The 144,179-nt window shown below is 46.1% G+C and overlaps 1 protein-coding gene across 11 annotated transcripts; it reads left to right on the forward strand.

Annotated features, from left to right (window-relative positions):
- The first annotated feature begins 7,851 nt into the window (after nt 1-7,851).
- LOC146811304 (C-terminal-binding protein 2) lies at nt 7,852-109,932 on the forward strand. 11 transcript variants are annotated; one of them, XM_085618397.1, is made up of 13 exons: nt 8,518-8,654; nt 17,385-17,482; nt 44,612-44,649; nt 45,032-45,118; nt 47,047-47,142; nt 47,261-47,415; nt 48,900-49,044; nt 56,432-56,638; nt 62,016-62,230; nt 62,796-62,926; nt 89,531-89,658; nt 91,248-91,374; nt 108,416-109,932. In XM_085618397.1, the coding sequence occupies exons 5-13, from the start codon at nt 47,094-47,096 to the stop codon at nt 108,585-108,587; spliced, it is 1,329 nt and encodes a 442-aa protein (XP_085474523.1). In that variant the 5' UTR covers nt 8,518-8,654; nt 17,385-17,482; nt 44,612-44,649; nt 45,032-45,118; nt 47,047-47,093; the 3' UTR covers nt 108,588-109,932. The 11 variants fall into 11 exon arrangements, with proteins under 11 accessions (XP_085474522.1, XP_085474523.1, XP_085474528.1 ...); XM_085618398.1 differs by lacking the exon at nt 8,518-8,654 and adding an exon at nt 8,659-8,725; XM_085618396.1 differs by lacking the exons at nt 8,518-8,654; nt 45,032-45,118 and adding an exon at nt 7,852-8,094.
- Nucleotides 109,933-144,179: the final 34,247 nt, after the last annotated feature.

Here is a 144,179-nt window from a genome sequence, read left to right on the forward strand (position 1 = left end):
CTATTGCGTGAGATCTTATCTACTCTCATATGCATTTCGGAGTGTATCCTCTGTGTATCCTCTTAATCTGGATCTTTCAATAGACTCTCTTGCTGCTTGTTCAAAATCTTGCTTCCTTATGCAATGCCTTTTGAGACATAATAGTTCTCCATAAGGAATGCTTTTCTTCAACGGATTAGGGTGCCAGCTACAATCTGACCATCTGCAATAAATATTTTCAAATCCAGAAAGTTGACTTCTGTTGTGCTTATTTCTCCACTAAATTGCAGATTAACTTCATTGTTGCTCAAAGCTTGGATATATTTCTCAACCTCATTTTGTGGTCCTTTCCATAAAATAAACAAGTCGTCAATGTAAAGATACCTGACCACAATGCAGGACACCCATGTATTATAGGTATCTGCCCATGCCACCTGCTTCTCCCACCAGCCCACGAATAAATTTGCGTAGCTGGGGGCGAAGCAGGTGCCCACAGCAGTCCCATATGTTTGTATATACAGTTGTTTTTTAAACAGAAATATATTATTAGTGAGGCAAAATGTAAGGAACTCAAGTAACATCTCATTGTTTTCTGCAAATTTCAATGTTCTTCCTTTCAAGAAATATTGTTTGGCATTTGTACCTTTATCATGGTCAATAATTGTGTACGACTTGTTATATCCAACACCACCATCAGTATATCTTGTTCCCAGGTGATATTTGAGATTATTCTTATAAAATCTTTAGTATCACGGATATACAATGATAATGTTCTCGAAATCAAACAGAAAATAATCAATGTATTGAGACATGGATTCAGTTAAGCTGCACTTAGATTAAATAATTGGGCAGCCTGAAGGTATCTTCTCATTTTTATGCATTTTGGGAAGATGATAGAACGTCGTTGTCACTGGGTGAGGGTATTTGAGAAACTCTTGTTAGTTTGGATATATATATATATTATTTTTTCACCAAACAAATGATTACTCGCACTCAAGGAGATCAATTCAAAGGCTTATTTAATCCAATGCTTTACAGCCATCACCATCAAGTCCTCTCACAAACCAACCCGTGATCAGGACCTGAGTGGTCGAAACGCGTTGGTTTGTGAGAGGACTTGATGGTGATGGCTGTTAAGCATTGGACTAAATAAACCTTTGAATTGATCTCCTGGAGTGTGAGTAATCATTTGTTTGGTGAAAATACGTAATGCAGATCTCGATTTCTTTTCTGCACTACTCGCACCGATCGTGAGCGCGCTGGATCAGAGGGATCATTTGGTGGAAAATAAAAAAAAATATATATATATATAAACACACACACACACATATATATATACATACATACCTACACACATATATATATATGGTATGACTACCAGCACTAAAATGCAACTGCACAATGCAGACCATATAAGCAACATATTACATAATTAGAAACAAATATATGGATCTAGTAAAGGAGTGTATGCACACATAAGCACTGCTCTCCTCAGAGACTTTACTATTGGCAGGCTCCAAAACAGCAATAGACAACATTAATTGATTTGTACTTCTAAAAAAAGACTGGCCCTCTATTTAGTAACCAACAAATCATATAGGCGACTGCAGGAGAGTAAGAAATTTGTTAGCATTCACACCAAGAATTTTCAATTCTATTAACGAGGCGAGGATTTTTGCTTCTCTTTCTTTACTGTTGATATCACAGCAGCCAATGAAAACGTTTTAACACATAAATAAAACTACATTTTCCATGATGCTTATGCAACCAATCATATGTCATCAGACCCTATAAGTGACCCTCTCGTTTCCATGAGCCTCTTTCTTTGCTCGAGTCCTTAAGTCCAAATGAACATTAATTCAAAAAAACCCTGTCACCCTCCAACGTGGAAGAATTTGAAACAAGAACTGGGACATCGTCCAATCGCTTTAATCAGAAGAGCGCTTATTCTGTCTTCTTCTCTGAGCCTGAAATAAAATGAAACAGACAACCCGTAATCTCTGTTGAACAGAATATATACAACATATGGTTGGGTACTTTATTGCAATAATCATTGAAATACAACTTGGTGCGATAATCCTCGCCTACATGTCCTTAATAGAATTGAAAATTCTAGGTGCGAATGCTAGCACATTTTTTATTCTATTACAGGATCGGAGGCTTCGGATTGTTGCTCGTTTAACGCTTATCAAATACCACAGTAGTTATATCACGCACCGGTTTATGATAAAATTGCTTAAATGTTGACTGAAGACCAATCAGCCGATCTAATAATGTCCTGAATAGTTGAACCCAACATAAATGTTTTGGATGCCATGGCACCACATACAGAATGTGCCCCAAATATCTGGGTATCAATACCAGCTTCTTTCATGACGGATTTCAACCATCTAGCTATTGTAGCCGCTTGACACTGGTTTAAACATTTTTTGCAAAGCAATCAGTAGTGGATTAGCACCCTCTGGTCGCAAAGACCGTGTACATTCTTCATATGATTTAAGGAATTGCACTACACATAAGTTATCATTACTGGGAAAAGCATTATACTCAATACTACGTGACAAGGTTTTCGTTTTGCCAGTAATGTTGAAAGAAATACCTTGCGGTATATATACTCTACCTGTAAGGTCCAAGGCTCTTACATCTGAAGAGCGTCTGCATGCAGATGAACACAAAAGCATAGCCAGTTTGGCTGACAATAGTTTCCTGGATAGCAAAGCATTACATGGCCATTTGTCAAAAAGGGATATGACTAGCGATACATCCCACAAACATGAATACTTCAGTTTAGGGGTATTAGGTACTCTAATACCTTTAAGTAATCTGCATACAATTGGGTGAATACCCACCAGTTTATCGTCCACTTATATATATCCTGCGGATATGGGCGATCTTAAGTTATTTACTGAACGATATGCTAAACCTTCTGAAGCTTTATCAGATAGGAAATCCACAATTTGGGGTAACTCTGCCCCCACGGGATCCACGTGCCGTTCCAAGCACCAACATACCCAGCCTTTCCAAGCTGAGGAATATCTTTTTCTTGTGGAAGGGGCCCTGGCTTGCTTGATGAATGCAGAAGCTTTGTCCAAAAATCCTAGCATTTCCCATTGTTGCCGGAAAGTCTCCATGCCATCAGGGACAACTGCCCCAATGTCACCATCAGGTGCAGTTCTCCGTCAGGGCCCTGGAGCATTGTCTGAGTCCAAGGGAGCATCCTGGGAAATTCGCAGCTCATCTCCAATAATATCGGGAACCCGGGATGCGACTTCCACAGGGGTGTCATCAAGATCACCTCTGCTTGTTGACGAGGTGTGTCGTAACTCTGGGGATCAGAATGAAAGGGGGAAAAGCATAATTCAGGTTCCCTGACCAATCCTGGGAGAAGGCGTCTGTCACTTTCGCTAAGGGGTCTGGCCTCCAGCTGAAGAACGTCTGTAGTTGATGGTTCAATCTGGATGCAAACAGGTCTATCATGCAAGGACCCCACACTGCCTACAACCAATGGAACAATTGGGGTTGGAGTTGCCAATCGCTATAGTCCTTTAGATACCTGGAATTCCAGTCTGCAACAGTGTTCGACTGTCCCGGAATGTATTCCACCATCACCGATATCTGATGACTCAGACAATAGTACCAAAAGTCCTTTGCTATCTCCACTTGTAGAGACAACCTCGTACCTCCCAACTTGTTGATATACCTCACTGCCGAGATATTGTCCATCCTGAGAAGGACGCAACAAGAGACTTGCTTGGGAGCGAGTGTACGTATTGCAAATGAGGCTGCCAACAATTCCAGACAATTGATGTTTAGGGATAGTTCTTGAAGTGACCACCTTCCTCCTGTGGAGATATCTCTGCAACATGCTCCCCAGCCCCAACAGCTAGCGTCCGTTTCTATGACGACCTCCAGTTGAGATCCGAAGATAGCTCTGCCGTTCAACGCTTCTACGTGACCCAACCACCATTTCATCTCTTCCCTTTCTTCCTGGGACAAACGGACTAGGTCCGTATAAGACAGACCCTTCTGAAGGTGCTGGATTTCTAGTCTCTGAAGGGCCCTGTAATGAAGAGGACCCGAACAGATAGCCTGTATTGAGGAAGCCAGTAACCCCACTATTCTGGCACTTGTCCTGAGGGAGACCGTCTGCTTGGCTAGCATCGGTGTGAGCTCCTTCTTGAGATCCCGTAACTTCGACCGGGGAAGGCTCAGTTGAGCCGTCTGTGAGTCTATGACAAAACCCAGGAAGTCCATTGTCTGGGAAGGACAAAGGGCCGACTTGGATTCGTTGATCACGAACCCCAGATTCTGCAGAAGGGACACCGTCATTTGCAAATGTTGGTTGGCTAGGGAATGTGTCTGAGCCATGATAAGTATGTGGTCTAGATACACTATCATGCGAATGCCCTGTTCTCGCAAATGAGCTATCAAGAGTTTCATTACCTTGGTGACGCACCATGGAGCTGAGAAAAGCCCGAAAGGAAGGGCCAGTATTCCAACCACCGGTTCCTCCATCGAAACTGCAGAAAACGGCGATGGGGAGGAAAAATTGGAATCGTCAGGTAAGCATCCTTCAGATCTAACTGGACCATCCAATCTCCTTTCTTGAGTAAATCCGCTAATAGATGAATACCCTCCATCTTGAACTGTTTGTAGACCATAAATTGGTTGAATTCTCTCAGGTTTAACACCAACCTGTGACCACCACCCTTCTTCTGCACTAGGAAGACATTGCTGAAGGAACCGCGAGCCCTGCTATCGCAGTAGGCAATCGTGCGCTTCCACAGCAATTCCTCTATTTCTGCATCTATAAAAGCACACTCTTGTTGGGAAAAACTGAGTTGTCTCGGGTAGGTGTCTTGGAATGGAGTTTGATAGAAGTCCAGGTGAAAACCCTGAATGGTTTGCAAAATCCATGCATCTTGAGACAACACTACCCAATTGTGAGTGAAGAACTGAGTACGTCCCCCCAAGTAAGTGAGAAATTTCGGTAACCCTTACCTGTAGAATTTTGGTTCTGGAATCCTGCACGGTGACCACCTCTGTTGAAGCGCCGCCTGTTGAACCTCTGTTGCGTGGGATAGAAGGTTCCGCCTCTGGTAGAGTCCCAGTCACCTCTACCTCATCCGTAGTCTCCTCTAGGAGGACCTTGGTAGTATTGACGGCCTGGCGAGTGTCCCCTGCCTCGCCCGGCACTGTTATAAAGGCCTGCCTAAAACACTCTTTTTATTCCAGATTGGGCCTTGTCCAGTGACGGAAAAGTACCCACGTACTTGGACAAGTCTTTCACGAATCTCTCACCAAAGAGGTTGCCCTCTGCAGGGGGACCAGGCCCGGCTGAAGCCAATTGTGTAAGATTTTAATTCTATCCGCATAAGTAGAGATTTGCGTCTCTCCGTAGAGATGGCGCAATTTGCGTTCCCTAATAAGCAAATCGCCCTTTGTGTCCAGCTGCTAGGATGTCTGGATCTACAGGAGTGGATAATTCCTTGGCTACAAGGACCATGTCTAGAATTTTGGCCAGGGGTCCAGTCACATTCAGGAGTTTGTCCTGGCATCCCCGCCAGGCGTGATCCCTTTTTGGGATCCTTCGCGAACTTCTTGAGGAAAGTTAAAAGATTGGCATTTATATCCGGCGTCTCCGCTACCTTATCCGGGATATCGGGCCAATAGCACTCAGAGTGCAACCTGTTGTGCACTTCTTTATCAAAACCTTTCTTAAGGTAATCATGTAAATAGTCTGCCACTTCAGGGGCCGGAGTCCAATCAGATGACCTGGGGTGGACGATGTCCGTCGGATTAAATGTGAAGGGGGTGTTGGGATTTTGAGGCGTCACCTTGGACACCATGATGACTGCCTTTATAGACTTTTTCTTAGGAGGGGCCTCCTCGTCAGTGGTGTTTGTGTCAGTAGTGTCGGTGTCAACATACACATTTTGTTTGCGTTTCACTTTGCCACATTCTGTGATACTTGGTGTGGCCTAACCATGTTCTTCAGCCCTCGCCTGTGGCAAGCCAGCTAGGTTGCCTGCATGGGGCCATGGCCCTACCTTTACCTTGCTTTTGCCTGCTGGGGTGTCCTCTTGGGGATCAAGAGGGTTCTGGAACCCAAGGCGCTTCGCAAAACTTTCCAATTGTTGGGTGATTGGTTTCAGCATTGCTGTCAAGGCTTGTTGCACAGTGCTAGGGACCGCACTTTCAATTGCCCGCTTGACCGACTGCTGGACCGAGGCGTCCAGAGAGTCAACTAGATTATCTTCCAAGACAGTCTCCTGCTGGCCATCATAGTAGGGTTCTTCCTCCTCTTCCTCATATCTAACCCAATCTTCCATTGTGGAACCACTTGTCACACTCTTGCCAAAGGGGGTGTAGTGTGTAAGGTAAGGTAGGTAACGGAGTAGTCAGGGGGAGCCAACCCTCATGCACACAGTGTAGGAAAAAACAAGAGTACCTAGCTCCCCAGCAAAGCAGTAATCATATATTGTTGCAGCCCCAGTCTAGGGCGTAAGAGACAAATTTTTGATTTCTGGAGCGTGTGCGCACTCCCTGGGCTGACTACTCTTCCAGCCGGTCAGGCGTCTTCAACACGAACTGCTTGTTGTGAAGTCTGGGCTATTTTTACCCTCGGAACGAGTGAGGGGAAGGCGCGAGACGTGCGTAGCCCAATTGGTCTATGCAGGTCCGGCGACGCTTGGCTCACGTTATACACGTTGGACCCCATCAGGAAAGGCCAGCGACTGTAAGCGCGAATGTTGCGCTTCAAAATACTGCAAAATGCCACAATATACACCGCCTACCTCGGTGTAATACCCACGCTCCCAGCGGGAGCCAAAACTCAGCATCTGCCTGATTCGGGCCAATGCACAATTGCGCTAGTAGGCATACCATCAATAAAGTTAAAATATGTCAAACATGCAAAGTTGAAGTTAAAATTATGCGCATACTCCGGCAGCTCGTTCAAACAAGCACACTCGCCTATGGGCACAGCTGTCTGTACACACTACAAACCAATAACACAAAATTTGAAATTGCACTTAACTCTGCATTAGCAGCAACGAAGGAGAGGCTCATAGAAAGGAGAGGGGGACTCATAGCGTCCGATGACATATGATTGGTTGCATAAGCAACATGGGAAACGTAGTTTTATTTATGTGTTAAAACGTTTTCATTGGCTGCTGTGATATCAACAGTAAAGAAAGAGAAGCAATAATCCAAAGCCTTTGGTCCTGTAATAGAATCAGGTGTTACACGTTTTTACTTGGCAGATAGTCATTGCTGGCTAGCCGGAAGATTCAATGCTTCCAGGTGAACTACAAGGTACTTGCAAAGAATATGGAGGGAGTCAGAGCTGCCGCCAGAGGACCCGGAGAGAACCAATGCTGGCAGAGGACGTGGAAGCGGTGCTTGCAAAGGAGTCATGGTGCTAGTAGAAGTCACTCTGTATTTAATGCATGGCGCTGAGGACAACTCCTATTAAGGCAAGATGCCCTTCGTGATTATTTCTGTAGCTGTAGCTGCAATCCCTCTCATAAAGATCAACGACTGTACAGGCTTGGGCCAACCCTCTGGTGGGGCACCAGTGGTTATACTTCTTCCATCGATTCCAGTTACAGGTGCACTGCATTCTTATGTCGCAATTCAACAATTTAGTTTGCTATAAAGCGACATACATCTTGCTAGCAAATATCATTCACTGGCAAATTGAAACCATAAAATCGTCGCACGTACATGAACTCAAATTTGCCAGCTATGGGGTCTCTTGCCTGGACATCGTAGCACTGGAGGCTGTCAAAAGGTGGCGCACTAGCGTCCTGTGCAGCTCTCACACTGCCCATCTTGTGACATGATACATGTGTGACTTACATGTCACACCTTTCTGACTAGCTCGTCTTTTTGAGCCAAGACAGGCCCGCAGATCTGGTACTGTTCTACTAAAGCCATCGCTAAGAAGCAGTCAGTCAACGAAACATGTTGCGGATAATCGTACAGCATTTGAAAGGCGTTGCTGTTTTAGCGACTCACGAGGAATGGATTAGGACATGCCTTTAAAATTCTGCATTGAGTATGGGATGTCGACCAGCCAATTGGGAATCTAGTGGATTCGAGTGTTAAAATGTGAGCGAGCAAATTTTAAAGCAACTTAAGTATGAACGCTACGTTCGAACCTACGACTGCCACTGCCTAATCCATGGATCAGCCGCTTAAGCGTATCAATGTGTTGAAGAAAAATACCAACTATGCCCGACATTAAAGAACAATATACCACAAACATTATTAGCATGTATATCCTGACGTCATCCTTAACTGCAAGTTATTAACAAAGGAGCCGCCCATATCATGGATCTCTTATAATTGTTTTCCCGCCTCAAGGCTACACGAGTCCCTTCCACCCCGAGTCCACACCCGTAATTCTTCTCTCTTGGTCCGGTTTCGCTCTCTTGTCTAGCGGCTCCTCCTCCTCCTCGCCCTTAGCGCTCCCTTCAGACAGCTCCTCCTCTTTCCTCCAGTCCTGACATCTCTCCTCTGCGCAAGTGCGGTCGGTTGACAACGTCCCTCTATGTATGCCAGAGCCTCTCTTGCCTTCTAGTTTCTCTCGCTGTCCTGCGCTCTTTTCGCTTCACGCGTCACTTCCTGTTACCAAGGGAAGGAGGGGGAGAGCGAGAGCGCGGCCCGAGGTGAGGAGGATGAGGGACTGGGGCACCGTGGGAGCGAGATGGACAATGGAGCCCCGGGGGCCAAGTGCGCGGTACCGAATGCACCCTACTTGGGTGATAAACTGAGGGGGGGAAGCGCGAGGGAGGGGAGTCTGAGCCAAGGCCTGCTGCACGGGGAGATAGAGCACACATAATAATAAGGGGGGGGGGTCAAATACGGTATTATCGAGAGGGCACCAAAAGAGTGGGTTGACCTCTGTCTTGTTATTAAGTAACGGCCTAGCATCCTAATACAACCACAGCGTGGGGCAAAATGTGACAGATTCTAGTGCCGGTGGGCCGTGGTTACCAGAAACATAGATAATAGGATGCCCTAAAAGATAAGATGATCAGCTATACCGAGCTGCCAGATGACCGAGGATAGGTAACAAGGTTTCTCGGTTGTGTGACGGGTTGGATGTTTTGGAGAAGCTGTAGGAGACAATTATTGCGTTGGTGACCAGGTTTCGTATGGAAGCACTGGAGGGGAGATATGTAATGTAGACGAGCAAGCGTATATTATAGTACTGTGGTTCAAAATCAGTCTTTAATACACAATGAGTACTAATGAATTGGGCAGACGTAACGTTTGTTAAAGCACTTGCTAACCTCAAAATTGGCATCAAGTGCTCTATGAGAAACCAGTCACAATTTGCTCCTTATAGATACAAATCTTAAATTTCTTTTATAGGTAACTTGCAGGTGCAGCGTCCTTGTGTATGCCTAGTCGAGTGCAATGTACCCTGTTGCAAGTGTTTTTGGTTGTCACGAAAGGATAAGTTATCTTGCACCCTCTTTATGGTCGTGGTCCCTGACCGTCGCTATTTTTCCTGCTGTTCATTTCTGAAGTGTTTCCCCATGTAACTGTGTTTCCAATCAAAAGCATTTGTTGCTGTCAAACCTTCGCCACCCAGGCGAGGTGAGCCTGTGGGGTTGATTAGACATGCAGAGACAACTCTTTAGTGCAGTGATTAACCTGCGACATGATTTCGGCTCTAGAAACCTTTGTCATTCAGCAAGGCGATACCCAAGTGTAACTGAACCCCAATAGTTAGTCAGTTAGGAACTGAAGGCCAGTGGGGTTCAGTGTCTTGTGCGCTCATCCGTGCTCGAAAGCATTTTACACGCGTATGGTTAAGGAGAGACTAACTTCTATATTTTAAGTGTTATTTAAGTGAACGGCAGATACTTCCTCACAATTTAACCATTTCCTCTAGTAGTAGAACATATTGACCTCCCTTTACCGTGGTAGCAGTGAGCAAAAAATACTCCAGTGATTATAGCCACCGGCAAACAATTTCGTTTTACTGTAAGTCTTTATTAAAGATAAATGCTTCTTGTACCTTTAAGCAGGAATGTGTACCCCCCCCTTTAGAAATATTTGCGTATGTCCTTCGCCGGGTCTGTGCGGAATAAGCCCTTGCGGTGGTTTCTTCCGCACGTGACCATAAAGATTGCCGAACCGTAAGTAATCCGGTTTTGTCGAAGATCTCTTGATTAGAAGCCCTTTTCGGAATACGTTCCGTGCCCGAAAGACGCAATGAACTGTGACACTGGATTGCCTCCGATTCAATTTCGAGTACTGTTAGAATTATTTGTTGACAAAGTACTCCCGAAGTGTAATCCTTTACTCCTCTGTTGCAGCCTTGTTGCTTGTTATTAGATGTTAGAGGTGAGTGGTTCAAGAAGAAGCTAGCTACTCGTAAAGGCGGCCCCATCAGGCATGGATGTTAAAGCATCCACCACTTCCAGCAGTGGTTGTTTCTTTTGTAAAGCCTGTCTAATTAAGATGAAGCTAAATAGTTTCGAGCGTGCTTTGCTTGTGTTTGCACTTGACACAGCTAGGACATGTTAAGGTTGGTTAAGCAAGGGGACCCGTGGACACTCAATCAACGAGGATGAGAATAGAATTAACCTAGTAACGTTGATCCTACATAGTGATTTCGTCCTTGTGACCTTCCATCAGTCTTGTCTCTTGTAAAAGAGAAGGTCGATGCGCTCACTTGTCTTCTACTCTGGACGACACAGAACACCTTTTTAGGGTGCCACAAATGCTTCAGTGGGGAAAAGGCAGCTCCAGCCTTTCCATGGTGTTCTTTACTTGATGGATCATCTCTCTGTCTATGCCTTTGAGTGTTCCAGCGAGTAGCCCAGATATGACCCTGTATGAATGTCGATTTAGTGGGTGGTAGTAGTAGTAGTTTTGGTGATGATGGCACCCAACTTCACCTTTGAGACATAGATGTTCAGCAGCAAGATATATGAATCTTCCACGTGTGTAATGTGTGGGTATTTTATTAAAGACACTCAATAAATACTGCAGGCATGATATGATATTCAAGTCAAGAGATATTCTCTGGGGTGCTATGGAAGGGGAGCATATCTTTTGCATAGTCCATTTATTTTCTGTGTTGCCAGCTTTTTTAGCTTTCGTAGTAGTTTCGAAGAACATTGAAACAAACGGTATGGAAAATGAAGTACCTGATTGCTGGTTCCTGATGAGTATTTGTTGTAGCTGTTGAGTGTCAGCTCTTCTGTAAGGTACTGAAGGTTTCATTTAGATAAGTTCCTTTAGCTCTCATATATACTGCTAGGCTTTACATCTTTGCAAAAAGCATTTAACCAGGTATCACATTGAACTCATATGGTAGTTTAAAACCCATCCGTTTAATACAGAATATTTATTAATCGCGTGCCAGTTCTTAGGAAAGTAAAATTCAGAAGTTTAGGTGTGGGAAAACAAAAGAACGATTTACAGCAAACCTCTTCAAGTAAATGTTCACAAAGATTTAGCTTAACTGGTGAAAGAGCTGTCATCTATTCATTGTTTAGCTATCCAGACTGTGAGACAAAATAAAATGTATACCGCAAGGTCAGTGCCTTTCCATGTGGACGCCTCCTGTGCCACTGCTAAGTGATCTTTAGTAAGTGCAAAACGCCTTGATGTCTGAACAAAAACTTGTCAACACATTTGAGAAGTAATGAAGTAATTTTTACATTCTTGCTGCTTCTGTCCTCCTATGTGTTTTTTGTTTTGGTTTGGTTGATGATTGACCTTTATCCAATAATATCCATAAAAATGATGAGCTGTTTCATGCAAAAATCCTGTGCTTGGGAGGCACTTCTTTGAGTCGTTTTCGGGTCGAGCCACGCCACTTTCTCAGAACCAGGGGTTTTTATGCTGATCCTCTGGCCTACATAGGGTCATCACAAAATACCCCCTGGATGCTGCCTAGACGGAGCTGTAAACCTGGAAAAATCATGTACCTGAAGGCCACCTCATTCAGTTACTTTTCGATGAAAAGGCTTACCACCCAGTCCTACTAAAAGCTTCACTGGAACGGTGTATTTGGAGATTCAAGGGAGAGCTAGTGCACTAGTCATTTTGGACCTCTCCTAGTAGACTAGGAAAAAGATGAAGAAAGGGCCAAGGCAGGGTCCCCTCAATCCAATGAAAAGTCCCATTCCACATGCCCATATACCAATATTCTCCTTTACTTGTGTTCATCTTCTAATAGTTAACAGCCTGGTGCCACAGACAGATTTGGGTACTATTGAAGAAAATAAAACACTACATTTGTGAGGACCCTGTAAACGCACAGAGACTCCAAGTATAATACTGTTGTGTGTATATATGGTAAACAGACATAATATCGAATAAAAAATATCGACTGGACAGAATATAGAGTTTTTAATATAGAATGGACAGAATATCGAATTGCCAAAATATAGTGGTGAAGAATATCGAAAATCAGGTACGAAATATCGATTTAAATAATATAGAAGTAAGTAATATCGACAGTCATAATATAGTTAAAAATATCGTTTTTTTATTTTTTTATAGTGTTTTAAGTGTTAGTATATGTGTTGAAAGTATGTATCAATTTTGGAATGTATGTTTGAATATTTTTAAAGTAATGAATTTTATGTTATTTAATTTTTGTGTAATTTAATTCCGTAGCGGGTTGTGGGTTTATAGGGGATTAGGACGGGGAAGTAATTTAATTATAGTACATTAAATAATAATTTTTAGGAATTAATAATTTTTTTAAATTTAGTTTTGCGTTTTACTTCTGTAGCGGGTTGTGGGTTTATAGGGGAATATGGTGGGAAGTAATTGAATTGTAAATAATTACTGAAATAATTTTTGTATATTGATTAATTTATTAATTGGTAGTATTTGTATTTATTAATTTTTGGTATTGAAAATTAATTGGTTGGTAATTATTAATAGGTAATTAATTAAACACATTTTTTATTGGTATTTATAATTAATTATTAAATATTGTGTGATTGGTAATTAATTTTAATACTTTTTTTGGTATTAATAATTAATTTCTTTTTAATAAAATATTAAATGATTATTTTCCCTACTATTGCACTCACTGGAGTGGTAATAATAATTTTTACCCCTACGCTATCCAACGCTTTCCCTACTGTTGCACTCTTTGGAGTGGGAATAGTAATTTTTACCCCTATGCTATCCAATGCTTTCCCTACAGTTGCACTCACTGGAGTGAGAATAGTGCATTTTACCCTCCCGCTATCCAACGCTTTCCCTACTGTTGCACACTCTGGAGTGGGAATAGTAATTTTTACCCCTACTCTATCCAATGCTTTCCCTACTGTTGCACTCTTTGGAGTGGGAATAGTACATTTTACCCTCCCGCTATCCAACGCTTTCCCTACTGTTGCACCTACTGGAGTGGTAATAGTAAATTTTACCCGCCCGCTATCCTACGCAAAAAATATTGAATATTTTTTAATTGTTACGTGTGTGTGTGTATATGTGTGTATATATATATATATATATATATATATATATATATATATATATATATATATATAATTTTACTTACATTAATTATTTATTAATGTTAAAGTCATATAAGTATGTTTCAGTTAATTATATGTATTTCATTAATTTTATATTACTTTTAAGAAATTTAAAAAATTCGATATTTTGACTAACTATATTTTTTACAACGATATTTTGGATTCTATATTTTTGTACTTACCTGTTTGGAGATAGGTGTTCGATATTTTAGCATTCTATATTTTTTCCTCGATATTTTGGTAGGTCGATATTCTCCTTCTCGTTATTTTGTCAGTGATCCGTATATATCCTACCATCACAAGAACACTAAAAGAGATTGAGATTAGACCACATCATACATAGAAACAGAAACAAGGGTTGCTGTCATCAAGAGGGAAGATTGACAAATGTTAATGGTAGTTTGGCTACAGGTCTGGAAAAGCAGTATGTTACAATGACCATTTTATTGTTGGTTTGAGACCTAAGTCTCCTCATCAAAGATACATAGGTAAAACACTAAGACACATTCAAAACAATAAATGCAATAAAAAAAAAAAAATCAAATTGTAAAATCGCATACAGTACATCATCAGGCAGTTGAAATATCCACAAAAACAGTCTTTCACAGAAATCATTTAGGGCATAGCTGCTTGTGCTGGGCCTAGTGCTTGGACGTTAAATTCTCAGGCTATGTAGAGGAATTTAGATACAGCCACAATTGACAATTGAGGAGGTAGCACTTTTGCATATTCTGTAAGCTTCAACTCTAATTTGTAGGCTAAGGGATCTACACAAAGGAAAAATCCACTTGTTTCTGGAATTGACAGAGATGGCAAAAAAAAAGTGCTCCTTGTTTTCTTGATCAGTTTTACAATAAGACAGCAATCAGATCCCGGTTTCCGCTTCACCCAGTTAGTAATAAAAGCTTCTGCGGAGTGTCCCATACCTAAATTGGGGGAAAAGGGATCAGTCGCGCAGCGGGCGGAAAACATCCAGAAATTCCTCTGCCTTGTTTGCGCAGTTGTGACGAAGGAAAGCACTTGTTGGGCAACCTAGCGTGGATGAATGGTCCCTACTGCTTATAACTTTCCCTTGGACCAATTATTTGACTTTGATAGCGTCTCCTCGAGAAATAGACTGGGGCTCGCTCCAAATGTTCTCTAGCACCAGCTCAATCCAGGCATTTTTAAGCAACCCCAGCCATCTTATTTTCCCCACCCCGTTGTCCCTAATGACTTCCTGCAAGCCATCTCTAAGATGGCACAGTTCGTGGGTGCTCCATTTGCGAACCCAGAACAATAAAGGTCTCAATGCCATCTGTGCAGATATTTTGTTGATCCCCTCTTCCCCCCCCCCCCCCCCAAACTAGGTGGAGAGGGAGCAATGGCATGGCTTTCTCTAAGCACAAGAGGCCACTGAGAGAAATATTTTCTGCTGTACTCAAGGCATCGTTTTGCAGTGGAACCATAATTCTGCCCCATATTGTGCGCCCCCGCCTCACATTAGCTTGTGGCTTGTAAATTTCAATTGCTGGGGGAAAGGAGACCAAGCTGCTGTTTTGGAAAATTGATGTATGACTGCAGTTTGATGTTACATAATTAAGGTACCCCTGTCTGCCAGCCTGATGCCCAGATAATTTAATTCTTGGACTCTTTCTGGTGTTTCAGGTCCCACCTTAATAACACCTCTCGCTCTGCCTCTCTTGGTGTAAGTCATATATTTGGCCTATTAATTTTCCTGACCAAACTCTCCACAAAATCGGTTAAAACTATCAATCAAGTTTTGAAGGCCCCTACCAGTTTTGGACAGCAGCAAGTCCACAAAGAGGAGTGCTGGCATTTTTACTTCTGCCAGTGTTGTGGATTCATTGGCACAACTTAATAGGTAGGCAATACAGTTGTTAATATATAGAGGAAGAGGGTTGGGTCAAGTACACACACCCGGAGCACACTTAGGTTTATAGGAATAAGCCTTAGTTGATTCTCCCTTCACACTGCATCTACTTTAGCTTAGTTCCCCTCGCGGAGCAACTGGATCAAGTGCACGAGATCAGGGGGTCCCCATCCTCCAAAGCACCTCTCATAACATTCGTTGAGACACAAGTTCAAACGGGGTGCCGAGGTCAATAAATACCACGTAAAGGTCACCCTTCGTCATGTCCACTGCCTTCCACTTTGCCAAGAGAAAGCAAAAGGCCTGGTCATCCTCAATGGTCTTATGCCTGAATCCTGCTTATAGCCCAGAAAGAATGTGGTTTTCTTCACACCAATCCAATAACTGCCCCAGCACTTGCTTGCAATAGATTTTTTATAGGTTGTCAATCAGGCTGATAGGGCAGTAGTTGGCGGGCACACTGGGATTCCCCTTTTTAAAGATAGGCATAATCTCCGCCCCTTTCCATGATGGAGGGATCACCCCCCTCCCATTGCAATGGCGTTAGAAACCACATTAATATAGGGACCCACACACCTGGGTCTGATTTTTAACACATCTGCAGGAATTGTATCTAGCAGCGGAGCTTTCCCGGGCTGGAATAAGACCACTGCTCGTGCAGTTTCCTCTCTGGTGAAGACTACGGGGGGGGGGAGAATTGAGGCTTTGTCATAGTGGCCCCTACACACACAGCCAGGCTCGGAGGCGTGGGTGGAAGAGAACAGACTCCCAAAATGGTAGGATAGCTGTTTCAGCGGGATTGCCTGACCTCCCATCACTCTTGGAGACCAAGGCCCATAAATCTTTTCTGGTCACTAGCTAAAGCAGCATCCGGTAGGTCAGACCAGATGCTGTCTTTCCAAGATCTTTTTGCTTCTCTTAAGCTAGCCCGGTAAATGGCCCAGTTTCCCCTTATAGTCTGCGTATCTCTCACCCCCCCCCCCTTTATGTCTTGGAACAGATTTTCTTTTTTCTATTGGCCTTTGAACCATCCTTTTCGGTCTGCGTTGTTTTTGGGTGCCACCTTGACTCCTTGGTGAGGAGCTTCCTCAACTTGGCAAATACAATGTTGTGCTCTACTAGTATCACAACACCCCTCCCAATTAGCATATATATTACCATTATGAGTGGCCAGGAATGTGTATACAGCCCTAATTCCCTTGGGTGAAGATCCCACTACTTCCCATTTCACGTTCCTCCTGATGTTCGTGGCCACAAGCTGAGTTCTGGCATGCGCAGTGGCCACCAGGCAGGGGAGAGTCATTGATTCTTTTAATCTTGGTACCAAGGGGTTGTCGCTCTCTCCACCACCATTGTCTGCTAGCTGACTCCATTGCCTTACGTTTAAGACAATCTTATCAATTGTATTGGTTTATGGGCCTCATTTAATATCAATGCAAGCAATTTATCAGAAGGGGACCTACAGTTTAGCTAGCTCGTAAAATTGAATTGGAAATGGCTTGTTATCCTTGAGTATTTTAGTGTTAGAGGGGGGTGTGTATTTCTTATTGCAAATTATTGCTGTCGATTTTGTTTCAGAGAAAAGTGTTCTTATTCCGAGGTTGACCATACTCTTTTCTTACAATTAAAAGCCCTGAATCAAGTTTAGGAAAGCTGCTTGGAAATATTGCTATGAAAAGGGAGTTTTTCCTGTTGATATATCACCGCTCACTGTATGTTCCTGGATCAATGCATTCCATGCATGATTGAAGGTCAAGAGTTGCTGGAATTGGTTTCTTGAACATGATTTTGTGATTACATATAAAATTGTAATGTTTTTGTAGCTAATATTTTGTTTCTGAAGTAGCTATTTTAGTGTTTTTTTTTTTTCTTTTTTTCTCTTGACTACATAGCAATTTTTGTGTAGTGCCCTGTCCCAGTCCTTCAGTTCCCCACAGTTTTGTCATACATCACAGGATGTTGAACTATTATATACTGATGTGTTTTTTTTATTTTTATATCAGTATAGTGTTCCAAATTTGGCTAACTGTGGAAGGGATCTGGCGGTTCTGAGTTCACAAACATCACCTTTGTCAGAGCAGAAAGGCAGACATTCAGGACGGTAAGTGATGGTGGAAAGCAGTGATATTCAAAGTGCGGCCCTCCTGACCTTTACATGTGGCCACCTGGTCAACAGTAGCACTGGTTTACTGTTTACTCGACTCCGCGCTAACAATAAAAATATGTTAAATAAACAGGCAATCCCTTATTTAAACGTTAGTTGAAGATTAAAGAAAGGAAGTAACTAGGTTGTGTTGGCATTGCTTAGTTTTAGAAACTCCTTTTTAAAAGACTTCTTGTAGCAAAAGTGTAAAATTCTAATATGGTCTCTTAAATTCAAAAAGTGTATTTCATTAACATGCAGAACCATTTCACCTTAGTGCTTCAGATCATATCAGAGCATTAAGAAGTATTTTTAAAGTGATAGATTTCAAACATAAATTCAGAAATATTAATTCTTTCCTCCATCCTGACAATGCCAATAGTGAACTTAGAGGCAAGCCAGGTATGTGCACTCTTTAGGTGGCCTGGCCTCCTATTATACATGCACAGCATTATAGTTTATTAAATCAAACTCGAGAGAAGCTTTTGCACAGTGCACATCCTTAAGTCATACATGTGGAGGTCCTCTTGTATACAATCATGATGAAGGAAAGTGAAATAAAACAATTGCCTAGGATAACACAATGTGGGGAAGCGGCGATTAATCCCGGGTTTTCTAGTCTCGCATTGTGTAATTCAGCCACTAGATGTATATGCTTTCCTTCTCCTACATGGGAAATAGCCATTACAACGCGGTCATAACCACGCATATACCATTACCACATATATGCTTTTACCACGAATTTTGTTGTAAAGGAATGAATGATAAAGGCATATGCCTGGTAAAGGCGTGCTTGCGCTATGCTTTAGTGTTGGCGCTATGCTTTAGTGTTTTTGGTTAAAGGTACGCTTTAGTGTTTATGGTTGGTTTTTAGGTCTCGCCCGACGACGCAGCGCATGCGCTGCTCGCCTTGGCGAGATCTATTGTCGTGGGTTTTGAGTCCGAAAGGGGACAGGAGATGTGTACGCATGCACATCTCCTGTCCATCCCTGTCTCCTGCTCGCTGTGCCTGCGCGGACAGGAGATGTGCACGCGGAGACAGCCTGTTAATTAAGGTGTTAACAACGTGCAGCCGCTCCAGACGAGAAACGGGGCACATCCGCTTGACTAGCAATGAGCACTGCCACAAAGAACAGATGAGATGCGATTATTCGTGTTGCCTGTAGTTAATTTCCTTCTAATTCTGCCTGCTCTTGTGAGGTTTTCAGGACCTGAAGCAGAACCAGATAAATCCAATTTAGTTTAACACATGCTGGTTCAAGATTGATTCTATCGGTGGACCGCCTGTGCCACGCGCGGTGCATCAAGGAGGACGCCGCGCTATTTTTATGGTCCTCGAATTTGTGCCTTGACTTGTAAATTTGCAGTCTAGTGGAATCAGGGCTCCCATCCAATCACTGAAGGAGGAGCGCACCTGGCAACGCGCTGGCCGTGGAATGCAAATGTTCCAATAGTCCATATCCACCCAAGAATGAGAACATGAAATATCTTTTTCATACAAGTCAGATCAATGGATATCTAATGAAATTACCAGTGTCCGAAAGATGCTATATTGCCATGGTGGAGCTGTCACTCGGAAAGCCCGCAATACTATTGAAGTCACAGCTGATCGATAGTATTATTAATATTTGACAAACTGTTTATATTTTGCTGCTGCATAATATCAACAATAAAAGTCCATGTGTTATATAAAAATACTTTGGTGTGTCTAAAAGTTCAATGCTGTTTTCTGTGCCCAGTCATCCCAAGAAAAAATACCCTTTTACTGCTTAGTTATTGTTCGCGCAGCTAGTCCATTGCCTTCAAATCGAGCTTTACTTCATTTGAATTTTATAACCTTTTTCCACTCCTTTATTGTTCGAATATTTTAATAGTAAACTATATCGCTCCAATGTACAAGTAACCGCAAGCTTGCATGGTTTCTAGAAAGAATATCATCATAGAAACACGCTGTAACAAGCATTTGCAATGCAATAGGTTTCGCATTTGTGAGAGTTTGAGCTATTGGCATTGTAAATGACAATGCCTTTTATTTGTTTTTTGAAAACCTGCAAGTAGTGCTTAAATACATACTTTGCACTTATAGTCCTTTCTTATGAGAAGCAAGGCTGGCAGTAACTGTGCCTCTTTTACTAGCAGCCTTGCTTCTCATAAGCAAGGACTATAAGTACAAAGTGCCTGTTTATTCAATACTTGCAGGTTTTCTAAATACATAAATAAAAGGCATTGTCATTTACAATGCCAATAGCTCAAACTCTTGCAAATGCGAGACCTATTGCATTGCAAATGCTTGTTGAAGGTGTGCGCGCACCATGCTTTAGGGTTGGCGCTATGCTTCAGTGTTTGTTATAAAAAAGATATAAAAATGATATATACATTTTTTTTTGATCAGGAGTAAGGGTGGGTATTTTTTCTTTTTCGATTAGAAGAATGCATCTTTAACCTGTTTTAAAAATGTGGAATTGTTATGCATCGGCTATGGAAAAACAGCCACTAGATGGAGCTATGACATAGCTAAAAATCGATCACAGGCAAATGAAGAGGCAGGAAAACCCGCGGTGCTCGGGGTGTAAAGGAAAAATGCAAACAGTATGCGTAAATAACTAGTATATTTTTATGAAAAATGGTTAAAGACTAGAACATTAAACAAAGAGCACTTGCATTTTTTTTTAAAGAAAAATAGAACGTTCGTAGCAGATATCGGGATCGAATGTAGGATTTTGTTTATACACGAGAAACCCACTCAGTACCATCGGGCCACAGCCTATACCATCAAAAGGGAGAGAGGAAGTTAACAATACGGGGATTATACAAACTAATTTAAAATTTTGACCATGCACATGCCTTCAACAACCATGCCTTTACAGCGAAATTTTCATGGTAAAAGCATGTGTGGTAAAGGCATATATGCCTTTTTCCAGAATATTCGTTGTAAAAGCATGCGTGGTAATGACACATGCATAGTATAGATGGTGCGCTAAAGGCATGCATGGTACCGTAATACAGCCCCCTACACTCACCATTCTGCCATAACTCCGTCACTGTGCTAGCATCAATACAGCCCTTGGTCACATCACAGGCCAAACTTTGTGACCCCTGGGGAAAATGTTTGCGAACACCCTTGGTGTAAACAGTGGTTAAAAGAAAGGCCAGCTTTCAAGGGAAAATACTTTCCATCTACAAGGAGCTTATTATAACTAGTTAAAGGCAGTGGCAGATGACTTCTCACATATGTAGCATAAGTTGGAAAGATTATTCCAGCTTTATAGCTTTGTGAGGGTAAGTGCATATTTGTGATTCCTGAGGCTGAAAATAAAGCCTCAGAATAGGGTTTGATGGCTACTTCAGGGTTTTTTCTTTTTTACATTATTTTGTCCCCCTTCCATGGCTATGTATTCTGGACTTTGCAAACCCTACTTGTGAACTGGACTTTTAGGCTTAGAATCTAACCACAGCTTGACACAACAGCTATCTAGCTGTGCTACAGGAAGGCTATTGCTCCTCTGTGACTTTCTTCCTCCTTGCAGAAAATCAGTTGGTCCTTTTGCCCATATTCCTTCATGCCAGGGGAAAGCTTCTTATCTTTCTAGGCAGTTCAACTTTGACTTTTTCTGGTTAACCACAACAGCAGGAGTCCTCTTATCATGTGGGAGAGGCCAAGATGGCTGCTGCATGGAATGCACTTTGCTAAGCTCTGTGCAGGGCCCAGCTTAGTCGTGGATAAGCAAGCAACGGATGATGACACTAGACCCCTGGATGATTACGACATGGAACACCTGAGAATTCCCGTTTTGACACCTAGGGCAAACAAAAGAGGGAGGGGGGGGGGGAGTAATCCTCTAGAGCCTGCACCAAAGACAAATACATGAAGAAATTAGCTCTAGCAGGATAGATTCCAAAGAGTCTGAGTAAGGAAACCTTATTTGTTCCCTCTACTTTGAATAAATCGACGTGGAGAGAGAGATCCTAATTATTGCATTAAGGAACTATAGGAAGCTGGCTCTGTATATACTGTATCAAAAAAGATGTATAGTGTGCACAGTCCAGGGAGTCCCCAATGGTATGGCAGATGTTAAAGTAGATACTACCATACTCAAGTTAGTGGTAAATGGACCGAGCAGTATGACTTATCAGAGGGTAGTGTTAAGAACTTATTGTACACTTTGTGGCAAGAAATGATGTCACACACTCGGACTGAATCCAGACCAATTGCTTGTATAAAGAGTTACTTTGTTATTTTTATTACTAGAACTAAGAATCCCTTGGTGCAGGTAAGTTATACAGTTTGTAAAACTGGCAATACCATTAAAGAATGTAGTATGGGTTTGTCAATGCCGAAAGTACTATAGTTTCAAGAAAACTTTCTGTAATTGTCAATCAAATACAGTTTTAGACTTTGAAATGACAAAGCTATGCAATGTAATGTTACAGTTCATTGTATTCCAATAGAGGAAAAGAAGGTTAGTGACTTACAGATAAGTACTCTGTTTTGTAGTTCAGTCTTGGGCTGGTAGCCCTTACACAGGGTAGGGGTCAGGTAGGTAAAGAAAGTGCACCCTCAGAGGCACAGGGGCGGCTGGTTGCTAAGATCAAAAGAGGTTGGGACTCAATGTAGGGCTATGGAGACGGTACTCAGAAGAGCACCGGTCTCAGGTAGGTGCCTGTGGTTTCTGGGTCGGGCCCAGGATCAAGGGTAGGCATAAAGGGAGCACCGAAAGCGCACCTCCAACTGTACTCTGGCAATAGGCTGTAGGGTAGGCACTGGGCTCCCAATGCAAACCAACTGAACATGTCTGTTGTGAAGAAACTCTGCAGGCTCGGCACAGGAGACTTCGAGAAGGGCCCCAACGTCTTGAAGCCCAAGCTAGTGTTGCTGGTCACAGAGGCGCTGTCGGTTGAGCTCCCCAAGGCCGGGAGGCTGCGGGTGCAGGGGTGTCCTTTTGTGTACATTTTTTTTCTTCAGGTCCAGTCGCGGTTAGGGGGACCCTTCAAGATGAGGCTGCAAGTGTAGCTTTGGAGGTTGGAGGAGTGCGTCCAACACAGGATCCCATGTCTGGATCGCTAGGGGGGGACCTCGCTGTGTTGTTGAGCCACTCGGGCTCTGGGCGTCGGGGGCAGACATGCGGTTTCGTCCTGATCCTGTGTCTGAGCTGGAGTTAGTTCGACAAATTCGGTGTCCACAGGAAGTTAGTCTTTACTTTAAGGAAAGGCAGGTCCCCGGGGTTCTTGGAAGCTGCTGACTGCTGGACACAATGGTTTCAGCTTGTTGGGGTTCCAAAGCAGGAGACTGGCCGGTAGGGCTGGGGTCAAAGCAGTTGTCACTCTTTGTAGCACAGCTCTTCGGTCCTCCTTCGTCTTGTTGAATCTAAGGAGCAAGTTTCAGGGGTGCCCCTAAATACTAACTTTAGGGGCGTTAAACGGGCGTGCAGGTTTGGACCAATGGGTTCCTTCCCTGGGGTGTCCAAACCCCCTCTTATTCCATCCTCTAGTGGGAGGGGAGCATATACCTTGTCCGGATTGGTTGGAATCCCCTCATCTTCAAGATGGTGAGGACTGAGATGTGTGCTTCACTTCGCCTCCCTCACCTGAGGGGTGGGGTTGGCGAAGGGGGGACTTGCCCCTCTTTCTCACTAGGTTTTCCCGCTGATTCTCCTGCCTAAAGTGGGGGTCAGAACCGGTGGGAGGTAGATGCTGAGGGTAGCTAACAGAGGCGGCAAGCCTTTGAAGCTTCACCTTCATGGACCCTGCCCATCCTCGGGGAGGAGGCATGACACTTCTGCCCAGGATGGGCTTTGTTTAAGGACCCAGACGCGGAGGCTCTCTACCCAGGGTTCTAGAAACGTGTCTGGTGATGGGGAATGGCTGGTAGCCAGTCAGGAACCACACAAGGGCTTGTATTTTTCCTGGGGGAATATCTAAGATGCCCTCTGAGTGCATTTTACATTAAATCCCATACCGGCATCAGTAGGGGTTTAATGTGCTGACAAGTTTGGTACCAAATATGCCAGTTTTCAGTGTACTCATCCTGGGTCTATCGCGTTCACAATGCCAAACTTCCAGCCCCTATACTCAAAATGGCCTCACTGCACTTACAATGCCTGTGAATGGCACAGACACTGTCGGCCCGTATTGCTCATGCAGCTGTGCCCTCACCGGTGGTATGGTGCACTCTGCCTTTTAGGGCTGTAAGGCCTGCTAGAGGGGTGACTTAGCCATGCTACAGGCAGTGTGGGTGGGCATGGGAACCAGGGATGGATGCCATGTGGACTCTTCAGTTTAGTCTGCACCAAAACACGCAGCCTGCAATCAGTGTGTGGATATTCAGGTGAGGGGTCTCTGAGGGTGACACAATACGTGCGGCAGCCCTCAGAGACCCTATCTGGTCACCAGGCCCCTGGTACCAGGGGTACCTTTTACAAGAGACTTGCATGTGGCCCAGAGGTGTGCAATTGTGGAAACAAAGGAACAGTTTTGGGAAAGAACACAGGCCTTGGGAACCTGTTTGGCACGGACCCAGGGCACACTCAGTCAAGCTGGCATCTGGCAAAAGGTTAGGGGGTAACCATGTAAAAAAGGGGCACTTTCCTACAATAAGAAATAGTTTTTCTTTTTAAGGCATTGATATCATTTAGTCAAGGACACAGCTGACAACAGAGGTGGTTCACAAAGTTCATTTACTTATGTGACTTATTGTACCAAATATCTCAGCGAGAAAACTGTGCATGCAAGATATGGCAAATGATCACAAAACTGATACCATCACTGTGAATTAATCGGAGTACTGAGGATTAAATTCATTACCAGATGAGCAATATACCCGCAATGACAGACAATGAACCGTTATTTAACGGAGAAAGAGATTCTGTCACCAGGTAAGAACACCTAGCTCTAATAACAAGCACATCTATTAATACAAATTATTTGCAAAAACAATTTTTGACAATGATGTACGCGTGACATTTTTCTATACAAATTTCGTGAGCCCTGAATCTTGGGCACCAAGTATTTTTTCTTTTGTTTATTTTTCTTTGACACCTAGGTTGCAGATATTATCTGACTTCAAGGATATAGGTTTGAACCCTGATGCTTGGCCATTTCAGTGGAGCACTACTTCCGCTGCCAGCGAGAGACCCTGCTAGCCTAAGTATGGACAAGAGAGGGGCCCTGCATTCCGGAGACCTGGGCTCCTTGTGTCGCATTTGCAACACCCTGTTGGGGAAATAGTTAACCAAACCATTCATGGTGTTGCTCTTTAGTTTGGGGTATGTAATGGCAAAGATATTCTATTCTTCGTCTTGGAGTAGGAGTTTAGTCTGTTGCTGCCGTTTCAATAATTTCCAATAGAGTTGTGGGAATGGGGGAGGCAGGCAGGGGTAAGTGGGAAGGCTTTCAAGGGGGTCCCTGGGTGAACCAGGGGTTTGATATGATCATGGCGCCATGTGATTAGCACAGTGGTCCAGAGAGTCCTAGGTACAGTTTTTTCCTGGAACATATGCAGTATGGTTACACCCATTAAACCCCTTAAAATTAATGCATACCGCCAGCGTAGGCAGGCACTCATCATGTACTTAAAAGAAACGCACCTTTCAGCACCATAGTCCAGAAGGTGGCAGGAATGTGGAGGGGCAGATATATGGGACAACGTACAACTCCTTGGTACGGGGGTTCTGGTGTAGATATCCCCAGCTGTTCCGTTTGTGCTTGGATACCAAGGGAATTACTTGTTGGTTGGAAGGACCTTCGATGGTGACTCTTTGGTGTTGGTGGCTGTTTTAGCCCCAAACACAAATTATTCAGTAGTTTTCGATTCACTCTCCCGGACGCTAGTACACCCCCCCCCCCCCCCCCCTCTTTTAATGGGCACACAGGACTTCACAACACATCACTGAGCCTCCTCTGGGCAGGTTCTTGGCATATAGCGGCTGGGGTGTACTGGGGTGAATGTATGACATTGTTCTGCATTCTGTCCATCAATTGTTGTTTTTGCATTTGTCACCCTGAGTGGGAAGGGTATGCTCAGACGTGAGTCCCTTGCTCTCCATGCCACTGGAATCAAGCTATCCTGGCTGACGAGGGCTGAAAGCCCGAAACCGGTCCTAGGATGCTTGTTTCCAGTCCAGGGAGGACCTGGCTTGGCAGTTCGGGCTGGACTGTTCCCATGGGGCACAGGATCAAGACTGATTTGCATATGGCTGGGTTCAAACTGGAATGGCATGGTGAGCAAAAAAACGATGGATTTAGGCCCAGATCTCTGTACTGGGGTGAATGTATGACATTGTTCTGCATTCTGTCCATCAATTGTTGTTTTTGCATATAGCGGCTGATGCACATCACTGCTAGACGGCATTCCTTTTATTCTCCGGACCATTTGCTGCCCACACTATTAGACTTTTTCTGTAACAGTGCATTTTAGTCTAATGTGCTGGATGTTGAGTACTTGAAGCATGCTATTTCAGATCACTACCCTCTTGAACTAGAGTTCTCGTGGGATAGATTTTGGGTGCCACATGGTACTTGCGTACCGAGGCCATATTGGCTCCACCCCACAGAATCACAATAGCTGCTTATATTCAGCATTATTTTGCAGTGAACAAATGTTCTGCTTTGGTTGTGGCTGTAGACTGGAAGGCATCTAAAGGTAGTAATACATGGCCAATTAATCAAGACCATATGGGGCACTCAATCGGCATTGCGTAGCAATTTGTTTGCTGTAGAACAGATCATGTGTAGCTGAAAATGAGGCAGATAAATAAATCACTGGGCTACAGATGTCGAATTAGAGCCTTACTTGAGGAACACACCGAACAGTCACAGGCTTCGAATGGTGGACTATAGATCCCACAAGTCCAGGTCACGTGGGGTGGGGGACAAGCTGGGCCGAGTTCTCGTCTAGTTATTGAGCTCAGAGGTAACCCCCAGAACCATAGCTGGGGCTGTGAGAACACATGTGGCACTGGTACAAAATACTCAATTGGGTGCAAATGAGGCCTTTGCAGACTATATATGCAGCACCACAGGGGATTGATGATCTTCATTTGAGGACCGAATCTATTCAATCCCTTTGTTTCTGGTGGATCGATTATATTTCCAGGAACTGTAAGCTTGTAAGACTTGGGTCCCTTGCTCACTTTGCCACTGGATTCAAGCTAGACTGGCTGAAGAGTGGTGTTACCCCAAAACCGGTCCTAGAATGCCTGTTTCCCGTCCAGGGAAGACCTGGCTTGGCATTTTGGGCTGGACTGTTCCCATGAGGCACAGGGTCAAGACTGATTTGCATATTAGCTGGGTCTGAACTGGGGTGGTGAAATGAGCTAATGAATGATGGTGGATGATTAAACCCAGATCTGAGACTGGGGAGGAGTGTCTGAAAAGTTTCAGCGCTCCGTCCATCATCTCCTTGTGTTTGCCATGTGGCTTGAGGAAGCGCATGCAGCTGTGGCTCAAGTGGCATGTAATAAGACCCGCTGGCTGGCCTTCCGCTGGAGTTCTATACAGTGTATAGGGCACAAACTACACCAGTTGCTGGTCATGTACCATGCAGCTAAGCGGTTCGGTGAATTGTTGCAGTATCTATGGGAAGCCTTGACAATCGTGCTTCCAAAACCTGAGAGAGATCCCATGCATTTGCTTTACCGCTGCCCACTATTGTTAATACATTTTGGATTGCAAGGTACTGGTCAAGCTGTTGGCTAATGGTTTACTCCCAATGATTGATCAACTAGTTCACCAAAACAAAACTGTTTTTTTCTTGGGAGAAACACCTTCCTCAATATTCGTTGACTTCTGTGGCTGATAGAGGCTGGTGAATCTGGTGAAGATTTTCAATTGGTGGTATTGCGCAACATAAAGACCTTTGTGACTTTGAGGTGGCCTTTCCTCAAAATGACCCTAGAGAAGATTGGTCTGGGCCAAGAGATGCTTGGCTGGATCAAGTTATTATATGGTTTTTACCTACCCTCCATTATAGCAGACAAACGATAAGGTCCTGGATGTAGTGAAGGACCCGAGACTGACTACTCATATTGGCACCCGTGGCTTGCCCGCTAGGTTTAATGCCTAGCAGCCATAATTAACAGCAGATGTGCTGCTAGACAACATGGCTAAAAGACATTCACGTTGACCAGGCCAATTACTCTGGCATTGTTGAGACTGATTGGGTTTTCCTATCTAGTTTATAGCAGCATGTATTGTTGATCACGTACTATGCCGTATTCTGCCCTCTATTGTTGGGTTTGTGATATTAAAAGATGTGTACCTAAATAATTTTGGTTTCAAGAATGACACTCAGCCGGAACCAGCAATGTATCAACATTTCGACCTCTGATCTGAGTTAAAGTTTGGTGCGCTGTGTAGGTCTCGCCTGACCCAGCGCATGCGCTGGTCTGGCGAGACTTATTGAGAGGGCTCCAAAAAGTGCTACCAGGCCAGCCTAGAGCTACAGTGCATGTGCGCGGGCGCCGTGCTTTACCGCTATTAATTTCACTTTTGCGGCCGCAGGGCCGCTTTGATGTTTGATCGCGATCCCTCACTTTCGCACCGCTTGGCATAGCCAATAGGTCTCGCTTTTGGGACCTTATAAGTATTTAGTTTTGCAACTGTTGCATGGCTAAACACTTATAAGGTCCCAAAGGCGAGACCTATTGGTTATGCCAATGCTTGTTTTGAAGTTGTGCAGTGGCCAGGAAAAACAAACTTTTGCAGTGCAATAGGTCTCATTACTGAAAAGTTGCCCTATTGGCATTGCAAATAATAATGCACAACCAAAAGCTCAAACATTCAGCAATGCGAGACCGATTACTTTGCAAATGGTTGTTTAACATAACTACACTACTAGCTGTGATTCATAACACACCGTATGTTATTTTTCGAGGATAAGTTTGTTTACCGTTCTGTTATAAAAGTACACTGGCCACTCCGATTCCAATTCTGCACCTTTTTATGCAGTACATCAAATAAGACCTTAATGACACCATGCATGCAGAGCAGTCAATCTAGGCAGGGACCCTTGCAGTAGTATGTCGATACCTGGTGCATTCTCCTGCCTCCTACCTTGTTTTCTCTTCCTCTTGCCTTCACCGTTCTCACTCTTGGGATCCTCGGAGGCCACCTTGCTGTTTGCAAAAAGATATTTGTAACCTGTGACCCTGCATACATGCGCAGTGTAGCCAGACTTGTGTAGCCAGTTTCTATGGGAGGTGTAACATCCTGCAATAGGCAGACATGTTAAGGTAGGCGCAACCAGATTGCGGGTGCTCAATCGTTAAAGGAGAATGGGCACATGTCGGAAGCCAAACGGGGACAGGAGTTAAACAAGGGCGGAACAGCTTTGTGATAGAAGCGCTTAAGTCCCATGTAATGCTTGAATGACACATTCAGTTAGATATGTTTTCTTTTCCTTCTGGGAGAGGGTGAGACTTTAAGGCCAGTTATGCTGACTTTGGAGTGGGAGAGCCAATTTTGGGCCTCTGCGCAGTCAATATCCTGTGATTAGGGGCAAATCTCTGAATCTTCCCGTGCCTAATCAAAATAAGCAGTGTTGTGAGCAAAATAGAAGTGACCTCAAAGGGGTGGTGGGGGCCTGGAGCAGTGTTGTGGGATGGGTGAGGGGGGCCACTGGGAGATTAAGGAAGGGCAAGCAAAGAAAACGACCAGATGGTAATCAAATGAAGTGACGGAAGTTTCAATGCACCAGTAAACAGAACACTTAATGAGCAAAGACGCAGTCCAACTGAAAAGAGGTCTCTCGAAGTATAAATAACCTTAACAGTAAGAACTCATGTAAAAGACCAGTCATCATGGAAGGATACAAATCTCTGTAAGGAGGGACTACTAAGTGTATTCACCAATGAAAAGCCAGTTTTTTTTTTTTTTTTAAAGGACAACAACAGGAACTAATTTAAAAAGATGAGCGGGTTTTTTTTTTTTACAAGCCCATATCCTAGATGCTGTATGTCTCGAAGAGACCGTGCAAACGCTGCCTATGCGAGGCCTCCGAATAATAGGGCTTTTATACAAGGCTACAGAGGAGGTGACACCAAAAAAACGTGCAGCTGCTACTGCAGCTTGGCGGACTCTTATGGTTTCAAAAGACATCATACAAATCTACCAGGTTGCACAAGACTTACTCCTTGAAAGGGGCAGGGTCGGATGAATTTGTCCTAGACTCTGGATATGTAATCTGTACTTTCCTCAAATTCAGACCAAAAAAGCATTTTGGAGTGTCTGCCCTTAACGTGCAAATGAACTATCTGTAACTGTTGTGATTAGTAGGTGGGCATACCACGTCGTCATGGAGTCAAAAGATCCCAGGAAAAGGCTTCAGCAGCATGTGAGAACTTTGACGACAAACTCCTATAGTCCTTCATGGGCATCTCCCTAACGAGGAAAGCAAATGCATTAATGTAGTGTGTATGAGCGGCCGTGGATGTAAATTTTTTTTTTTTTTTTTGCCACACCCCAACTATTACTAAGCCAATATGACTGTTTCCAATGAACTCTCGTCCATCATCTTCCAGAAAAATATCAGAGTAAAGAAATTGTCACCGTGTATGTATAAGCTGCTCTTTGGATAATGCTTCAGAAAAGGCATGCTGCCAGATCAACACCAGCGTCATTTTTAAGTTGCCATGCTTAGCAATGCATTTCCTGGTTCTGCCCTAAAGTACGGCAGTTGTCTATTTGTTCAGCCCTCATGTTGGTGAGGCTCTTAAAAAGGATACCTATATAGCCAAGTTTGAGTGTCCTCCAGCAGTAAGGGTGTTCTTATTGCAACTGCAGACTCTTCTCCCATCTTGGGTGCAATGCCTGTTTCACACTGGGAAACAGTTTCTAAACCTTTTCAGTTATGGCTCAACATCTGCAGCCACTGCAACACTGAATACCAATTCTGGAGAGAGTACATGCATTTCTGAGACTCCTTTCAGTTCTCTAGAAGTCTTAAACTCGGACTAAAGACTGCTGATTTAATTTGTTGAATTTGATAGGCTTTGTGATAGTTCCCCGTGTATGCCGGCAAATGTGTCAGTTCTAAGAGTGCTTGGCATTCTGGTGGGGGGGCTGAGCATCTGCAGGCTTGGTGAAATCTAGAGCAGACGTCTCCAATCAAGCACAAGCTGCTCTGTTGGAACACTCGCAATCTGACGATAGGGCAACACTATAGATCCCTAGGTTCAAATGCACACCACCTTCGATAGTTCATGGGAAATCGACCAGTGTAAAACAACTATTCAACATTAATGTGTTAGAATTAGGAGCAGTGTTTCTGGCACTGAAAGCTTTCAAATCACTTGTGCTGCAAAAATCTGCATAGACACATGCCAACAACATGCCATCCATATATTGCATTTCAAAACTGGGAGGGACACTATCCCTACATGCGTCTCAAATAGCAGGAGAGATGTGGTACTGGACTTTCAAATGCTCACATCCACCTTCTAGCAGACCACATATTCAAAGAACTGCTTCTTTGCAAAGCTGCTCTGCCTGTTCCACTGTTTGCAGCATTTGTACGAAAAGTGCAGCAATCGCCCATGATCTTTAAATTAGTTGCACCAGCATGGCCAATACAGGTATGGTATTCCCAATTTCTTGACATGTCCATGCAGCTCTCTACTAGCTCAGATTTGGCCAGACTTGTTGACCATGTCAAAGTGCAAATTGACAGTCCCAAACCAGATTTACTGCATGTAGTACTTTGGCTCCTGAAGTCTTAGAATTTGGGTTCCTTAACGTAGCCTATTCTTCAAGTAGCACACCAGCCTTGTTACATGAACATTCTGTGCAGCAAGGTTGGAAAAAAGCATTTGCAATACAATAGTTTTCGCATTTGCGAGAGTTTAAGCTATTTGCATTATAAATGACTGCCTTTTATTCATGTTTTGATAAATAACGCATTAAAAAAAGGCATGGTCATGTACAATGCCAATAGCTCAAACTCTTGTAAATGCGAGACCTATGCAATGAAGCGGCCTCCAGTGTCCCAGGCTGCTTAGAAAGTGAGCATGGCGCGCTGAATGACTGAAAGACTCACCTTGTAACAACCGAAGTAAAAGGGCCAGTCCTCATGGGAGGTTACAAATGAAGACAGGGCGGTACTAAGGAGGGACTAACAAACCTATTAACGAATCTGAAGCCAGCATTTACGAAGGACAATGACACAAGCCAATGACCAATATGGGCAGAGTGGGCGGGGCTTCTATTCCATACTCCAATACAGTATGGTTCGCAGAGCAGCGCATGCACTGCCCAGGCTCAACCTAAAAATGTTAGTTTCTGTTAGTGAGCCTCTACTCAATGGGACTCATCACACTTGCATATTGTGCAATATTTTATTCTGTTATGGAAGCTGGACTGGCCTACACCCTTCTAGTTAGTTTGTGAGCAATAGCTGTATACTTTAAAAACTGACGATCCATTCTGGTTGGAATATCCCAGAAATTAAAGTCTTCTTGGAGGGGTTAATAGGAATTGTTCCACCAAGTGCACCTCTCATTTCTTTTTGGGATGTCCACATTACTCAAACAAGAAATAGAAGGTGCTGTTTGAATCACTACATTCGTGCTCACATCAGAGGGAGATGTAAAAAGTTGCAGTTCTAATGGCAATTACTTCCTCGTGCAGAACTGACAAACCCTATGCGCCGATCAGTAAGGACCTTTCATTCCAGTCCACACAGACAAAGAAGTTTTACACATAAATCAGCGATTCGTTCAAAAGGTTGCATCGCCTTTTCACAGAGGTCAAGTACTTGACATTCAAGCAAATCCCTTGAAGCAGGTCAGAAAGAGCAACACTGCATTCACTGGATTTCAAACACTTGTACTTCATAGATGTGTCCTGTCCCTTAAGCCAGACAAGTTATTTGTCTTGTTGGAACCCACACATCTTGGGGAAACCCCTTTCTACAAGGGGCAAAGCCATATTGATTGTGCAGAGTATTCAGGTTTTCTATACCAGTTAGCATGTTAAAAAGGGCCCACGCCTATACCAACGTGGTAAAATAAAATAATCCAAGGTGTAGACTGCAAGCTGATCCATTGGGGTTTCAGCTATATAATTGCCTGTCATTCTCAAAACCAAAAGTTACATTCTTAAAGTTAACAACTTGTAATATTCTAAACTCAGTACTAGATGCCCGAATGACTCTCCGCATGCAAATCTACAACACAGCTAGCTTCAAACATTTGTTGACAGGCAAGTAATAGTTTCCATTTCTGTTCCATTAATTCTATCTTAAGGGTGTAGAGAACTATTGTATTTCCCCCTTTACAGATATTCAGAACAACAATAGCACAATGAGCTGTAACATGGTAGCAGCTAAATTAATTAACTATCTAGAATTAAAATTTACAACCTGTTCCCATTATAATGAACAAAAACCTCTGGTTTAAAAATTCTATCAAATTGTGTGGTGGTTCTTGCTTGACAGGTAAAAGAAAATTCAATATAGGTTTTAGTGTGGCACATCTCGACCTCTATGGGTTATCGAGGGTGAGTTGAGCGTTTCAGGTGAGTAATATATCCTCCTATAGATCTCCGTCTGAAGTCAGTGTACTTCGACTCTTATTTTTAGGTCTTGCCTAAGATGGCACATGTGCTGTTGCTTGTGAAACATTGTATTAGTTGAAAGGGATTTAAAACCTGCCATTGCTTCACATTTGACTTCATTATTCTTAATGCTTTTGTTTGCTTATCGCGTGCTGGTTTCATTTCCCCTTAGTGTTGGTCCCTCCTGTTGCTCATGGCCAAAAGAACAGCTTTCGTTCCCACGGAGTGTCCTTCTGCTGTTCTTAAACGTTGGCCTTTTTTTTTCCTTTGGGAGCAAGCACTCCATATTGCATGTGTTTGCAGGTTGTCCATTTCCATCCAACTCCCTCTCCTGCTTCAAACTTGCTTCTTCACAGTGGAGAAAATGTTTATTTTCAGACTGTGTGTTAAGTATATTTTTATGAAAATAGTTTTTGATCTGATGGATATTGTCCTTCTGTGTTGTCTTTGCACCCTCCATCCCACTCCTTCCTTCTACCCTTGTGTCCCTGGCCTCATCCATCCCAGCTTCGATTCCTGGGGCTTTTTTGCAGTATGCGTATCACATTTTTCTGACTTTTGTTGTTTTAGTTGTATTGCAGACATATTTCCTTGTGTTGCCCTCTCTTCATCCATCTGTGTTGCCTTCACCCGCCCCTTTATCCATATGCCTTTGCCTCCCTCCCACCCTGGGTCCGTGGCTTTTGACCACTCTCTCTTACCATACTATACAATGACAGGCCATACCATAACACACCATACCAGTTCAGAATGAGGAAAATGAAAGGATGTGTCTACTTTTAAACATTCAGAGATGCGAGGACTTGTACACTGATGGAATCCTTTTTGCCATGGAGATGCAGTGGATTGCGGTCAGTATTCTGGGTCTTGAGGTGGTGTTAACGTTTTCCTAGAAACTTTGCTTTTTAGCGTCTTTTACACCCTTCGTTTGACAAAATAAATGTATATTCATCTGTATTGCTCTAAAAATGCTACAATCTTGTTATCCACTTAGATTTTACTGCCTTTTGCTTGTTTAGTTTAGCGAATCGCCCTTTTAATACATAGTTGTACATCCTATAGTTGAAACTGGTAAGATTCTTGTTTAGCTGCTACATGGCAAGTGATGCTTGCAAGTTTCCACGCTTTCTTTGTAATTCACTGAAAGACAAAACTTTATAATAGGTCAATTTTAGCTTACTTTGCTTTAGAAGGCAAGCTATATTCAATCCAGTTGGGAGCTGACTATCCTCCATGATGTGGTATTCCTATAGCAAATATATGTGTGAATTACTCAAACTTGTATATATGATACATTAATACAAGGACTTTACTATTGGGGCCATCACTGTAAGGAAATACAGTGATCTGTGAGCTCCTCTTGCATTACTGATGGTAGTTCCAGTGCAAAAACATGCAGACATGTTTGGAAATTGTAAAAAGTTTAGGCAACTTATGATGCACCCTGGCTATACGCAGAAGACTATAAGCAAAATTGGTGATTGTTTGCTATTAAAATAAACGGCATACATGAATATTGTAACGTTAAACAAAAGGTTTTGTTAAAATTTGGCGGTGCTGTTTTGTTAAAATGGTTGTGCAACTTTGGATACCATTTCTTGGAGGCGTCGTATAGTAAACCTAATATAAGTCTTTGTATTCGTGCATATTTATGACTTTCAGTATTTCACAAGTTTACCGAAGAATACTTGGAAACCGTACTCCTTACAAACCTTTGTGAAGCTACAGATGTATATATGTGCTTATGCAAAGTTCTACTGAGCAACTGCAAGTTATCTTTGTTTACACTCACTTCTTCTTTACATTGGAAAAATGCTTTCTGTCCTTGTCAAGAGTTTTCTCCCGAACTCCAGTGTGGGAAGAGATGGGTAGAAGTAGCTGAATACAGTTGTAAATGCTTGTTAGTAGATGGCCAAAATCGTACAGGGCATCCGAACCTGGAACTGCAGCTTTCCATCTACTTTCAGCCCATCTATGTAGATATACAAAAATGCAGTAAAATCAGAGTCTTGCTAGAATCCAAACTTTGGTATAAAATCAGCATAATCAGAAAAGCTGTTATTCGAGCTCTTTTAAAATACAAATGATGCCATGATTAGTCAGATTTTCTAAAGAGTAATGCTTATACAATTTAAGCCATTGTGGAATAATCCAAGGCACCTTGGTCTGTGTTTAGAACAGCTGTAAAGCAGATTCTCCCTTAAGGTATTTTGTTTGAGTGCATAAATGATCACATTCCCCTCCTCCCAGGGAAAGCCACATTGTAGTGCAAGCCATATGCCAGGATTGAGTGTGTCCCCCCCCCCCCCCCCCCCCTAATTAGGCAGAGCATTTAAAAGGAAGTGGCAATTGGTCCCGGGGACCATCCCCTAGTGGCAAAAATATATTAATAGGGGAAGGGGAGACCCATGGACCCCATCCCCCTGGGGCCATACTTTAATTTTAAGTGAGGGGGGCACATGGCACCCCTCCACAAGCTCAATAAGGACCTGGGGACCCTATCCCCAGAGGTCAAAGTTACTAATCTATTTTCTATGCTGGGTAATAGGGTCCTCAGGGCCTCTTAAAGCTCGGGTGGTGGGATGAGCCCTACCCTTTTTGATTAATTTGACCTCGGGAATGGGGTCCTCTGGGCCCATCTCTGGCTTAGAGAAGGAGGCCACATGCCTCCTTCTGAAAATGCGGAGGGGGATTTATTTTTTACATTTAATCCTGCGCGACTTCATGGGATCGCAGTGTTTAAAAACACATAGTTATAGTTTGACCCCAGGGCATCTATGCCCTGTGGTAACCCATCCCACAGGGCCTATAGGAGCAGGGTGTCCCTACCTGCTCCTAGAGACTCTTTTTTTTTTTTTTTTTTTTAATAGGCAAGAGTCTCTCAAACCCAGCCTTCAAGATAAATATTTTGGGTTTGTAATATTACCAAAACTACTGATTGGATTTACACCAAATCACAAAGTGCGCTTTCTGGACCAAAATCTAGCTTCCTGACAAATTTGGTGTAATTCCGTTCAGCAGTTTTTGCGGTAGTGCTTCTTTAAATGTCTATGGAAAATGCATGGGGATTTTACATTTTGGGAACGCCTTTTTTTCTCTGTCCCCTCTTGACTGATCACCTTGAAATGTTCCATGCACAAACTAGACAAAGTAGCAGTTTTTTGGAAAGCTTTGTGAAGATTTGTCAAATTGCGCCCAATTTATTAGCATAACAAAAAATATTTTCCTATGGAAATGCTGACCTAATTAGAATGAACGCTGTGTAATATTTTTACACACTGGTCCACACCTTCTCAGCGATTTTCATAGTTGGCACATAGCCTCTGTTTCTTGAGAATGGTGCTTTTTAACTGCAGTGAGCAGCCGCATGTCACTGGTCTCGTTCATGGTGAACAAGAGTGCATCTTGCATATTGTCTGTGTGTATATATGTATATACGTGTGTATATATGTGTGTATATATGTGTGTGTATGTATATATATATATATATATATATATATATATGTATATATGTATATATGTATATATATATATGTATATGTGTTTTATTGCAAGATCCTGGCTGAAAAGTAAGCCTGTAAGTCCTTCCAAAGAGGTTCTAGCAAGAATTATATTGAAGTCTAGAGTCTAAAATTTGTCAGACGTGGTAATCGCCACCAAAATTCTTGCTTGCAAATTTAATCTGAGAGCTGTAATGTAACAAAATGCATGTCTGCTGGTTTAACACTGTACAGTAAAAATCATTCCTTAATTGCCTGTTGGCTTTAACAATTCAAACCTTTGTTTTCACAACAAATACTCCAGACACACATTGCCTTTGTTGCACCTTTAAATAATATAAAAATCTGGCCTCTAGCTTTTTTAAATTTTAGTTTTTTGTTTTATTGATTTTCAACCAACAATGACAGAAGCAGCAATATAAGAACAACAACTTGTCCATAATATATCGCAAGCCGCTTCTCTTGTTACCTGCATCTCCTTGTCTCTTTCCCCCCCCCCCCACCTGTGCCCCTGTAGATCCTGTGTTATGACCAATAAAATGCTTCTGAAGTTAATATAGTAACAGTATTGAAAATCACTAATACGGTACTGGGGGTAAGTAGCCTTTAAAGATCTAACTTTAACTACTTTTGTTCCTACATTGGTTGTCTTCTCGCTCCAATGCGTTAGTTGGATTCCCCCCCCCGATCCTCCAAGATTGACCCCCTCTTCCGAATCCGTCTGGAGCCTGCAGTGCTGCAACTAAGGCCTCCCACTCCCTCACTGATCCTTGTGCCTTTTCGTTATTAGTACGTAAGGCTTGCTGCAACCTAAGTGTACCTTCACTCTGCGCCCATTTGAGTAATTTCACCCGCCATCTCCCCACGCTAGGCCCCCTACGTGACTTACAGTGCATGGTGAGCTCCCTTTTGGCTAAGACGAGGCTCAAATCGAGGAATTTGCTAGTCACTTTCGTTTTAGCAGTATGCGGGAACCAATGCAGTAAACAAGTACCCAGCTCTAGATCTAATGTACGGTCTGTTATACTAAATAATGGATCCAGCACTTCCTCCCAATATGTTCCCAAGCTCGTACATCCCCACATAATATGTTGGAAGTCCGCCTCTTCCAAACCACACCGCGGACACTAAGCAACCTCCGCCTCGAAATATTGGTTAAGCTTTGCTGGCGTTAGATATTCTCTATGCAGGACATAAAAATTTGCCAATTGAAACCTGGCATTCCTTGTGCTCTTCCAGGCCCTCCTAACCAACTGAGCCCATGTCTTCTCAGGAATTTCCCTGCCAAGGTCCACTTCCCACTTCCCTTGCAAGGCTCGCAACGGTTCCAGGTTCTCCGTCAACATACGCCTGTATAGGCACGTAATAGCCTTAAAGGTCCCCGCAGCCATTACTGCGTATTGGCCCGCCATTGAGGTTCGAGGTTCCGACAATCCCGTCCTCCAATAGCGTTGGATGGCCGAAATAAGCGCTGAGTGCAGCAAATAATCCCCTCGCGGGAGGTCTTATCTGTGCTGTAGGGCCTGGAATAACAACAGGGTTTAGTTTTCGTAGAGGTCTCCTAACACTTGTATTCCCAGGTCCTCCCAGTGCCGCCCAATCCCCGCCACGCGGAAAGGCCGTGCACATACCCAGCGGTATCTCCGGGGCATTTGGGCGGGTGAATCCAGCACGACGCTGGCTCCGGTTCCAGCACATCCTCAGCGTCCGCTCCTCAGCCGTGAGCAGTTCAAGACGCATCTTCTGCTGGAGCACTATGAAGGATAAGATACAACGCAGGACCCAATGACCCTCTGGGCCATCCGGGCCCCGGAACTCCTGCACCATGGCTTGCGTGAGCCACTGCAGCTGAGCTGCCAAATAGTATCACTTGAAGTCTAGCACTGCCATACACCCATCCGCCTCCTGCCCGTCTCCCAAAGAAACCCGCCAGCCATAGAGCGAAGCTGTCGTAAGACGGAGCCCGGCACCAGATCGGCAATGTCCGAAAATAATACAATAAGCGCTGTAGCGCCACCATCTTCAGGAGCGCCACCCGCCCCGCTACCGGCAACGTGCTCAAACGCCAAACTGCCCTTAAGTCCACGTATGGCCCGACCCAAATTACCCTCCAGTAAATCCTCTGGGGCGTGATAAATATTGGTGCCTAAATAAGGCAGACAGTGGGGCTCCCAGCTAACACCCTCCAGCTGGGGAGGGTTCATCGCAGTCGGCACTACCGGAAACAAGCAAGTTCACCCTCAGCCCCAAACATATGGAGCAAGTGCCGCGCGCCCTCCAAAGCCGCGGATGTGTTCGGGAGTAATATTAACAAATCATCCGCGTAGAGGGAAATAAATTGCATGGCCCCTCGAAGGGATAAACCAGGATAATGCCTCCCCAACCGGGCATGGGAGGCCAGAGGCTCCATGGCCAAGGCAAATAACGGAGAGAGCGGGCATCCCTGTTGCGTGCCCCGTCCAATCCGGCAAGTCGAAGAGATAGTCACACCCGCACACGCGCCGGCGCCTATCTATATAAAAGCTCCGTCCACCCTACAAAAGAATCCCCAAGTCCAAACTCATGCAGGACTCGGTACAGATACGGCCACTCTAGGCTATAAAACGCCTTTTCAATATCAACAGAGAACCGCTGCGTCAGGGGTTTCGCTATGGTCCTCTCCTAAAATCAGCAGGGGGCGTCGCACGTTGGTCGCAGTAGTTCGCTTTGGGATAAAGCCTGCCTGGTCACTATGGACCAGGTGGGTCATATAGGGAAGAAGCCAGGTCGCAAGAATCCTACTTAAAATCTTGTAGTCCGTCGTTAACATTGACAATGGGCGATAGGTCGACCTAGATAGTGAGTCCTTACCCGGTTTCAGCAGCGGGATAATGATTGCCCGTTTCCACTCGAGAGGCTATCTCCCTAAGTCCTGGGCCTCTCGGTATACCGCCCGAAGTTTGGGGGCTAGGATATCAACATATGTAGAGTAAAATTCTATCGGCAGTCCGTCTGCCCCCGGGTTTTTTTTTGTGCGCCATTAGTTTTATCGCACTATGTATTTCCCCCTCCGTGATCTCCTGTCCCAGCAGAACCCCCTGGTCCTCCTCAAGTCGTGGCAATTGTAACCCAGCTAAAAACTCACTCAAGCTGTCATTCGTATCCCACAACTTACTTTCATCTAGCTCAGCATAGTATGCCAGAAACATCCTATTAATCCCTTTCTGGGTATATTCTGGTACCCCCGCTGATGTGGTCAAAGCCAGTATGGGCGTGCCCCTCGGAGCTGGACTTGCCAACCACGTCAGTAGAGAGCCCACCTTATCTCTCTCAGTGTACGCCCATACCAAATACTCCTTATGATCAAAGCAGCGTAACCGCTCCACTTGGGTCGCCACTTCCTCTCTTGCGGCCACAACCTCAGCCTGCATTCTCGGCGTTCCCAGGGTGGGCCCTCTCCGCCCGACGCAACCGCTGCTCCCCCCTTTCTATATCCTGCAAAAGCCTTCTCCGCATTCCTGCTGTTTTAACGATACATAAGCCCCGTACCACCACTTTAAATGCATCCCGCTCCAGAGCCAGGGTCGATGCCGTCCCCGCATTCTCGAGGAAATAATGCTCTACCCTCCCACACTTCAGCGTGAAACACCGGGTCTTCCAAAGCCTCCGGGCGTAAATGCTATGTGGGAATACCAGGTCGTTCCCGAGACCATTTCAACGCCAGGAGCAGCGGGTTATGATCTGATATGGTCTTCGCCAGGTACTCACTATGGCGTACCAACGCATGAACCTCTGGGGAGCACAACATTGCATCCAGCCGCACATGTAAATCATGCAGGGAAGACTAATAAGAGTAGTCCCGTTCCCCAATGTGTTGCGCGCGCCATGTGTCTATCAGCCCCCACTCGGCCTGCCAATCCCTCCAGATTCTCGAAAGCTTGTGTATGGGCACCTGGGGCAGTGGCGGATGCGACCTATCCAGCTCAGTATCTGTGACCGAGTTAAAATCACCCTCCAATAGCACTGAACCGGTCAGGAAGGACGTCAATTTCCCTGGTAACTTATCAAAATAGGACTTCTGTTCTACATTGAGGGCATACACACTACACAACGTCACATCCCTCCCATCTTATCGTCCCATTACAGCCACATACCTCCCTTCTGGATCTACTAGTTGCTGGGTCGGCTGAAAGGGAAACCCCGCCCTCACCCAAATCAATGCACCACTGGCGAAAGCAGAATACATTGTATAAAAAAGCTGCCCCCTCCAACGGCGCTGCCTTGCCTGGCCTTCAACTCTGTCCATATGGGTTTCTTGGAGAAAATCTATCTGCACCCCTCTACGCACCAAATAAGCATGAACCCTATGGCGTCTCATCTTGTGCATCCTCCGTACATTCCACGTAATACATTTTAACTCTGGTAATGCTCCCATTATGCAAATTATCGCTTTTCCACAACTGCACTCCCTGTATTTGCGTACCGGTGGCATTAACTACCCCAAAACATCCCCCCAAGTCTCCCCAACACCCCTCCCCAGAACAGGCTCTAAACAGCTAGTACCCATCCAAACAATCCACTTATAGTCTCTCTGGTAGCTACCAGAGAGATACTCTAAGAGCGAAACTAAGGGGGGAGCCCAACGCCAAGAAGATCTGGTCCAAAGCCCCACCGTACTCGGGCGCCATACCAAACTATAAAGGAACCTTCAACCCTAGTGACTCCCAATGTCCACTCCCCCCCACCCCCCCACCCCCCGAGGGCAATAACACCAGTGCAACTGTCCCCTCTTACTAGGCCCTGCTTAATTTCAGGCATCAACAATCTCGTCCGCAGTCCCCGGAGTGATGTGCTGCAGAGCAACACTCCCTGCATCTGTACCATCAGAATCTGTCCCCTTTTCGGAATCCGTCATTCTCAGCAGCGTCGAGCCACTTGCCTGCGAGATCTGTCACGGCCTGCAGCGCTGCCGACCTCTCTCTCTCTCTCTCTCTCTCTCTCGCTGTCTGAGTTGTGGAGGGCCTCTGTGCCCCAGGGCGTTGTCTTCTGGGGCGCCTCGCATGGCGCGGCTGCGGATCCTCTGCTTTCCGTCCCTCAGTAACTTCTGCGTTGCCCGTCCCTGCTCGGTAGGATTCCAACCAACTCCATGCCTCATCGGGATCATTATAAAAGAATGTTTTGCCGTTCAGTGATACCCGCAGTCGCGCCGGGAACATCCGGGAGTATTGAGTGCCTTCGTCCCGGAGGGCCTTCTTGACCCACAGAAAATCCCGCCTCTAGCCTTGATCATTGAATTGGCACCATAAGCATCTCAGTTTTGCTGTGTGTAACATTTCCCTAAAGGCAGGAAGTGCAGTGGAAGGGCTAGAGCCAAAGATTCTTAATAAGCTCTATTAGAAGGGAGGGAAGTTCTACTCTTTTGATAACTGTAATTTTGTATGTATTTGTAATTTTATTACAATGTACCTGAGGGTTGCCTTTATGGCAAAACGTATGCCCAATACAGTAGGTCCTAGTTGTAGGTTATGTCCAACATTTATGAAGGCTATGTGCCTGAGTATTTATAATTAAAAGGCAGTAGACCTAACCTATCGATTGTGAGAAGCATATATTGGTCAATCGGCATTTAAGGGTGGAGTGTTATTACTTTGTATTACAGTTTGCAGAGAGATATTTTGTTACATGAAATATCACAGATTACTGTAGTAGGCAAGGGGTTTGGTATTGGGTTCCCCCTCTGACCAACTTTGCATGTGGAAAATTTGAACGTTGAGAATCCTTGTTAGACCCTCTTAATAAGAGTATTTTACTTTGTCAAATAAAATTGTTTACTTTTTAAATTTTATGAGTTTGATGGTGTGAGAAAGTGCCATCTTTCTTGCATGGTATGCCCCCACTGTATGCTGAATTGCTGATGTACTTTGACTGAGTGTACCCTGGGCTCCTGCTAATCAGGTACCCAGGGCCTATGTTCCTTCCCTAAAACTGTGTTGAAGCCTAAACCCAATTGGCATCTCTGGCCTCATCAAAAACCAAAGGAAATGATGGACGGAGTGTTGAACATTGCAAGCACTCACCCCCAGTCAACTGATCTGGGTTTAATCCATCACCGTTCTTTAGCCCACTCTGCCACCCCAGTTCAGACATGGCCATATGCAAATCAGTCTGACCCTGTGCCTCATGGGAATAGTCCAGCCCGAACTGCCAAGCCATGTCTTCCCTGGACCGGAAACAAGCTTCCTAGGACCGGTTTCTGGCAAGAGTGGGCTAAAGAACGGTGATGGATTAAACCCAAATCAGTTGACTGGGGTGAGTGTTTGCAATGTTCAATATTCTGTCCATTTCCTTTGGTTTTTGCTTTGTTCGCCATAAGTTGGCAGGGTATGCTCAGACGTGAGTCCCTTGCTCACTTTGCCACTGCATTCAAGCAAGCCTGGCTGAAGACGGCTGAAATGCCAGAAACCGGTCCTAGGAAGCTTGTTTCCGGTCCAGGGAAGACATGGCTTGGCAACCCTACCAGCCTGTCGACCCTCGAACCTGCTCCTGCTAAACCCCGGCATCTCCAGTGGTCAGCAACCTCAAAAAACCCCGGAGGACCTGACTGCCTTGTGACTCTACCTGGGACTCCCACGAGCAGTGGTACTGCTCAAAGCAAGTAACTGACACCTGTCATCAGCCAGGAACTGCGAACCCTTCACACTCTGCACCCGCCAAGCCTGGCCCGTGCCGGAGCGGACAAAGACCTCGAGGGCGGCCCCCCGGCAACTGTGACTCCGAATCCAACATCCAAGGACCCACCTCGATTCTCCGGATGCCGCCTGCAGCCTCAGAACCAGGTACTCCTCCAACCGCGACCAGCAGAGGGTAAGATTTCCCGACACCAAAAGGCACCCCGGCGTCCTGCGGCCCCCTGTGCCCAACGCCTGGGTGCCTACCTATCCTTCAACTACCCAACTTACCTCTCGAAGTGGTGGTCGCACCTGAAGAATCTTTGTCCCCGAGCTTGCAGCCTTTGTTCGTTCTTGAGCTTCTCCATTGCAATCCATTGAGCGCCCGACGGCTCAAAAGCACCCTGCAGCCAGCTGCCCGAGTGCCCCAAGATGGCCATAGTGTTAGTTTTAAGTGTGGTTGTCCTGCTATATCTTCAAAACTATTTACAATACCACTGCAAGACGGACACATACTACTATAACTATTTTTGTTTTTGCAAACATAATACTGTCCTGTTTAGAGAGCAGCAGGTTTTCTTGTCTATTTGTTTCCAATTGCATGCCTATGTTATTGAGTTTGTTTGTTTTATCATGGTTGTGTTTGAGAGTGAATGCAAGAATGAATCCATGGATAGATGCAGGAGTGCAAAGATGAGTGATGGGAGTGCATATATTTACCTATTAAGTGTCGAAGTTCATCATTTATCCAAAAGACACTTCCTAGATCTAGTAGCATTACCAATGTTTGTTTGATCAACCAATGCTGTCAAGCCAGACCTAAAAAAAGGTTAAAAGCATGCATTGAATTTGACGCTCTTAAGTGTTTATCACTGCAAAGAAGATACCAGGTACGGTACATTTAGGGCCCCAGGTAAGCAAGTGTCCACTGACCTTTATAATCCACTATTGGACAAGTTAGGTATATCAAAGCCTATGATTCCTCCTTCTGAAATGTGTTAGAAGTGTGTTTGACCCAAATGTGGAAATGCAAAGCAGTCTGTTATTAAATGTTGTTAAACGTCAAATATCTGGGCATTTCGGTCCTTCAGTAACAGCAAGTTTTGACAATCTACTCGGCTAGTACAGTTTTTCCTTAAATTGATAATAAACAAGTGTATATTTCATAGTAATGGACTTTTAACACAATATAGACTTTAGTTAATCGGAGCTTCAAACAGAAGTCGAAGATGAAATTTTGATGCACGCGTCACAGCTTACAGTTTGTACTAACATACATGTTAATGTAAGTGCGATGGTTATGCATTTTGATGGTATGTCATTGCTTATAATTGAAAATTAAAATTATGTAATAAGATCGGAGTTTAATAATTGAACTTTTTTTCTTTAATTAGATTTACATTCTCTCGTGGACACTGTGCAAGCTACTAAGGTAAATAATATGATGTGGCAAACTGCCAAATTCTGAGTACTGGTAAATAGTTTGGTTCCTGCCTACTCCTGTGGTAGCCATTTTAATGAGCTTGGAAGGATGAGAAAGAGTGAATGCTTAATTTGAGGTTGAAATCCAAGGATTTCCTGAAAGAGCAGCGCCAGACCATTTGTCTCTGAAAAATCACAGCTGGGATATTTCTTTAGCCAGGGGTGTGGAATTAGATAAAATATCTACTTGTCCATAGGGCAGGTTGCTTCATAAATCTACTTGTCCTGTAACAAAATCCAGTTGCCCCTTTTGTGCAATGTAATGCAGCGACAAATTATGACAGCAATCTCACTATATAAGAGCTCTGAAATAGCCTTTCTGTTTATGCCAGGGCTCCTTCATAGTAGGGTTTGAATACCAGCAATTCCCTTATGTTGCCAAGTTTCCGCAGATCTACATACTGGGGCTGAAGGTACAGGTAAGCAGTAGTTCCAGGGTTGGCAGGCCCTTCTGAGTCTGTGCAAATCTACTAACTTGCATGTTTTTAAGAGTTTTCACCAACTCTTCTCTAATCTTTCCCCATATTGAGAGAGAATGGATATTTACTCCTGACAATGGCAGACCTTAAACTTCTTCAAGGGTTGGGAAATAAGTGGTTAGAGGGAAAGTGAACTTGCAAACACTCAGATTTTTGCATGAGCAAATCTACAGCTGCATATTTGATCATGCTAAAATGCAGTTCACAAATAATTTCTAGAAGTACTATTTCTTGGCCTACTTCTGTAAATTCTTGTGAATTCACTAAAGTTGTACATCTGCACTTAATCCAAGGACATGGGTGCACTTTATTTAGTAATTGGGCCCCTATAGGTCTGGCGGTAACCATGACCCTTTGTGTGTATTAAAATGTAGTCTCTTTCTGTCTATCGGCTAGCTTCACTGGGAGTGTCAGCATTCTGTTCTTTCACCAGGAGCATATCGATAAAGTTGTTTTGTTCAGTGCCAGGAACTACTATGCAATGTGTGCTTTTTGAGACCAAAACAATTTTTGCTTTTGCCAATGTTTGTTATAATGGCAAGGGCCCAGCAGCTCCCACACTAATGTTTTACAAACACCATGCCAAAACAAATCACGCATTTACAAAACCAAAAGGCTGACCAACAATTTCAGATCTACTGGCTTTACCAATGCTTGTTTATTTTTGTTTCCCATAATCTTATTAGAACTAGTTACTTATTTTCCATTATTAATCTTTTTGGGAAATATTAGCATGCATCAACACATTTTACTAAATGATGCTTCAAAGAAATGTTACCTACATAGTTTAGCGAAATGTTTTTGCATTTTTTATGTGAACATTTTATTTTGAAAGCAAAGAATCAAACTTGCTTTCAGGCTTCTTCAAATATTTGCATGTAATCAGAGAGCGTTCTGGGAGCAGTATACATATCCTCATATTGTTAAACTTTGCTAACGTGTGGCACATTTTTATACTCTAACCACTGTCAGTAGTGCAGTCTGAGCTTACAACATTTACCTGGAGAGCTCACCCTAATAAAAAAGGCTTTGCATTAATGAACCATAAATACAGGTTTGAACAGCATTAACACATGGACACATATATTACCTTAACTGCAGGCAATGCCTTTCCCTGATCCATAATGTGGTACTGTAAACTGGAAGCCAAAGGGTTTGTGCTGTAGGGGGTTGGGCCTACTTGTCCCAAGGACAAAATACACATGAAAGCTTGTTGCCCTTGACCCCAAACAGTATGTCCCGGGCGTCGGGCTGTAGGAATTCCCCATCCCTGAGAGATATATATATTTTATTAACCAAAATGCTTATAACATAGCTTAAAGACATTGCAAAGCCAATATCTCTGGCTAAACACTTATAAGGTCCCAAAGGCGAGACCTATTGGCTATGCCAATGCTTGTTAGAAACTTAGTTGATTCAAATATGTGTCCACAATATGGAAGCTGTCTTGCTCTTCTGTGAATGAAACTAACAAGGTAGATCTAAGCTTTCAGCTGCGTGGCTTTGGAAAGGTACAGACCATTACTGCAGGTTCCTGAGCGGGCACTTGGTAATCAAAATTGCAAAGCTTTTCAGTCAGAGTTGGCTTAACCAGGACCTATTTAGACCACCTCATTTTCAACATAAATTATCAAATTGACCACTTTGAAAGGAATAATCTTTAGATTGATGCAAACTTCAGTTTCCTCAAAAGCGGCCACCTCTGTGAATTCATGACTTTGTTTTGAATGTGAGACTGGATGTTTTGAATCGGTCGTTTTTGATGACAAAAAGATAATGTCTATTCAGTACTTGTAAGTTTTGCACTGCTAGGGGCACTTTTGGTGTATGTGGGTTTCTATTCTGGACCCTTTACCTCTTTGTTCCAGAGATTCCCAAGGGATTCTGGGAAGCAGCTGTCACCACCAGCTTTACCATGGACAAACACAAAGTGAAACGGCAGCGCCTCGACCGCATCTGTGAAGGTATGAGCTGCGCCCTTCGCGCCTCACTTACTCAATCTCTTTGTCTCTGTCACACTCTTCCCCCTCCCCTTTCAGCCTCGCACTTTGCAGCCAGTCACTGTGTGTGTGGTCTCTGCAGGGATCCGGCCCCCCATCTTGAACGGCCCGATGCCCGCCCGGCCACTAGTGGCTCTTCTCGATGGGAGAGACTGCACAGTGGAGATGCCCATCCTGAAGGATGTTGCGACTGTGGCTTTCTGTGATGCGCAGTCAACGCAAGAGATCCATGAAAAGGCAAGTACATAATGACATCAGTGTAGACCATCATAATCTTTCTACCTCCCTTTCTGGTGCCCTCTTTCCTCCCCCCCCCGCCGTTCTGTTGCCCACCTTCCTCCCCCCGCCGTTCTGTTGCCCACCTTCCTCCCCCCGCCCTTCTGTTGCCCACCTTCCTCCCCCCGCCCTTCTGTTGCCCACCTTCCTCCCCCCGCCCTTCTGTTGCCCACCTTCCTCCCTCCGCCCTTCTGTTGCCCACCTTCCTCCCTCTGCCCTTCTGTTGCCCTCTTTCCTCCCCCCCGCCCTTCTGTTGCCCTCTTTCCTCCCCCCTGCCCTTCTGTTGCCCTCTTTCCTCCCCCCACCCTTCTGTTGCCCTCTTTCCTCCCCCCTGCCCTTCTGTTGCCCTCTTTCCTCTCCTCCGCCCCCTTTGCAGGTGTCCTCCTTCCTCTTCCCCGCCCTTTTTGGCGCCCTCTTTCCTCTCACCCCCCCCCCCCCCTTTTCTTGCCCTTTCCTCCCACCTCCCATTTCCGGTGCCTCCTTTCCTCTCCCACTCCCTTTGTGGTGCCCTCTCCTTACCCCCCCACCCCCCTTTCCGGTGCCCCCCCTTTTTCCGGTGCCTCCTCTTAGCCCCCACCCCTTCCTGTGCCTCCCTTCCCTCTCTCACTGCTCTGCCTGTTTCCTCCCCTTACTCCTTTACTGCCCCTCTTTCCTTGTATGCCCTTGGCCCCCACCGCCCGTGGCCCAGCAATCCAGGGTGACCTTTCAGGGGGGCTTCCTCGCTGTGGCATTTTGTGGTGAGCGGTGTGCTCTTACCACAACCAAAATATTATGTCCTGCTTCCCTTGCTGTCCTCCCTTCCCCTTTCAACAATCTCCCCCCCCTTCCCTACCTCAAATATACAATGTGCTTGTGCCTCTTGCTCCCTCTGCCCTGTGTCTGCTGCTAACCTCGTAGTCTTTCAGGTGCTTGACATATTGCAAACTTGCCGTTGTGTACACACCTTGAAACCAGGGTCACTGGAATTGTATGCCTCTCCAGTAGCGCCGTTTTCAGCATAAATATGGATTTACCATATTTTCCTCCTAATCAATCATCTGTTGCATAATCTGCAGATTTGAACAAATAATTGTTTATAGCTGCAACGGATCTCAAGTTAATTAAAACGTGGCAAAATGCGCCGCTGCATAGTTTAAGGTTAATTCGTCACCTTTCAGTTGCTTAATGCTCTATTTGGATGTTTAACTAGTACTATGAGGTGAAACATTTTCACGGACTGTGGTGACATACAAAAATTGTAAAATAATGCGATACTATGAGAAAATGTGCCACATTATGCTGCATATATGTCTTTTCTTGCCACGTACTTTAGTAGATCCTGATGCATAATTTGGCCCTCATCTTATGCATAATTATAATGGCACTGCTTTAAAACCACCTCCAGCCACAGTGTGATGCGTCTATGTTGAGTTTTCATTGCTACTTTCCTCTCCTTATTTCTGTAGGTGTTGAGCGAGGCAGTGGGGGCCTTAATGTATCACACCATCTCTCTGTCCCGTGAAGATCTGGAGAAGTTTAAAGCACTACGGATCATTATCCGAATCGGCAGCGGATATGACAACATTGACATTAAATCAGCTGCTGAGTTAGGTATGGCACTCCAGTGGGTGTACCCTACACAAGCAATGTACAGTACAGATGAGTGGGAATTGATGGCTATTTGGGCTACAGTTTATCTTGCGAAGGTGAAACTCCAATATTTAATGTAACTATCTATTACCCAAACTTCAAATAACTATATCGCAGTAGTCACCATTCATATTGAGAAACGTTTTTTCACCAATTGGTGTTTACTTATCTGGGGCTGCTTTTGGGTATGGAATGCAGCATCCAGGGTCATGGTAGACCTCAGGATCTTTAAGAGGCCACAATTGTTTTTTTAAGTTCTGGAGAGTATGATTAAGAGTCACCAGAAAAACTGTCTGTCTGCTTCTGATTTGCTAAATCTCTTCCTCCACTGTGGCTCGACTAGTCCTTGCTGCACTTATGTCATTTCTCTGGATCAATAAAAGCAGGCTCTACTATAAGTCCTAGATATTCATTACACTGTCTCATCCGTGTAGAGTTGGAAAGGAGAGGGCTCAACCCTCGGAGATGAGTGAAAACTGCGATTACTACCTCAAATCTTTCACTCTGTACCAGACCATGTTAGTTATTCATTAGCTGTTAAAAGAAGCCCAATGTCTAGAAATCTAGCTTGTGGTACTCTAGAGCTGGCAGCATGATGGACTGTGGTATTAAATACCATCTAGCGAAAATGAGTAGAGCACATTCAGGGGGAAAGCATGAGCTAGCTGCGTGAATAGGTGAAAGTCCTCATCGGTACCGCTACGTGTAGTAAACCGACATACGGTGAATATTTAAACTGTGATTTGTCATGAATTATAAATGAACCCACCATTTATATAATGGCAGTTAAAGTGAAATATTTAAATAAGATTGAAAGACACCCAACTTCAAATGAGCAGTTTTGATTCTTCCTTATGGTTTTGAAGAACACTGGAAGAATGAAGTTTTTGGTTATTGTTGAGTTTTAGAAATCTCAGACCTGACCAGGTCAGTCCCACCGGACACTAAAGTATGCTGGGTCTGAAACAAGCTCCTTCTGCCCTGCTTCAGTTAGTCTTGTGTTCTAGAAGCTGTTGGAATAGGACCCTAGTTAAGAGACCAAATCCAGTACAAACAGTGACCTTGTCTTAAATCCGTTTTGAGAACATAAGCGTAGCTCATAAATGAAGTGGCGGCTTAAAAAATTAAATGAGGCTCAAATCATCTTTTGGCTTCAAAGATTCGCTTTAGCTTGTGTATTTGGCAGTCTTGCTAATGTGTTGCAGTGCCATTGTTTAAGGTTTACAGAGCCAAATGAACACAGGGCAAATAGTGATTACAGTGCACTGTAGTTAACATAGTGTTCGAGGCATATCCGCTGCAGATTACACACTATGCATAGATCGCCATCTGGTGTTGGGCCCGGATGTTTGCACTTGTTGTCGTCCTGGAAAGTCTTTGGCAGTCACGAGATATGTGGTGACTCCTTTGGATCATAGTGCGCATGTGCATCGCCTCCATCCTTGGATTGTTTTTTTCCGACATCGGGCTCGTATGTGTTTCTTGCGCTCCAGTTCGGAACCATTACCATTTTTTTTATTTCGACGCGCAATCCTTCCCTTTTCAATGGTATTGTCTCTCGCGTTTTCCCAATCCACGCGACTCAACCACTTCGAAGTCTTCGATTCCGGTCGTCGACTAAGCCCTTCGGGCCTACCTGGGCCTTATCTGGCTCATGGAAAGGACGCCATTCAAAAAGAGTCCTCGATGTGGATCGAAGTTTCCCCACACCGATCTGCATGAGGTGTGCAACCTCTGCCTCTCACTGGAGCACGAGGCCAGAGACTGTCCAGCTTGCGCCTCTTTACGCTCCAAGAAGACTATTCGGGACCGACTAGCTAGAAGAACCATGACTCGCTCGTCGTCTTCGATCCCCGACTACATCTTCCAAGAGGGCGTCTATGTGCCAGAGCAGGGGCGGGTCGAAGAAGGCCTAGTCAGCGCCTCCGAAGCCGATGACTCCGACGTCGAGGACATCACTTCGGCACAGACGGTCGTGAGTACACACGTCGACCCTGACCCCAACCCCCCCCTCGACACCATCTAAAAATGCTTTGTTCACATCTTCACCTTCAGGCCCAGGTGCACACCGAGAGACTGCTTCCCATGTCCCGCCTCCGGGCCGGGTAAAGAAGCCTACTAAGCCGAGGGGATTCTCTGGCTCGAGTAAGCCTACCCTCTGTGCCGAAAAACATCCACATGCACCAAAAAAGAAGCTGTTCTCTACCTCATCCACGCCGACCGCTGCTTCGACATCCAAGCACTCTGCGTCGAAGACTGGCACCGGCTCCACGACACCGACAACATACTCCAAGCCGACCAAAAAACTGCTACCAAAGGGACCCATGCTTCGAAGCCAAAAAAGACCTCGGAACTGTGGAAACAACGGGTTCCATCGGCCAAAGGCACTGCAAAACCGCACGGTTCCAAACCCAGAACCGCTACCAAGTCTGCGCCGAAAAAGCCTACGGAACAAACACCATCGGCACCAACGGCTCTGCCTCCCACAGAACTGTTTCGGCCAGATCCTACCCAAAAAACTCTTGTAAAGAATCCTAAGACTGGTCACTTGATGCTTAGCTTCAAGAAGCGACCACTAGATACGCCACCACCTAAAAAGAGATTTTGCTACCTCTCCATTAAGGATCCCTTCTCCTCCTCCCCCACCACACCGCTCTCCTACACCATCCCCATCTCCTGCAGATGATGATAACACCTCGGATGATGCAGGGGGAGGTGCAGACTATCAACCACTAGGGGACCCTAGTCCTACTGGCTCCCCAGACCCCTGGTATGATTATAGCATTCCAGGCGTCCCTTACATCCCACAAGAGGACATCTATCCCTCCAGGTGATGCACTACCACCAGATAAGGAGTCTACACTCCTGGACGCCTCTGGCTAACGAACGTCGTCACAGGCGGCAAACCTATGGCGCATTGCCAATACTCAAGCGCTGTTAGCTAGGTATGACAGGGCACATTATGATGAGCTTGAGTCCATAATGCAGCACCGCCCAGACAGGTATAAAAATAGGGCCAATGAACTCATACAAGAAGGTAATACCATTACTAACACTTCCACCCGTTGTGCTTTAGATGTAGCAGATACCGCCTCAAGCGCAATAAACACCAGCATGCCTGGCTACTCATTTCGGTTTTCAAACCTGAAGTCCAGAGTTGCATTCTCAATCAACCATTCGATGAGCAACACCTATTTGGCCCTAATGTTGACGTATCCCTTGGAAAAAATGAAGGATACCGACACCGCTATATCTATGGGAGCCTTGCAGTCGCAAGTTCCCAGACATTCCTTTCGTCGCTCATCCTTCAGGATCACCCCCAGAGGCTACTCCTCAGATAGCCCCTCCACTTCTTACAAGGCTCCCACCCAATCCACCTTTACTAGAGGTTACCAAAGAGGTGGTTACAGGGGGAACAACAACAAAGGCAGAGGCAAAACCAACAACTCCCGCTCTGCCTCCACCCCCACCCAATGACTTCCCTCCACTTCCCCCAGACCACTCTGCTCCAGTCGGGGGAAGACTCCAGCAATTCCTGTCTGGACCAACATCACCTCAGACAGGTGGGTGCAACAGATAATTCAATCCGGTTACTGTCTCGAACTAACATCTACCCCCCCCCCCCCCCCCCCCCCAACATACCACCCAAACAGTGTCCAATGTCACAAGAACATTTGTTACTGCTAAAGCAGGAGGTAATCTCCCTCCTACAAAAAAGTGCAATAGAACCAGTTCCCCTGCACCAACAAAACAAGGGAGTTTACTCCCTGTATTTTCTCGTACCAAAGAAGGACGACTCTCTAAGGCCTATTCTAGACCTCAGACCCCTAAACCTATACATACACTCAGACCATTTTCACATGATCACACTCCCAACAGGTCCTTCCTCTGCTTTCACAGGGCGACTTCCTTGCTACCCTTTACCTCAAGGACGCCTATTTCCACATTCCCATTCACGCCGCTCACAGGAAGTATCTGATTCGTAGTAGACGGTCAGCACTATCAATTCAAAGTACTCCCATTTGGAGTCACAGCAGCACCACGAGTGTTTACCAAGTGCCTAACGGTGGTCGCAGCACACCCTAAGAAGACCACATATCCATGTCTTCCCATATCTAGACGACTGGCTCATAAAAGCCAGCTCATACAATCCGTGTGTACAACACACTCACGCCACTATCCAATTACTCCGCGACCTGGGGTTCACAGTAAACCACACCAAGTCCCATCTGCAACCGTTCCACACACAATACCTCGGTGCCACAATAGACACCTCAAAAGCGTTAGCCTATCCCAGTCCCGCCAGGATAGCAAGCATGCAGGCTCTTCTCACCAAATTCCAACCGCAACACTTTCTTCTAGCTTTAGTGTTCATGCAACTCATAGGGATGATGGCCTCTTGAATATTCATAGTGCCTCATGCAAGACTCCAGATGCGTCCTCTCCATGAGTGCTTAGCACGCCAATGGAACCAGGCTCAAGGTCAGTTAACAGATCTGGTGTTGGTAGACTGTCGTACTCATCACTCTCTGCAGTGGTGGAACACCAAGAACCTTTCCAAAGGACGACCGTTCCTAGAGCCGGTTCCTCAAATAGTTATGACAACGGACGCATCGCTCTCGGGCTGGGGAGCTCACCTACTACATCACACCATGCAGGGCAGGTGGACACCTCAACAAAAGTTACTCCACATCAACCACCTGGAGTTACCAGCCATATTCCTAGCCTTAAAAGCATTTCAAAAACAAATATCAGGCAAGACTGTCTTAGTCCGCACCGACAACATGACAGCCATGTACTACATACAAAAACAAGGTGGGACACACTCTGCGGCTCTCTCAGCTAGCACAGAACATATGGAGGTGGGCTATACCTCAGAACCTTTTTCTCCTAGCCCAACATGTCCCAGGAGTCCAAAACACCATAGCCGATCTGTTGAGGCGTCAAACACAACAGATCCACGAGTGGGAACTTCATCCGCAAGTTCTTCAAACGTTTTTTCAATTGTGGGGGCAACCACAGATAGACCTCTTCGCCACCCAAGAAAACGCCAAATGCCCAAGCTTCGCCGTCAGATATCCACACCCATTGTCCAAAGGCAATGCGAAATGGATGAACTGAACTGGTCAGGCAGATTTGCGTACGCTTTTCTGCCTCTCCCACTCATTCCACTAGTGGTGCGCAAACTACAACAACATTCCTTAACTCTCATCCTAATTGCTCCAACTTGGGCCAGACAACCGTGGTACACCACACTGCTGGAACGCTCCGTAGTTCCACACCAGAATTACACCTCTCTCCACATCTCTTAACCCAGAACCATGGAGAGATCAGACACCCAGACCCAGCTCCGCTCAACCTTGCGATCTGGCTCCTGAGGTCCTAGAATTCGGTTACCTTAACCTTCCCCCTGACTATGAATGTCATTAAAGAAGCTAGACTGCCTACCACTAGAGCATGCTATGCAGCCAAGTGGAAACTTTTTGTAATATATTGTCATAACTACACCAATCCCCTAGATGGGTCTATCCAACACATCATCGGCTATTTACTACACCTCCAAAGATACAACTTAGCTTACACGTCAATTAAACTGCATCTTGCTGCCATAGCAGCATATCTACAAAATAGACATTTATCACTTTTCAGAATACCTGCCATAAAAGCCTTTATGGAGGGCCTCAAAAGAATAATTCCCCCCCAGAGTACCACCTTCACCTGTGTGGAATTTAAACATCGTTCTCGCAAGACTAATGGGTCCTCCATTTGAACCTCTACATAAATGTGAGCTACAATTCTTAACATGGAAAGTTGCTTTCCTAGTAGCCATTACTTCTTTAAGAAGAGTTAGCGAACTACAAGCACTAACCATTCAGGAACCCTTTCTGCAGATGCATCATAATAAGGTTGTTCTCCGAACTAATCCTAAATTCCTTCCTAAAGTCATTTCTCCCCTCCACCACAATCTGTGGAGCTGCCTGTATTCTTCTCGCAGCCACAAACAGTCGCAGAAAGAGCTCTTCATACCTTAGATGTCAAAATAGCATTGCTTTACTACATCGAGAGAACACAACCCTTTCGTAAGACCAAACAACTTTTCGTGTCTTTCTCACCACCACACAAGGGCAACCCCATATCAAAATCTGGGATAGCTAGGTGGATTGTCAAATGCATACAAATTTGCTACCACAAAGCAAAACGTACATTACCTGTTCCTCCTAAAGCCCACTCTACACGAAAGATAGGGGCTTCAATGGCATTTTCAGGGAACCTTCCCTTAGACGATATCTGCAGAGCAGCTACATGGTCTACACCGCGCACACTCACAAAACACTATTGTGTAGATGTGCAAACTAAACAGTGTTTTGAGTACAGACTGGCCCACAGTGGCCTATTTCAAACTACTGCAACAGATACTGGTGGTCGCCGCTAGGAGGGGATACTGCTATACAATCTATGCATAGTGTGTAATCTGCAGCTCGTATGCCTCGAACGAAATATGCTACTTACCAGTATGCATCTGTTTTTGGCATGTAGAGCTGCAGATCAACCCATGCCCACCCGGCTACCTTTATCTGTTCAGTATGATCTTATTTGGATACAGCATACATGGGCATCTTTCCTGTTTCTTACAAAGTTCCATCATTTCCCTGCTGGCGAAAAACAATCTTGGGATGGTGCCGATGCCCATGTGCACTATGATCCAAAGGAAGAGTCCCCTATCTCGTGACTTCCAAAGACTTTCCAGGACAAAAACAAACACCCGGGCCCAACACCAGATGGCGATCTATGCATAGTGTGTAGGTCTGTAGCTCTACATAGGTCTGTAGCTCTACATGCCAAGAACAGATGCATACTGGTAATTAGCATATTCCTTCCATGCATGCTGTTGAAACAAAAATGACTGGATTAGACCCAGATTTAGACAAAGTTTCTTGGTAAACATAAGGGTGCATGGCTCGCATACAAATGCACACATACATGGCAGCTACTGCGGAAACAGACACACTGAAGGAAAATAGATGGCAAACATTGGAAGCTAAAGATATGATATTTGAAGCTCAAGTTGCTACTTTGAGTGTTCTACCCCACTTTCATTTGACAGAAAATGGTGGTAAAACTACCTTTCAAGGGGTGTAAAATTCCAGTGTTTGAGGAATGTAGTGAGTGAAATGGTGCAGTGGGAGTAGTTTGTTGGAGAGGAAATTTGTTACAATTGAGGGATTTAGTGGAGGGGACATTAGGCTACATGTCTTGCAAAGCTTTTCTTTCTGATGTTCATATATGCCTTACACAGGTTAGAGGTTATTTTCTAGGTGGAGTTTAATTGTATTCTTTGTTCACACAGGCATCGCTGTGTGTAACATCCCCTCGTCATCTGTTGAAGAAACTGCTGACTCTACGCTATGCCATATCCTGAACCTCTATCGACGTGTTACATGGCTGCATCAGGCCATGCGTGAAGGGAATCGTGCATCCAGTGTGGAGCAGATACGAGAAGTGGCCGGGGGGGCTGCCCGGATTCGTGGAGAGACTTTGGGCATCATTGGTCTTGGTAATGTACACATTGGATGGTACTCAACTGCTCTGGTGCCCCTAAAAGTTTGTGGACACTGAATATGACTTGCCCACTGGGCATTGGCAGTCCTTGGTGTAGGAAGCTGGCTCTTTATATTGTGGACCAGAATGAGGTACACTGTGTAAAGAGTCTAGGCAAAACCCCAGTTGACTAACAAGGGCACAAATGATAACCCAATGCATTTTTATATGGTAATGTGGGCAAGCAGTTAAGCTTATCAGAGGGTAGTTATAAGCATTTATTACACAAACAAAGGCAGTAAGTGAGACACATGCTCAAAGAATCCGACACCCAGTTTATAAAAATAGCACTTATTTTTATATGAAATTTAGATATCAAGATCATCTGAATTGGGTACTTTTTTTTCAAGATACGAATGTTAACAGTTTTAAAAAGTTCACTCTTGGTGCAATTTCTGGAGCGGTAATGTTATCCTATGGGGGGGGGGGGAACCATATACTGCATTTAGGCAATTATCAGCGACTTACTGGACACTTCTCCTGGACTTAAGATGAGTATGGGGCAGAGATCAAGGCCACGCCAACAGGTCACCTCGGGCAGTACTAGGGCGTCCAGGTACATAGATGTTTCAGCGTCGGGTGCCCCGTTCACTTCAATGGGGAACGGTCCGGTCAGAAAGAGGCTGCCAGCTGGGGCTGGAAAGCCAGTCCGGTTGAACCTTTGGGTTTGTTGTTGCTCTGGCACGTAGGTACACAGTTTGTCTACTTCTCACGCTGTGGGGCTCCGGTGCAGTGGTGCTTTTAAGTGTCTGGTTTCTGCTCATGTTTGAGGTGGCCAGCACAAAAAGGCTGCAGGTGGTGACTGGGAGTCCAGTCTGGGCAAACCCAAGGGTGGGCTCAACCTTTGAAGTTCTCAGGATCCTGTTGGCACCGTCCTCTCTCTCGGACTCTGGCTACGGGGCACAGGTGCAGATGTGCTTTGAGGTGTCTGGTGGTGGCAGTTGGAGGTTCACTCGTCTTGGTTGCTGCAAGGGGTCAGTACCTTGGGTATTGGTGCTGTGCTGCTCTGGTCGGTCCTGGCATCCCCACACTTAGAGGGAGGACGGATCTGACCTGTGGGAGCACAGTGACTTTTTCCTGGGCAGCTGCAACTTGAGTAGTCCCAGTAAGTGGCAGGACGTTGAACCAGACCTTGTTTCTTTTGGTCCCTGTGGCTGCGGGGGAGTAGCTCCTGTACCCCAAGGGAGTTCTCTTGCGATTTAGGAAGCCTTGGCAGCGCTCTTCGAGCCTGCACAGCGGCAGGATGAATCTGCTTCTCCACGAAGGGTTGGTGCAGCTGACTGGGTTGGTGCAGCTGACTGGGTTGGTGCCAAGTCAGTCGTTGCTCCTCTGTTCTCGGGTCAGCAAATTTCTCTATCCACTTCTTATTTGTGTCTGTAGAATCTCAGGTCCAGGCATCAGGGGTTCCATCTAAATACTGTAATTAGGATGGTTAAAGGGCGTGTTTGGTAGTAGCCAATGGGCTACTTACCTTTAAAATGACTACACCCTCTATATGACCACTTCCTGTGGGTAGTGGGCATAACCCTAAGCCAGAGGACCTAATTAGAGGCTTTCCCTGGCCACAGTGCCCGTGGTACCATTTACAAGGGACTGACCTGTGGCCTAAGCGTGCCAATTGTGTTTTGTCTTAATGCAGTTTTAGGGAAAGAACATAGGCCTTGGGTACCTGTATGGCAGGAACCCAGGGTACACTCAGTCAAATTACATCAGCAGTTTAGCAAAAAGTGGGGGCAACCATGCAAAAAGAGGGACTATCTTACAGCTTCGAAGTCCTTCAAATAGTTTTTTGAACATCCAGATGGTCAAAGGTCCCAGCGTAGATCGTTTTTTTTAAAGAGACCTCGGATGGATTGACATGCAGTTGTGACCTTTGAGGTAGAAATGTCAAGTGTCCTCCCTACCGTCCTACCTCTGAAACTGTAAAAGGCTTTTAACGCTTCCTATCCTGGCAGACAAAATCTGAATTAAGAAAGCTGCTTCTGTGGGAAACGGTTTTAGTTCACAATTGTGTATTGGTTCTAAAGTATTTCCCTAAAATAAGTAATTACAGGCATCTTGAACGATACGTTAGAGAGGTTTCATGTAAGATGTAATTGCTGACAGATGGACCCGGATTATGCTGTATTAAAGGTCAACGCTTACTAATTGAATAACATCAGTTTCTTGATAGGTCAGGGGCTTTTGTACCTCACAAAGCCACTAAGAAGAAAATCTCCTCCATTCCAAAGAATGCTAAGATGTTGTTGCAGGGTGCCTTGTCTCTTAACATCTGCTTGCAGTCATTGGTGAGAATCTAATACGAATGTTTCATATCTCAAGAGCTGGACTGTTAATCTCCGGGCTGTCTAGCTGTGATGAACGATCCTCCCTTTGCTCCTGGATAGCAGATCCGGCCTGCAATGTAACTAGATATAACATGCCACAGACAGCTGTAAAAGATTAGCGTAGAGATGTAAAAGATCGCGATCCAGAATTCCTACACATTCTCATAGTGAATGGGATTAGTGCAGATTTTCCAGGCATTTAGTGAACACGCTGCAAAGATTTAAATACCAAAAGGTAGGACTTGAGTATCCGATAATAGATAAAGTCCACTAAGAAGCTGAAAAATGCCAGTCTGTGTGATAACCGATATATAGAAAACAGTAACCTGAATGCCTAAGGTTAGCAAGAAATTTACAAGGTGCTTTCCTTGGCCTTCACCTTTCCATTCTCCACGCTGCATCACTCGGAGATCTCCTTTCCTCTTTTGAATTAGAGTACCAACTTTATGATAATGACGGATCCTTTTCTCATTTCCCAATTATAATTTTTTTACCTCATCAGTCTCGTAGGTATGGTATTGTTTCACTCCAGTCGATCGACTTGCACCTCCTGATAAACTTTGCTAAAAACAGAGGCCCTGCACTTGCCCTTTGTGCCCCTACTTATCTCAGACTTCAGTCAATTTTCTCCTGATACAATATATTTCACCGCCAAAAACCTTAGGAGTTTGCAAAAAAAAACGTAATCCCTTTTTTTTTTTTTTATAAACAAGACCTTTATTGCAAACTCACACAATACACAGCTGACAGCCTACAACCCTTCGGGCCGGCCGCGGAGGATGTACTTTGCAGTTCGTTATTAAGCACACAGCCCTGTGCCGTCAACCCGGGGGTACGGCGGCGTTAAAACGGTGTGAGTGTATCACAGTGTCAAGGAGGATATTGCAGGACTCCTTTTTCCCTTATATTCGACCCTAAACACAAACTATTGCCAAACTGGTAAACAGCGCCCAACAGCCGTATTGCGCCCCCCCCTCCCCCAAACAAACCAGGTCATCACGTAGCACCCTAAGTCGCCTATCTACTATTGATGTGACTATCGCACCCCAGGTAATCCCTTTTTAAATTTCCTTATTTTGGTCAATTTGACCATAAAAGTACATTAAAAAACATTAGGAAACATTAAACCATGATAAAAGGTTCTATACTAGAGGAATGTACGAAATAAACTTGTACCTCAAGAAATAATAACAAAGGGCCTAAATTAATTACTATCCACGGATTACATAAGAAATGCCCAATGCCAAAAACACATTGGTGGATCATCTGTATACCCACTCATGGGTTATTCCAATTGTTCATCTATATTAATATCCAGTTTTGTTTATGAAAAACAATTAAAAAATGTCCCATTTATGAAAAGTTCATCAACAGCATTAGGTTCATACACTGCTAAAGACAACAGCAATAGGTTAGATCAACCCATAAAGTAAAATATTATAGTTTATTGATACTACCAAGGAAAAATTTAAATCCACATTGGATAGTACTCAACTGCTCCGGTGCCCCTACTAGTTTGTGAACACTTAATGACTTTCACAGTGGGCATTGCAAGTCCCTGGTGTAGGAAGCTGGCTCTTTATATTGTGGACCAAAATGAGGTACACTGTGTAGAGAGTCAAGGCAAACCCCAGTTGACCAACAAAGGCACAAATGATAACCCAAATGCTCTTTTTTGTGGTAGTGTGGGCAAGCAGTTGAGCTTATCAGAGGGTAGTGATAAGCATTTATTGCACAAACAAAGGCATTAAGTGAGACACATGCTCAATAAAGAATCAGACACTCAGTTTATAAAAATAGCACAGATTTTAGTTGGAGGACCATGTTTGTAACAATAGAAAGTTATAAAATGAATACATTTGCTAAAGAACCCAAGCCCAGAAAGAAGTTAATGTACTCCTACTCTTGAAACCACTTATAACCAGTACGGCCATAGCAGTATAATCTAGTCCCGATCTGGCCACAGATTGTACCTGCTGGTATAACTCATCAGTTCATTGGTACTTTAACTACACAAGCTGGACTGCTGCAATAGTCTCCTTGCAGATTTGTCCTGATGCTAATTTGCTCTACTTGACAAAGTCTTAAACTGTAGTGGGAAAGAGGTGGGAGTATACCTGGGAGATTATATAGGATTTTTATAACAATCTGCCTCTCCGCTCAGAACAAAGCCATAAACAAATCACTGAAGCTTGAATCTAATGCAGTGAATGGCAGTGCTCCCAACTATCTGTCAATCACTATGTCTTGCCATACTCTAATCTGTAACTAAAACATTAGAAGCTTCAATCTGCTAGCAGTACCAGGCCTCACTCTGCTGCCTCCAAGTTCGATCACTTCAATTTCACTTTACTTTCTATGCAGCAGTGAACAACAAAAAACATGGCAGCGATAGGCAGTCAGGAGTTACTCCCTATAGAATCCCTTATCAGAGAGATGGGTCTAATTATACATTGTAGCCTACAGTCCCTAGCTTCCAGGTTAGACACCGGTCTCTGCTAAATAGAGGGTCAACAGAAGTGGTGCATGGGCTGCTGTTCCAGGACAGTCACGTTTGCCGACTCTGGTATGAGAACTATCTATTCTTTAATAATGTCTAGCAGACATACATGTCCCAGTCTTATACGGGTCTACTGGACTCGCGTCTTGGGTCATCAACTCCACCACTCTCAGGGTGGCGCAGTCTGTCTCGTCCCCCACGAACCCCCCCCATGTACAACATCTGCTATGCTTGTGTTTGAGTCTGTCCAGTGGGTGTTAATTGTTTGCTGAGTTTATTCTCATGTTTTCTTACATAGAATAAATGTTCTACTACCCCCCCCAAAAAGCTCAACTTTTCCTTGGTCCTGCAGGTGTCTGTCTTGCACTGTTGGAGTTTATGATTCTCAGTACGGAACCTATTTGTGTGCTTTCGGGATGGTTTTTGGTAGTCTTGTTTGTGTTGTCCAAGGATTCAGAGCTCTGCGCCTTTCCTTTCCCACTATTTACATGGTGCCTCTTTTGCAGGTCGTGTTGGCCAAGCAGTCGCACTCCGTGCAAAGGTCTTTGGCTTCAATGTGATCTTCTATGACCCATACCTTCCGGATGGGGTCGAACGCTCGCTGGGACTGCAGAGGATGGGGACACTGCAGGACCTCTTGGTGCATAGTGATTGCATTACCCTTCACTGCAGCCTGAATGAGCACAACCATCACCTCATCAATGACTTCACAATGAAGCAGGTGATTGCTCTATCACTACCTAATGCTTTTTGCGTAGGCCTAATGATGCCAGTTGTGTCTTTGGAATGCCTCCATATCAACATAAATATTACCTACCTGTCTGATCCATGCTTGCTGCTTAGTGCATCTTTCCTAAGTGTGCCTCTGCTCCGCATCCTCCCATCAATAGGCCTCTTACATGATGCTTCTTCCCTTTGTGTACCTCTTTCTTGACCAGCTTTCCCCTCTTTGCCGTCACTTCCTGTTTGCTCAGCTGATACTCCTTCAACATGCTCAGCCCTACCCCATTCCTCTTCGGCAAGCTGCTCCTTCCCTTGGCAGGGTTTGTAGCTCCGACTCCTCCCCCTTCATTTCAGTTCCCATCAAGTCCACCCTGCATACCTCTGGGGTTCGACACCTTCCTTTGTTATGCTTTTTCCTTTACTACCTTTCCTGTCTCAGCCCTCCTACTTGACACACCTTCCTAAAACAAGCTTTTGTCACAGTGGCTGCTCCTCGTGGTGCCTTATCCTGACCTATAGATTCTCATAGATGTCATACCTGAATAAGTATTCCTTCCTTTCAGATGCGCCAAGGCTGTTTCCTGGTAAACACAGCGCGTGGAGGGCTGGTGGATGAAAAGGCTTTGGCACAGGCTTTGAAGGAAGGGCGGATTCGGGGTGCCGCTCTAGATGTGCATGAATCGGAACCATTCAGGTAAGAGTTGTTTGTACACAGACAAATTTGGAGAAGTTCGTTTGCTGGTGGAGCCATAGTCAACAGACATGTGGGGTACCAATATATGGTGAAGGAACAAGAATATGTGGATTGGGGAGGGATGATATGGGTTCAGACCAGATAAAGGACAATGAATAACGTCTCAGCACAGACTCAGATCTTCTACCTCAGTAAACATAATGCTAAGTGAATCTCGAGCAAAACCCCAAATTAGTAACTTCAAAGATGCAACCTTGAAGATGTTGGTTTGAATATCATTGTGTATGATTGTCTAGCTCAGCTGTTTAGTCAGCATCTTTTGTGCTTTATTCCATACACTAACATCATTTATGGCAAATTCCTTCCTTTGAAGTTCAGGTGTTTGGTGCTGTGCACCTCCATTTAAAAGATTGAAGTGATTCCTTTTCTGCTGGTAAAACGGTGCACTAAGTAGATGTAGGAACCTGGCTCTGTATATGGTATACCATTAGGTGGTTCTACTATGCATAAAGTCTAGAGATTCCCCCAGAAGTGTACATGGCTCAATGTAAACCCAAAAGTGCTCTATTTGTGCTAGTGTGGGCGAGCAGCCTTCGGCCTAACACAGAGGAGTTTAAGACATTTGTTATACACGCAATGACCAATAAATGACACACGACTCAAAAAGGAGATCCACACCAATTTTTATAAAAGTAAGCTTCTTTTCAGTTTTATTTTAAGATCAAGATGTACGTTCTAAGGCAAGTAATTTTTTCATAAGTAATACAGTTCAGCAATGTGAATCTATGGGAGAAAAACAAGAATATGGGTTTGCAGTTGAGTATACCACACAGTTCCAGTCTTCAGGGTTTCAGGTCAACACCAGCAAGATTCAAATGGGCACCAAAGCTGCACTACCTGCGGCACAGGGGTGGCTTGGTGCAGAGGTCAAATTCAGGATCGGGTGCCCAATGCTAACCATTGGAGACCGTGGGTGATTGAAGACTCACTGCTCGCAGGTGAGCAAAGCGGTATCGGGGATTGATCTCCTTTAAGTTAAGGTTAGTACGGGGGGGGGGCCACAAGGCAGCACCAAACTTGCATCCTCCGCGGCACAGGGGCAACCAGGTGCAGAGTGCCAACGTAGCGTCGTGCGCCCAGTTTAATCCAAAGGGGTAGATCGGATTTAAACCAAGACTGCAGGTGTCTATCAGGAGACAAGGTGAAGAAAACCCACAGCTGCCCAGGTAAGTATTGATAGTAGGGGACGTAGGGACAGTAGGTCAAGCTCCCCAAGGCCCATGGGCTCCGGGTGTAGGGGTGTCCTTGGGCATCGGAAATCAGCTTACCAAGCAGGTTGCTGGGGGGAGGTCTAAGGATGGTGGCTGCAGGGGATCAACCCACGTTGGACTCTGGCACAGAACAGCGGGGGAACCTTTGCTGGACTGGTAGGACACTTGGACTCAGGCCGTGGGCATCTGGAGCAGGGGTGCATCTGGTGGGCGGACTCTCTGTTCCTCAGGCAGTTTTTTTAGGTCTCGCCTGGCGTAGGCTGCGTACATGCGCAGTCTCGCTGGCGAGATATGATTTGGGGTTTTTTGTGAAAAGGGCATTAAGCCCCGCTCCTCTTTTCCATTGGCTGGCGTCACCGTTTATGCTAAACGGTGGCCAGCCATTGGAAAAGAGTTGGTAGTGACGTTTTCATTTGGCTTTATGCGCCGTCCCATTTGGACGGGCTTGTCTGCCTTCCTTGCGTCTCAAAAGGTTTCTTAGCTTTATGGGGCCAAACACATGGCCCCATAAAGATAAGAAACCTTTTAGCAGGCGAGGCTGTCCAAGTGGGACGGCCGAAAAAGCCGAACGAAAACGTCATGGCGAGCACTTGTCTGTACCATGACACCACTAGCCGTACTGAATAATACAGCTGCTCGATCGTATCAGCTTGCAAGCAGCGTAGCCCCAGCCCTTCCTGCTCCCCCACCCCTCCAGGGCCATTGTACGCGTCCTGCAAGCATGAAGAGGAATACATATGCCATGGTATGCTGTAGCGCGACAAAAAAAGAGCAGAAACCGGTTTCACCAGTTATGTCTGATGCGGATCGAACCAAATCTCACTTTCAGCAGCCACTGAAACCACGTCAGCCCCACAGAGTAAACACGATTCCGGCCGCGGGTTGTGGCGAGGTGAAGAGGAGGTTAGCGCGCAAGACAAACGTGATAGTAGAAATGCCCGGAGAAAGGCGGCGCTCCCTCAGAAGCTTCTCTTTCAGCACAGCCGGTGGTTAGTTACAACACATCGGACATCTGCTACTTCTACATTCCTGAAGTTGGGAAACCAGGCAGTAATCACGAGTGACATGCCAAATTTACAAGTGGTTTGTTAGGATGGGCTGTGTGAGGCGCGGAAGGACACTGAGGGTTTGGCTAGTTTTTCCAGTAGTTATACCACCTTGGTCACCGCAGCGTGTCATTTGAACATCTAAAAACTATTTGCCATCTATTAATCGTGCAAAGTTAACCCTGGTCTCAATTGCACATTACAGGGCGTGATATGTTTTCCTTCCCGTTCCTGTTACAGAGCCCGTTTTTGTGATGCAGTGTCTGTCCCTTTAAAGAGCTCTCTTCCCGGCTGAGGTTAGCACGCCAGGTTTGTAGCGAGGCGGAGCGCAATAATCACACCAACGTCGCTTTTCCATCAAACACTCTTCCAAGAGTATAATAGTTCTGTTTCTGTCAGGAAAGGCGCGGACTCATGCCTGTCGGTTGTTAATTCGGGTGCCGTCCTGGAGGATAAATTCTTCTATCTTGGCGAGTGTGTAAAGCGCTGCGCAGCCACCTAGCGGGTCAGCACTATATTCATGCTATTACACAAATGAAATAAATACCTCTTCGAACAAGACCACCTTTAAAAATTAAAAAGGCCACGGATTCCGGTGGGTTCCGTTGTCTATACAAGACGCCAAGGAGCCTTCTCTTCCTTTCCAATTGACTATGTGTGAGAAAGTGCCATCTTTCTTGCATGGTTATCTCCATAACAAGGGACCGTTGGGTTTTGGACATTGTAGAAAGAGGTCACCTTAGAGTTCATCGAATTCCCTCCACCCACACCACCTACCGGACCACCACCGACTCGTATCAAGGAACTGTTACATCAAGTTCAACTTCTAATAAACAATGGAGCTATAGAGGTAGTACCAAGATCTCAAAGAGGAAAAGTATTTTATTCCCGATTGTTTTTTATTTATTTATTTATTTATTTTTCTTCTTATCACCAAAAAGAACGGGGAATGGAGACCCATTCTAGATCTGAGGGTTTAACAGGTTTCTAAAGAAACAATCCTTTCGCATGTTGACGCTTGTAGAGATCTTGCGATTACTCTCAACAGGAGATTTCATGACAACAATCGATCTCCAAGATGCATATTTTCATATCCCCATACTACGACAACATCGGAAATTTCTTCGTTTTCGAGTGGGTCGGAACGATTTCCAGTTCAAGGTACTACCATTCGGGCTACGCTCGGCCCCTCGAGTGTTTACAAAGGTGCTTGCCCCTGTGGTAGCGTTCCTACGTCTCCAGGGTGTCCAGATCTTCCCATATCTGGACGACTGTCTCCTAAAATCACAATCGGAAGTGCAACTTCGACAGCACACACGTCTTTGCAAGGAGGTGTTTCGGGCCTTAGGGCTCTCCATAAATACCACGAAGTCCCATCTACAGCCTTCTCATCACAAGGATTTTCTGGGAGCAACTTTGGAGACCGTGTCAGCAAGGGCACTTCTCTCCCAAGACCATCTTCAAAGGTTTCTCCGACTGGTAACCCTTATCAGATCAAAAAGATCCGTTTCTGTAAGACTGTTGAAGTCATTTCTGGGAATGGCGTCCTCATGCATTGCATTGATCCCTCATTGCAGATTACGGACACGCCCCATCCAAGAAGAACTGGATGTTCAATGGCGTCAGGTTACGGGTTCTTTCCACGATCTCGTAACCGTCACAGATCGGATGAAGTCGGCGCTGAAGTGGTGGACACAACCGTTAAATCTAATGGAAGGCATTTCATTTCTGTCAATAGTACCAGACATGACAATAACAGACGCCTCTCTAGAAGGATGGGGTGCTCATTTGGAGGATCTATCAATCAAGGGGAAATGGACAACATGCCAAAAAGCCTGGCACATCAACAGGTTGGAGCTCATGTGTGGGAAAGTGGCTCTGTATATACTGTTCCCTAATAGGTACAGGGTGTACAGAGTCCACAGTCCCCCCAGAGGCTGATAGAGGTCAAAGTTAGGTATGACCTTACTCTCAAAAGTGGTAGCTTGGTCGAGCAGTAAGGCAGTACCAGAGGACAGTGTAAAGCATTTATTGTACACTCAGTCAGCAAATGGTTTCACACACTCAATAACTGAACTCTAGGCCAATGATTTGTATATATAAAATATATGCTTGTTTTATTTTTAGAACCACAAAGGGGGTAAAAATATACTTTCTCAGAATGAGAGGTTGAATATAAATACTTTTGTTTCAAGCAATAAATTTGTGTAAACCGTCACAGTTGGTTGCAATAAACAATCCTATTTCCTAAACATAACAATGCATTGAGCTCAATGGTAAATTCAGGTTATTTGTAATAAATTACTTTTCAGATTACTTTTGGAATTCCAGGTCTGGATCCTAGAACCAGCCTGGGGTCAGTATTCAGAATCAAGTGATGAAAGTCGACTTAATAACTGTAATGATTTTTAAATAATATTTAGCTATTTCAAAAGTTAGCACTTAGAAAATATTTCACAGAAAACATTCAATGGATCTCTATGGCAAGAAATTCAAATTGCAGGTAGAGTACTTTATCGTTACTTTAGTAATCCAGGACTGGGTGCCTAGACCCAGGACTGGGGTCCTTATCAAAAGCAGGTAAGTAATTTCGTTTGCAGAAATGGTACGATTTTAAAAGAATATTTCAAATTTGCAAAAGTAGACACTTAGAAGAAATTTCACAGAAAAGCAGACAATGGTTTCCTATGGGAGAAAAATGAGTTAGAAGTAAGTATAGTTGTGAACACTTTTCAGAGTCAGGGCTGGGCACCAAGATCCAGCACTGGGAGCTCACCTAGGAGCAGGTGAGTAAATTCGTTTTTGTCACTTGGCTGATTTTTGGTGAATTTTTGCAGTTTTGAAAAGTTCACACTTAGAAGATTTTTGAAGAAGAAGCCAGTCAATGTTACCCTATGAGGAAAATGAAGTTAGCGGTTTAAGGGTAAGTACTCGACTGGTAGTGTTGAAATTCCGGGCATGGACTCAGGGGTCCCCCAGTGTCAGGTAGGTACAGTTGGTTCACCCTCAGCGGTTTCAGGACGGCCGGGTGCAGAGAGAGTTGGGCCCAATGTTATCCTACGAGGGATAGGGGGGGCCTTGGTTGGTGGCTGCTGTCTGGCAAGCCACGCGGCTGTGGGAGCTGGGCTCCTGGTCACTTACTCAGGGCAAGTGGGGAAGTAGGTTAGTGTAGAGAGGGCACTGCCAGGGCCACTCGGGCGGCTGGGTGCAGGGTGCTTTTGAGCCTTAGGGCGCTCAATGGAAATCAATGGGAATGTTCCGGTTTGGAAAGAGGCTGCAGGCTCGGGGACGAGGATGTTTCAGGTGCCACCACCACTTCGAGAGGTAAGTTGGGTAGTTGTAGGTTAGGTGGGTACCCCGGGATTGGGCACAGGGGGTCGCAGGGCGCCGGGTGCAGGGGTGCCTTTTGACGTCGGGAATCTTACCCTCTGGTTGATCGCGGCTGGGGTGGCACTTGGTTCTGAGGCTGCAGGCTTCTTCCGGGATGTCGAGGGGGGTCCTTGGGTGCCGGACTCTGGGTCACAGTCGCCGTGGGGTCGTCCTCTGGGTCTTTGTCCACTCCGGCACTGGCCAGGCTTGGCTGGTGCAGAGTGTGTTGGGTCCGCGGTCCCGGGCTGGTGCCAGGGATAGCAAGTAGGTTTCTTGAGTAGAGCCTCTACTCGTGGGAGTCCCAGGGGCTTAGAGCTAAAAGGTAGCCAGGTCCTCCGGGGTTGGTGAGGTTGCTGGCCACGTGGGATGCCGCGCTGGTGCAGGTTCGAGAGTCGACAGGCCGGTAGGGCTGGGGCCAAAGCAGTTGGTGTCTTCTTCTCTTTTTAGCAGCTGCAGGGCAGGTCTTTGTTCTTCTTGCTCTTCTTGTCGTTTTTCTATCTGGAATCTCCGGAAGGAAGGTTCAGGGGGCCCCTAAATACTAGATTTAGGGGCGTTACAGGTAGGTGAAGGCCAGGGACCAATGGGTCCTTGTCCTGGGGTGGGTACACCCCCTATCCTGCCTCTCTCCTGTGGGAGGGGGGCAGTAGCCTAATCCTGATAGGGTAGGGCCTCCCATCTTCAAGATGGCGAGAGCCCGGAGATGTGCTTCACCTCGCCTCCCCCACCTGAGGGGTGGGGTGGGCAGGCTGGCACATCCCCTGTCCTTGTATGGGGTTTCCGGCCAAGCTTCCCGCCAGAGTGGGGGGTTGCAGTGGCCTGGGGAAACTCCAACTGGCGGCATGCCTTTGAAGCTTCCCTTTGCTCATCCTGGGGGAGGAGATTTCTCACCTCACCCAGGATGTGCATTGTTGCAGGCCCGGGAGAGCAGGGGCTCTCCCACCCAGGGGTCCAGCAACGTGTCTGCTGTGTGGCAGCCTGGGCAGCCTCAGAGCAGACGTGGATTGCAAGTTAGCTGTAAGGGGGCATCTTCTAAGATGCCCTCTGGGGTGCTTAGTACATTAAATCCTACACTGGCATCAGTGTGGGTTCAATGTGCTGAGAAGTTTGATACCAAACTTCCCAGGCTTCAGTGTTGCCAATATGGTGCTGTGGAGCTCGTGTTTGACAAGCTCTCAGCACCATGTATTCTTAAATGACAGCACTGCACTTACAGTGCCCAGGAATGGACCCGGGTACTGTAGGGGCACAGGGCTCCTGCTCCTGTGCCCACACCATAGGCGTAATGCACCCAGCTAGAGGGGTGGCTGACATATGCCTTGGCAGTGTAGGTGATGGGCATGGTACACAGTGATGTGTGCCATGTCGACTCTTTGTTTTGTCCTGCACCCAGACACTCAGCCTGCAAGGGCAGTGTGTGTGTGTAAGGGTACAGGGTCTCTGAGGGTGGCACAATGAGTGCTGCAGCCCTTAGAGGCCTTCCCTGGTCACAAGGCCCTGGGTACCTAGGGTACCATTTACTAGGGGCTGACATGTGGCTAGGGTTTGCCAATTTGGAGTTTGTGTGGTTTAAGGAAGGAACATAGGCCCTGGGCACCTGATTGGCAGGAACCCAGGGTACACCCAGTCAAAGTACATTCAGCAATTTAGCAAAAAGTGGGGCATACCATGCAAGAAAGATGGCACTTTCTCACATCATGGCTATATTTCTGGCTCTCAAATCCTTTCTTCCTTTAATCCAAGGAGAATCAGTCCTAATACAGACAGACAACACAACCTGCATGCACTATATAAACAAGCAGGGCGGAACAAAATCTCCGAAACTGTCTCGACTAGCTCAGTCGATCTGGGATTGGTCTCTCGACCATCACAATACGATTGCAGCAGTTCATCTACCGGGGGTATCCAATATTCTAGCGGATTCCCTGAGCAGGTCCTCCTCATCGACCCACGAATGGGAGTTACATCAGCCAACTCTGGAGAAAATATTTCAACGGTGGGGTCTCCCACAACTGGATCTCTTTGCCACACCAGAGAACCGGAAATGCCGAGATTATGCAAGCTGGCATCCCCACCAAGGATCACGGGGCAATGCCCTTTTGATGAACTGGTACAATCTGTTTGCCTACGCTTTTCCTCCAATCCCACTCATACCTCGTGTCCTGTGGAAGATGCGGAGGCAACCTTGCCATCTACTTCTAATAGCCCCCCGTTGGCCTCGGCAGGCATGGTTCTCGGAGTTACTCCTACTGTCTCAATGCGAACCAATCCTTCTATATCCTCGTACAGATCTACTTACAATGAGCAAGGGGAAAATTTGTCATCCGAATCCCTCCTCACTGAGCTTATCAGCTTGGAACCTGAGCACTGTGAATTTGCCCATTTAGACATTCCACATGACTGTAGAGACAACTTGGCTCAGGCGAGGGCTCCTTCTACGGTAAAAACGTACAAATTAAAGTGGAAAAGATTCTGCCACTGGTGTGCAGCTAATGGGGTTCACCCGTTTCACTCCACGCCACAACAATTTTTACCTTTCTTCTTGCATTTAGCTAACTCCGGATTGTCTCATGCAACCTTGAGGGTTTTTCTGGCGGCAATTTCCCGTTTCCGTAAGGATGGTTATCCATCAATTCTTCAAAGGGTTATTTCCTCCTGTTAGACGCCCGCCTCCATTGTGGCAGGTAAACATCGTATTGGCACAACTAATGAGGCCACCGTTTGAACCTATTCACAAGGTCGAGTTGAAGTATCTAACATGGAAGGTGGCTCTTCTTCTGGCACTAACGTCTTCACGTCGCGTCAGTGACATTCATGCATTTACCATAAATCCACCTTTCCTACAGTTCAAACCAGATTCTGTAGTGTTGCGTACAAATCCAACTTTCTTGCCGAAGGTGCCTTCAGACTTTCATATTAACGAACCAGTGATTTTGAAAACCTTCTTTGCTCATCCTCAAACTCCTGCAGAGCAAAGATTACATTCCATGGATGTGAAAAGATGTTTAAAGTTCTACATCAGCAGAACAGCTTCTTTACGAAAGACTGATCAACTCTTCATAGCTTATGGACGCTATCACAAGGGACGTCCAGTTACAAAACCAACTATTGCACGTTGGGTTTCAGCAGCCATCGTCTTCTGCCATCAAAAGGCAAACGAGCCATTACAGTCACCAGTGAGGGCTCACTCCACTAGAGCGATGTCTTCTTCAACCGCATTATTTGCTGGAGTGCCTTTACATCAGGTCTGCAGAGCAGCTACGTGGTCAAGCAGACCTACGTTTACAAGACCTTACTGCTTGGCAACTTTAAACGAGGAGGATGCTGCAGTTGGGCAGGCAGTGCTTCGCAATCTTTTTAAATAAGGTGAGCCTCTTCCTTCCCTCCTCCATATTGTTTCCATGTACCGTTGAAATAATGGTTCATTTACACTTGTATAGATATTCAGTAATATCATATATATATAAGGATATTGATTGGCATTACAATTGTTTAGTGCTGTTATGACTATGGAAACAATGATAATTGTTACTGCTGGCTATTCTATATTCAAGCATGTGAATCTATGAAAGACACCCCAATACTGGAGAAGAACAATTGTTACTTGCCTGTAAACAGGTGGCTCTCCAGTATTGGTGTCTTTCATAGATTCACATGCAACCCTCCCTCCTCCCTTCAGAGGCTCTCTTCTCCTCATACACTCTAAAGTCACTTTGGTGCTACGAAAATCTGAGGTGAGGAGCTCTGAGGAGAAGGTTCTAGAGAGGAGCTGGCGCCTGATTGGCCATAGTTTGGGCTAACATAATGACAGACTGCGAATGTCTTTTTTCTCTTTCCATGTATCTCTATGGAGATTTCATATAGGGACATTCTTGATGTTTATCACTTACTTATATCTCTGTTGTTATATGATTACTTATGTGTGTATATATATATATATATATATATATATATATATATATATATATATATATTATGACTGTATATATTGCTATATTATTTACCGTGGGACTCCCACTCCGACGACGGGGAATATTCAAGCATGTGAATCTATGAAAGACACCAATACTGGAGAACCACCTGTTTACAGGTAAGTAACAATTGTTCATGTCTGTGGTTACTCGGGTGGAATGCCTGTAGCTAGATTCTAGAGGATCGATGTCTGTGTTTCGCAGTGAGGGGGGTGTCTGTAGTTCTTTGGATGGAGTGATTGGTTTCTCGTCGGGTTTGTTATGCCAGGCAGCCTATATAGCCTCAGAATGGGGAGGTCTTTCACAGGGACGCATCTGGTTCCTCAGAAAGGAAGTCTGTGGTTCCTTGTACAAAGATGCTTGTATTTCCCTATTGTGATACCTGTAGCTTCTCGAGGAGAACAGTATGTTCGAGGCATATGAGCTGCAGATTATACTGGTGTTGGGCCCGGATGTTTGCAGTTTGTTTTTCCTCTTGGAAAGTCTTTGGAAGTCACGAGGTCGGTGACTCCTCTGGTTAGTATTGCGCATGGGCTTCGGCTCCATCCTCAGATTGTTTTTTTCCTCCATCGGGCTCGGGTGTAATACTTCGCGCTCCGGTTCCGAACTTCCCAGTTCACCGAACGACGCACAAATCCTCGCTCATCGAGCTTCTTCAGATAATAAATCTTACTCATCTTCTCTTCGGTACTTCTTCGATTCCGGTCGTCGACGGCAGCCTTCGGGCCTATTCCGGCTCCGATCTCAGCTGATGGAAAGAACTCCCTTCAAGAAGTGCCCTCTATGTGGGTCCAAGTTTCCCCCCACCGATCTTCATGAGGTGTGCATCCTCTGCCTCTCCCCAGAACACGAGGCCTGAGACTGTCCCGCCTGCAAGTCTTTTTGCTCAAAAAAGACCATTCGAGATCGACGGGCTAGACGCAACATGGCGCACTCCTCGACCTCCGCTCCAGTCGACTTCTTCGGGGACGACGTCGAAGCTCCGGGACAGCAGGACATCGAACAGGAGGACGACTACCTCGTCAGCGCTTCCGAGGCCGACGACTCAGATGTGGAGGACATCACCCCGGCGCAGCGGGTCGTGAGTACAATTTCCCCTCCCACGCCGATACCGAAAAAGGCTTTGGTCACACCTTTGCCTCCGGGCCTAGGCAAGACCAAGGACACTGCTTTTCACACCCCACCTTCGGGCCCGGTAAAGAAGCCTATCAAGCCTTCTGGCAGCTCGGGCTCGAGCCAGCCGACCACTGGTGCCGAGAAACACCCTTCGGCACCGAAGAAAAAATCCACCTCCACGCCGGACCCGGCACTGAAATCTTCGGTGTCGAAACCTGCTCCTCCGGCGCCGACCAAACATCACAAGGCCCTCGGCACCGACACTCCCGTGCAGAGACCTTCTATGGCACCGACAAAAAAAATCGGAGGTCCCAAAGAAGCACGGCTTCGATAAGCCTAAAAGACCGTCGGCCCTGAAACCTTCGGCGCCGACCGAACAACCAGTGTCGAAGGAACTTTTCACACCGGATCCTCTGCAAAAAACCCTCACCAAGGATCCAAAAACTGGACACTTGACATTGTCTTAAAAAAAGAGACACTTGGACAAGCTGGCTCCACCTCCACCTCCAAAGAGAAAGGACATTGCTACTTCTCCTTTCAGCGTGCCTTCCCCACCCCCTCCACCCTCTCCACCTCCACCCCCACCCCCCCACCTCATCGTTCCCCCACCTTGTCTCCTGTCCCAGACGATTTAGGAGATCCTTATTATGATCCATAAGATGTGCCACAAGACCCCACCCCTACTGGATCTCCAGACCCATGGGATGATTATAACAATCCGGACATCCCAGATACCCACCTAGGCCATCCCCACCTGAAGATTCCTTGGGTTTCCACCATTTGTTACAACGGGCGGCACACTACCACGGGGTGGAGTTACATACTGACCCAGTGGAGGAGGATTTTCTCCTAGATACCTTTGACGATGCACATAGGTCTACTGCCATTCTACCTATGTTAAAGGGCGTAATTAAACATGCCCTTGAGGTTTTTAAAGACCCAGTCAGGGCCAGGGTCCTAAATCCTCGTATAGAGAAGAAATATAAAGCCGCCCCCACAGACCCTTCTTACATTAAAGGCCCTGCACCATTGGATTCCCTAGTCGTATCTACAGCTAGGAAGCGCTCAAATTCTCAGGCGTCAGGCGAAGCACCCCCACCTGACAAAGTCCAAGCTCCTAGACGCGTCAGGGAAGCGCACTGCGTCACAAGCTGCCAATATATGGCGTATCGCCAATACACAAGCACTGTTGGCCCGATACGACAGGGCGCACTAGGATGAGCTAGAGACCATCATGCACCATCTCCCTGAAAAGTACAAGACTAGGGCTAATGAACTGATTCAAGAGGGGAAAACAATAACCAATACCTCGATACGCTGTGCCCTAGATGCAGCAGATACAGCCTCCAGGACCATAAACACCAGTGTCCTTCTCCGTCGCCATGCCTGGCTCAGTTTCAGGGTTTAAACCGGAGGTACAGGCCTCTATATTAAACCACCCATTCGACCAAGATCATCTATTTGGCCCCAAAGTAGACGAAGCCCTTGAAAAAAGATACAGACACGGCGAAATCCATGGGAGCCCTGCAGTCGCATACTCCCAGGCGCTCCTTTTGCCGCTCTTCCTTTCGGGGCACGGGCAGAGGCTACTCCTCGAATAGTGCATCCACGTCCTACAAATCCCCTCCTCAAGCTACCTTCACAAAGGGTTATCAAAGAGGCGGATACAGAGGCAATAATAATAAGGGCAGAGGCAAGACCAATACCGCCCGCTCTGCCACACCTCCTGCCCAATGACTTTCCCCCGCTCCCGCCAGACCATTCCACTCCGGGGGGGGTCAGAATACAACATTTCCTTCACGTCTGGGAGACAATCACCTCAGACAGATGGGTGACACAAATTATTCAGTCAGGGTATTGCCTAGAATTAACATCTACCCCCCCAAACATTCCACCCAGGCACCGCCCTATGTCTCAAGAACATACTGCGCTACTAACACAAGAGGTGATCTCCCTCCTGCAAAAAGGAGAAATAGAGCAGGTCCCCATAAATCAACAAAATGTAGGGGTCTACTCCCTGTACATTCTGATTCCAAAGACGGACGAGACTCTACGACCTATCCTAGATCTCAGACCTCTAAACACCTACATACATTCAGACCATTTTCACATGGTAACCCTTCAACAGGTTCTTCCACTCCTCTCCCAGAACTATTTTCTCACCACTCTGGATTTGAAAGACGCATACTTTCACATCCCATTACACCAGTCTCACAGAAAGTACCTCAGATTTGTGGTGGACGGACAACACTACTAGTTCAAGGTGCTCCCGTTCGGGGTAACAACAGCACCAAGGGTTTTCACCAAGTGCCTGGCAGTAGTGGCTGCACTCCTCAGAAGACGGCACATTCACGTCTTCCCGTATCTGGACGATTGGCTGATAAACGCCACGTCCTACCAACAATGTGTGCAACATACCACCACTACGGTCCAACTACTTCACCAGCTAGGTTTCACGGTGAACCATCAAAAATCCCACCTGGTACCATCACACACAAAACAATATCTCGGAGCCACCATAGACACCTTAAAAGCCATAGCCTATCCCAATCCTGCCAGGATTGCAAAAAAACAGGCTCTGCGTCAAAAATTCCTATGTCAACACTCTCCCAGCAAGAGTGTTTATGCAGCTCATAGGGATGATGGCCTCTTGCATCTTTATAGTGCCCCATGCAAGACTCCAAATGCGTCCACTCCAAGAGTGCTTAGCACACCAGTGGAACCAGGCCCAGGGACAACTGACAGATCTGGTGTTGGTAGACGGTCGCACCCATCGCTCTCTGCAGTGGTGGAACACCACAAACCTTTCCAAAGGTCGACCGTTCCTGGACCCAGTCCCACAAATCTTAACAGCAGATGCATCGCTCTCCGGCTGGGGAGCTCATCTGTTACATCTCACAGCACAAGGCACATGGACGCCGCAACAGAAGTTACTCCACATCAACCATCTGGAGTTACTGGCGATCTTCCTCGCCCTAAAATCCTTCCAGACGCAGATTTCAGGCAAGGCAGTCCTCATTCGCACAGACAACATGACTGCCATGTACTACATTCAAAAACAGGGGGGCACACACTCTCCACAGCTCTCTGTTAGCACAGAGCATATGGAGATGGGCAATTCCACAAGATTTTTCTCCTAGCCCAACATGTCCCAGGAGTCAAACACCGTGGCAGATCTGCTCAGCAGACAGACACGGCAGATCCACGAGTGGGAACTTCACCCACAGGTTCTTCATCCGTTCTTTCAGAAGTGGGGGCATCCACACATAGACCTATTCGCCACCCACGAAAACAAAAAATGCCCAAGCTTTGCCGCCAGATATCCACACCCATTGTCCAAAGGCAATGCGATATGGATGAACTGGTCCAACAAATTTGCATACGCTTTTCCACCTCTCCCACTAATTCCATTAGTGGTGCGACAGCTACAACAGCATTCCCTAACTCTGATCCTAGTAGCTCCAACATGGGCCAGACAACCGTGGTACACCACACTGCTGGAACTCTCAGTAGTACCACACCAAAAGCTACACCTCTCACCATGCCTCCTAACTCAGAACCATGGAGAGATCAGGCACCCAGACCCAGCTCAGCTCAACCTTGCGATCTGGCTCCTGAGGTCCTAGAACTCTGATACCTTAACCTTCCCCCTGATTGCATGAACAGTATCAGGGAAGCTAGACGCCCTACTACTAGAGCGTGCTATGCAGCAAAGTGGAAAAGATTTGTTGTTTACTGCCACAACAACACAATCAATCCTTTAAATGTATCCATACAGCACATTATATGTTATTTACTCCATTTACAGAGGTGTAACCTAGCATATACTTCCATTCGGTTACACCTCGCTGCAATTGCTGCTTATTTACAGAACAGGCAGCACCTCTCACTTTTCAAAGTGCCTGCCATCAAAGCCTTTATGGAAGGCCTCAAAAGAGTAATTCCACCCAGAGTGCCACCCTCACCTGTCTGGAACTTGAATATAGTCCTCACACGGTTAATGGGACCCCCTTTCGAACCATTACATAAATGCGAGCTGCAATTTCTCACATGGAAAACAGCTTTTCTGGTGGCCATCACTTCCCTCAGAAGGGTTAGTGAAATACAAGCACTCACTATACAGGAACCTTTTCTCCAGATGCATCACAACAAGGTTGTACTCCGCACCAACCCCAAATTCCTACCCAAAGTCATTTCTCCATTCCATCTAAACCAGTCGGTAGAATTACCAGTCTTTTTCTCGCAAACCCAAACAGTTGCGGAAAGAGCTTTACACACACTGGATGTTAAAAGGGCTTTACTTTACTACATCCAGAGGACACAACCTTTCAGGAAAACCAAACAGCTATTTGTCTCCTTCTCCCCACCACACAAATGCAACCCTATTTCTAAATCAGGGATAGCTAGGTGGATTGTAAAATGCATACAGATTTGCTACCACAAAGCAAAAGAACGTTATCTGTTCCCCCTAAAGCCCACTCTACAAGGAAGATAGGGGCTTCTATGGCTTTCCTAGGGAACATACCATTAGATGACATCTGCCAGGCAGAGACATGGTCCACACCGCACACCTTCACAAAACATTACTGTGTAGATGTGCAAACCAAGCAACAGGCTAGTGTGGGCCAAGCTGTACTAAAAACACTGTTTCAAACAACTGCAACGGATGCCGGTGGTCGCCGCTAGGGTTGGGTACTGCTATATAATCTATGCAGTGTATAATCTGCAGCTCATATGCCTCGAACGGAATATGCTACTTACCAGTATGCATCTGTTCTTGGCATGTAGAGCTGCAGATCTATACACGCCCACCCGCCTCCCCGGCTACCTGTATCCGTTCCAGTCTTATCTTATTTAGATACAATACACATGGGTTTCTTTACTGTTACTACTACGCTCCATCTTTCCCTGCTGGCGAAAAACAATCTGAGGATGGAGCCGAAGCCCATGCGCAATACGAACCAAAGGAGGAGTCACCGACCTCGTGACTTCCAAAGACTTTCCAAGAGGAAAAACAAACTGCAAACATCCGGGCCCAACACCAGATGGCGATCTATGCACAGTGTATAGATCTGCAGCTCTACATGCCAAGAACAGATGCATACTGGTAAGTAGCATATTCCTTAAACTTGCCAATGCTTGCTTGCTGGTATCCGTGCGTATTTGCAACTGCCGAGAGGAAGGCCGAGGTTCACACATGCCCTCCAATTAATACGGGCTTTGGTAGTGAGCTTGGCTGAGGAATCGCTTTAACTGGAGCGGAGAGAAGAGAAACAAGCATTTGCAATGCAATAGGTCTCACATTTACGCGAGTTTGAGCTATTAACATTGCATATAATAATGCCTTTTTTTGTTTTTGTTTTAAAAACATAAAAGGCATTGTTATTTACAATGCCAATAGCTGAAACTCTCTTAACTGCGAGACCTATTGCATTGCAAATGCCTGTTATTTCTTTGGAGTGTTTCTTCTGGAGAGGTCTGCTGCCCACAGAGATTTAGCCTTTATAGAAGGCAGGCAGTCCTCCCTGGGTTTTGGAGGTTGCTGGGCCTGCCGGTCAAGTTTTCTTTTTATAGCTGAGACGAAAGGCAACAGACAAGCCGGCAGGGCTGGGGCAGAGTCGGTCACTGGTCCTTCTATTGTGCTGGGCAGCTCTTCGGTGTTTCCGGCTTTGTAGGTTGTTGTAGATCTGATTTAAGGGTCTGGGGGAGCCACCTAATTTCTAGATTTAGGGGCTTTACAGGGAAGTAACCGGTAGAGACCAATGGGTTCCTAACCTGGGGTGTTAACACCCACTATTATGCTACCCTCCTGGGGGGAGGGGGGGGGGGGGGGGGATAGCCCTAGTCCTGATTTGGATAAGTGTCACCATCTTCAAGATGGTGGGCACTGAAAAATGTGCTTTACTTCAACTCCAGCACCTGAGGGGTGGAGTTGGTGAAGGGGGTACACCTCCTATTAAGTTTCTTGCCGGATTTCCCACCCAAAAGTGGGGGTTTGAACTGGGGGCTGCAATCTGTGGTCACATTACAAAGGCTTTGAAACTTCCCTCCTGTGCCCATCCTGGGGGAGGAGGTGTGACACCTCTGCCCATGATGTGTTTTGCTTCTGGCCAGTGAGCAGAGGCTCTTGACCCAGGGGTCCATAACCATGTGTAGTGGTAGGCTGCCTAAAGCCAGTTAGACTGTGAGAAAGTGCCCGCTTTTTGCATGGTAGCCCCCACTTTTTGCTGAACTGCTGATGTGCTTTGACTGAGTGTGCCCTGGGCTCCTACCAATCAGGTGCCTAGGGCCGATGTTGTTTCCCTAAAACTGCATTGAAAACAAAACCCAGTTGGCATCTCTGGCCACAGGTCAGCCCCAGGTAAATGGTACCACATGTACTCGGGGCACTTTGACCAGGGAAGACCTCTAAGGGCTGCAGCACTTATTGTGCCAACCTTAGAGGCCCTGTACCATTACACCCAGGATGCGTGTCTTGGTGCAGAACAAAGTAAAGTGTGCCATGCCTACAACCCACTGCCCTGGCATAGATCAGTCACCCGTCTAGCAGGGTGCCCTATACCAGTGGTGAGGGTACAGGTGCATGAGCCCTGTACCCCTACAGTGTCTAAGTCCATTCCTAGACATTGTAAGTGCATAGGGAGTTGAGAGTTAGTGATTGTAACAGAAAGAGTACACTAGGAAATACAATGGTGGGACAGCAACAACCTTACAAAAAGCAGACGTTTCAGACAAGTCTCAGTTACTTTTACAACAGATGCGTCTTGCATGGTGTGTGGGGAGCACACATGAACAAAGTGAAACACAAATATCCTGGAACTCAAGACCATGTTCTTAGATGTCCATGTCTTTGAATTACAATTGAAGGGGGGGAAGTCGTACAGGTACAAACGGACAACACTACAGCAATGGTCTACCTAAACAAAGGGGGACAAGATCCCATGTGCCATCCAGCCGATCACAGATGTGGACGTGGCTTTATGAATGAACCTAACGCTAGTAGCAATCTAGGAGCGGAAAACACAGAAACCAAACTGATAAAGCGGACACAATGGTGCATCCCACAAATGAGAACTAAATGTGCACTTTTGCAGCGTGAATCTTTCTGGATTCACTATGCTGTGCATTATTCCACGATCTTGTGGTTGGGTCCGGATTCGTAGTCTTTTCTCTTTTTTTTTTTTTTTTTTTTTTGTAGCCCAGGTGGGCGGCGACGACCCACCATTTGGTGCACCTCCCGTGACGTCGTCGTGCTTCCTGCGGAAGTCCCACCTTTTGGGGCGCCATCTTCAGATTCTTTTTTCCGCCGTTGGGTCTGGATCGTCATCAGGAAGCTCCAGAATTACAATCGAAGGAAGAAGTTCAGATTCTTTTTTCCGATGTTAGGTCTGGATCGTCATCGGGAAGCTCCAGAATTACAATCGAAGGAAGAAGAAAGAAAAGCGAGTTTTGTCGATAAATACTACGAAGATATCACAGGAAAGGAAGAGATTTCATCAGGAGCGCGAAGAAAGGAGGTTCTGCGCCTTTTTCTTCGACCTTGGAGAATGTGCACTCAGAGGCCCTGAGCGCAATGGACAAGACGCCATTCAAGTTCTGCCCAACTGCCACCACAAGTTCGCGCAGAAGGACCAGCATCCGGTCTGCAACCTCTGCCTACCGGTCGAACACCAGAGTAAGGACTGCAACGCCTGCTCAGCTTTCGCGCCGAAGACGCTCCGGGTGAGAGATCGGCAGAGAAGAGCCAACGCCAGCATGGATGGCAAGGGTAAGGCCCCGTCGCTCTACGATCTGGGCCTCTCCACGGACGATGAGGAAACGTCGCCGAGGCAGCCGAAAACTTCACAGTCGTAGAGACCGACAAGAAAAAAGAAGACTAGGTAAGAGAATCGTCAAGCGCAAAACAGAAAATACCTCAAACACGAGGGTGACTCGAGAAAATCAGAGTCAAAGTCCACGAAGGGAGCCCCGGCGCCGAAAACTTCGACGACCAAAGGGGGAACCATGGACAAGAGGCCGAGCGGATCCTTCGAAAAGGACTTCCTGGTGCCGAAAGACGCCGAAAAGCAAGGGTCGTCGAAGACAACCCAGGAAACGGGACGATCGACGCAGAAAGAACGGTCGACGTCGACACAAGTTTCGTCAAAAAGACCCGCGGTCGACGCCGAAAGCATCTCCAAGATGGAGAAAAAGAAGAGGCGGCTCGAGGCCGAAATGGAGAACATCCTTCAAAGGAAGAAGGAGTTCGACGCCAAGATGAAGGAATTCAAGATTCCAACGGTTCCACCGACGGACGTGGTCGAGGACAAATTCGACACCGAGGGCCTGACTAGGGATCTCGAAGAGGAAGACGAGACCTATTATGACGGCGAAGCCGAGGAAGAAGACCAGCAGTAGTTCTACGGCTCGGCGCCATCTACCAGCCACGACATCGAATGGCAGGATCTCGACACCGAAAACCCGGAGGAGCCCGTGGACACGTACCCTTCGAGGCCTTCGCCATCCGATGACATCGGGGTGTACAATATGGTGGTCAGGAGCGCAGCGACCGCCTTCGGCTTCAAACTCGACGAAGAGAAGCAGAAAGCAGATTTTCTCCTCGAGACCCTGCTCTCCATCCAGACGAGGAGCCAATTCCTCCCCATGCTACAAAGTGTGATGAATCAGGGGTGAGAAGCCTTCAAGGAACCAGCGACCTGCCGTTCGAGCACGCCCAGGACTGAGAAGAAGTATAAGCACTCTTCCCTGGACCCCCCTTACATCAAAGGTAGCGTCACCGCTGACTCCATCATAGCTTCCACGGCCAGGAGAAGGGCCAACGTACCAGCAACTTCGGGCCCACCACCTGATAAAGAGAGCAGGAGGATAGACCTCACAGGAAGAAAAGTCGAGAGGAACGCCGCAATGCACTGGCGCATGGCGAATTCCAATGCACTCCTCAATAGACACCAGTACCAGCACTGGGACGAGATGGGGGAGCTAGTAAAGCACCTCCCCGAAGAATACCGCCAGAGAGCCTCGCACCTGGTAGACTAAGGCAAAAACATCGCCAACTCCTATATAAAGACGGCGTTGGACGGGGCAGAGACTTCAGCAAGACTCATGGCCATAGGGGTCACCGAGAGAAGGCATGCATGGCTAAGAATCTCGGGATTCAAACCGGAGGTGCAGAACAACATCCTTAGCACCCCCTTCAACGGAGAGACACTGTTCGGAGCAACAGACGAGAAACTCACCCAGCTGAAAAAAGAAAACGAAACGGCGAGGTCCATGGGTGCCCTACAGCTGAGGGGAATGAGGCGAGGCAATCCCTCGCGGAGACCCTACGGTAGGGGAGGAAGCCAGCAGGGGGCGTCGCACCAGACGTTCCATCTGGGTGAAAGTCACGGACAAGGTCAACAGAAGCCAAACTGGCAGTACCAACCTCGGGGCCAGTCCTTTCGCAGGAGAGGGAACGGACGTGGCCAGAGGAGGAGAGGGGGGTGACCAGCCCTCATCAAAGTGACTCAGCACGCAAGAGGACGCATACCCTCGACAGGCCCCCAAGGGTGAGGCGCAAAACTGCAACATCGGGGGGGAGAGAAGAATCAAAAGCCTACGAGCATACAACACCAGTAGGCGGAAGACTGAGGTTCTACCTTCAGGAGTGGCGGCGTATAACCACAGACAAGTAGATACTGAACGTCATGCAGTACGGATACTGCGTAGATTTGGAGAAAAAACCTCCAAACAGGAAACCAAAGGGAAGGCAGAGATCGGCTCAAGAACTGGCCCTACTCAGAGAAGAAACACGGAAACTTGTAGAAAAGAGAGCCATAGAGGCAGTGCCGTTCAGAGAACGCAACAAGGGGGTCTACTCAAACTACTTCGTGGTCCAGAAAGTAGACGGAAACCTCAGACCCATCCTGGACCTGCGGTACCTAAACAAGTTCATCAGAACGCAAAGGTTCAAAATGACTTCGCTGCAGGAGGTACTGCCCCAAATAAGAGACGGGGACTTCATGGTCACCGTGGACCTAAAGGATGCCTACCTGCACATCCCAATAAACAGAAGACACAAGGGCCTTCTAAGGTTCAATATCGACCAGGAACACTACCAGTTCACAACCCTGGCCTTCGGATTAAAATCGGCGCCAAGGGTTTTACAAAATGCCTGTCGGCGTCGCGGCCCACCTATGAAGGCAGGGGATAAACGTCTACCCCTACTTAGACGACTGGCTGGTCAAGGCAAACTCACGCGAGAAGTGCGAGAGGCACGCAAAACGCGTGACAGACACTCTGACGAACCTGGGGTTCTCGATACACTGGGGGAAGTCATCGCTGGAACCGGAGCAGGTGAAGATTTTCCTGGGGGTAAAAATCGACTCCCTGAACAGTACAGTGGTGCCCAGCGACAGGAGGACAGATGCCCTGCTGAAGGAGACGCGGCTCTACCAGAAGGGGCGAGCTCTGACAGTGAGGTCAGTGAGCAAGATGATGGGGATGATGGCGTCGTGTATCCAGCTGGTGCCGAATGTACGCCTGCACATGAGACCATTCCAGGAATGGCTACAACAGCAATGGTCACAAGCAAACGGAAGTTGGGAGGATCTAGTGGTTGTTACGCACGCAGTGCAGGAGGAGATGACTTGGTGGAACAGAGACAACATGACAGCAGGGAGAAGCTTGACACCACCAAACCAAACAATGACCATTACCACAGACGCATCGCAAAAGGGATGGGGAGCGCACATGGACAACCTCAGAGTGAGGGGTCTGTCGGCTCCAGCAGATGCGGTTCGCCATATCCATTACCTCGAGTTGAAAACAATCCTGCTAGCCCTGAAGGCATTCCAGAGGCACCTGTACAACCAGAGGGTGTTGGTTCAAACAGACAACACCACGGCAATGTTCTACATCAACAAACAGGGGGGGACACAGTCGTTCCCTCTCTCCTCTCTGGCTCAGGAGATTTGGAGATGGGCCATACCTCTCAGGATAGATCTACTGGCAATTCACCTACCAGGGAAGGATAATGTGGAGGCAGACTGGCTAAGCAGGCAGACCTCGGCATCGCACGAGTGGGAGCTCAATGGCCAGGAAACGGAGAAGCTTTTCCGGAGATGGGGAACTCCCAAAATCGACCTATTTGCAACACGCCAAAATGCAAAATGCCAAAGCTTCGCGTCCAGGCAACCAGATCAGCAATCCCAGGGAAATGCCCTATGGATAAGCTGGTCGAGGACATTTGCCTACGCCTTTCCACCGATACCCCTGTTGCACAGAGTGCTCGACAAGTGCAGAACCAGCAACATGACCCTGATCCTAGTGGCTCCGCAGTGGGCAAGGCAGACATGGTTCTCACAAATTCAAGAAATGGCACAAGGCAATCCATACAGGTTCGAGAGGAGAAAGGACCTGCTCTCAATGCAAAACGGAGAGGTCCTGCATCCAGAGCCAGAGACCCTCAACCTGGCGGCATGGCTCCTGAAGACCTAGAGTTTGCACACCTAAGATTGCCTCCGAGCACTATGCTAGTGCTACGGGAGGCAAGGAAACCAACTACACGAAAATGCTACAGCTCAAAATGGAAGAGATTCACTGTGTGGTGCAGGAAGAAGGGCCTGCAAAACAGAATGACAAGAGACTCAACAGTACTGAGGTACCTCACACACCTTCTAAAGAGTAACCTCTTCTCGAGCTCCCTAAGGGTACACCTAGCGGCGATCGTTGCATACACCAGAGGTGAAAAGGGTGGAAGTTTCTTCACTTCGCAGGTGGTGAAGAGATTCATGGAAGGAGCCAAAAGAATGGCCCCTCCGAAAAGGTTGCCGCCGCCGGCATGGAATCTAAACGTGGTTCTGACGGAGCTCATGAAGGCACCGTTTGAACCCATTCACAAGGCCACACTGCAAATGTTGACTATGAAAACGGCCTTTCTAGTGGCCATCACCTCACTACGCAGAGTGAGCGAGCTTAAAGCACTAACATTACAGGAACCCTACATTCAGATTCACAAGGACAGGGTAGTCCTGAGGACGGACCCACACTTCATGCCCAAGGTGGTGTCGGCGTTCCACATGAATCAGAGTATTCAGATACCAAGTTTCTTCCAAAACCCGACTTCAAACGCAGAAAAGGCCCTGCACACCCTCGACGCAAGAAGAGCGGTGATGCACTACATTGAGAGAACCAAGGATCTCAGGAAGTCGAAGCAGCTGTTTGTGTCCTTTGCTACTAGCTTCATGGGTAGGCCAGTGACTAAGGGCACCATCGCTAGATGGATTGCCCTCACTATTCAATTCTGCCACAAACCGGCTGGACAGGAGCTAGCGGAGGGGCCTCAGGCTCACTCCACAAGGAAGAAGGGGGCCACCGTTGCCTTCCTGGCGAACACGCCCATCCAGGACATATGTCTCGCGGCAACTTGGGCATCTGTGCACACGTTCACGAAACACTACTGCGTGGACATTCAGATGAACAAGGAAGCACAGGTTGGACAGAAGGTGCTTCAACACATTTTCAACGACCAACGCTCATCTACCACCCAGCCGCCACAAAATTAGGAAAACCGCTACAAAGTCTATGCACAGCATAGTGAATCCAGAAAGATTCACGCTGCAAAACGAATAGTTTCTTACCTGTCGGTGTAGTTTTGCAGCTTGAAGATCTTTCTGGATTCACTAGCGAACCCACCCACCTCCGCCAGGAAGATGAGGCTGGAGGAAGAGGGGGTAAAATGGAAAAGATCAAAAGGAATGAGCATGTACAGAAAAATGGACAAGAAGGATTAATCAATCGCCTAGGGTTAAAAAAAAAAAAAAGGAAAGGAAAAAAGAACCCGAAGATGGCGCCCCAAAGGTGGGACTTCCGCAGGAAGCACGACGACGTCACAGGAGGTGCACCAAATGGTGGGTCGTCGCCGCCCACCTGGGCTACAAAAAAAAAAAATGAAAAAAATAAGACTACGAATCCGGACCCAACCACAAGATCGCGGAATAATGCACAGCATAGTGAATCCAGAAAGATCTTCAAGCTGCAAAACTACACCGACAGGTAAACTATTCGATACTCTGTTGACCCTTCAGAAGGTGGGGAACCCCCCACGTGGATTTCTTTGCTACACAGGAAAATGCAAAATGCCAAGACTTGGCGTCCAAACTACCTGTTTGGGGAATACCCCATCAATGGAATTGTCGGGGAGATTTGGGTACTCCTGATCAATTATCTTTCTGATTCCTCTGGTAAGAGAAGTAAAAACAGATGACCATGATCCTAATCGGACAGCAATGGATGAGTCCAACGTGGAGCTGGCGCAGGGAAATGTAGTGCCATTACCAACACTGGAGGCCATTCTAAAGATACAAATGGTCAAAGTGTTACACCCAGAACCAAAAGCAATTCTTGGCTCCTGAGAACTGTCCAAAAGAACCATGGATGTACTCAATGAAGCAATAGGATCAGTGCAGCACAGGTGTTACTTCCCCCCAAAAATCGGGCAGATTTGGAAAATGGTGCACAAAACAAATGACCCACAGATCACAACACAGGGCTCCACAGTCTGAAAAAACTTTGCGCACCTACTGGTTGAAGGCTTCTCATATGCCCTGCTGAAGGTACACCTGGCAGCCATTGTACCGTACACAAGGGGTGTGATAGACGTTTTTTCCACACATAAGTGGTCAAAGAGTTTCTGTAGGGAACAGAGTAGTGCTGCCCTGAGCAGCATCCACACTCACGTGGAACCTCAATCTGGCACTCGCACAACTAATGAAACCCTCCTTTGAACCCAGGCATAGTGTAGGACTGCAATTTCTCACCACCTAAACAACCTTCCTGGTAGCCATAACATCATTGCAGAGGGTTAGTGAGCCATGATCACTAACAGTGCAGGAACCATGCATCCAAATACACAGGGACAGAGTAGTAGTGATTATCAGTCCTAATGTCCTGCCCAAGGTGATATCACGCTTTGATGTCAACCAAACAATACATCTCCCATGGGTTATCCAGTATGCAAAGTTGCAAGCAGAACATGCTGTACACATTCTGTGCTACAGGATGGTTGTGATACACTACATGCATGAAACAAAACTATTAGCCATCTCCATTCTCTCCAGGAACTAAGCAACCATAGTAAGGTGGATAGTCAAGACAAAAGCAGGTATAACGCTAAAGGAAAAAACCAGATCGCACACAACAAAAAAGGAGGGCCATCACTTTCCTTCATAGCTAATGTCTCCGTTAACAATATCTGCATGGCTACAACATGGCCCTCGATACACCCCATCAACTAATATTACTGTCTACATCCAAGCAAGCACAGGTGGTCCAGAGAACAGAAACGCCTGTTTAAAAGTATGAGCTCGTTCACTACCCAACCTTCCAAAGAACAAGAGAATACCACAACATAATTGGTGACCAGCATGTGGATCCAGTAAGTCATGCTGCACAACTAAATTACCTCTGGGAGAAGTTTTGTGGCTTTTAGATTTTCTGGATTCACATGCGACTGTCTCACCTCTGCCGAAAAACAAGTGCAGAGCAACAATGAGGTCAAGACAATTGAACAGTAAGACTGAAGAAGCAACAGACCTAAGAACCTCAGACGAAGAATCTGAATATAGAAACCTTACAATGGAGGTTCCTGGGTGTACGTTTATTATCATCTTGGAGGGCCATAACACCAAACGGTCAACAACGCCCACTCCAAAAGAAAAATCACGACAATTCCGGACACAAACACTAGATGGAGGAATAACGGACAGTATTTGAATTCAGAAAATCTTCAATCTGCAAAACTACTCCTACAGGTAAGTAACCTTTTCGTTTCTTGTAAATCGTAATCGGACTTTCAAAAATAAATTTTACTTTTGCCTAAATGGTGATAAACCAAATGTCTTATGGGTTACTAACGTCCTTCGTCTTGTGCCAAAAAGGATTTATGTAATGCAAATAATTACTTTGATACTGTGTAGTTCACAATGAAAGATTTATTTGCAATGGAGTTTTTGTTATAGAACTTGATGAGGTCATATTTATATTGTTTTGCTATTGGTAAATTTTTTATTAACTGCAGAATTCAACTTGACTCTCTAATTCTCTATTGCTACTACGCATCAACGCCGACTGTCTGTGAACCCCACCATGCTAGCAAATAAATTGCTGCTCACTTTCCCACTACTGTTCGTGTTCTCTTTTTTTAAATTTTTTAATTTTTCTTACTGTTTCTCTGGCTAAAAGCCCGTAGTCACTTACTGGAGTAGCAACAAAACTATGGTGAAAAAGACTGTTTATTGAGAATTTTTTTTTTTTTTTAAGCACATTAATTATGGGAAAACTAAAAACAATGACATTGTCCATCTGCAGAACCATATTGCAAGCATTATCTAACCAGAAGCTTGGATACGCTTTAGGGGGAAGAAAGCAATCATACCAAAAATAGCCAAATTTTCAAAAGGTTTTGTTTTTACTTTGCTTTATATAAACATCCGATAACATTTTAATTTAGGTCAAGGGTCTGAGAGTATTGTGATGCTGGGAATCTGAGTCTGCAGGGAGAGAGATTGGGGAGAAAAAGGTGTGTTGTCAGTCAGTAGTCGGTGAAGGGAATACCCATAGCAAACGTGAGAGTTTGCAAAGTGATTAACTCCACCCACAGACCTTTTGCTGGAGCGCAAGGGACGTTATTGGGCTTCTTTGCATGAAGGTGGGGTGATTGCTTATCATCCATTGGCCAGCCTGGAAAGGTTGGGGGATAGTAAGCACCAAGGTGGGTGTGATTGAGTTGGACTTGTTGAGGCAAGTTGCTCATACTTTAGCTACTTATTTTTTGTTTTGTTTTCCTCCTGCTAGTTTCTCTCAAGGACCCCTGAAAGATGCCCCTAACTTAATCTGCACCCCACACACTGCCTGGTACAGTGAGCAAGCATCCATCGAGTCCAGGGAAGAAGCTGCGAAGGAGATCCGCCGAGCCATTGCAGGTAAAGATTAGGGGTTGTTGAATGCGAGGTGACCGGTCATAGAATGGAGACCCAGGGAAGAAGAGTTGCTGCTGGAGATGGCTTTTGGAGGTGTGGTGGAGTGCACTAAGTAGATTAGCCAACATTTTTTCACAGATCCACCAGCACTACTCAAGATAAGGACCATCTTGAAAGGGGAGGTGGGAGGTTCAGGAGGTAGTGCAAAAGAAACGGGGGTAGGACACTAGTTGTAAGGAAATAACATCAAGTGTGAAAGTGGCACGTGAATTGCTGATGACTTGGAGGTGGCCCTGTGTGTGTGTAAATGGGCCAGCAGGTGTGGGAGGTAGCACACTGTAAAGAGAGGAGTGGTAAGGGACACCAGTGGTAAGGGACACCAGGTCTGTAGGGAGCACCATCTAACATTGTTAACTAAAGCCATTGGGGGTGTGTTGGAATTTTGGTGTCTGGGTACAGACTGGCATGTGTAGGTAGTTAAATGGGGAGGAGGGACCGACAGTACATTTGACTTCATATCTTTTTGTATTTTCTTCCTCCAGTTATCTGATCTTCTGTCATAAAAGCACACTATATTTCACTGCTAATCAACATAACATTTCGGTGCAGGCATAGTTTCCTTTTCTAAATATCCGCACCCAAAGGTGACTTTTTGGTAATTTTTTCAGGGGTTTTATGAACAGTTTTTGGATGGCTGTAGGAACCACGTTATTTTATAGAACAGTGTCTGGTTTTTCGATGGCTCCCATTGTGTAGTGATGAGTTTGATGTCCCCTGTTGACCCTTGTAAAGGTTTCAGGAATATGCCTTGTATAAAAGGGTTAGAATTTTTTTTTTCTCAATCGAAATGTGATCATTTAACTTAAGCGCTCAAAGACTGCTGTACTCCCATCCAAGGCATTGCCTTGAAATGCATTACATACCCCTTCCAGCATCTAGCTTTTTTACCGGCCAAACAGCTTCTCAAGATACTTTACCTTTTAGTGCAGTCAAGCCCCTTTGAACTTAGAAATTAACTGTTGGTCCTCTCTCCTGCTATAATGCATGGATGCTTAAAGATACCCGTTCATTCTAGTGGCAGCTGCTCTGCGTTTTGTGCAGTGCTAGAGCGTATGCCAACCAATGTTTCTTAGAGCATAGAGCCCCCTCCCTCTCCGGACTTCCTCCATGCAGCTACAGATTTATTTCCTGCCTCCTAGGACTTCTTATTTTTGTACCCTCTGCATAACCAATCAATATATCTTTCCTCCCTCTGCTCTTCCCATCCATCCTTCATCGCCCCTTTCTAAACGAGAACCGCTTTCACATTCCATTAGTCTCCCAGGTCTAGTAATAATAAAACTCTTGACTTAGTTTTCCAGCCTGATGGCTGTTCGCCATGAAACCAATCCTTTCCCCTGTAATCCATTTTCATTTTCTCCTTCTGTGGTTCAATTAAGGAAACCCGGCCTCAGAAAACCTATCTTAAGTCACTATGATTAGAATGTTCTCTTTTTACATCCTCTGGACTCTTTATGATTAATTGTTTATTATTCTTCTCCACATTGACCTTTACCTGCGCAGGATCTCATTTCCATATTTTGTCTCCACAGGTCCCATTCCTGATGCTCTGCGGAACTGTGTGAATAAGGATTACCTTCTGGCAGCAGCCCAATGGCCTGGAATCGACCCAGCAGCTGTGCATGCTCATGCAGAGCTAAACGGAGCAGCAGTTTACAGGTGAGTGAATGGGGGACAACCAAAGGATGATAATGAGATCTCATTGCTATTGTGCCAACATGGTATTCAGGTATAATTGCCAAAGCGGCTAAAATACCTTTTTCAGTATGAGAGGGCATAGGAGCACCTCTGTACTGCAGATATTGCATTGAATGTCTCGTTTAGGTTCACTTGACCCCACCTGTATAAGATCATAAGGCCCTGCACAGTGGTCACCAAACCTACCTATTTTGCTTAAACTGGACCACATATCTGTCCATAGGGTACACCTCTGGGCATGCTCAGGATTTTTAATTTTTGGATGGTTGGTGCTTCAAGTTCCTTGTCTGCTTTATTGGATTGCTCCTTAAATATGAGGGTTTTTATTTGCCACTGAAACGATACATAACTGTCTGCAAAGGTAATCTGACTTAAGGATCCAGCATTTGCAGAAGTTGTCATTTCTTATGTTCAGAAGCTGAGGGCAAGGGAACCTCCTTTCACTCTGGCCCTGTTTTTAGCATGGACGTGTGTGGGTGGGTGACACCACTACCATCACCTTTGTAAATGTGCCTGTCAAGCCATAGACTCATCTATTCAGAGTTAAATTGTTTGACCTAGATTTCTAAGCATCGTTAGATCTCCGCATGATGTGATGTGTCAGTGCAAGAGTCTTCACTCTTGGTTTGCTATAAAGTCTCAGATTGGCCCAACCTCCGTATTTATAATTCTGCCAGAACTGGTCCCATTCCGTTGCCACAGACCTACATTTTATGCATTTGGGGTTAGGCTTCAATGCAGTTTTAGGGAAAGAACATAGGTCATGGGTACCTGATTAGCAGGAGCCCAGGGCACACTCAGTCAAAGCACATCAGCATTTCAGCAATTAATGGGGGCAACCATGCAGAAAGTGGGCTCTTTCTTACACTCTGGTCAGGATCGCCGGGGGGGGCTGGAACCTCGCTGGAGTTTTGGCGACTCGGGCCGTGGGCATTGGGTGCAGAGTGGTAAGGACTCGTGGGTCCGGCTGGATCTGGGGTCCTGGCCTGGGTTGGTGTTGGACAAATCTAGTGTCCACTGGAGGTCAGAGTTATTTGGGAAGGCAGGGCAGGTCCCCGGTGTTCATGGAGGCGGCTGTTTGCAGGACCTGTCACAGGGGTTCAGAGCTGGAGACAGGCCAGTAGGGATGGGGCCAAGCAGTTTTTGTCCTGCACAACTGCTCTTGGGTCCTTTTTTGTCATGTCGGAATCTGAAGAGGGGAGGGTCAGGGGTGCCCCTAAATAATACATTTAGGTGTGTTACAAGGATGTGCAGGTTGGGACCAGGGGGGTGTCTTCCCTGGGGTGTCTACATCCCCTAGTATGGCTCCCTCCAGTTGGAGGAGGGCATAAGCCTTTTCCTGATTGGAGGGGTCCGCCCATCTACAAGATGGCAGGGACTGAGATGTGTGCTTCACCTCCCTTCACATGTGGGATGGGGTTGGCAAAGGTGGGCACAGCTCCCTTCCTAGCTAGGTTTTCCCATCGGTTTTCATGCTCAAAATGGGAGTCAGAACCGGTGGGAGCCTGTTGCTGATAGCAGCAAACGTCTGGTGGTAGCTAACAAAGGCAGCAGGCCTTTGAAGCTCCGTCTTTGAGGACCCTACCCATCCTGGAGGAGGTGGCATGACAGCTCTGCCCAGGATGTGCCTTATTGCACCCAGTGTGGCGGGCTTTCTACCTAGGGGTCCAGAAACCTGTCTCGTGGTGGCAGAGGGCTGGGAGATATTCAGAAACCACACCAGAGTTGGTCGTTTTTCAGGGGGGGGTGCTCTCTCAGATGCCCTCTGTGCATTTTTCATTACATCTGTGAGAAAGTGCTATCTTTCTTGCATGGTATGCCCCCATTTTTTTTGCTCAATTGGTGAATGTACTTTGACTGAGTGTGCCCTGGACTCCTGCCAATCAGGTTCCCAGGGCCTATGTTCCTTCCCTAGACAAAAACCTCAAAACCAAATTGGCAAACCCTGGCCACATATCAGCCCCTGGTAAGTGGTACCCTAGGTACCTAGGGCCTTGTGACCAGGGAAGGCCTCTAAGGGCTGCAGCACTCATTGTGCCACCCTTAGAGGCCCTGTACCCTAACACACACACACTGCCCTGGCAGGCTGAGTGTCAGGGTACAAGACAAAACAGAGAGACGACATGGCACACATCCCTGTGTGCCATGCCCACAACCTACACTGCCCTGGCATACATCAGCCACCCCTCTAGCTGGGTGCCCTATGCCAGTGGTGTGGGCACAGAGGCAGGAGTCCTGTGCCCCTACAGTACCCAGGTCCATTCCTGGGCCCTGTAAGTGCAGTGCTGCCATTTAAGAGTACATGGTGCTGGAGCTTGTCAAACACGAACTCCACAGCACCATAATGGCAGCACTGAAGACTGAGAAGTTTGGTATCAAACTTCTCAGCACATTAAACCCGCACTGATGCCAGTGTGGGATTTAATGTACCAAGCACCACAGAGGACATCTTAGAGAGGCCCCCTGAAACCTAACCTACCATCCACGTCTGTTCTGAGGCTGCCACACAGCAGACATGTTGCTGGACCCCTGGGTAGGAGAGCCCCTGCTCTCCTGGGTCTGCAAGAATGCACATCCTGGGCGAGGTGCTAAATCTCCTCCCCCAGGATGGGCAGGGGGAAGCTTCAAAGGCATGCCGCCTCTGTGAGCTTCCCCAGGTCACTGCAACCCCCCACTCTGGCGGGAATCTTGGCCGGAAACCCCAAATAAGGACAGGGCATGTGCCAGCCTGCCAACCCCACCCCTCAGGTGGGGGAGGCGAGGTGAAGCACATCCCCGGGCTCTCGCCTTCTTTAAGATGGGGAGCTCTGCCCAATCAGGATTAGGCTACTGCCCCCCTCCCACAGGAGAGGCAGGATAGGGGGTGTACCCACCCCAGGACAGGGACCTATTGGTCCCTGCCCTTCACCTACCTGTAACGCCCATAAATCTAGTATTTAGGAGCACCCTGAACCTTCCTTCCCCAAATTCCAGATTCCAAAATCCGAAGAAGAGCTAGAAGAAAGACCTGCCCTGCAGCTGCTAAGAAGAGAAAGACACCAACTGCTTTGGCCCCAGCCCTACCGGCCCGTCGACCCTCGAACCTGCTCCTGCTCCAACCCGGGATCTCTTGTGGCCAGCAACCTCACATACCCCGGAGGACCTGGCTACCTTTTGACTCTAAGCCCCCTAGGACTCCCATGAGTAGAGGCTCTACTCAAAATCTACTTCTAATCCCTGGCAGCAGCCCGGAACCGCGAACCCAGTACACTCTGCACTAGCTCTGCCTGGCCTGTGCCGGAGTGAATAAAGCCCACGAAGACGACCTCACGGCGACTGTGACCCCGAGTCTGGCACCCAAGGACCTCCCTCGACACTCCTGAAGAAGCCTGCAGCCTCAGAACAAGGTGCCCCCCCCCCCCCACCGTGATCAACAGAGGGTAAGATTTCTCGACACCAAAAGGCACCCCTGCACCCGGCGCCCCCTGTGCCCAATCCCGGGGTACCTACCTATCCTCCAACTACCCAACTTACCTCTCGAAGTGGTGGTGGCACCTGAAGAATCTTTGTCCCCGAGCTTGCAGTCTTTTTCTAAACCGGAGATTTCCCATTGAAATCAATTGAGCGCCCGTAGGCTCAAAAGCGTCCTGCACCCAGCCGCCCGAGTGGCCCTGGCAGTGCAACCTCTACAGCTATCTACTTCCCCACTTGCCCTGAGTAAGTGACCAGGAGTCCAGCTCCCACAGCGCGTGGCCTGCTAGTCAGCATCCACCAACCAAGGCCCCCCCTACCTGTCATAGGATAACATTGGGCCTAACTCTCTCTGCACCCGGCCGCCCTTGTGCCGCTGAGGGTGAACCAACTGTACCTATCTGACCCTGGGAGACCCGAGTCTGTGCCCAGAACCTTAACTTTGCCAGTCGAGTACTTACCTTTAAACCGCAAACTCTATTTTCCTCATAGGGTGACATTGACTGGCTTTTTCCTGAAATTTCTTCTAAGTGTGGACTTTTCAAATCTTAAAATATTCACCGAAAATCAGCCGAGTTACGAAAACGAAATTTTTCACCTGCTCTCAGGTGAGCTCCCAGGGCTGGATCTTGGTGCCCAGCACTGACTCTGAAAAATACTTACAACTGTACTTACCAGTAACCCAATTTTCTTCCATAGGAAATCATTTACTGTTTTTCTATGAAATTTCTTCTAAGTGTCAATTTCTGCAATCTTTAAATATTCTTTAAAAATCGTATAATATCTGAAAACTTTATTACTTACCTGTTTTGGATAAAGGTCCCAGTACTGAGTCTAGGCACCCAGTACTGGATTACAAAAGTAACTAGAACCTACTATACCTGCAACTTGAATTTTCTGCCATTGGGAATCGTTGACTGTTTTCTATGAAATATTTTCAAAGTGTCAACTTTTGAAATAGCAAAATATTGTCTAAAAATCATCACCGTAATTAAGTCGACTTTCATCACTTGATTCCAAGTACTGACCCAGGACTGAATCTAGGATCCAGTCCTGGAATTCCAAAAGTAATCCTGAAAGTAATCTGTGGCAAATAACTTGAAATTCCCATTGAACTCGATGCATTATTGTGTTTAGAATTGTGCTGCCTATTTCAACCACTTGTAACTGTCTACAAAAGTCAATTGCATATTGCAAAAGTATTTATATAAAGCATCTCCTTCTTATAAAGTATATTTTAATGCCTATTGTTGGTTCTAAAATAAAACAAGCATATATTTTTTATATATAAACCATTGGCCTAGAGTTCAGTTCTTGAGTGTGTGAGACCATTTGCTGACTGAGTGTGTACAACAAATGCTTTACACTGTCCTCTGATACTGCCTTACTGCTCGACCAAGCTACCACTTTAGAGAGTAAGGAGATATCTAACTTTAGCCTCTGCCAAACCTCTGGGGACTGTGGACTATGTACACCCTGTACCTATTTGGGAACAGTATAACCAGAGCCTCTTTCTCACAACATCCAACACTGGTATTGGTGTGGTTTAATGTGCTGGGACGTTTGATACCAAACTTCCTAGACCGCAGTAAAGCCATAATGGAGTTGTGGAGTTTGTTGTGACACACTCACCCCATGTTTGCAAAATGGCTTCACTGCACTTACGCCTGTGAATGGCAAAGATCCTATAGGGGCATATTGCTCTTGCAGCTGTGCCCTCACCTGCGTATGGTGCACCCAGCCTTTAGGGTGGTAAGGCCTGCTAAAGGGGTGACTTACCCATGCCACAGGCAGTGTTGGTGGGCATGGCACACAGGGATGTGTGCCATGTTGACCCTTTGGTTTGGTCTGCACCAAAAGACCCAGTCTGCATTGGGAGGGTGGGGTGCTAAGGTTTAAGGAACATTTATCACAAAGAGGGGAATATTAGACACTGAATATGGGTTGCGCACAGACAAAATGCGTTGTCTGCTTGTGGTGACTGTGTGATGTGTAACCAGGAGCTGGCAGTGAACCTGGTTTGGCTGGGACCTTCCTGTGGTACCGAGCACTTCCCACTCTGCCGGCAGTCTGCTTATCATGTTCCGCTGTCTAATTACGTATGGTTGACCTATGTTAGTTCCCTCGAGCTAGTGTTCCTGGAAGTTTAGGCATTGGGCATTGTCCCAGTTGTTCTGATCATGTGACACCTAACCAGTTGCAATTGGTGCCTCCCCTTGTTCCCCCCCCCCCCCCCCCCCCTCCGGGAACTTATTACTTTGATAAGTGTTAATGATGCTGCCTTCGGACTTCAGTAATCGTTGTGGAATCCCAAATCCATGTAACTCTGGTCTTATTTTGAATTTACTTGTTTCTTTATTGGTTTATGTAACCAGGCAAACATTGTATTGTCCTGATGATGATCCCACATGTGTTGAGAATCAAAAGTCGACTTATTCACTCTGACCCATATGTATGCAGAATTGAGTCTTTGGTTCAGTAGTGTTGTTTTTGACTAAAGTGTGACTTTGCTCATATTCAATTTTTGTTGCCACAAGTGTGACTTTGCCTGTTTGTTCTTGGAATACTTGTCTAGGTGTGCCCCGTAAGGGTCAATACCCCTACTAATCAATATTATCTTTATAAAATAGACTATTTGTATTGATTGGATATTTTCTGGAAATCATTGTTTTTGCACCCAGAGCATCAGTTATTCTTATTTACCAACCAGGGACTTTTTTCCTTATAGCTTATACTACCCTTGATCACTAGATATCATTGGGTTTCCCTTGTTTGTTTGAAAAGTGTACCAACATTGTTTTGGTTGAACAATATAAATGAACTGTCTTCCAGAAGCAAATGTAAAACAAAGCAGTGAAACCACTCCAATAATTGGATAATAAATATTTTTGGCGAACGCTGTTGTAGAGAACTTGGTGGAGAGAATAATAAAAAGCGCAAAATTCTCCTGCATTGTATTGCATTATATAAGAATATGATTATAGAATGCAAAATCAATAAAAACAGCTTTGGAAAAAGGTAATTAGAATCCATTTAGTTTGCTGTGAAGTGCCTTTCATATTTTCGCATAACAGAATTTGACCAGCTATGTTTTTTTTAAATCTATTTTTCTACCCCATTTCTGATATGGAGTGCCATGTACATTTTGGAGAACTCAAGGTCTCCGTTTAATAAACTGTAGCTATTGGTGATCATTCCCCTTTCACAGACCTCTATACCATATGGGATTATCTCCTGTAACATTATTTAGTCTGTGGTTCTTTTCCTCCAGTAGATATTCATGTACTCACAGGGCTGAGGTGGTGTCGGTTACCTTCCAGTCCATGACTTGTAGGAAGTGATCTGCAGAACAGCCGTTTGGGAATCTGTTTTCTTTAAGCATTGTTTTTTTCCCCCCAAGCGTCTTGCTAAGCACAGCAGAAGGTCTTTTGTCACCTCGGAGTGCTTAAGGATAGAATCCTACAGGTAGATATGTAACCGGGACTATTGGGATACAGGTGCTGATTGCTGTGTCTATTTTGCTTAAGTAGGTGAGAGAATTGTGAAGCTTTAGCAGCAGTATTCACTCGAATTTTATTTGTCCACACAAATACAGATGTTGAGATCTCAATCACTTGGCCAGTGGCCATTCAAAAGGGATGAATTGCTGACTTGCATGCAGCAGGATAAGAGAAGTATACTGACGGGCAGAGTTGTCTCGTAGTCCGATGCAGAGCAGAAGATATGGCTTATTGATTCTTTCTTAAATGGGTGCTAGGTTGGCATTGTGGAATGTGGGGTGGAATTTGGGGACTGTAGAGCGTTCTCACCACTTCTGCTAGTGGAAGGACCATTTATTTTGAGGTTGCCAAGCTAATGTGCTTTGATTTTCAGCAGTATCTTATCTGGGTAGCCAGAAGTGTTCTGCTTAGTGAACAAAGCACAACATATTGCTATTTATGCTAATAGTCCTTTTGGCACAATATATAAAACATTGCACTCATCATTCGCTAAAAGCTCCTTAGAGTTATGCTGTGTTGCGTAGCATTTTGTTTTCTTAGCCACTGTGGGTTGTTTACCCACTCTCCTCCCACTATGAACATTGTTTGAATGGTCCAAGTGATCTATCGGAAAGTGATCTGTGGTCCACACTGGCATACATTGCCCACTCTTGTGCTTCTGTATTACTACTCCCCTTTCCTGTTGTGCCTCCATAGCCTTCCCAGGTCTCGTGATATAGGTCTTTGATATTTGCTATTTATGGGGAGCGTAGGACTGGAGTCTTTGGAAGCATATATGAGTGCTGGTGAAGCTGGAGCAGGATGGAGATGGTGTAGGAAGCCGTCTCTTTATATAGTGGACCAAAAGAGGTACAATGTGTGAAGAGTCTAGGCAAACCCCAATTGGCTGACAGAGGTACAAATAATATCCCAAATGCTCTCTTTTGTGGTAGTGTGGGCGAGCAGTTAAGCTCATCAAAGGCTAAGCATTTATCACGCACACACAGGCAGTAAGTGAGGCGCACACTCAAAGAAATCCGACACAATGTATAAAAATAAGACTTATATGAATTCAGACCCCGAGATCATGGGAATTGGGTTAGTACTTTTCCAGTTATAAATTTTTACAGGTTTCTAAAGTTTACATTGGGCCCTAATTATGATGCCGGATGAGTGTCTGACCGGCATTGTCAGATTGGTAACCAACAGACTAGTAGTCAGCTGTTTCATCTGACGTATTTGGATGCGACTGCCCATGAGCGGTCGTAAACCTCCATTTCTACATTACGGCTTGTGTGGCGGACTGAATAGTGCAGTTGCACAACCCTCATTAGAAACATTTGTGTTTTCAAAAATCCCTGCACCGTGTGGCAGGCACCATGCGGTGCCTGCCACATGGTGCAAGGATGTTTAAGGGGGGGGCATTTTAGGTTACCCCCAGGCCCCATAACGGAGGGTCAGGGGAGAAGGGGGGCCATGCTAGAGGCCCCCAAAATCACTTTCTACCTGCCTTTTAATGGCGGGTTGATCGCCATGAAAGGGCAGGCGGAAAGCGAAATTGTAATCCCAATGGCGGAGCAGAGGCTGGCTCCGCTGTCATTTTGGGATTACAATTCCTCCCATCGGAAGCGAAGTTGAATTCCCCAGCGAGTTTCCATCCGACCGCCAGTATCCTAATTCGGAGGTAGAGTAGAAACCTATGTTGGGCGGATAGCCTCAGGCGCGCTGTCTGACTTTCCTCTTGACATCATAATAAGGGCCTTAGTGTGATTTCGGGAGCGGTCATGTTTTTCTATGAGGGTAAAAGGTATACTGCATTCAGGCAGTTATCAGCGACTTACGTGACCCTTCTACTGGACTTAAAAGGAGTATGAGGCAAGGTCCAAAGCCACACCAGCAGGTCCCCTCAGGAGGCTCTGGGGCTTCTGGGTTCAGAGGTGTTTCAGCGTCTGGTGCCTCATTCACTTAAATGGGGGAACACTCTGGTCAGAAGGAGGCTGCAAGCTGGGAGGGGAGGGTCTGGAGTAACCCTTAGAGGTATGGGGTATGGTCCTTGAGATTTTCATGCACTTGGGGACACCTTCTCCTCGGGCTGTGGGGTTCGGATGCAGTAGTGACTTTAGGTGTCTGGTTCGTGTTGCAGGAGATACTCATGGTTGAGGGGACCTTCACTAAGAGGCTACAGGTAGCAACTGGGAGTCTACTCTAGGCAAACCAAGGGGTGTCCTCAGCCTTTGAGGGTCTTGAGACCACTTTGGTCACCTCCCTCAGACTCTGGCTGTGGGGAGCAAGTGCAGAGGCTCTTTTGAGGTGTGTGGTGATGGCAGTCGAAGGCTGTCTTTTGTCTTCATTCTGCAGAAGAGGGGCAAAGAACAGCTGGGCTACTCTCAATATGGGTCTCCCTGTCCCCAAGTCCCTCAACGTGCAGTTCTGTCTTCCATGACATTGGTATCCAGACTGGACTCTACAAGCCTTGATTGCTGCAAGGGCTCGGTACCCCAGGTATTGGTACTGTGCAGCTCTGTTCGGTACTGGCGTCCCCAAACTTGGAAGGAGGACAGATCGGACCGGTGGGAGCATGGCAGCCTCTTCCTTGGTGGCTGCAGCGTTGGTAGTCCCTGTAAGCAGCTGGACGGTGAACCGGACCTTGCTTCTTTAAAGCCTGCGTCTGCAGTGGCGTTGCTCCTCTTCTCCAAGGTAGTTCTCTGGCGATTTGCGAAGCACTGGCAGCCCACTGGGTTTCTTGGAGTCTGGACAGCAGCAGGATGATTTGGTTTCTCAATGAGGGTCGAGTGCAACAGGCAGGGTTGGCGCAAAGTTAGTCGTTTCTCCTCTGTTCTCGGGTCAACAATCTTATTGGTCTACTCCTTTGTGTCCGTGGAATCTGAGGTCTTGGCATTAGGAGTGCCTCCTAAATGGTGTATTTAGGAGGGTTACAGGGAGTGTCTGGTAGTAGCAGATAGCTAACTTTAGGGCGACTACACCCTCTATACGATCACTTCCTGTGGAAAGTTTGCATAACCCTAACCCATAGGACCTTATTCCACCAAAATCCAAGATGGTGGAATATTCCAAGTCGTGTGCACTTCGGGTAGCTCACCTTATGGGTTGTTCTAGCCGGAGGGTGAATCCACCTCCTCACTATCAAATTTTTCTGCCTGTCCTGATGCCAAATCGTCCTTGGGCAGAGGGTGGCATGTCCCCTGTCTGGGTGAAGCCACGGTTATATATCACATGTGGTGGAGGCTCCAGCACTCACGGACCCTCTTTAGAACCTATATCCTAAGTACTAGTTGTACCATTTACTAGGGACTTACAGGTGCTATAGGCCTGGTCAATTTGGGATCATTTGACCAGTTAAATGGTTTTGGGGTAAGGAAACTGGCATAGGGGACCTGATTAGCAGGAACCCAGTGCACCTCAGTCAAAGTTGCATCAAATACTAGGCAAAACGTGGGGGTCTACTGCCACAAAAACCCAGTTTACTGCAGATCGTGCTTTTCCTTCTTACTTTTGCAAAGGTACTTTTGGTCCTTTCTTGAACAAGGGGTGACATTCTGCAAGTCTGGACTAAGAGTAGGTGTACCAAAGTAAATGCATAGAGTGACCTGTACTGTTTGCATATAGGTTTTTCTGTATGTACAGTTCTCTTCCAGGGGATCCTCATCAATAGTCCTAAGCACTAGAATATTCCCGCCCATCCGCGGGACCCCGGAAACACAATCATATATGTGACAAATATATATGCTGCCTTTCATAACTAGAGCTGTATAATGCTGTAAGGACTCCCCTGTATATCATAAACCATACATTAAAAACCAGGGAAAACAGCAAAGCATGTTTGAAAACTGTTTTAATACTTAGCACAATCTCTCAGATAGGACTGAAAGCATTGACAGCTCCCAGGCTGCATTGCAGAAAAACATAGCCTAGAAAGGCTGAAAAGCTAACTCATAGCAACATAGAAATAAACTGGCACCGTGCCTTTAAGGCAGCCATGATCCCTAGCTTCCCATCATGCCTCAGGGGTGACAGGTCAGTTCTTCTTTCCGGCTCCTTCAGACAGGGGACCCTGGTTACACAGCTCCAATTCTTTCTAATTTTAGTCAGAAATAATCTTCAGTTTTCTGGAAAAATGTATCTATCTTAGTTTTTCAACTTGATAGTCCTCCGCCGTCGTCAACCCGGCGACGATCGGCGTCGAGGATCAGAAGCCCTCTGCCGTCGTCAACACGGCGAAGATCGGCGTCTAGCATCGGAAGCCCTCCACCATCGTCAACCCAGCGACGATTGGCGTCGAGGATCAGAAGCCCTCCGCGGTCGTCAACCCGGGGACGTTTGGCGTCTAGGTACAGAAGCCCTTCGCCGTTGTCAACCCGACGACGATCGGCGTCGAGGCGCAGAAGTACTCCGACGTCTGCGAGGCGCAGAAGTACTCCGACGTCTGCGAGGCATTAAACGATGAACAGAGTAGAGGTCGAAATCGGTTCCAAAACATGGCTGAAAATCGACGTCGAGAAAGAGGTCAAGGTCGGCGTCGAAGGGCTCCGTCAGAGTAGGTCATACGCTAGACATCGAGGCCCACATCAGTGAGGTCTGGAGAAAGTTCGGTAGTTTTAGTGACCGAATCAGCCTCATGGCCCCCATCATCTTATTCCTCGAGATGCCCTTCAACGCATTCACCATCTGCTTCCCCAGAGCGACATTCGGGGAGGTCGCAATAAAGATCTTTCATTACAGAAGGGCTGTTCACTTATCTCCAAGATGGCTTCTTCCCATCCATCACTGGAGTAAGAATCCGGCAGCGGCATCCCGACGAGAGGAATACACCAGTCCGATCCACAGATCACCTCTGCAAAGAATGGTGCAAGAGGTGAATAGATCACCTTCAGCCAGACGTCAAGACCGTAATGGCAGATCGCAAGAGCGCAGACCTTCTGCTTCCCATGACAAAAGGAGGAGGTCTCCTACATGGTCTTCCTCCTCCACCCGCTCCTCTAAACGAGATTATTCACCCACCCTATCGGATAGCCCTCAATCAAGAGTGTCTCCGATAGATGATATAAATACGTACCATGAGGTGCTTCAGAGGGGGGCTCAGAAGCTGAACATTGAGATGTCGTCGACTCGGGTTGCAACAACTGTGATCTTTGAGACACTACATCAGAGATCTGCGTCTCGACTGTTGCTTCCTCTGGTTCCTGGGCTTCTGGAACCGGTGATGGACATTTTCCTAGCTCCCTCTACAATTCAAGCCGCACTGGCTAGAATTCAGAAGAAATACAAGCCGGCTGAAACGGACCCTGTATTCTTGAAATCAGATCCGCCTGCGGACTCTGTTGTCGCGGCGGCAAGAAAAAAGCATGCAGTGAGTGCAACTTCATTGGTCCTCCCTGGACAAAGAAAGTAGGTCCCAGGACTCTTGGGGACGGAAGATTTGCGGGTCTGCACCATCATCGCTAAAAGGGTCAAGCGCAGCAGCCTTATTAGGCCGCTAAGACAGAGCCTTATGGGACTCCTTGGACTGTTTCAAGGAAAAGCTGCCAAAGGAAGATAAAAGGATTTTGAGGAGGTTATCAAGGAAGGATCCCTTGTAGCCAACCAAGTGATTAGCACAGCAGCAGATGGCGCTACGCTGTCGGCGCATTCTTATGCGCATGGCATTTGCGCAAGGAGGTCTGCCTGGTTTAGACTAACCGCTATTAAGCCTGATGCACAACAGAGGATCCTTAACCTCCCTTTTTCTGGCTCCTCCCTGTTTGGCACCCATACCGATGAGGAGATGGCCAAGATGAAAGCCGAGTTAGACACACTCAAGGCGGTGAGATTAGACGACAAGAAAAAGAGTTCAAGCGGAGATACCGACCAAACCTGCGCAAGGGCTACCAATAGAGGGTTCAAACCCCTCAGTGGTCCCAAAACAAAAATCAAGGAAAGTCGCAGTTCCAAAGCCGTAAGTCAAACTGAGGTAGAGGTCATCAGCAGCAATCCTCTACCATGGCTAGATCAGCAGAGAAGCAATGAGCAAGAGCTTCCTCCTAGCGCCGTTGCCCACTCCAGTGGGAGGAAGTGTTTCACATCATCTGAGAGAGTTGTGCAGCATAACAAAAGATCGGTGGGTGCTCAGTATAATACGCAATGGATACGCACTACGTTTTCGTGTCTCCAAAGGACATTTGTCCGAAAAGATCTTGTCCTCACCAGCTAAAGTTACTTCGAAAGGAAGTGGTAACCCTTCTGTGAAAAAAGGCCATAGAAGAGGTTCCTCCTGCTCAGCGAGGGAAGGGAGTTTATTCCAGGTTCTTTCTTGTGCCAAAAAGATCAAGAGCACAAATTCAGACCTATCCTGGACCTTCGATCGCAGAACAAAGTCATCTTGAAGGAGAAGTTTTGCATGTTGGCGCTTCATCAAATATGTCCATATCTACAAACAGGAGATTGGATGTGTTCGATGGACCTCCAAGATGCGTACTTCCACATACCTATAGTTCCACGTCATCGCAAATACCTACGATTCGTGGTTGGCAGCAAACACTACCAGTTCAAGGTCTTGCCCTTCGGGCTGAAATCTGCCCCACAAGTTTTTACCAAGTGCATGGCGGTGGTGGCGGCGGCCCTACACAGAAAGGGTCTGTTAGTTTACCCTTACTTAGACGATTGGCTCCTGAAAAGGTCATCCCCTCAACAAGTAAGGAGCGATTTTCAAGTCTGAATCTACTCCGCAGGCTGGGTCGTCATGTAAACATGGAAAAATCGGTTCACCGGCCTACCCAGGCGATCCACCATTTGGGCTCCACTCTGGATACAAACATAGGAAGAGCGTTTCCTTCGGAGGAGAGACTTTCTTCAATGCAGCAGAAATGCAAGACTCTTCTCCGGGCAGCTCGTCCAACGATCCGGCAATGGCTGAGAATGAGACCTTTGCAACAAGACCTAGACAAGTGGGACCAAGCATCAGGTCACTGGGAAGACCGAATTGTTCTTTCACAAGCAGCAAAGTCGTCCATTCTTTGGTGGACTTGACCAAAGAACCTCTTGGTGGGAGTCCCCTTCCATCAACCAGTTCCAGCACAGTCCTTGTTAACAGATGCAGGGACGGTGGTCCATCAAGGAGCAGTCCTACCATATAAACATGTTGGAGCTGCGAGCAGTCCACCTTGCTCTAAAAGATTTTCAGCCTTTGATGAAATCTAACTCGATTCTGGTTCAAACAGACAACACGACCACCATGTATTACCTCAACAAACAGGGTGGTACACGCTCTTGCCCACTCTCCCTGCAAGCTCAAGCGATTTGGCACTGGCTTCTAGCCCGAGATCTCCATCACAGCAGTGCACCTTCCAGGTGATCAAAACGTGCAAGCAGACGCACTCAGTCGGCACTTCGAAGATCAGCCAGACTGGGTGCTAAACAACGAGGTGGTGGCGGCCATTTTTCACCAGTGGGGTCGACCTTCAATAGATCTGTTTGCAGACGACCAAAACAAAAAATACCACGCCTTCGCGTCCAGGTTCTACCGTCCAGGGACGAGGGGGAATGCGCTTTTGATGGACTGGTCCGGAACATTTGCTTACGCATTTCCTCCCCTGTTTCTAATCCCGAAGGTGGTGTCCAAACTCATCCGATCCGTCGTGACGATCTTGATAGCTCCGGACTGGCCTAGTCAGTGGTTGTACCCAGACCTGTTACAGTTGTCGGTGCGCCCCCACAAGAGACTACCTTACAGATCGGACCTGCTGACCGAGATGGCCGGGAAGAATGTCCATCCCAACCTTCCCTCACTGAACTTGGCAGCATGGCTCCTGAGGTCCTGCAATATACCGCAGGACTGTATGCACATCCTAAAAGAGGCAGAGACCTTCCACGAGGGCGTCCTACTCTTTTGTGGAAGAGATTCTACTTGTGGTGCACACGTAATCATTTTAATCCTACTACAGGGCAGTAGGTGGTAATTCTTCCTTACCTCCTTTACTTAGCCAAAGCAGGTTTGAAGTATTCCTCGATCAGGGTACACTTGGCGGCCATTACGGCCTACAGAAAGTCTCCTAACCAGCCTTCCTTTTTTCTACTACAGGTAGTTGAGGATTTCCTACAGGGGTTGAAGGTGTATCCCCCGGGTTCGGCCTCCTTCTCCTCCTTGGGAGTTGAACCTAGTCCTTTCTACATTGATGGGTCCTCCTTTTGAGCCCATCCAGAAGGCTACGTTGCAGCATTTGACATGGAAGACCGCTTTCCTAGTGGCGATCACATCAGCTCGCAGAGTAAGTGAGATCCAAGCGCTGTATGCCAAAGAGCCATATACTATTTTTCACCACAACAGAGTAGTGTTAAGGACTCGCCCTGCTTTTTTTGCCAAAAGTTGTATCTGATTTTCATGTTAACCAGTCAATCTCCCTACCATCTATTTTTCCCAATCCCGCTACTCCTGCGGAGAGGTCACTCCACTCCTTAGACCTTAAGAGTGCTCAAGTTCTATTTGGAGGGAACAAAGGGCATCAGGAAATCAGATCAATTTTTTTTTAAAATTATGGTTCCATGAGGACAGACTTTCCAGCTTCCAAAAGGTCCATTTCGAGATGGATAGTGTCCTGTATCAAATTGGCCTACCAGTTTGCAAATAAACCCCTATTGTTGTCGCCTAAAGCATACTCCACTAGGGGGAAAGCGGCTACAATAGCTTTCTTGCATGATGTTCCAATGACAGAGATTTGCAAGGCAGCAACCTGGAGATCGGTACACACTTTCACAAGGCATTATTGTCTTGAATCCGATTCCAGAGCGGATACTCAAGTAGGCCAAGCTTCCTTGAGGAATCTGTTCAGATAAGATATCTGGGTTTTCAAGTTTGGTTATCTGAGCCTGATTATTAATTACTTTTTCCTTTACCCGCAGGTGGAAGAGGTAAGGCTCGCTATTCTAGTCTAGTGCTTATGACTATTGATGAGGATTCCCTGGAAGAGAAGGATTAGTTATTTACCTGTAATCCTAGTTCCCTTCCAGGGGTATCCTCATCAAAGTCATAAGCAACCCTCCCACCTCCCCGGGCAAAGGAACCTTGTTTTTAAGAAATTGTCAACTCTTTGTGTCATGGCTTTTTAGTCACCGCAAAGAACTGATCTAACTGTCACCCCTGAGGCATGATGGGAATCTAGGGGTCATGGCAGCCTTAAAGGCACGGTGCCAGTTTATTTCTATGTTGCTATGAGTTAGCTTTTCAGCCTTTCTAGGCTATGTTTTTCTGCAATGCAGCCTGGGAGCTGTCCATGCTTTCAGTCCTATCTGAGAGTGTGCGCTAAGTGCTAAGCATTAAAACAGTTTTCAAACATGCCTTGCTGTTTTTCCCTGGTTTTTAATGTATGATTTATGTTATACAGTGGAGTCCTTACAGCATTATTCAGCTCTAGTTATGAAAGGCTGCATTTGCTTTTTTTTATTTGATCTATTTATATGTATGTGTATGTATATATGTGTAGGTATGTGTGTGTGTATGTGTATATAGGTGTGTGTGTGTGTGTATATGTATATATATATATATATATATATATATGTATGTATAGAGGTACATATATGTTTGTCACATATATGATTGTGTTTCCGGGGTCCCGCGCATGGGCGGGAATATTCTAGTGCATATGACTTTGATGAGGATACCCCTGGAAGAGAACTAGGATTACAGGTAAGTAACTAATCCTTGCTCACCCGGGCATACCATTCTCACACTTGTGCTTCTATGTTCCTACTCCCCTTTCCTGTGGTGCCTCCATTGCTGTCAAAATTCTGTTGAAATACAGGAGAGCTGGTGGAGATTGTATTTTTCCTCCTTACATTTGTAAATGTCATTTGGTTCCTTCTTGAACCAGAAGTGGTGTTCTGTTTGCATTGACTCTTGCACACCTACTCTTAGTCTAGGCTAAGAGTAACATGTACTGTTTTCTTAGTGTTTTCTGAATATATAGTTTACTTTACTCCAATGATGTACTAATTCTTTTTACTTTTGATTTTCTCTATTCCTGTTTCAATGGTTCATCCATGTTTCTATTTCTCTCCAGTAACAGTTGTCTTGTTCTTTGCAGGTTTCCCCCTGGGGTTGTTGGAGTCGCACCACCTGGACTGCCAGCAACTGCTGTGGATGGGATGGTTGCTGCTTCTCACCCTTTGCCTCATGGAATGCCCTCTCTTTCTCACACCCCATCCCCCGGACAAACCAACAAACCTGACCCAGACAGAGAGCCATCCGACCAATAGCATTGTCCTTCCTTCCTTCCTTTCTTTTCCCACCTCCCCATCGTTTCCTCGGATAGAGGCCAGGATCCTGGATTTTTAGCAGCCCTCATCTTATCTGGTAGAAGAAACTAAGCAGAGACATGCCGGGACTGCTCCACTTTGAAATGTTGGACCACTTCTTCTGAGCAAGAGGAGAGCTATTATCCAGAACATTATACTTTGCAGATTGCCTTTCAACACATTTTTTTTAAACAAGTTTTGTTTTAAGCAGAGATTATCCTGACAGTTCCATTGGCCTGGAACTGGCTTTTGGCAATGAATCTGGGCCAGTCTATTGATTATCCTTGTGCTGGTGCAGGACAACGTGAAAAGCTGCAGCACTCTTTTTTTATTTTTATTTTTCTCCCCCCATCCCCTTTTCTATAGCTCTATGCAGCTTGGCAGTAAGATCATGAGCTGCAGAGGTGAATGTAGACCCAAACATGTGTGAGCTTACTGCTTTATAGTGAAAGAGTGTAGTTCCCACTGGCACCCCGTGACTTGCCCCAGGTAGTCTTGTGTGTGCCCTTGCTCAGGAAGGTAGGTGTATGTTTACATGAGGTAGACATATGTAAGCTCAGGTATTGAGTAGGCATGCATACAGGCAAGGTCAGGGGTGTTTTTGGGTGAAATTTCTGACGGCTATAAGTGTTACATACCATTGGGCATATACAGGTCAGCGAGTGTGGTAGTTGGGGAGTGGGCGTGTTTGACCTCTTATTGCGATGTGTGAGTGACAGTCTTTGTGCTTACAAATGGTAGTGAGAGCAACTTCTGTACTGTTTGTAAATTATTACAAATGGAAGTCTGCCCCCCCTTCCCCGATGCTGTGCTGATTGAGGATTCTGTCATCAGCTCTTCAAGACACTTGGCTCAATTTTCGAAGTGCTCAGTAAAGTTCAAGTTGTCCTGTGCTGGAGTCAGGGCTGGCACTTCCACACTCAGAATCTGCCAGCGAAGTTGCAGCTTTTTGTAACTCTTGGACATTTTCCATTTGATGGAGCAAATTCCTGGCTGTTGACGCACCACTGGAAGTGACTTCCTGCCATTCCAAAACCAAGATGGCTGCTGTTTCCCTCATTTTTCTCAGTGGGCCTCTGCCTGATAATGATGCATCATAGAAAACAAACAGATTCAACCCTTATTTTTGTACAGATTTCTAGCTTGTGTCTTTGCTCTGCCATGGCGGACACATGCCCACCTCCTGTAGTGCGTGCCCAGACCTCTCCCGTGCAGTGTGTATCAAAGGTGGTTGCTGGATCATGTGATTTTTACCTACAATCTTCATCAGTATTTTCTTTCGATGGAGTAAAAAATATTTTAGAAACCAGTGGCTCCTAAGTGTTTGTTTTGAAAGGTAACCTCGTTCACCTGGATTTTATCACATGTATGGTGAGTGTGTCCCCCCCTTCCTTGAGAACATTGCTTGGAGTTGCACTTACTACTTGTGACAATACTCTTATTGGAGTGACTGCAAGGACTCTAGTTTTGCTGACTGGTTAATAGCCTCCTTTAAGTAAGCTGTTAAGGAGACTGCTGGTGCAGAGGGCCTTTTTTAGGTATTGTCTGCCAACCGAACATGCGCTGCATAGGCAATTGTTGACCATAAGGGGCTTGGAGCCTACCCACTGCTTACCATTTGTTCTCTTCATTGTCACTCTTTGCTGCCTCTAGCTTCACTACTTCTTTTGTTTGGCTCATGGAAGAGGAAGTGAAATGAGCAAATGAATCTAGTACAGATTGATTTAGCTTGATTAGTGTCTTTTCAGCTTTCCAGCCACTGTTCGCACTGTGATTTAGAAACTTTCCTGTTCCCTCCTTCACCCCTTAACCTTCCGTTACCCGTATTGCCCACCACCACCCTTCAGAAGAAAATAAACGCGCTATGAGTGGGCCAGCGCTGCATCATAATACTTTTTTCAAACTTTTCTTTTAAAATTGTTGTGGTTTGTTGCGCTGAATACAGATTGCAAACTGCCACCACAATATTTTTAGAACTCTCATCTCATTGTGAAATTCTTTATACTTAAGCCTCCTACATCTGCATGTGTACTTTTTACATTGCATCTTTGCAGGTGGGGACTTCCATCCTGGTAAAAGAAAGCCACCCATTAGGTGTCTGGTGCACCCAGTGTATTGAGACAGAATGCTGAGTGCTACTAAAATGTTGAAAAGATCAGCATCACAATAGCCCTCTGGTGTGCAATAACGTTGTTAAGGGTTTGTATACTTCTTGCAAATAGGCTGTTCTCATACCACCTCCTCAGAATTACCCCTTTTTAGAGAATTAAAATCTCCCCACTGTTGAGAGGTGGCACAGTGCCCGACCAGCAGCTAGGGACTCTGCGTGGCCAAAATCGGCATTCAGAGCTTCATCTAGAAGGTAGGGGCAACACACCAGATGACTGCGTGGGCATGAAAACCTCCCTTTGGTTAACAACTTATTTTTAAGTTTCTCTGCTAGAGTACTATTATTTCAGCCAATTTCTGCTTGCGGATTGAGTCTTTTTGGCTTCCTCAGTTGCAATAAGATTGTGTGTTTCTTAATTTTCATGTTCTGTATTGTTTGAGAGCAAAAAAGTATGTACTCCTTGCCTGTTTGTCTTAACCCTTTTAGTCTCCAGCACTGGAATTATTGTAGAATTGTGCTGTAAAATGCTGTATTGTGCTGCTGGTTTTTTTGTTTCTCTGTACACCCCCCCCCCCCCCCCCCCCCCCCCTTCCCACCCTCAGTTCTCATCATTCTAGTACCTTTAGGTTGCCGGAACTTCTGCCCCGCCTGGTCCCCTGTAATTTGGTGCTCTGTCTCCTAAGATTTACCAGCTCCGAGTTGGCACCCTGCTTCTCACTTTGTGAAAGTCTGCCATGCTCCCACATGCAATATAATGATAAACTATTCTGTCGTATGTCAAATAATTACGCTTCAATGCGCATGAAGCACGTAGTGTCTACTGCTATTTAGTAACTTGTCCTCTGGGGGAAAGATACGTAGTTTGGACCTTTTTCAAAGCACTCCATTTGAGGTGTTGCAAACAAACAACTGTCATTGACTTTAATCTCCTTCCCTCTCCGAAACGGACGCCTCTGAGGCATGGTTAAAAAAAATACAAAACAATGACCGAAATCACCCCCATGATGATTTGCCTCTCCCACAACTGGCAAGTCTCTACCTATGAGCATTAAATGGAGGAGTCTTTGCTGGTTTGGTAAGGTTTTGAATATGTGACATGTAGGAGGCTGGCTTAGTATAAGGTGCACACTTATTCATGCGAAGCAACTTTCACTAATCCAGACAATCATTTTGGTGGTTTTAGTGATCTTAGACAACCACTGAAAGTTCTCTAAGTGGTAGCTATGAAGAGCAGCCTTTAGGTGTAGTCAAGGAGTGTTAAGCAGCTTGTTTTACCAGAACTAAACATATAGTGTAGGTTAAACGAAAAAGAACCACACGGTGTAGTTATAAAAATAGTTATTCTTATTATAAACACTCACACATTGGTTTATCTCCTACTTGGAGATATCAATACATACAATACTTTAAATGTAAACATGTAAGTAAGCCTAAATGCACTGCAGACCCCAGGGGAGGTCATCCCATATACTAAAGAAGTGGAATGTGAACTGAGACCAATGTCTGGACTGGGACCAGAAGACTCAGAAGAGCTGGGGACACAAGGAACACCCCACAGAGGCTGTGTGAAAATACAGCCAAATACTCAGTATAAGTCAGTTGGACAGTTGTGGTTGCAGTCTTTAAAAGGGACCCATCCCAGTGGACCCTGAAAAAACCCAGTGCAAGATAGAAGGTTGGAGAGTCACCCTACCCGTGGATACCCCGGGAACCAGTATACCTACACCAGGGAAGCCGGTGCATGAGTGCAAAGTGACGTCAGAAACCCCTGTAGACCACAATCAAGGACTTCAGAAAAGGTGCCGCTGGTGAAGAAAGTGAAAGAGTCTGGTGTAATCCAAGGGTGGATTCTTTAAGAGGAGTTTCTGCAAGCAGAGGGGACAGAGTCTATGCCACTCTGAAGTGACCAGGGGGAATGAAAGACCAAGGACCACCAATGACAGAAGATGCAGGAGTGATGACGGTGACCTGGTCGCTTGAGGACCAGGCGGCGCTGTGGAAGAATAGGAGCTGTTTTCAAGCTGTCCCATGTTGGAAGTCAAGAACCTGGTGGTCAGTGTCCGGTGGGAGCACCAACAAGCCTTGGCAGCAAGCAGGGGAGCCCACTGAAGTTAAAGAAGACCCTCAAGAGGACCAACATGCCGAAAGCACAGGAGTCGCAAGAGGACCTCGAGCAGCTTACCAAAGATGTAGGCCCACGGTGCAGAGGATGCCGAGAGGACATAGATCTTGGCAGGAAGAGATGCTGGAGCTTCTTGTAGCCTGAAGATCTCTGAAAGGATGCAGCCAACAAGCATTGGCAACAGCAAGTCGACGCAGTGCACAGGGGTTCCAACTATGGATACTGGCCTCTAACTTGATGAGGGGGCAGGGCAGGCCTCGAGGGATTTGCAGAACCCATAGGATGTCAGGAGTAGCAGATCGGTCAGCTTTGTTGCAGTGCCTCCAGATGCAGGGAAGGGACGACTCCACTCAGAGGGAGATCACTTTGGGTATCTTTGATGCCCACAGGCCTGGAGAGGAACCTGGATGGAGCACAGGCACAGAAGACTGGCAGGACTACCAGACCAGGCGCAGCAGGAGTCTTCCTTGATGCAGTCTCGGTTAGAGGCGATGTCCAAGGCGCCCAGACAGTTGAAATTGATCGGGTTTCAGATCTGAATCTTGTTGCACGATGAATCTGTAGACCCACCCAAAGGTAAGCCCTTAAGTACCCCAGGAAAAGGGTTGGGATGATTCAAGGACCCCTCCCAGAGTATGGGCTGGACAGAGGGAAGGATACTCCCATGTCCTTTGTCCAGTCTCGTGCCAGAGCGGGAGCAGGTGGCTTCCTGAACTGGCTCAAACTGGAGTATGCAAGGAGGGCACCAAATGTGCCCTTCAAAGCAGTGTGATGGCACTGGCAAGCACCCCCTAGCACAATAGACTAAGTCCTGTCTGGGAGGTGGGCACACACCTCCCTGTTGCAGGAAACCTATTCTGCCTTTCCCTGCTCGTGCATAGCAGCAGGAGGGCAGAAACGTATCTGTGGTTGGCAGCAGCACTAGCTTGCGGTTAAACCCTAAAATGCTTTTGGTGATACTGCGCATGGGCATCGACTCCATTCTTAGATTGTTTATTTCCACCATCGGGTTTAGACGTGTATTACTGCGCCCCAAAACCGTTTCTTCGGGTTCCCCTTGGTGTACAATCCACTCTACCCGCGTGGGTATTGTTTTGAACGCGTATCCCACTTCTCTGCGTATCGTATCAGTCAAGGAAAACCTCTATTTCGATCAACTATTTTGGAAAGGCCTTCCGGCCTAACCGCTTCGGTCCACTTCGCAGTCGATGGAACTGACTCCATTCAACTTCTGCCGTTGGTGCCGCGCAAAGTTTACACACACACCAACTTGCATGAAGTGTGCAACTTATGCCTGTCTCCAGAGCCCACGAACAGGACTGCGAGGCGTGCAAATCGTTCCGATCAAAGAAAACTCTACATGATCGTCGGGCTTGACGTCACAAGATGCACAGTCAAAACATCAAATACACACCAGACATCTTCAGTGAAGGATCCATGCACGAATCCGACGCACAAGGCCCCGACGAAGAACAAGAGGAACTTGTCTCTATTCCAGAATCGGACTCCGAGCTGGAAGAAGACTTGCCGTAAGGTCAACGTACCTTGAGTACCGAACGCTCATTAACCCAAACTCCAACTCAGCCGAAACAAAAGGCTTCGGTCCCATCCTAGCCTTCGGGTCTCGCTCGGCACTGACGAGATGTTTCTGACGTTCTGCCCTCTGGCTCTGCACCGAAATTTGTCTCTAAGCCTTCCGGCTCGGAATCGAGCCAGCTGAAATCTGGCACTGAGCTGAAACCTTCAGGCTCAAATCCGGAAACCGCTTCGGAGCTGAAATCGTTGACACTTAAAAACAAAGCCTCCTTTGGCACCAAAACCTTCAGCGTCAAAGTGATTTTACCCCGGCACTGAAATACTCTGCGCCAAAACCTAAAACTGTTCCTCCGAAGCTGCAGGTTAAAATTTACAACGCCCCCACACCCAAATCAGAGCCAAAACAGAAGGAACTTTATATAAATCCAGACACAGGACCTGTCCTTACTAAGTCACCTCAGAAACGCAAACCTAAGTCGGAGGACGCACCTTTCTTTATTCCTTTCAAGTGGAAGAATGTGGGTACTAACCCTTCCTCCTCTTTTACCACGTTCCCTTACACCAACCTCTCCACCTTTTACATAATTTACTGATTACACCAACTAACTTTCAAATGCCCGAAAACGGGCTAATTCACAGACTACAGGTGATGCTTCCCCTCCAGACAGGGAGTCAAAACTATTAGATGCCTCTGGTAAACGAGTAGCCGCTCAAGTAGCAAATCATTGGCGCATTGCCAACACCCAGGCCCTGCTAGCTAGATACGATGGGGCACACTGGGACGGAATGGAGCAGTTGCTACAACACCTCCCAGATGAGCACAAAGCAAACGCCTAGCATTTAGTCCAGGCAGGGAAGCTCATATTCAATGCCTCAATAAGATACACTGTAGATGCTGCAGACACTGCAGCCAGAGGGATCCATACTAGTGTGTTACTAAGAAGACCTGCATGGTTGAGTATTTCTGGTTTCAAACCAGAAGTACAACAGGCTATTTTAAATACTCCTTTTGACAAGGAACATGTCTTCGGGACCCAAGTAGATGTCATTAGAAAAAAATAAAAAGATATAGAGGAAACAACAACAAAGGTCGAGGCAAGGGTTCTGCACTGTGTAATTCCCCCTCCCCAACAAGCAGTGACTTGCCTACACTTCCCCCGATCATTTAACACCTGTCGGGGGACTTCTTTTCAATTCCTTCCCATTGGGCAATCTATCACCACCACAGACAAATGGGTGCTAGGAATTATCCAACATGGTTAATGCCTGGAGCTTACCAACAATCCTCCAAACATACCACCACGTTTTCACAAAATGTCACCAGAACATTTACATCTACTTCAGCAAGAAGTCCAGACTCTCCTCTCCAAAGAATTCATACAACTTGTGCCGTTACAACATCAAGGGACAGGCGTGTACTTTCTTATACCCAAAAAGGATGACTCCTTTAGACCTATTCTAGATCTCCGAGAACTAAACTTCTACATACTGTCAGAGCATTTCCACATTGTAACACTTCAATAAGTGCTCCCGCTTCTAAAGCAGGGCGATTTTGTCTACTCTAGACTTAAGACGCATATTTCCATATTCCAATGTATCCCCCTCATCGCAGATACCTCAGATTCATCATAGCGGGTCATCATTATCAATTCAAAGTACTACAGTTTGGAGTCACCACTGCTCCCAGGGTATTTACCAAATGTCTGGCAGTAGTCGCAGCATATCTGAGGAGACAACAAATCCATGTCTTCACATACTTGACGACTGGCTCATCAAAGCCAGTACTTCACAAATGTGTCTCCAACACACTCAACCACTATTCACTTACTTCACCAACTAGGGTTTACAGTGAATGCGTTGAAGTCTCATCTACAGCCTTCCAACACACATACGTATCTGGGAGCCACGATAGACGCTCACAAAGCTCTGGCCTCTCCCAATACAGCCAGGATTCAAAGTATTCAGTCCCTTCTCACTCCATTTCAACCCAACTAATCATTGCCAACAAGAGCCTTCATGAAACTGCTAGGCATGATGGCGTCTTGCATTATAATTGTTACCCACGCTAGACTTCACATACGTCCACTTCAAGAAGGCTTAGCAAGTCAGTGAAACCAGTTGCAGGGTCAGTTAACCTATCTAGTGTTAGTGGATGGCTGAACCCATAAAATTTATCCAAAGAGCGACTTGTAAGTTCAGGCCCAAAGAGTGGGGTGAAGCACCACACCGGAGTATCCAGGAAAACGCCAGGCAACCTAATGTCATGTTATAAGGCTCTTCATGCCTAACTGCTTTTAATAGTTAATGATTGAAACTGTCAGTAAGGACAAAAAGAATTAAGCACCAAAAGAAAGTCCTGGGTTTTATTCCACTATGAATGTAGAAGTGAGGGCAACATAGGACAGTCTCTATTATTCCCGTTTCCAGTGGAGGGCCTTCACGTCAGGTTCCCATCTTCTACCTGGTTCTCTTGAGTTCAGTGAATATTCCAGTCGTCCCAGGGAAAAGGAGGAAAAACAGAACAATAACAGGGTCAGTCTTAAAGTCTTATTGTTTAGGGAGTGCTACCATCACCGGCATTTGTTATGCCACCAGGGTGAAAGAAATGGAGTGAGGGCTTCTATAGGAGTGTGTTCTGCCCCCTCCCCCTTCTTTTATACTTGCTCGCTCTTCACTCCCCTCCCTGCCAACGTCTTGAAATATTTTAAACAGGGCACTTGCCTGGTGACAGTCTTCCGGGACCACAGCAAGGGGTATCTGGCGTCCTGTGCTCCTTTGGGACATCCGAATACTTCCGCCTTTTCTCTCTCAGGAAACGGCCCTCCTCTGCAGCCTTCTCCTGCTTTCCCGACACTTTGCCCGTGGTCCTGGGTCTGGTCCCGCCACTTGTGGTGTCTGTGTCCTGATCTCCTTTTATGCTCTTTGTTCTCCCTTCGCTTCCCGGTTCCTCGTTCTTTTCGGCTTTTCTTTCGCCGCCTGACATCATTGGAGGGTGCCTTTTTTATTTTTTCTAGACTGCCGACTGTGCCTCCGGAGAGACGAATGCTGGGGTCAATGTTGGAGTTCCCAGCTAGCGGGAGCTCCATATTACACTGCCTTTCCTCTTGGGATGGACGATCAGGCCATTCAGTTACAGGAAAGCGGGAGAGAGTCCACGTTCCCCTGTAGTTTTCCTAGGACGTGTAAGGTCTGAAACGAAAAGGGCTGCAAGCAGCGTAATACTTTCGTATTGGTGTCTTTGTGGGTGGCTAACCATGTTAGGGGTGCGTGGTCTGTTAAAAGGAAAAACGAGTGTCCCAATAGGTAGTATTGTAGGGATTCCATGGCCCACTTAACTGCTAAACGTTCTTTTTCCATCGTGGCATAATAACGGATCACCCTTGGGAACAGTCTCCTACTCAGAAATAAGACCGGCTTAGAAGTCACTGGTAATCGGGTTGTAATAGAACTGCCCCCAGTCTTCTGTCCGAGGCATCGGTCTGTAGAACAAAGGACTTCTTGAAGTCTGAGCAAGTAAGGACAGGAGCATGACATATCAGATGTTGTAGTGACTTAAAACTATGTTCCTGGGCTCCCCCCCCCCCCCCCCCCCGTTCTATCTTGTTTCATGTGCGGTTTTGCCTAAGTAAGTCTGTGAGAGGGCTGGCTACTTCTGAGAACTGTGGTATGAACCTAGAATAGTACCCTACTGACCCAATGAAGGCCTGTACCTCTTTTCTGGTTCTGAGTTACGGAATGTTTTGGTTGGCTTCCAGCTTGTTGTGTTGGGGCTTGATCTCCCCTCTGCTGATGGTGTATCCTAAATGCTCTTATTTTATGTGTACCAAGGGTAGTCTTCTTGGGGTTTAATGCCAGATTAGCCTAACTCAGTGTGTTGAAAACGTTTCGTAGATGGTGTAAGTGGGTCTCCCAGTTAGGGCTGTAGACGACTATGTTGTCTAAATATGCCACAGCGTAAGGTTGATGGGCTTTAAGTATCACATCCATTAACCTCTGAAAAGTCACGGGTGCTCTGTGAAGCCCAAAGGGCATCACTTTGAATTGATATAGTCCAGATGGTGATGAGAAAGCAGTCTTTTCTCTCGCTGATCTAGTCAGTGGCATTTGCCAATATCCTTTTGTTAAGTCCATGGTAGACATAACTCTGGCCTCTCCTAGCCTCTCTATTAACTCATCCGCTCGTAGCATGGGGTAGTTATCGAATTTAAAGTGTGCATTTAATTGACGAAAGTCAATACAAAAGCGGATACTCACCATCTTGTTTAGGCACTAGGACAATGGGAGAGCGCCGAGTACTCCGCTGCTATGTCTCGCTTCTGGTATTCTGTACGGTTTTAGGTTCATGATCTGTCCTTCTGGGGTGAGGATATCGTGGGCTACTAGTGGGGTACGTCCCAGTTTGCTAGAACCCAATCCCGGTAATCCGTTGAGTAGCTGTTGTACTTGCTTCTTTTGTTCATGAGAAAGTTTGTATCCTATGTTGGGTAATTCACTTTGACGTGATTCTATTTCCTACATGTATTTCTAGTGGTTTAGAGAGAGTTACCTGTTTTATGGTGACAACAGGATCACCTGGGAGGTCATCAGAGTCCTCCCATTTTTTTTTTAGGAGGTTATTGTGATGTTTGTCCACTTTTCCCTGTGTGAGGTACTGCTTCTCTGTAAGAAACAGGAGTTAACTTCTGAGTAACTACATGGGGACACTGCCATGTGGCGAACAATTTCTTTTCGGAGGAGGGTAGAAGGATTAATACCTTGTCTCCTATGTCTAAGGTCCTCAACTTACTATTTGCAATCATATTGTTCTTTCTGACTGGTTTGTGCCTTGTAATATTTTGGTGAACTGTGTCACACATGGATGCCAGAGTTTCCTTCAATGTTCGCATATATCCGAAAAGGGGTCGGCTCTCGTCTTCCTCTTCTGTCCACTGTTATGCTGCCATTTCTAGTAGTGTTAGGGGCTTCCTGCCAAACAGGAGTTCAAAGGGGCTAAACCCTGTTGACTTGTGTTCCTGTGACCTGATTGCAAAGAGGACAAAGGGTAATTTACAGTGCCGATCCTTTCCTGTCTCACTATTCAACTTTCGGAGTATGGTTTTTATGGTTCAGTTGTATCTTTCCACTAAACCATCTGTCTGGGGATGATATACAGCTGTTCGGATGTGACTTACCCCTGGAAGAAGAAGGAAATCATGGCCTGGGCTACCGAAATGGTGGTCATGCTTGTGAGATGAATGGCCTCTGGATAACGGATGGCGTAGGCCTCTAGGCCAAGTATGTATTGATGTCCTCTAGCGGTGGAAATCAGTGGGCCAACCAGATTCATACCTACCTTGTGTAAGGGTATGCCAATCAATGGTAAGGGCTGTAAAGGCACCTTTTTATCCTTGGAAGGGTTGATCAGCTGATACTTGAGACAGGTAGCACAGAATCTAGCGGTCTCTTTGTAAACCCATGGCCAATAGAAACAATCCAATAGATACCTCAAGGTATGTTCCTGACCATAATGTCCCCCTCCTACTTGGTGGTGGGCTATGTGTAGAGCTTGTTCTCTGAATGCAACGGGGATCACTAGTTGTTCGGTCTGGGGGTTCATTACCTCCCGTAGTTCTATACAGCAGACCTCATTTTTTGGTTCCAAAGAAATATGGGCCTACCTTGTTTGGGTCTGGTTCCTGTACTTGATTCCATGCGTTCACTAAGGTGCTGTCCTCCTTCTGCGATGTTTGAAAGCTCAGTGAGGGAGTGATTCCGCTATCTGGAGAACGAAGCATACATGACATGAGGAAATGGGAAGACAGACGTGTATACTTTCCCTTCTCCCTCCTTTTCTCACTTCTAGTTTTCTTTTCCCTGTCCTGTGGACTCTGTATCGATTCTTCGTAGAACAGGGCTTCTTGTAACCAGTCTTTGTCAAGGGAAGAGTTTGTTATGGTTGCTAAATACTCATGGAAGTGAGGTAGATCAGTGCTTAGAAGTAATCCTTTAGGAAGCTGGGGAACCACCCCTACCTTTCGGGCTTGAGGATAGCTATCTATTTCCAATAGAACTTCTGCCAAGGGATAAGCCCTAACGTCTCAATGCACGCAGGAGACAAGTATTTTTTCACCTTCACATGATTTCGGTAAAGGGATCAAGTCCTGGGAACCTACTGTATGATGACAGCCTCTGTCTAGTAAGGCCTCGAGTGTTCGTCCATTCAGTCGTGTGGTCTTCTTATACCGCTCCCTAACTCCTCCAATGCTAAGGATTCTACCCCTGGACAGGCCTACCTCCAGGGGTTCTGCGGTTTCAGTGTGTAGGAGACAATTTCGGGCTGTGTGACCTCATTCGGCACACCGGAAGCAATGGGGACCCGCTTGTAGCTGAGGATTTTAGTCATGGCCTACTTGGAGGAGTGGTATGCCTATCTCCACTGTCCAGGGACGTTCTCCGAGAAGGTTTGGGAAGGACAGGTCCTCTCCCTGTATGTGCTTTGAAGTCCAGGGCGCGGTGGTAAGCACAAGCTAACTCCACAGCTGTATGAGTGGTCACATTTGGGTGTTGTTTGACCCAGGCTCTGGTTTTTAGGGGTAAGGCTTCTAAGTATTGTTCCAAATTAATTATTTCAGTGACTTCCTCCATGATGGACGTATGGGGCTGTACCCAACAGTTCCCTAGGTCCCTGATCCTATAAAAGAGCTCTGGGGTTGTCCCCTGTTATCCACTTTTCTTTACTACAGAAACGAGTTCTGTAATGTTCATGTTCACAGCCTAGTGTCTCAAAGATGGCCCTTTTTAGGTCTCGCCTGAGCCAGCGCATGCAATGCAAGACATTTAGTATACGGGTTTTCAATGTGCTGCCAGACGGCCTTACGCTTGTGTTCACGTGAGAGTGCATGCATGCAGCCGCCATCTGCCTCCCTTCTAGCGTGATCACTGCTGCGCGCGCACCACTCGCGTGCTTCGCGATCACTTTCATCTATGTGCATTCCTCGTGGCACCCTATCCTTGCTCTCCTAAGCGCCTCGCTCTGCCCCTCCCCCACCACAGAGCGCGTCCCTGCAATCGCGATCACTTCCTTGCGGCACCCTTTCCTTGCTTTCCCAAGTGCCTCGCTCAGCCCCTCCCCCACCACAGAGAATGTCCCTGCGATCACTTTCGGTTGATTGCGATCACTTCCGCGTTGTTGTTTTTTCTTTCTCTCGTTCTTAGTACTGCCACCTGGTGTACGAGATGGGTTGTGGGTGGGCCTATCCCTGACAATACCCTCTTGAACAGTGTTCAAACTTGCAAATTGCCATTGCCGTTTGCTGGCAAGCACGAGTAGAGTGCAGCAGGCACCCCCTCCCATGAGCGATCCCGCTACCTCAGCTGTTTACCTTCCAAAGCGCGGCCAATGCTTGTTTACTTCGCAATCACATCTTTATTAGTCACTCGTGTAATCACAGCACGCTCTTTCTCTTTAAATCCTCGCAACCAAAGAGGATGTTAAACACGTTCACGTCACTTCCTTTGGTAACTTCGGCACTGCGATTTTTAGGTTATGGTTGACGGGTCGCTGGTAAGCATTCGGTTTGATCGTTGAGCCCTGCATGCTTTCTTTTGATACTGAGCACATTGGCACACGGTTAACTGCATGTGTTTTTAGATGCTGTTAGAGTGCACAGCGTTTTGATGTTTGAGCCTTGGTACGTAACTCAGTAAGCAGTTCGTACGCTTTACAAACCAAGCACATTTCCATATAACATCATGTGAGCACCGATGCTGTGCGCGGAGTTTCATGGCCACAGCGGTTTTATATTTTTTTCCCCCCCAAGTCCTGGTTTGCATGCTTCATACTCGCACAGAGCATTAATTTTTTGCGGTTCAACTCTTTTTTAATACGTACAACCTCCGCATTATTTTTGTGAATAACTTTAACCGTGAGGCGCGCACGCGCTTGTTCTCTCTAATATCACTCCGTTTATGGGCAATTTAAAAAGTAATAACTTATTGTGTGCGAAGTCCACATATCAGCCAACTGTTGAGCCTTTTTGTAGCAGGAGTTTTTGCAACTTTTAAACTTGTTGCGGTGCTTCGTTTTGTAGTATGTTTTGCTTTGTTGCAGAAAATATTGGGCCTCGCTCAATAACAGATACCTTTTCCTAATTCACAGCTTAGTTTATAAATGCGCTGGCCACACACCTTAAACCAATATATAAACACATTTATGAGCACAGCTCAAACTACAAAGATGGGACAAGGAAAAGGCAGCGCGCACAGACTCAGATACATGCAAGGTCGCTCAGCTCATCAGCTTACTAATGTCAGGAAATCCACAGCAATTTATCAAACCCTCTTTTGTGAATCCTTTAGAATTGTAGCGCGAGAAGAGTTGGATTGTACTTTTAGCCCAAAGTGTCAAAAGCTGCAGAAGTGTGTCTTGCAGCTTCGTGTATTTAAAAAAATTAATTCCCAGGTTTGTGAGCTGCAAACACCGATCAGATCAGGTTTTAAGAACAGGTACAGAAGGGATCGTGTTCATTAGCCCTGGATGGTAGTAAGATACCACTTTCACTCTAGTCCATGAGTGGCAGTGGTTAAACCACGGCTTCTCAGCATCCGCACACTGCTACTCACCTCAGGCAGAACCTCCACCCTGTAGGGGGCTTAACTTCCTACGGTAGGAAATCAACAGTGCATGGCTTTCAAGCACTGGATCTTTCTCCATGTACTCACTGGTTATCTTCATAACGCTTAGTTTCACCCTTTCTAGTTTCATTTTTTCCTCAACTGGTGGCTTCCACCTCGGAACTGGAAAAAACTTGATGTTTGCTGAAAACTGTAGACCCCATCCGCCACTAGCTTGAATGTAACACATAAGCGGAGTCTACGTGTAATGAGGATTACCACAAATACCAGACATTTTCTGTCTCTACATCTTTTAAATAACACACCAATCTGACCATTCCATAAAGCAAGAATGCAAAACCTCATTCTCAAATCACTCCATTGTGCCATCAGCCAACCACTGCATGCAATTCAGTTACAGAAACGCCACTATACCCACTGAAACCTGCAAAAGAGATCTGTGCTCTACCAATCCTGTATGTTATTTTGTAACAGATTAACATTACTTACAAAATGCCACGTAGCCTTCTCAGCATAGGCTTTAAAACTCCTTGACCCTTATTTATTGCTTCGATTTGAAACCCCAAGCTCTTCACAAATGCTAGGCCTGTGGAATGTGTAGGTGGGCTCTACCACGAATCCTAGCAAATCCGAACTGTTTAGGCTGGATTTTTATTTGCAATTTGTACAGCTTGGCTGTCTCAATTTGTGAATATCAGTAGCTGCCTGACTGAACTCACATTACCCTGGTCACTGGCATCATTTTGTCCATATGCTAAACCCATTACGACTCTGAAGCAATTGTAAGCTAATACTTAGTGCTTTATAAAACTCCTAAATAAGCACACCATTCTGCCTTGAATTAGATGTACTGTCTTTCTTCTCTTTAGTTTATCCATGTACTCATTATTTCCGTTCTAAAATATGTGCTACTTCCTTTATTTTGTATTTAATACATTTATCTTACAGTGGAAATATGTTTGCATTTTGGTGCATTGCATCACAATGCTCCTGAGTACAGCATGTATCCCATCTCACTGCCTCCTGTTGTCTTATGCCATCGCTCTTTCTTTCGCTCTCTCTCCATAAGCCGCTGGCGCTTTCTTTTTGCTGTGCCCCGTGGCCCTCCCAGCATGGACTGCTTTGTGGCCATCGCACTGACTCTGCACTCCCTCCCCAACCTCCCCCGCACCATCATAGTAGCAAATGGCAGGAATATCCAAACAGGCCTGAGCACGCGCAGCGCCTGTCAACCCGCATCCCATTCACACTCTGTCACAGGGCCGTCACTCCCAGCCCGCCAGCCCTTCTCCCAGTCGCTGCCATCATCATTTCTCTCTCTCTCTGTTCCTACACTTCGTAACTGTCTTTCTCAGCCTCAGCTATCTCTAACAGTGTCTCTTTCTCTCACTTTACTCTCAGTCTGTCTTTCTCTCTGAAGTTCTCACTGACTCTTCCAGTCTCTTTACTACTCTCTCGCATACTCTCGGTTCAAGGCACTTTTCATTCAGTGACTCTCTCTCTCCCTTTGCCGTCACCCCAGCTCCTCTCCCTCCCTCTCTCGCCAGGCTGGAGCTAGACTCGTGGCTGTGGCTCAGCTTGTGGGCTTCTGGGGGCCTCGTGCCAAAAACGAGCCGAGCTTTCAGGGAGGTGATGTTTCCTGGTGCTACATCTGCCACCTGTGTACCATCTGGTTTGAATCCTGGCCTCGGCTGAACATCATTGCCTGTTAAAACTTAAATTGGCTTTAAATGCTGCTTTTTATAACAAGCATTGGCATAGCCAATAGGTCTCGCATTTGGGACCTTATAAGTGTTTAGCCATGCAACACTTGATGTTGTTGCACCAAGGGTATTGTACTGGATAACTAAATACTTATAAGGTCCCAAAAGCGAGACCGATTGGCTATGCCATTGCTTGTTATATCTGGGTAGGGTGTAACCCTGTCCGGGTTGGCAGCCTGCTAGGCTGCTTGTAGTTCACTGGACAACAACGGGGTGATATACTGACCCCATCTTTCTGGAGGACAAGTGGCGGTGGTGGCGGCTACCCTTTCAAGATTAGTAAAAAATAATCCGGGTCATCACCCTCCTGAAACTTCTGTGGAACACTCCCTGGGACATTAGGAGGGACCCTGGCCCTGGAGATAGTGTCTGTAAGGCCTAGGATAGCTGTATCTTGAACATTTGGTTGGTGGTGAGAAGTATTGCTTGTTCTTTTAAGGCTGTTTGAAAGGCCTCCCTCTCTTTTTGGGCCTTTTGGTTCTGCTGTTGTATGACCAACTGTAAATGTCTTTGTCCTTCAGCCAGTTGGGATATCATAGCTTGCATGGTAACAGGTTGGGTCATCTTTCAGCCTCAGATGACGATATCCCACTTCTGACACCACTTGTTGTAAATTCAGGCCCAAAGAATAGGGTGAGGCACACACAGGGTTATCAAGGAAGACACCAGGCAACGTAATGTCCGGTTATAAGGCTGTTCAGACCCAACTTGTTTTTAATAGTTAATGATTGAAACTGTCAGTAAAGGCAAAAAGAATTGAGCGCCAAAAGAAAGTCCTGGGTTTTATCCCACTATTAGTATAGAAGTGAGGGCAACATAGGACAGTCTCTATTATTCCTGGTTCCAGTGGAGGGCCTTCACATCAGGTTCCCCTTCTTCCTGGTTCTCTCGGGCTCAGTAAATATTCCAGTCATCCCAGGGAAAAGGAGGAAAAACAGAACAATAATAACAGGGTCCGTCTTATTGTTTAGGGAATGCTATCATCACCAGCATGCGTTATGCCACCAGGGCAAAGGAAAAGGAGTAAAGGCTTCTTTAGGAGTGTTCTTCCCCCCCCCCCTCCCCTCTTCTTTTATACCTGCTCGCTCTTCTCTCTCACACACACACACACACACACCCCTCCCCGCCCACCTCTTGAAATATTTTAACCAGGGCACTTGCCTGGAGCCACCGTCCTCCGGGACTGCAGCAAGAGTTATCGGGGCGTCCTGTGCTCCTCTCGAACATCCGGATGCTTCCGCCTTTTCTCTCTCAGGAAATGGGCCTCCTCCGCAGCCTTCTCCTGCTTTCCCGACGTTTTGCTCCATGGTCCTGGGTCCAGCTCCGCCACTCGTGGTGTCTGCGTCCTGGTCTCCTTTTCTGCTCTTCGTTCTCCCTTCGATTCCCGGTTCCTCATTCTTTTCGGCTTTTCTTTCGGCGTCTGATGTCATTGGAGAGTGCTTACTTTCCTCTAGACCACCGACCACTCCTCCAGAGAGATGAATGCTGGGGTCCATGTTAGAGTTCCCGGGTATTGGGGGCTCCATATTACACAGCCCTTTCTCGACCCCGCTCCACAGACCGTGCTATAAGCAGACGCATCGCTCACTGGTTGAGGTGCTTACTTACAGACACACATTCCAGGGATTATGGACTCTATAAAGTACAGGAGCCTGCATATCAATCGCCTAGAGCTACTAGCAGTGTTTTTAGTGCTCAAAGCCTTTCATACTCACCTTCTAGGCAAAACTGCCTTAGTCCACACAGACAATATGACAGCTATGTACTACATTAAAAAAACAGGGGGGGGGGGGGGCACTCTCCCCAACTGTCACGCCTAACACAAGCCATTTGGAGAGGGGCCATACATCACAAAATGAATCTCCTAGCAGAATCCCTCCCAGGAGTGAACAATCAAATTGCATACCTTCTCAGCAGACGGAAACAGCAAATCCACGAGTGGGAACTTCATCCCCAAAATCTTCTTCCCTACTTTCAGGAATGTTATTTTTTTCACATAGACCTGTTTCCCACAGCTAAAAACGCAAAATGCTCAAGCTTCGCCTCCAGGTTTCCACACCTGCTCTCCAAAGGCAATGCCCTAAGGATAAACTGGTCTGGGATATTTGCATACGCTTTTCCGCCTCTCCCACTCATTCCGCTGGTAGTTCGGAAGCTTAGGCAAACATCCCTCACACTGATTCTCAGAGCTCCCACATTGGCATGTCAACCCTGGTTCATCACCCTGCTGGAGCTGTCAGTAGTTCCACACAAAAGCTGCATCTCAACTCCAGTCTTCTCACTCAGAGCCATGGAGAAATCCGGCATCCAAGTCCCAAGGAACTCAACCTGGCGGTTTGGCTCCAGAAGTCAGAGTTTGGTTATTTACAATTACCGCCAGACTGTATGAATATCCTAAAGGAGGCTAGGAGACCTACTACTAGGGCATGTTACGCAGTAAAGTGGAAACGTTTTGTTATATATTGTAACAATAACCACATCAATCCCCTTGCTGCTTCAGGATAAAACATCATCTGTTAGCTATTACACTTACAGCAATTTGGATTAGTTTATACATCCGTTCGATTGCATTTAGGAGCAGTAGCTGCATATTTCCAAAACAGACAACACTTATCTCTATTCAAAGTACCAGTGATTAAAGTCTTTATGGAAGGGCTAAAAAGAGTAATACCACCAAGAGCTCCACCTACACCAGTATGGAGCTTCAACATAGTCCCTTACAAGGCTAATGGCACCACCTTTTGAACCAATGCACAAGTGTCAACTACAATTTTCCCCTCCTGGACTGTTGCTTTTCTTATTCCAATCACTTCCTGAAGGAGAGTGGGTGAACTCCAGGCACTAAGTATTCAAAAGCGTTTCTTATAACTTCACAAAGACAAGGTAGTTCTTTGATCCAATCCCAAATTTCTTCCAAAAGTGGTTTCTGCTTTTCACATCAATAAATCAGTTGAGTTACCGGTGTTCTTTCTTCAACCTGATTCCGTTTCAGAAGAGCTCTACTATATTATGTAGAAAGAACAGGATTTTCGTAAACCAAAGGAGGTCTTTGTTGTTTTTTCTCCTCCACACAAAGGCAACCCCATTTCTAAATCAGGTATTGCAAGATGGATTGTTAAATGCATACAAACATGTTATACAAAAGCAAAAAGAACATTGGCAATAAACACTAGAGCGCATTCCACCATCAAAATAGTCTACTGTGTCCTTCTTGGAGAATATTGCCTTCGCCGACATCTGTAAGGCGGCAACATGGCCTACACTGCACACATTCACCAAACACTATTTTGTAGATGTGTTAGCGAGACAACAAGCTAATGTAGGTCAGGCAGTACTTAAAACGTTGACTCAGACAACTACAGGTTAGCCACCGCTTAGGGAGAATACTGCTGTATAGTCTATGCACAGCATGTGATATACAGCACACATGCCTCGACTGGAAAATGTTACTTAACCAGTAAGCATCTGTTCTTGGCATGTGGAGCTGTAGATTCACATGCGCCCACCTGCCTCCCCGGGTACCTATACCTGTTGCAGTTTTTTCTTATCTTACATACATACGCATGGACATCTCTATTCTACCTGTACTACCTCCATTCATCCTCTGCGGGAAAACTATCTAACAATGGAGTCAATGCTCATGACCACTATCACTGAAAGAAGACGCCTACCTCGTGACCCAACACTAGATGGCAGGAGTATGCAAAGCTTGTGAATCTACAGCTCTACATGCCAAGAACAGATACTTACTGGATAAGTAACATTTTCCTTACATGATTACCAGTGGATGCGTAGAGCTACTTGCCCCTGCATCTATAATATTCTTCTGCCATAAGCTCTTGATTTCAGAAATTGGCTGTGAAACACTTTTCCACTCAACTGCAAAACCGCATTTATTCGGTTTACCTGTTTTATGCATGCATTAATTCATTTCACTTACAAGTCTTGATTCTGGGTTTCTATTATCAGTCTTGCAACCACAGATTGAAGTTCTCTGTGTTCCATATTTTTTCTGGTCTTGGTAAACATGGGGTTTCTCTTAAATGTGGGTTTCTCTAGTAGATGCTTTTCCTATTTTGAGCTTCTTTTACCTCTTTTTAGGTCAGGCCTACTCAATAGTGCATGTGCTGTCTGCTGTGAGGTAAATTGTGGCTTGCCAACAGTATAGAGGGTTCTTGGAGTCGAGCTATTGGCTGTCTTTCTTTTCACTCATTTTTCGGCTTCTCGTTCTTACCCAGCTCAACAGTCTTGTGTTTGTCCCTACCATGGACCATCGCCTCTCTACAATCTTTTATTTGCTGGCACCTCTGCTTACTTTAAAAGCACTACTTTTTTGTGTAGAGCACTGCATGAGGTTGCGTGTTAATGAGCTGTCTCCTATATATATATATATATATATATTTATTTATGTTTGCCATGTTGTGTCCAAAATTGAAAGAGCACTCCACTGCGGGCCACTTGTTACAAAGCTTTATTCATTTGCAGGAGCAAAGCCGTTTGAAGTTGTCAGACATTCAGTGCCTAACGCGTTTCGAGTCTCCTGACTCTTGATCACAGGCTTGTAGCGGCATCACAGAGCAAGAAGCAGTTCACGGAAGTTATATCCCCCAGATGGGACCACACAGGTGAGTTCGATTGCACGCCGTGCACTATGGGATCTGTAGTGCTGCTGGTATTAATTAATACCCTCCAGTGGGTTTGCTCCGCTTTGCCTCTTTAAAATTCAACACAACCCTCCAGTGGGCTACTGACAACCACAAGCAGTACAATTCTTGGTCCGCTGTGACCGGATTGAGGCGGCGAAAAGTTCTGTGCCCCAGCGGCTCCGTTCCACATTTTAACGGCGGTGCTTCTTTCACGGCGGGACAGCCGTAAATATGTTTGCCATGTTGTGTCCAAAATTGAAAGAGCACTCCACTGCGGGCCACTTGTTACAAAGCTTTATTCATTTGCAGGAGCAAAGCCGTTTGACTGACTCTTGATCACAGGCTTGTAGCGGCATCACAGAGCAAGAAGCAGTTCACGGAAGTTATATCCCCCAGATGGGACCACACAGGTGAGTTCGATTGCACGCCGTGCACTATGGGATCTGTAGTGCTGCTTGTATTAATTAATACCCTCCAGTGGGTTTGCTCCGCTTTGCCTCTTTAAAATTCAACACAACCCTCCAGTGGGCTACTGACAACCACAAGCAGTACAATTCTGTGATCAAGAGTCAGGAGACTCGAAACGCGTTAGGCACTGAATGTCTGACAACTTCAAACGGCTTTGCTCCTGCAAATGAATAAAGCTTTGTAACAAGTGGCCCGCAGTGGAGTGCTCTTTCAATTTTGGACACAACATGGCAAACATATATTTATATATATATATATATATATACTTCTCTCCCTCTTTGTTGCTCTGCCAACCACCCACTACTGTTGTGTTTGCTCAAGTGCTTCTCCCTATTGCCTCCTTGCGCCATCCGTGTTGCTTCCCCCAACTAGGATCTGTAACTGCAAGGAAAAAGAACTAGTCAACATAATTTTTGGAAGCGGGCAGTTGTCAAAAGCTTTTTTTTTTTGTTGTTGTTACCTTTAGTAACTTAAGCCACTGCACTGCATTCCGGATGCTATTTAGCATGGCTTTTGCCAATGCTTGTTAAAGTGGCGTCCAAGCAATTAACATTGAGTGCGATGTGAATGAGGGTACCTCATTTATATAGGTTGTTCCAAGTTAAGTAGTGTCACTCTAACTGGCCATGACCTGTCAGTGCCCTTCGGAGTATGATGACTGCAGTAAAGGGAAGAATGTCTGTGCAGTGACCAGCCTTCCTAGCAAAATGTATTCACAAAACATGGGCTTCTTAAGGAGCAGTTTGAAAGTATAACTTTGAAAATGGCCCCTTGATCTGTGAGCCAGTGTTGCTTTCTTAGAACTGGCAACATCCGTTTTTGCAGTTAGAACCCTTTTCGGGATTCACATGCTATGTATCTATTACACTATCTAGTGGTTGGGTCCAGAATCTTGTCTTGTCCCGCTTCCTTTTTTTTTTGTGTGGGTGTCGTTGACTACCATTTAGTGATAAGTTCATTCCCTGTGTGGGTCAGACTGCACCCCAGATGTTCCTGTGCATGGTTGCCATCTTCAGATTCTTTTTTTTTTCTGCTGTTAGGTTTGGAAGCCCACCGAGAAGCTCAAACCATTCTTGAAGGATTTAGAGAGAGGAAGAAAAGGTGAACTGAAAACACAGAAAATCACCAGAGGCCACAAGAATGAACGAAAACTGTGGAGGTGAGCCTTCTCAACCCTGACGGGAGACACCATCGGTGAGCACCACCTGCGTGGTGAATGCTTAGAAGAGGGCCAGCTAAGGGATATGGTGAACACCTTCTCTGAATTCTGGCCCAACTATCACCACTAGGGATCCGCATGAGGTCTGTAACCTGTGCCTCCCAACAGATCAAAGCATCGAATCAGTCTGTACTAGATTTGTACCGAAGACTCTCAAGACAAGGTTACAGCAGTGACTGACATCACGCCTTGGCTGGCATCCAGACTACAGTAATCCCTGAAGGACCTAGGCCTCTCTAGTGAAGAAGTAGAAAACTTAGAAGAAGTCTAGCCAGCACAAAGAGGGGAGCCTTCAATGCCAAAAGTGCAGAGGCCACGAAGAAGGGGGAGAGGGACGCTGAAAAGGCCAAGTGGCGGAAGGTAACAAAAGACCCATAAGTCCTAAATGTCATCTCTGCGTCTATCGAAAAACTCGACTACTGAAGGTCGGCGCAAAAAGACAGAGTTGCACGGGTCTCAACCAAACGACACCGATGGGGTCAAACCTTCAAGCCAACCCTCAATGCCAGCAGGCACTAAGGAGGTAGCAAAGGGATAGAGCAAGGAAGCAAAGAACTAGCAGCACCAAAGAGGAAACTCTCCGATGCCGAATGCTTGCTTGAGGGGAAAAAAGAGCCAACTCCATGCCGAAATGGTGGCTCTCCTGCAACACAAGGAGTTTGACGATCCCTAGAAAACCCTCTGCGTCGAGGGAAGTGGACAACAACATACCAGACATTGAGGCGCCCTTGACACCGCAGCCGCAGGAAGATCCCTTCGACTATGAGGAGGACAAAACCATCATGATGGAGAGGAGGGGCCAGTTCAACTCCTAATGTCTTGATCTCCATGCAGAATCCCCTGAGGAAGGTGTAGACAGCTAGCCCTCGAGGATCTCGTCCCTGAAGACCTGTCTATGTAAAATGGACTAATCAAGAAGGAGGCACACGTATGGGGGTCCAGCTCGAGGAAGAGGAGGAATCATGCTTCATCCTGTAGACCCTGATGCCATCACAAAAGGCAAACCTGTACCTACCCCTGTTTCCCAGCACACTTGACCAGGGTAAGAAAGCTTTAAAGTAACCTGCCACAGCCTGGGCGATTAAATAAAAAACATTTCACTTGATCCCCAATACATCAAGGGAAATGTACCAACAGACATGTATACAGGCATCACCCTCAGGAGACACACATGGCTCAGGATCTCTGGATTCAAGGTTGAGGTGCAGGCATCCCTCATAAACATGCCTTTCACAGGAGAAGCCCTCTTCATGACTGCCGTAAACGAGGCACTCTGTAAAGGACAATGAAACTGCCAAGGGCATGGGGATCTTGCAATTCAGAGGATCCTTTTGCATGGGGGCAACCTGTAACAGAAGACAGACTTGATGGGGTTCTCACCAGCCCCCCAGTATCGCCATCAGCAAGGCTTCAGCCGGCAAGATTCACACCAGGCTGCTCCCAGCAGTTGTAACATCCTTCAAGGTGGCCCTTTTGTGGGAAACCAGAGGGAGAGGACTATTGGACAATTTGATCTTAAACATATGACACGCTTACTTCATAGAACTCATTAGGACACCACCTCATGTTCCCCCACCCCAAAAGACTAGAACCTTAGGGGAGCCGTAAGTCACACAGCTGCGAGGAGAGGTCAAGGAATATAGCAAAAAGCAAGCCCTAGATAGAGTCCCTCCAAAGGAGGCAGGCGGTGGTATCTACTGAGTGTACAGAAGGTCAGTGTGAAAAGTGATCTGTTCCTAAGGAAGGTAGACTACATTGCCACGTTAGCCCTAAAGAACACCTACCTATAGATACAAAGGAACCAGAGGCACAAGAAATACCTTCGATTCGTCCTGGACAAGGTACATTACAAGTTCAGAGTGCTACCCTTTGGCATATAATCCGCACTAAGGGTGTTCACGAAATGCCTAGCGACTGTGGCAGCGCACCTGAGAAGACTGATTATACAGGTCTACCCACACCTGGGCGATTGGCTGGTAAAGGCAAACTTGACTAAAAAATGCCACGAGACATGCAAACAGTCATTGACATGCTACACCGCTTCATGTTAACCTTAAAACACAAAAAAATCATCACCACTCCCAGAGCAGTTGACTGTATTCCAGGAGGCAACACTGGACGCGAGAATAGCATGGGCATATCCAGTCCCCAAGAGGGCAGCAGCAATAGCCAGGGCCACTGGAATTATGTTGCAGGAGATGGCCAAACTATGCTGCAGTGTTGACTAAGTTATGTTGCAAGAAAAAGCAAAATATGTGGCATAATGCGCCACATTTTGTGATAGTATTTCATTATTTTGTCATTTTCACACTTGTTAACACTCCGGGCACACATCATTGGTACCAGTTTAACACCTAAATCTAGCAACCAACTAATGAAAGGTTACCAGTCAACTATTGAAAAAAGCTTATCACTGCGCGGCAACACGTGCCGCTGTGGTTTTAGTATTTTTTGAACAATTTGAGCTAGAAACAATGTTTTTGGTAATATTTCCAGATTATGCAGCAGATGACTGATTATGTAGCAAATGTGGCCAATCAGTAATTATGTGAAAAACGCCATGGCTGCACAATCCCATAAATGGCCCTGGTAACAGCAGAGCAAACGCTTCTCTACCCGAAGGGGCTCTCTCCGACAGGGAGAGCTGTCATGAAGTTGATGGGCATGATGGCTTCATGCACCCTGCTCATACCGCATACAAGACTGCACATGCGATGCATACAGGAATGGCTCTGCAATGGATGGTCACAAGCCACGGAAAGCTGGGAGGGTCTAGTGGTTGGCACAGCAAAGGATCGGAAGCAAATAGAATGATGGAACCCAACAAATGTGAGTGTAGGCAGATCTTTCAAACTACCAGCTCCCACGGTTACCATACCACTGATGCATCTCTCAAGGGCGGGGGAGCCCAAAATGACAATATAAATGTACAAGATCACTGGATCCTCACGGACACTGTTATCCACATACATTGGAACTAATGACCGTCTTCCTAGAGTTGAAAGCATTCCAGCCGCACGTGAAGGGGCAGGCAGTTGTGATGTCTGTTTGAATAAGCACTGTGCTCTATCTCAAACAGCAGGGAGGTACATGTAAGAAAGAGTCTCTGTATATACTGTTTCCAAATAGGTACAGTGTGCACAGAGTCCACAGAGGTTTGGCAGAGGCTAAAATTAGATATAACCTTACTCTCTAAAGTGGTAGCTTGGTCGAGCAGTAAGGCAGTATCGGAGGACAGTGTAAAGCATTTGTTGTGCACACTTAGTCAGCAAATGGCCTCACACACTCAAGAACTGAACTGTAGGCCAATGGTTTTGTATCAAAATATATAGTTTTATTTTAGAACCAACAATAGGTATCAAAATATACTTTCTCAGAATGAGATGCTGGAGATAAATACTTTCAATAGGCAATAGATTTTTGAATGCAGTTGATACAGTTGTTGCAATAGGCAACACAATTTCAAACACAATTATACATTGAGCTCAATGGGAATTTCTAGTTAAATGCAAATGATTACTTTTTGGAATACTTTTCTTACCACAGGACTGGATCCTAGATTCAGTCCTAGGACATCTCCTGTAAACAGTTGAGTAAAAACGTTTTGGTTTATTATTGTATTTTAAAAGTTGACAAACTTTTTCACATAGAATCACCAATGTTATCCTATAGGAGGAAATTCACATAGCAGGTAAGTGGGGTTATCGTTACTTTTTCTAACTCCGTGTTGGATCCTGGATCCAGCACTGGTGCATCTCCTGTAAACAGTTGACAGAATGCGTTTGTTATACAGGCGATTTTTAATGAATATTTGTAAGTTTGCAAAATCTACACTTAGAAGAATTTCTGGCAAAAACCAGACAATGTTATCCTATGGAGGAAAATCAAGTTAGCAGTAAGTACGGTTGTAATTACTTGGCAGGGTCAGTGCTGAACACCAAGATCCAGCACTGGGATCTCTCCTGATAGCAGGTGAGTAAATTCGTTTTCGTTACTCGGCTGATTTGAGATGAATATTTCAAAGTTTAAAAACTCGACACTTAGAAGAATTTCCAAGTGAAACCAGTCAATGTTACCCTGTAGAAGAAAAGTGAGTTATCGGCTTTTGGGTAAGTACTCGACTGGCAGAGTTAAGGTTCTGGGCATAGACTCGGGGGTCTTCCAGGGTCAGGTAGGTACAGTTGTTACACCCTCAGCGGCACATGGGCAGCCGGGTGCAGAGTGATTGGCCCAATGTTATCCTATGGGAGGCAGGGGGCCTTTGGTTGGTTGCTGCTGGCTAGCAGGCCATGCGGCTGTGGGAGCTGGGCTCCTGGTCACTTGCTCAGGGCAAATGGGGAAGTAGATTAGAGTAGAGGTTGCACTGCCAGGGGCACTCGGGCGGCTGGGTGCAGGGTGCTTTTGAGCTTTCGGGCGCTTAATGGAGAAGCTCAAGGATGAACAAAGGCTGCAAGCTCGGGGACAAAGATTCTTCAGGTGCGACCACCACTTCGAGAGGTAAGTTGGAGGATAGGTAGACACGCAGGAGTTGGGCACAGGGGACCGCAGGGCGCCGGTGCAGGGGTGCCTTTTGGCATCGGGAAATCTTACCCTCTGCTGGTCGCGGTTGGAGGGGTCCCTGGTTCTGAGGCTGCAGGCGTCGTCTGGAGCGTCGAGGTGGGTCCTTGGGTGCTGGATTCGGGGTCACAGTCGCGGGGGTGGATGTCCTCGTGGTCTTTGTTCACACCGGCACAGGCCAGGCTTGGTGGGTGCAGAGTGTGCAGGAGTTGCGATTCCTGGCTGAGCCAGGGGCTTGTTACTTGCTTTGAGCAGTACCACTGCCCGTGGGAGTCTGTTAGTTAGTCACAAGGCAGTCAGGTCCTCCGGGGTTTTTGAGGTTGCTGACCACTGGAGACGCCGGGGTTTAGCAGGAGCAGGTTTGAGGGTCAACAGGCCGGTAGGGCTGGGGCCAAATCAGTTGGTGTCTTCCTCTTGTTAGCAGCTGCACGGCAGGTCTTCTTGGTTATTGATCTTCTTGCTTGTTTCTGAATCTGGATCTGAGGAAGGAAGGTTCAGGGTGCCCCTAAATACTAAATTTAGGGGCGTTACAGGTAGGTAAAGGGCAGGGACCAATGGGTCCCTTCCTTGGGATGGGTACACCCCCTATCCTGCCACTCTCCTGTCGGAGGGGGGCAGTAGCCTAATCCTGATTGGGCAGGCCTTCCCATCTTCAAGATGGTGAGAGCCCGGAGATGTGCTTCACCTCGCCTTTCCCACCTGAGGGGTGGGGTTGACAGAGGCTGGCACACCCCCTTTCCTTCCTTGGGGTTTCCTGCCAGAGTCTGGGTCAGAACCGGTGGGGGCAAGTTGCTGAGTACAGCTAGTGGCCTGGAGAAGCTCACAAAGGTGGCATGCCTTTGAAGCTTCCCCTGCCCATCCTTGGGGAGGAGACCTAGCACCTCGCCCAGGATGTGCATTGTTGCAGGCCCAGGAGAGCGGATGGCTCTTTACCCAGGGGTCCAGCAACATGTCTGCTGTGTGGCAGCCTAGGCAGCCCCTCGGACAAGACGTGGATTGTAGGTTAGGTTCAGGGAGCAAATCTAAGTTGCCCTCTGTCGTGCATTGTACATTAAATCCCACGCTGGCATCAGTGCGGGTTTAATGTGCTGAGAAGTTTGATACCAAACTTCTCAGTCTTCAGTGTTGCCATCATCGTGCTGTGGAGTTTGGGTTGACGACCCCCCAGCACCATATACTCTTAAATGGCAGCACTGCACTTGCAGTGCCCAGGAATGGATCTGGGTACTGTAGGGGCACAGGGCTCATGCACCTGTACCCACACCACTGGCATAGAGCACCCAGCTAGAGGGGTGACTGAGGTATGCCAGGGCAGTGTGTGTTTTGGGCATGGCACACAGGGATGTGTGCCATGTCAACTCTCTGTTTTGTTCTGCACCAAGACACTCAGCCTGCAAAGTCAGTGTGTATGTGTGTGTGTCAGGGTACAGGGCCTCTAAGGGTAGCACAATAAGTGGTGCAGCCCTTCGGCCTTCTCTGGTCACAAGGCCCTGGGTACCTAGTGTACCATTTACCAGGGGCTGACATGTGGCCAGAGATACCAATTGGGTTTAGGCTTCAACACAGTTTTAGGTAAGGAACATAGGCCCTGGGTACCTGGTTGGCAGGAGCCCAGGGCACACTCAGTCAAAGTACATTAGCAAAAGGTGTGGGCATACCATGCAAGAAAGAAGGCACTTTCTCACAGTACAAAGTTGTTCCCATTGTCAAAAATAGCACAGTAGATAAGGAAATAGACGACCCAATGGACCACGACCCTGATTGCAATACACCTCCCTGGGAAGCAGAACAAAGGGGCTTGTTTGTGTTGTTTTTACCTTGAACTGTGCCTTCAGGGCAGCAGTGAATGTGGTGGACACTGGAAGGTCAAATTCACCACTCTAAGTACAGTCCTGGAATTTTTGTGGGAAGTTAAAAATTACCTAACCAATTTGAGGAAGGGTTGAAAAGTTATTAACTTTGAATGGAAGAAAGGGCTACCCTGAGAACGCAGCTCAAGGCAAAAAATTAGGAACCCCAACACAGAGGCAGACCAACTGAGCAAGGAAGAAAATACCTCCCACAAATTTGAGAGCAAATTTGAGAGCAAGCCCCCGCCTCCCAGGACAATGGAAATCCTGAAGAAGGCTAGAAAACCAAGCACTTGCAAGTGCTAATCAGTCAAGTGGTTTAGCTACATACACTGGTACAGGCACTACCAAAAACTCTAGACCAGGGCAGAGCACGTTACAGTGCTGACATACCTCACCCACCTACGGTACAGCGGCCTGGCCTATGTGTCACAAAAAGGTTCACCCAGCTGCAATACAGTTTCCTTACACTGACTCCACCAGGAATCTTTTCACTACTGGCCTAGAGTGGCACCACCTAGGAAAGCACTGTCTTCAATGTGGACCCTGTACACTGTTCACACAATTGATGACAGACCCATTTGAGCCAATGCATAAGATGGAGTTGGAGTTCTTAACCTTAAATACAGCGTTCCTAATGGCGAACATGTCTCTCCACACTTGGGGAACTACAAGCACTCACGATCCAGGAACCATACGTTCAAATCCACAAGGAAATCCTACGAACATGCCCACAGTTCCTACCAAAGGTAGTATTGCAATTCTACCTCAAACAAAGCATGCAACTGCCAGCTTTGATTCAGGCTCCAAAGTCACAGGCCAAAAGGGCCCTACACATACTGGATGTGCAAAGAGCACTCTTGTACTGCCTACCAGAGACCAAAGCAACTCGCAAGGGCAACTAACTCCTTGTACCCTTTGACGGGCAGGCAAGGGTACACTGGTAAATAAGGGATCAACCGCACAGTGGATAGTGGAAACTAAACATGATACATGGGAGCAGGAAAACTTTACCCACACTCAACCAAGAAAAAGGCTGCAACCTAAGTGTTCCTTGCAAAGGTATCAGTTGGTGACCTCTGTATGACTGCAACTTGGTCATCACCGCACACCTTCACAAAATACTATTGTGTGGACATACAGATTAACAATGAAGCAGAGATGGGACAGAGAGTTCAAATACACCTGTTTAGAAATGTATCCACATTGAAACCCATCCTTCTTAAGAAGCCAAACATTTCTACCGCTATTTTTGCAGCTTGAACAGTTTTCTAGATTCATATGTGTCTTGCCTGCCTCCCTGGAAATGATGGTAAAGCAAACAGGCAAGATGCGAAACACTTCAAAACAAAGGAAAGTTCCAGAAAGAACAGATGTCTGGAAAAAAAAGACTCTGAAGATGGCATCCACGTACAGAAACCTCCGGGGTGCTGTTTGATGTTGCACAGGGGATGGACTTCCCACCAAATGGTGTCGACGCCCACACTAAGAAAAGAAAACAAGCATTTACAATGCAATGGTCTCGGCAATATTATAGGTAGAGCTATTGGTATTGCTCATTATTTTTTTTATCATTTTTGTATCCCTAAATAAATGGCATTGTCATTTCTATTGGCATTAGCTTTTTTTTTTGCATATGTTTGAATTTTTGAATCCAGATATATAATACAACAAGTAACATTACACCTACACCAAGCCAGGGCTATCAGCTTTGTCAATGGTTGTTAGTTGCATAAAATAAATAAGCAACGACTATGGCTGTGTTGTGTATAATATTGAAAATGTTTCAGTTTTTAAAATGATGAGACTGTGAAAGAACTAAAACGAGTCTCTTTGAAGTTACATCAAAGTCTTTGAGCAGGGGTACTGATGCAGAGTTAAGATTTTCTTTCCCACCCTGAGGGTGAGGGCAGAAATGCAGAGCCCGATAGGGACCCGTCTCTGCAACTGCTTTGAAGAAGCGCCGGTGCTTAGCACCGGCAAGACCCGGCACACTTAAAGCCCTGAAGCGGATGCCACATTCAGCACTGTGTACTGGAAGACAATCGCAAACCGCTTGGAATTAACAACTGTCTATGACAGACCAAAGCTCTGATGGTGGAGAGAGTGGGTTTGGGATCAGTGGGTTGACAGCTTGTCATGGGCCCTAGTCGAAGTAAGGAAACGCGCCATTGACTGATGTGTGAACTGGGAAACACAGCAATATTCTGAGTGCAATGAGCTACTCTGGCCTGTGTCCTGGTGTCACTGCTCCTGCTGCACCAGTGGAAATTATGCCCCTGTTCAGGGTAGCTGCTCTTCAGCACGCCACGTGCTGTACAAATATTCACCATACCGTGTGTCGGGGCCTGCCTGGCATGTGATGCCGCTTCCTACTGTACCACCTGGAATGCGGGTTGCCATAGGAATGTAAGGTCCCTATCCAAACCGCCACCGAGACTCGGCCAGTTTTTCAGGGATGTGCACCACCCTGTGCCTCAACCCCTCCACCTCTGTGTGCACGTGCTTGCAGGGGCAGGCATGCAGCGTCACCTCCCCTCCCCCCCTATATATATATATATATACACACACACACACACACACACACACACACAAACACACACCCCCCCCCACACCCCCACAAAACCCCCCCCCCCCGGGCCCGCAGCAGCCGCTCATCTGGTACGCATTTGCAGACTCTGAAGTAAACCTTCATTAAGTGGCAGGAGCACACTGCTTCCGATTCATTCACCAGCGCAGTAAAGCGCTCAGTTTTCTTTCACAGAATCCCCAGGGGGGGCCTAAAAAGCACCACGTCCAGGGTGAAAAGTGATTCTGACGGCGCGTCGCTCTCCGGACTCCCAAATATAAACTCCCCTGCACGTCTCTCACCCTCAGACACTCGCGCCCCTGACTCGGATTCCGCTGAATTCTTCGACGTCTTTCATGAACTTGCCATATTTATTCAAGAGGTCATGAAAGGAACATTTTGTTTCCCCGCCCCCAGTTATTTTATAGACCTAAATTAAGCCTGCGCCCTCACCTCTGCTCTCAATTGACTGCATGGGAACACTGTAAAGAAAATGAAGGGGAAAAAAAAGTCACACCCAGCTGCTGATGAATGCGCGTGTTTGTTGGCGCTAGTCCAGCGCCTCCACACCGCGAGTGCAAAGGAACCTTCACTGCTCTGCAGAAGCCGTCTCTGCGGCCCTCCCGCCTTAACCACCCCACGACCCCCCACCCCCTTTATTTTCAGAGAGGCATCGGGTGGCGAGAAAGAAAACAGGCAGCAGCGAACCTGATTCCAGAATAATTATATCTGGCTTCTGTCCGCCTGCGAGTAACGGCTTCCTCTCTCATCACGACGAGTGAGCCTCTGTAGTGCCGAATCGTCATTTTCACCAAAGAGTCACGGGCCCCCAAAAATCGGGAGGGGCTTCTCCCAGCCTGCAATGGAACCATGATCCCGGAGCGCGAGCTGGATGCGAGCTTGGGGCTCTAAAAAGGGAAGACGGCGGAAAATCCAAGCCTCTGCTGCCTGCTCTCTACCTTCCTTGAGACTGCCGCGGCGAGCGGGCCCAGCAGCCAGTCTTTGAGCCGAGACCTAAAAATGGCGGATGGAAGCTTCGAAACTTTTTCGGATTCGGGGGCGTGTTCCTGCTGTTCGAGAAAGGGTGTGGCTAAAAAGTGGAAAGAACAGCACGGAACACGCCCCCGAATCTGAAAAAGACGGAGCCTATTTGGAGGGACGGCTCTCTCCTCCAATGGCTGGCCTCCGTTTAGGAAGCCAGCCAATGGAGGAGAGGCAAAAAGAGAGGCGGGCTAAAGAGCCACTCTCAGAAACATTAAATCTCCGACTTCCGGTTCTGCCTTCGGCAGACCGGACGGTCCTCGACCTAAAAACAAAAGGAAAAAGAAGAGAAGGACAACGCACGATTCCGGATCCAACAACTAGCTGTCGGAATAGCTGCACAGCATATGAATCCAGAAATCTATTCAGGATGCAAAACGTCTCCTACTGGTAAGTAACCATTTAATTTCTTAGCTTTAGTGCCTTTGTGGCTGTCTGATACTGAATCCTTGGCATGGAATTGTATAGCAGTACCGATATGCTGTATTGCATAATAATGGCTCACGATCCCGGCAGTTTACTGAAGGATGGTGTAACTTTAAATTGGTAAACACTGCATGGCGTGACTCATTGCATGAACATGCATGTTCTAATTGACATGTGTTTTCAAGCCCATATACAGGTCTAGGTGTTAAAGGGTTTGTTAGCAATACCCTGCTTGTGTAAGGGCACTTGTGGAAACCACTTCAGTGCAACCATAAAAATGCAGCAAATAGCATTCATCAAATATGATTAATATTTGGAAGATAACACTTAGTGTACCCTAGGGATGCTCGGTGACAGGCCATTGTAGTTCCCCTGTAGTTAATCAACCGCACCAGCTGTGTAAATCTGGTATAAAATTGTACTAGACTAAGTTCTGTGTCTGCAGTAGTCAGTAACCTTCTGAATACAGATGAATATATTTGCAGAAACACAAGGCTAATACTTCTGTTTCTTTATGGGGAACAAGGGCACCCAAGAAAGAAGACTGAGGAATTGGTAAGGAGTATGGATTCACTAGTTAACTGTGATACTAGAATAGAAGAGCAGGGAAACCGCACAGAGACACAGAACATACATCAAATAACATTATTACCTTGTTTTGCTGACATTATATTGTATTAAACCATTTATATAGTGCTTACTACCCATATGTGGGGAGCTGAAGCACTTGCCCACAGAGGTAGCAGCTCCACCTAGGGTGGTGTATGGATGGAAGTGTGTTGTCTTTGTTTTGAGTCTATGTGCAAAGCCTTTTTGTGTTGCGCGTGCTTGCCCAGAATGATGCTTTTCTTGGGAGGCTTTGCTATGAGCGATGGATGAAGGTGTGTGAGTGAGAGAAAGAGAGATATACAGTTTCATTAGAATGTGCTGGCATCTGTGATGTGCTCTGAAAAATCCCATTCACTTAGATTTATTTATATTCTGGGTCCATATTTATTTGCCTGTTGTAGCAGAAAGTCTCTTAATCAGTATTGTTTATTTCTGATACAGAAGACCATAAAACAAAACAATTAGAAATAAATCCATCCCTTACGACAAAAATTATAAAATCACTTGTTCATCAGAGCACAATTCCTCAATAGAACCTGATAGAGATCAGGGTATCTAAAATATGCCCACTACCACGGATAGAGTAATCACACAGTTACACGCACATACATTCATCATATGCTAGGGCCCATTTCACTAACATACGTTCAAATACTCTACCAGCAATAAACCTGTGGAAAGAAAACACCTAAACACCCTGCATCAATATCAGGTGGATCAGATCTGGTTTAGCGACTGTCCTAATCAATAACATAGTCTACACAACATATACAATAATGATCAAAAATATAAACCCAATAATTGACAAGAAATAAAATTCAACACCATGTTTAAAATTATATTGCTTGATCTAAAATTAGTCAAAGTAAAATCAATCAGAATAAATCATTTCTCATAGTTACCTATTCTAACTAAGTGTCAGAAAGGGGCAGGACAAGTCTCTCGGTAAAGTCTTTCAAGACGAAGTCCTCAGCATCGATCCTCAGCAACGCAATCTCCCGCAGCAAAGGTAAAATGGCATGTGGCAAAAGGGTGGCAAGAACCCTCTCTAAGCTAACAGTTTTTATAGTAAAAATTACAATGGAAACACTCATCAAGTTTGCAAAATTACACTGAATCACTGAGCAGAGCGAGAAGGAAAGGATGCAACATTGCAACATTTGTGAACCTCCGCTCAGGAAAAATACACATAGCGAAGACTACGGAACAGGAACCAAGAAAATAAAACATGTATCACATTTAATCCGGCTTCTCCTCGGTCATCGAGCCACAGTTCAAAGTTTTCCTCTAAGGCTCCTTTGTCTTTCGAGATTGCCAAGGACACTTTCACTTCTCTTGGAGAACTCCCAAAAACTGCTGCTGTCCTCATGGAAAGTTTTATAGAAGGACCATGGTCAGTCAACTTCAAGACCATTTCCAGCAGGGGTCTCCCTCGTCACGTCTTTCACATATTCACTCGAGGCCAGGCTTCAAAATTCAGCCATCATAATACAGCCTCCATAGGCCACAATAGACCATCTTTAATTAAAGAGACAAAATAAACGTTACTACAGCATAATGATTAAACAGTGTTAACCCCACTAATACCCTTATGTGTATGCATTTATCTAGCTTTTGCGACATAAAAAAAAGCATTAACTCAGACAGCGTTTTGTGCTCAAAATAAACAGCACACAGCAACGTTTAAACATGGAAACTTGCACGTTATTTTTTAGAAAACAGAAACAGCACACGCATGCTAACCCTCGTGTAACTTTCTCTTATGTTAAGACAAACGAATTGATTAATAAAAAACACACTTGCACAAGACAAATAATTAATTGTTATTTATTAATATTTAATAAAACGCATAGACATACTAGAGCTTCAAAAGCCCCTGAATTTTCTAAATGAAAACTCTGCTCCAGCAATCCCCCCTTTGGTGATTTTATCACCAAATAAACCCAAAAAAAAAAATTAGTGAAAATTTAGTCCCATTTTAGGAGAAATCAGAAATGTCTTTTCCCCTTACACAACATTAAACA

This window comes from Triturus cristatus, chromosome 7 (genome assembly GCF_964204655.1).
Source record: "Triturus cristatus chromosome 7, aTriCri1.1, whole genome shotgun sequence".
NCBI classification, from domain to species: domain Eukaryota; kingdom Metazoa; phylum Chordata; class Amphibia; order Caudata; family Salamandridae; genus Triturus; species Triturus cristatus.

Excerpts from the sequence above, each read along its gene's own strand:
- LOC146811304 (XM_085618396.1), top strand. The coding sequence starts at position 47,094 with ATGGACAAACACAAAGTGAAACGGCAGCGCCTCGACCGCATCTGTGAA. Across the intron at positions 47,143-47,260 it reads CCTCGACCGCATCTGTGAAG|GGATCCGGCCCCCCATCTTG; the intron begins GTATGAGCTGCG and ends TGGTCTCTGCAG. Across the intron at positions 91,375-108,415 it reads AACGGAGCAGCAGTTTACAG|GTTTCCCCCTGGGGTTGTTG; the intron begins GTGAGTGAATGG and ends TGTTCTTTGCAG.